The following is a 144179-nucleotide window of genomic DNA, read 5'->3' as shown; positions in this document are numbered from 1 at the left end:
CATCAGAACCAGAGACTTGAAGAGAATCAACAAACTGATCCAGAAAGCTGCTTCTGTGCTTGGAGTAACTCTGGAGCCGCTGGAGCTGATTGTCCAAAGAAGAATGCTGCACAAGCTGATGAAGATAATGGAGGATTCTTCACACCCTCTCCACAACACAGTGATGAAACAACAAAGTGTGTTCAATGAGAGGCTTCTTCAGGTCCGATGGAAGACTGAAAGATACAGAAGATCATTCCTGCCAGCAGCCATCAGCCTCTGGAACAAGACCTCCTCTAGTTATTATTATTTACTGCAATACTGAATTTCCCTTTGGGGATTAATAATGTATTTTTCATTTCATTTCATCCTGAAGCCACTTAATGAGGACGTGGAAGAGGTTAACTTCTGTTAAACACAGCACGGGGCTCAGTGGACTGGTGAATTCCCAGCTTTGCTAAAATCCAGGCTGTAATCTGGGTGAAGAGAAATCCCTGCATGATGTTCCTGATGCAGCGGCTTCCTGCAGTCTGACTCCAGGGGAAAGAGAATGAATACACTCCTTGTGGTCTGTGTGAGCATCTGAGGTTTCTTCTTCTGCCACAAACATGCAGCTGTGTCTCAACATGTGTCATGAACGTGGGTGTGAGTGTGTGTGTTGTGTTAGCAGCGAAACACGCCGCCTGTTAGCAGCAGAGCGCCGCGTCCCATAAACCCGCAGGCTGTTTGTGTTTCTGACCACGTCCTGCTTTTCATACCTGCTGGAAACAGAAAACTTTTCAACGTTTATTTACACTGTAAACAACTCTGCAGAGCCTGTCACCTGCTTCTATTCATGCCGTACAACCTGCCATCAGATCCTGTCTTCTTTTTACCATTCAAGCCTCTTTTTCTGCTATTTTCCTTTTAATCCCAGTCAACCTGCAGACGTGACGTTTCCATGCAGGCGTGATGTTTCCAGCCTCAGCTGTCAGATTCTGAGGCTAAAATGATGTAAAATGAACGTATGAACAGATAAAGCAGCAGAAGTTTGTAGAAATAACACACATAGATCAGCAGCGACCAATCCTTTTCTCATCTGCACATCATTCTCTCACGTCTGAAACACACACACACACACACACACACACACACACACACACACACAGTTTCCATGTTTACAGTTTCTGCTAAATGTGAGCTAGTAGACAGATTTATGCTCATACTAGCGGTTGGATGTTAATGTGTTAATAGGATTAATTACAGAAACATTTAATGCATTTTAATCACAGAACGCGGAACGTTTGTGAGAGCACATTGTCCTGGTACCCCGGTTACCCCGTCGCACTTGTCACAGCTCAGCTAATGACTGAGCAACTTTGCTCGCGATAGTTCGCGGTTTTCAGACTCTTCTGGCAACTCTGTTTAATAGGGGTGGAAAAATAGAAGTGAAAAATCGAAAATCGTGATGTTTTACCTCACAATTTTAAAATCTTTTTTTTTTTTTGTAGTTAAAAAATAAAAATAATGATGAATTTTTGTCATTTTTATTGTTTTTATTGATCTATTTACTCGTCTTCTTGGGCGTTATAGCAGCAGAATGATGGTCTTGCTAATTGGTTGTTTTTTCCTCTTTGAAATCAAGAAAAATGAAAAAGAAAAAGAAATTTGATAAATCTTTTTGTTTTTAATTTACAAAAATCAGCAATATTGAAGAATAGTGAGAATCACAATTTATATAGAATCAGCACCCAAAAAATCTGAATCAAATTGAATCGGGGCAAAAGCATCTTGTGACAGCCCAAGTGTTTAGAGCAGAGCTTCATAAGAACGGCCATGTTTGCTGCATCACAACATTAGGAATGAATTCATAACAAAAGAAAAAGAAGTGGGCCGAGTGCAGATCACTGTGGGACGCCTCTGAACACATTAAAACTTTAAACCTGTTGGCTGTCAAACAAACACACAACCAAAACTTTTCCTCATTTCCACATCTTCCTGCTACTATCTACCCGTTATCCTCACCAAACCACCTCCACCTCAGATCTTTGGCTGCTCCTGATTGGACGTTACCGTCAGTTTAAGCTCTCTGATTGGTGGAAAGTCTGACAGGAAGTGTCTTCATCATCATGTCCAGGTGGAAATAGAGGTCTCTTAGCAACATGGTAGTGATGGTGATGGTGATGAAGATGTGATAAAGAATGGTGTTATTATGGATCATCTTTATGGAGCAGGGATGTCCAAAGTCGGTCCTCGAGGGCCGCTGTCCTGTGGGTTTTTGATGTATTCCTGCTCCAACACACCTGGGGTCCATTAAATGGATCCAAGAGCCAGTGAAGTTCTGCACAATGACTGATTGGTTTGAGTCAGGCGTTTTGAAGCAGGGATGCACGAAAAACCTGCAGGTTTGTGGCCCTTAAGGACCGCAGCTGGACACCCCTGATATAGAGTCTCTGAATAAACACTACATCTGGATTGTAAACGTCCTGGACGGACAGAAACGCTGGAAAACCTCTTTCGACCAGCTGGAGGGTCACATGACCATCACAGTTCACCCTACACAGCTATGCAGTACCAGAGATACTGATAGAAGGGATAGCACAGGGGGATCAAATGGAGTTTTCAGGATTTAGGAAGAAGGCAGACGTTGAGCTTGAACAATGAGAATGATTATTAACGGGGTCTGTGGGTCTGACGTAAGATCTGAGGTATAGATTACTGGTTTCTGAACCCAAACTACTGAAGTCCCTCTTCATCCTCTGGCTGAAAACCCCATGTGGACAATGTTGTCAACATGTTTTCACATGTATATACACATGTAAACCACATGAGCAAACACAGTTTTAGAATGATTTAATGGGATTCACATCTGAAGAACGTGGAAATGACAAGTAAATAAGTGAGTAAATCGTCTACACACGTGCTCAACATGTTCATGCACATGTAAACAGGACTGGGCGATACGATGTAAACCTCATATCCCGATACAGCTCATATTATATCCCTGTAACCATATAAAACTGTGTAAGGTTCCATGTCGCTCTTTTTATATCCAAACCACATCCAGACAAAAATTTCCCTCTTTTAGGACCAAGATCATCAGTTTGGGTTGGCTGCTCATCTTTTAGTGAATTATCCTCTGAAACACGTCTGCTACTGTCTTCCTCCATGTTTATGTATTGCAGTGTGCCGTAAAGCGCATCCTGATGTAAAACACTGCAGTAAAGCAGCTTATCGTGGCGTAAACAATATTTTCTATCGGCCAGAGGATATATATTATCAAATATCATCATCGGCCTGTCCTTCTTGTGGACTACATGTGCAAAGAGTTTTTAGAACATTTTCATGTGATCCACCAGTAGACATGTGAATCTCTTGTGTTAGACGTGTGTTAGACGTGTTGCCGCGGGAAACAATTGTGAAGAACATGAAAACAACATCACCTGCAATTCAAATGAGATCCACATGTGACTTTTGTGAATCACATGAAGAATTTGTAATTCTCATTTTCTTTCCATGTGAATCACATGACATGTTTCACCACGTGGTTTTTCTGCAGGGTCTCATCATGAACTCTGTGGAGATTCATCATTCTGTTTTACTTCCTGTGTATTTATAAATGCAAACCGTAGAACAGACGATGGACAGCAGCGTGTTTGGCGTGTTAGATGTGTTAGGCGTTTTAGGCGTGTTTGGGCGTGTTTGGGCGTGTTTGGAGTGTTTGGAGTGTTTGGAGTGTTTGGAGTGTTTGGAGTGTTTGGCGTGTTTGGCGTGTTTGGCGTGTTTAGCGTGTTCAGTGCGTTTAGCGTGTCTGACGTGTCTGGCGTGTTTGGCGTGTTCAGTGCGTTTAGCGTGTTTGGCGTGTTTGGCGTATTCAGTGCGTTTAGCGTGTTTGGCGTGTCTGGCGTGTTTGGCGTGTTCAGTGCGTTTAGCGTGTTTGGCGTGTCTGGCGTGTCTGCCGTGTCTGGCGTGTTCAGTGCGTTTAGCGTGTTTGGCGTGTCTGCCGTGTTTGGCGTGTTCAGTGCGTTTAGCGTGTTTGGCGTGTCTGGCGTGTTAATGAAATGCTGGAACATTCGACTCCAAAATGGCGGAGGAGGAGAACTCTGCAACATGCACTGATAAACATGTGGATGTACAGACAGGCGTGCTAACACGGGGCCTCCTGAACGTGCACTCAGAAGGTAACGGGCTGTGCGCGAGTCCCCGCCTGTTGCTAAGAGACAAACTACTTGAAAGAGGAAGCCATGCTGTTTAGGAGTGCTGTAGCTGAAAGGTGTGATGATGGAAGGAAGACAGACGTGATGCTCATCAGAGCAGATGGGCGGCGTGTTTGGATGACGTTAAAGTCATGATGTGCACATGCAGAAGAAGGAAAACGGGCTTCAGCATCTTTCTGCAAACCATGAAAGTCCTGACGCTCATACAGAATGTAAACTTCTGCTTCTCCATGTTGTACGTTCACATAATGAGTTCACATAAAAGCGTCAGCTTTAGCTGGTACTGAACAGACGTGCGACTCGTAATTCCCAGCTTAGCATTTACAGCATTTTTCTGACTGTCAACTTCTTTTTGTGGAAGAACAAATTGCGGCGGAGAACAGCATATAATCTGTCTGCCACCATGATTTGCTCTGCACCACTCGGGGAATGGAAATACAACTGTCTGTCACATTCAGGATAAAAGTGCATAAAAGGGGGAAAAAGTGCATTTCTCACTTGTGGAATCGTCCAGCTCTGTCCTCGTTGTCAGCGTAGAGGAAGAGTTTTAAGGCGTAGTTTTCGATGTGGGCGTTGCCGACCACCTCCTGACTGATGGACTCGTTGTCACTCAGCTCCTTCTTCATCTGCAAAACGAAACATAAGCAGAGTTACGGAGCAGAAACCCCAGCAAGCGCTGAACTGAGCGCGGGACATGCTAATGACATGACAGGGATATAGGACTTCATTCAGCGCTGATGCTCCATCAGCTCCTCCAGCTGCATCGTCTCTACAACAAACAAGAAAATGTCTCCGTTCTGACAGGCATTCGGATGTTACACAACTACAGTTCCACTTTGCCTTTGCAATGACTTAAAGATCGATGTTTCCTTTCGGGTGACGGCAGTGACCCTACGGTCACGTGACTTACCGATGCTCAACGGGATCTAAGCATAGACAAGGTCATGTGACTTACCGATGCTCAGCAGGATCTAAGCATAGACGCGACACGGCCATGTGACATACTGATGCTCAGCGGGATCTTAGGTCATGTGACTTACTGATGCTCAGCGGGATCGAAGCATAGGCGAGGTCACGTGACTTACCGATGCTCAACGGGATCTAAGCATAGACAAGGTCATGTGACTTACCGATGCTCAGCAGGATCTAAGCATAGACGCGACACGGCCATGTGACATACTGATGCTCAGCGGGATCTTAGGTCATGTGACTTACTGATGCTCAGCGGGATCGAAGCATAGGCGAGGTCATGTGACTTACTGATGCTCAGCAGGATCTAAGCATAGACGTGACACGGCCATGTGACATACTGATGCTCAGCAGGATCTAAGCATAGACGTGACACGGCCATGTGACATACTGATGCTCAGCGGGATCTTAGGTCATGTGACTTACTGATGCTCAGCGGGATCTAAGCATAGGCGAGGTCATGTGACTTACCGATGCTCAGTGGGATCTTAGCATAGACGCGACACGGTCACGTGACTTACCGATGCTCAACGGGATCTAAGCATAGACGAGGTCATGTGACATACTGATGCTCAGCAGGATCTAAGCATAGACGTGACACGGCCATGTGACATACTGATGCTCAGCGGGATCTTAGGTCATGTGACTTACTGATGCTCAGCGGGATCTAAGCATAGGCGAGGTCATGTGACTTACCGATGCTCAGTGGGATCTTAGCATAGACGCGACACGGTCACGTGACTTACCGATGCTCAACGGGATCTAAGCATAGACGAGGTCATGTGACATACTGATGCTCAGCAGGATCTAAGCATAGACGTGACACGGCCATGTGACATACTGATGCTCAGCGGGATCTTAGGTCATGTGACTTACTGATGCTCAGCGGGATCGAAGCATAGGCGAGGTCATGTGACTTACTGATGCTCAGCGGGATCTTAGGTCATGTGACTTACTGATGCTCAGCGGGATCTAAGCATAGGCGAGGTCATGTGACTTACCGATGCTCAGTGGGATCTTAGCATAGACGCGACACGGTCACGTGACTTACCGATGCTCAGTGGGATCTTAGCATAGACGCGACAAGGTCACGTGACTTACCGATGCTCAGCGGGATCTAAGCATAGACGCGACACGGTCATGTGACTTACCGATGCTCAGCGGGATCTAAGCATAGATGCGACACGGTCATGTGACTTACCGATGCTCAGCGGGATCTAAGCATAGGCGAGGTCATGTGACTTACCGATGCTCAGTGGGATCTTAGCATAGACGCGACAAGGTCATGTGACTTACCGATGCTCAGTGGGATCTAAGCATAGACGCGACAAGGTCATGTGACTTACCGATGCTCAGTGGGATCTAAGCATAGACGCGACAAGGTCATGTGACTTACCGATGCTCAGTGGGATCTAAGCATAGACGCGACAAGGTCACGTGACTTACCGATGCTCAGCGGGATCTAAGCATAGATGCGACACGGTCATGTGACTTACCGATGCTCAGCGGGATCTAAGCATAGATGCGACACGGTCATGTGACTTACCGATGCTCAGTGGGATCTTAGCATAGACGAGGTCATGTGACTTACCGATGCTCAGCGGGATCTAAGCATAGACGCGACACGGTCATGTGACTTACCGATGCTCAGCGGGATCTAAGCATAGACGCGACACTAAAAGGTTTCATGTCGTTTCCATTCAAAGTTAGCTTCTCTCACTGACATTTGTAAAATCATACTCGTAATAGGCCTATATCTGGTCACTTGATGATAAAAATATCGTCCTCCACGTATAGATCCACGTATATCCACGTATATCCACCTACGACGGAGGCTCCAGATGACTTGGCTTCTGAAATGACATAGGATCTTCGGTTTGTTCAGCTTATTTTCCCTTCCATTCCATTTCCCTTTGTTTTGTTGATCTGTAGCTGTGTTCCCATTGCACCTGGAATTGCTTAAAAACTAAATATTGCAGTAAAAACCGCCAATGGAAAAGCTTACATTCCGAAAAAAGTCTCAAATATTGCTAAAAGGTTTTTACGCTCTCATCAGGTGGTTTTTCAGACCTTTTGATATAATACATCGCAAAAGTCTAATAGAAACATTTTTTTTTCGCATTTATGTGTCCCCGGATGCGATGTGGGTGGGTCATGTGACCATGTTATTTCCGATAAAGACGGCGCGGTGTGGAACAGAGAATTTCAGCGTTTTAGAAAATAAAATGACGAAGGAAAGGTTTGGAAAGTCGTTATAAATTCTCTCCAGAAAACTCAAAAATAACACCACGGGGTTACCTTGCATAATTCTCGAAAATGTTGCGAGACGAACAACATTTTATGAGAACTGAGGCTTATTCTCTAAACACTGTTCAACGGAAACAGCTGCAAATCGCAATTAATGTTTAACTAAACTTACAAATATTGCATTCATGATACCTATATATGTAGATATATGGAAATGCAGCTTGTGCTGTTCTAATAATCTTGCATGGTGAGAAAACTACAGGAGTTATTTGATCATTCAACACGTTAAAATCACTGGCAAAGTCAAGTTTTTTCTACATATCAGCAAACTGAGGGCCATAGTCTCCCTGGCTGACCTGGAGGTACTTCACCATTGGCTAATGATCCAGGTGCTACGATCCAATATTAAACAATTATCAGGTTTTTCACGCATTTATTTACCCTACTGAGGTTTTTTTCTTCAGTCTGTGGCTACATTTAAACTACTTGTTACTCCATTCAGTATCCATTCATTTAAGTAACCAAACAAATGTAAATGTTTAAGAGGAAATATAAATAAATCCAACATGTCATGCATTTCTTCATATTGTCTTTGCTTCTTATGGAAACGTATTTTAGCATAAGCTCGTCTAAGCTGGGCTGGAACATGTTTGCAGAATTATTATATCGGATTTAGTTTTAAACGTCTTGTGTCTGGGGTAAGTCATTTCCAGGTCTTTTATGTTCTCATGTCCATAAAAAGCTAAATGTTTCCAGACGTCGCCTTCAGACCTGATGAGGAAATCTCACGCTCAGTATTAGTAGCTGCAACGCTAGTAGCTAGCTTCCTGACATCCCAGTTTGTTCACCATTTCCATGGTGGTCTCACTTCTGTTTGCCTACACGGGATTCAAGCTGACTGGGTTTCAGCTGGGGGCCATTTAACCAACCCACTTGGGCACCCTGTGCCCACTAAGCCCACCTACATCCCTCATGGGGCCCATACCCCCCACATGGGCTTTGCATATGGGGCCCATGTAACGGAAACCCCATGGGACCAGTTCAGGCCCAGTCCGTACCAGCACAGCCCATATTTAACCCTTATGGGCCCCACATGGACATGCTGGCTGGGAGTTTCTATCAGTTTCGTCCTCCAGCCCAGAAAGACAGAAGAATCAGTCAGTGGAAACATGTGATCAGTGAAATTAATCCACATCCTTCTGAATTCAAGTCAAGAGAAAAAAAAAAAAAACATTCCTATCACGTTGAAAGTTTCACCTCATGGGAACCCGTCCTCGCCTCAGTGGGCTCCATGCAGTGGGCTCGATTCATGCCACCCTCCACTCTAAACACCATACTCTCTGTCTCCATTACAGCGTCCAGCAGGGCTTCAGGTTTCTTGTAAAAGCAGTAAAGAAAACAGACTGGTTCCCTCCAGTAGGTGGACCCGACCGGCCTGAATAGATACACTGTTCATCCACTAAATCACTGTGTGCAGCAGCAGAGGAACATAAAACCCCCGAGTGCAGGACGGCAGGAGGACAACTGGTCCGGGAATAGAAAGAATCTGGGATCAAAGACAACTTGGAAGTAAGTTTCCACCTGATGGTGGAAATAACACCATCAGCTGCGCTGCATCACGTTGAAAGACGGGCAACGTGACGAAGCAAAGCCTCGCTCACACCAAACTAGAGGATTCAGATTATTAATCTGCAAAAACTTTAGACATTTATCATTATTCAGGAATTCTTACCAAAATCCTCATTTCATGGTTAAGTGGAACTAACCAAATGTTGACCCCTGAACATCTGAATTTATTTACAATTAAATCAAAATTGAAAGTAAATGCAGGAAGAGGAAAACCAGGACAAAACTGGATTAAGAGAAAATAGTCACTGATGCCAGAATTCATACAGCTCAGATTGTGAAAAAAAATGGTTCGGGGAACAGGAGACACCGTTTTCACCAGAGTCCAGACCTGAACCACATGGAGGATCTTTGGCGTGTACAGGAGGAGGCTTTGTGATGTGTTGGTGTAAAAGCCTTGATAAGGGCAGAACTGCTTACAGACACCAGCTTTCCTTGGCTCCTGCATGTACTAACAGAGGCAAGGAAGCCGTGTGCCTTGTTTCACAGCTCACCAGTCCCAAAGCCCCCCTGCTGGCGCACCTAGTAGCTGTTTTAACTCAGAACACATAAAACTTAGATAAACCCTTCAAATAAAACTTCTACTGAACACCGGAGTAAAAATGAGGACTGATAAAGTCATTCAATGTTCCACTGATGTTTTCAAAACATACAGTCCTTCACGTTCAGACTCTCACGCCATCAATACAAGATCATTTAGAAAAATTAATTCCGCTATGGATGGAAATGGACCCTTTTTAAAACTTAAGAAGCTTATTTTATTTTTATTTTTTGTTGTAATCAATATTTGTTCTTTTGAAAGTCCTTTTTTTAGTTCACAATAAAAAAAATAAAAAATAAATAAATAAATGCAGTGACTTCAGAAACTCTGTTAGAATCACAGCTTCTTTTGGACTTGCAGAATATTTTAATGTCATTTTATCTTTACGCCAACAACAGGGCTGAAACTAACGATTATTTTAATAGTTGACTAATCTGTAAATAATTATTCGATTAGTCCTGATTATTTCTGTCCCGCCCACCATCTGTGCTTCCAGTTGACGCAGCTCTTTTTACTGGTTCCAGTATGTTTACCCCTCTTTCTCCATCTGCATCATATGAACGTCCCCCTGATTCCCAGTCAGTCCCAACATAATGTCCTTTAGTAAGTTAAAACAACGAACCAGTTGAATATTAAATTTAAGCTTAACGGCTTACCACTAACATTCAAACTTAGCAATAGTGTCATATCCAAGCTGTACAGAATTTGTCTTAAAAGGAAAACAAAAAAATATTTTAACATCTTAATTTTGGTAGAATTGCATTGAAATGATTGTTTACATCTAGAAAAAAACTGTTTTGTAGGTAAACAAGGGCCGGAATCCTTTAAAACATTCCTGAATCCAAACAGTGATCTGGATCACCACCAAAATTAAATCCCTTCTTCCTTTTTCACATTTCCAACAACTCCTGGACATTTCATGAAAATCTGTCCATAACTTTCTGAGTTATCTTGAACACAAACAGATAAACGGCGGTAAAAACAGAACAGAGGTAACAACAGCACATCGCTACTCGCTAATGCTAACTTAGCCATCTGGAACGCTGGAAACCATGACTCCGGCTGCTTTCCTTCCAGATGATCACACATGACTGTCGTGCTGCCGTGGTACGCCAACTCTGCGTGGCAGACGACACATTTTACCTGTTTGACACTTTGTTTAGCGGGAAATATCCCCAAACTTTGGAAATAAGTTTCAGTTTCTTCTTCGTTGTTTAAACAAAGACACTGCAGGACAACACTGCCCCCAGCACTTCCTGTGGTGCTTTGTGTCGTTTGCTTGGTGTTTAGAGTTCTTCTACTGTCTGAAAAGCCGTGGTTGGTAAACGGGGTTAAGTTGCCTGGAGCAGCGTTTTATTAGCAAAGCCGTTACGGCGTTTATAACGCGACGCGTTGACGATGAAATTTAACGTAGATGAATTTTCATTGTCGACTTTGTCAACTAATCGTTGCAGCCTTAGCCAACAATAGTCCAAAGAAATGCAACTTGACCAAACTAAAAGACGATGTTTAGCATTCTGTGACGTATAGCGGCTCACATCTTCACACCAGAAGAAGAAAAATGGTTTGGATGAGCGGACCGACCCTCCTGATGGAGCTACGCTACGTCCATGGTGTCCAGAGTTCCACCAACGTCTCAAGTTGTCCAGATGCTGACGGATGTTCTTCACCACGGCGTCGAAGCTCACTGGTTCACCGCTTTGTTTACAGTTTATGCTCCTCTGATTGGTCAGTTGGTGATTTTTAACAGTAATGCATCAATTCAGACAAGTTTGACATCAGATGTACTTTATTTTTGTGATTGTTGTCTTCCAGCAAGCTCAGGTCATCCCGCTGCTGACGAAACCCACACTGGACCCAGTCCGGGTTGGAAACTGGTCTCACAGGTGCCGTTCTTATCAGAACTACCGGAGCGTGTCGTCTTGAGGCAGGTCTCCCAGTTCCTCCATGATAACAACGAGTTAGATCCACATCAGTCTGGTTTCAGGCAGGACCACTCCACTGGAACTGGTCTCCTGTCTGTTACTGGTTTCCTACGACTTACCAGATCCACTGGTCAGAAACTGGGAAGTGGATCGTGATATACAACTTGCCCATCCTACTTTTTGGGATCCTTCCATTGGGGTACCAATCTAACCGATCAGACCCAGAGAGGTGGAGCCTGACACAACACAATCCTTTGATTGGTTGAAACAATGTCACTTCCCTGGCTTGAAGCAGGAATGAGCTCCTCGTTTAGAGAAACAAAATTTCTTTTAGTTGATCAAATCTCCATTTAAAATCTCATTACAAAGCGCTGTTCCGAGGAAATCCGTACTTTCTTTGGATGCCTTGGAGGAAGTTATGGCTGTTTGTATTATATGGGTATTTTAATATTACTTCAATATTTTCAAAAGCATGGATGCGACCATGGAGGTGCTTAACCAGGCAGTGTAGGGAAACAGTCTGCGGCTGGTCCATAAGACGTTACCTCAGGGTGAACTGTTAAAGCTGATATTAAGACCTCAGCAAGCTGTGTCCAGTTGTAAAACAGGAGGATGGAAAGTGGAAAAGGGACTTGTTGATCTTTCGTTAAAGATTTGAACGAGTGATGACTGAGTAGGAAAGACGATGAGGAAGCAGTAACAGGCCATCGCTGCAGGTTCTGTAAAGCATCCAGCTGAAGCTGAACTGGTTGAAATGTTGGGAACCAGTAGCTGCATGTTGCAGCTTCTGATTAATGGCTGGTGGATTTTCCGTCCTGCTTCATGAAAAACTGAATCCTAAATAAATGATTTTCCTCCATCCCGATGAGAGCTAACCCTCAGAGGTTTGAGCCGGGTTTGACTTTGGAAAATAGAATTAATGAGTCCATCGTGCATCGGATACACGAGCCGGCTCACCGGGGAGAGCGCGGCTGTGGTTTGTTGACTCGTTCGCTCAGTAATGAGTCGCAGCTACAGCCAGACGTTTAGAATGGAGAGGAGGGCAAAGACTCAAGGTGTCCCCACGAAGAACACGTAGGTGCATGTGAGATGTGTGAGATGTGTGTGTGTGAGGAGGTGAGTATGATCAGGCGTGTGCTCTTGAACACTGATGTTTGGTTATTGATGGTTTTATATGTGTTTATATTTGTGTTTATTGTTTAAAGCGCTTTGAGCTGCGTATGTATGAAAAGAGTAGTATAAATAAAGTTTGATTGATGAAGTTTGAATCTGATGAAAGTTTAGCGAGGATCTGGTTCAGATCCAGACCTCCTCCGTCTCCATCGAGCCATCGAAGACCTGACGCACTGCTGAACTTTATTTTACAGGAAGGATTTACTGAAGTTTTCGGAAAATAAATCTCTGAGACGTTTTTCCTTTAAAATAAAACCGAAGAACTGAATATTTATTTTCCAGTTAAGATTTCTTTTCAGGGGAAAAAGTGGAGCATTGAAGATATTGTGATGGTGCTTCTGTTTTCAGTTTAAGTGACCTTCATTAGAAACATTTCGTCCTTCTTAAATTAAAATTTTCTCTCAATTTTTTTCTTTTAATTCTAATTAGATTTTTAATATGGAGATGGTGAATGTTGGGTCAAAAAGATGATACGGAGAGAATGCTTTGCGTTTTAAGGATATCAAATCAAACTTCCCTTTATTTGTCACATAAACTTCATACATGATGAGCAGTGAAATGCTTTGAAATGCTTAATTTTACATATTTTAATTTTAATCAGGGAATCTGGTCCAGTTTTTTCATACTTAGGTAAGTAAGTATGTGGCCGTCCTCATGCTTCCAGGCATCTTTTACGTTGCCATGGTTGTTAAGTCAGTCCACTAGGGGGCAGTGCTGAGCTCAGAGTTCACTTTCATGTTTTTTACCACTGCAATGTTGTTTACAACTCTCCCTAAACACCAGAAGAAGAAGAATGGTTTGGATGAGCGGACCGACCCTCCTGATGGAGCTACGCTACGTCCACGGTGTCCAGAGTTCCACCAACGTCTCAAGTTGTCCAGATGCTGACGGATGTTCTTCACCACGGCGTCGAAGCTCACTGGTTCACCGCTTTGTTTACAGTTTATGCTCCTCTGATTGGTCAGTTGGTGATTTTTAACAGTAATGCATCAATTCAGACAAGTTTTACATCAGATGTACTTTATTTTTGGTTAATTTTTATATTTATACTTCATATATTGCAGCCTGTGATTGGACTTTACATGTTTGAATATTGTTTATTATTATATGAACAGTAGTTAATGTGTATTTCCTCTGTTTGTACTCGAAGGTTTTTCACCTGATAGACGGAAAAGGAGAGTTCAACCTGCTGAAGTCTAAATGACAAGAGAGAGGAAAAGGAAATACCTGTCTGGAGATGTCGCTCTTCCTTTCAGGTTTGGAGGAAATCTGTGAGATGTGGAAACATCTGCTCAGATTCAGAGTAGGATAAAGGTTTTTAGGATGTTTACTGAACATCAGGAATACACAGATGTACAGATCAAAGCAGTGGGTGTGTGTTTCCTGCTGGGAAACACATCTTGACTCATTAACAGCTATGAGGATTGTGTAAAACCCGACTCAGGAGGAACCAGTACAGTGTGTGTGCATGTGTGTTTTAAACAGAAGTGGAGATTCCTGGTCCAGAAAGTAACAATCCTGTCAGCTGTTCCGACCAGTCACCAAACGAGCTGAATTTAATGAGCAGAGTTTATTTGCCAGGTAAAGGAGCCTGTTAGTGAAAACACCTGTTCTAAATGTACAGGTAGATCCAAAAACATGGCAGGACTTCTACTTTCTGGACCAGGAATTGCCACCTCTGGTTTGAAAAGGTTCTGAGTGATCAATGAAGGTCAAATATTGCTGCAGGGCTTGTGGGACTCCTCCTCACTCCTCTCATCTGCTCTACAGTGAGCTGTAATCGGTTTAATCTCTGGTTCTCAAATGGCGATACACATCCTATCAGTAGCTCACAGGCTCCCTCTGGTGGTGGTTAAGAAAATGATTTATATCCATTTACAGGTTCAACTAATTTACCCAAGAAAACTAGTAGTAACTTGAAAAATTAGCTATAATAATAACTAGAAAATAACACAGAGCGCAGACCATTGTCATTTCCATCCTTTTAGCAATTTAGTGATAAACATACTGAAAATGGCTCCATCTCACAAAGAGAAAGAATCGTCCACAACATCCCCGGATCCAAATACTGATCCAGATCTCTCCCATCACTGTATGGGGTCTACATTGGACCAAGACCCATTTTTCATATAAAATGCAGCAACCCTGCAGTGAAATAGGAGGGAATGGCCAACTGATGCTGTTTGCATACAGACGTCGCCACCTGTTGGCAGCTATTTGGACCCACTGCTCATCAGCAAAGTGCTGTTAGTTATCCGGGACAGTTTTTTTTTTTTTTTTTTTTTTTTTTTCTTTGGTTATTCCCCTGAACACTATTCAACTGAAAAGCAAAGTCTTATATTTCACTAAATTATAACTAAAACATTTGTATTTACTGATACTTTTCAGTTTTTTGAGCAAATATTGTGAATTTAGACTTTCCTTTCTTGGGGGCTGTAAATATATTGAAGGACAGCATGTCAGTGGGCAGAGACTTTGTAGAAGACGTAAACACACCGTGTGCTGGTATGCATGCTGGGATAGAAGCATGCCAAGCTAGCTTTGGGAGTGAAGGTTTGTTTCCAGAAGACCGGAGATACAACTGAGACTTTTTTGTCTCTTCGGTGTCAACTGGTCAGCTCAAGAGCTGCAACTCAGAGTACCCAGACGGCACTTTAACTCATCGCAAGACTTCTGGACCACTGCTTTTTGGACAAACCAGACCAAAGTGCACAAGTTATGTCAGGATGCACAAAAATCCCAAACAGGTCAAGTCAGCATAACCGCCCCACAGTAATGGTTGGATGTGATGGTGGAGAGACCTGGACACCTTACAGACATGTGGTGGACCATAAACACCTCTGAATAGTAAAGTATTCTCGAGTCAAACACAAGTCCATCTCCACACATAGCTGCAGATCTACAACAGAACCAAAGTGTAGACCTGATCCAGTCAGAGTCCAGACCTGAAAAGCTGCGTTGCAACTATAAAAAACAGAATCTTATAGAAGGAAGAGAAACAGCCAAATGAAACAAAGAATCTAGTAACATATGGGACTTCACACAGTTCTCTATATTTCTACATTCAGAAGAGACTCCGTGCACGGCGGCTGCAGGGGTATTTTGGGATTCTGAGTGAATTTCACCAGCTGCCTCCTCCTGAGTGTTAAGTACGTCTGAATCCCCTCATAAAGAACTGATCCTCCTCTGAAGTGCATGTAATAAAAAGACTTACCTGTTCTTTACCACACCATTGTCCCTGACCACCCCCCCTTCCCTCCTCTGCAACATGACTTCAACACGGTGAGGAACAGAACTTACCGACTCCAGCTGGTCCATGAGTTTCACCAGGAACTTTCGGCACTCGGGTGTTTTACTGTCCAGCTTCATGCCGGTCTGCATGGCGTAGAGACGACCTGCAGGACAGGACAGGCATCAATAAAGTCCAGACCTTCACTCAGCTTCATGAATTTTTCACTGCATGTTCTGCTCTGCAGCCGACCTGAGCTGGAACGCAACTGATCACAGAGAAGGGACTACAACTCCCACAATCCCTCGATGGTGAATTAATTCTTCCCTCTACATCGTGTAAAAGTTGTAAAACTGCAGACCAGAGCCAGAAGACCCAGTTAACTTTCAGGTCTACCATGTGATACGTTTCTACCTCAGGTTTAGTGTTTAAATCTCAGCAGAGCATCACCTGAACAACCACCAGAGCTTCCTCCTGGTTCCCATCACATCACAGAGAAGCTGGAGATGCTTTAACAAGCATTTTATATCTTCAGCCTCTTTATTTAAGTCCCTTCATCCTAACAATCATAATACCTGGTCCAGCTCCTGATCGTGTCAGCGATCAGCTAAAACAATCTTTAATTCAGCAATATGAGGATGTCCAACCTTCACTGGTTTTAGGAAAACAGGATGACAGCAGCATGTATTTAATGATTTTATTCATTCTATTGACGCGTAGAAAAGCAGTGAGACCGCAGACCTGCAGCCAGCAGTCCAGGTTCTGGTCCTACGTAAATATGGATCCCCGATCGGATTCCAGATCCATCGACAATGAATCCACAGCGTCTCGGCTACATGGTGGTGATTGTTGTCTTCCAGCAAGCTCAGGTCATCCCGCTGCTGACGAAACCCACACTGGACCCAGTCCGGGTTGGAAACTGGTCTCACAGGTGCCGTTCTTATCAGAACTACCGGAGCGTGTCGTCTTGAGGCAGGTCTCCCAGTTCCTCCATGATAACAACGAGTTAGATCCACATCAGTCTGGTTTCAGGCAGGACCACTCCACTGGAACTGGTCTCCTGTCTGTTACTGGTTTCCTACGACTTACCAGATCCACTGGTCAGAAACTGGGAAGTGGATCGTGATATACAACTTGCCCATCCTACTTTTTGGGATCCTTCCATTGGGGTACCAATCTAACCGATCAGACCCAGAGAGGTGGAGCCTGACACAACACAATCCTTTGATTGGTTGAAACAATGTCACTTCCCTGGCTTGAAGCAGGAATGAGCTCCTCGTTTAGAGAAACAAAATTTCTTTTAGTTGATCAAATCTCCATTTAAAATCTCATTACAAAGCGCTGTTCCGAGGAAATCCGTACTTTCTTTGGATGCCTTGGAGGAAGTTATGGCTGTTTGTATTATATGGGTATTTTAATATTACTTCAATATTTTCAAAAGCATGGATGCGACCATGGAGGTGCTTAACCAGGCAGTGTAGTCTGCAGTCTGAATCAGCCACCCCAACTGTCAACAAGTCACAAGGACATCCTTTGTGTTGGACAGCCAAACTCAATGGTCATCAATGGAGGGTCCTTCTCCATGTCTGAACCCTCTGCCGGTCCGTAGAGGTCTGTTGGTCTGAATTCCACCAACAACTTCTTCATTTAATCAGATTCTTTCATCTGCAGCAGGGTCATTGATCAGCTTCTGAAAAGGCTGTTTTAAAAATATACTTACATGCATCGTGAGTTTCTTTTGAATGACTCATCTTTATTAATGTCCAACATGTATTTAAAAACTGCTGCAAGAAGTGATTTGGATTTTTCAGGCTGTTATTTAGAGACGTTGCTTCGCATATCTGCCAATCCTGCACATAATACAGTGAGAAAATCTTCTACCAGATGTGTTTTCCCTGCTTCCTTTTCTACTTAATATCAGTCAGCTCTGCAAAACGAGAAGGTTCAGATGCAGCAGTAGCATTTCCCAGTACACCGTGGTACAACCCAGTAAAACCATTCAAATATTTATACTAGATTGGTTTGTATTCAGTAAATAAACCAAATCCACTAGCAGCTTATTAAAATATCTGACATAATACGAGATCATCACAAAGACAGTAACGCATGTGAACCTGCGGACACGACACGACGTCTAACAGGCTGATCTTTTCTGGAATAAAATCAGGCTCCTGTAGTGAAAAGCTTAGAAACAAAAAATCTACTCATTATTAGAGTCTACTGCAGAAAAACCAAAAACCATGCAGTAAAACTCTGCATTAAAAATAATAACAGGCTGAAATTAAATAAATACGTTTATATTATGAATAGATAATATATCTGAATGTTAAAATAAAAAAACATTTAAACCATTTCTTTCTTCGATAAGAAAGTTTGCTGTCGGGTGTTCGGTTGCTAGATGCTGATGATCATGTTAGCTAAACTTTACAACTGTTTCATACAAACTATTTGTTAAAGGTTTGTTGTTTAAAAGAAATAAAATCATTTTCAGGATAACGTTACAACATAAACTTTGTCCAGAATGGTTTATGTTCCTGAGCCTGATATTCTGCACATGTTGAGTGTGTTTATATAAATCTCCCAGACGTGTAAAACGCGTGTGCTTTACAACACGTGTCCTCCAGTTTGCTATCAAAACTCAAATATTCAGATAACGTTTGTGATGAAGCTGCATGCTGTGGAAAAAGCCCACAAAAATATTTTCATGATTATTTTTTATAAACATTGAGGCCCAGAAGCTTCTGAGCAGGAATCATGGACATACGCAGTCATTTCAGGCGGAAAAAGAATCATTTTAAGGCTCTGAACCTGGAAACGATGCAAAACTCAGCTCCTGTCTGACGCCTGCAACTCCTTCATGCTGACACATCTTCTGCAGAAGCAGAGAACAACCAGCATGTTCACACCAACGTCTGGGAACGTGGCTCAGAGTCCACATACACGGTGCTGCTGACCTCCAGTGGACTGGTTAGGTCACTGGTCCAGCACACACACACTGGCTGCACCCCCTACCATGCAGGACTCTGATTGGACCAGCAGCTGCATGTGCAACAAGCCAAACCGAGTCAAGACCGCATGGAGGTCTGTCCATCATCTAATATGATCGTCTGAAATAAGGATTGTCTCTGTATGCCGGTGCAAAGAGCTGACTACTACTACTACTCCATTACAGCCTTTACACACCAACACCACCTTAAATTAACTCATGAAACACTCAAAAATGGAAAAAAAAAAAAAAAAAAAAAAAAAACACCTTTAAAAAAAGCAGCAAAATTTAAATGGAATTCATCAAAAGTTCATTAAAATTCCCACCAGGACGTCACGGCCGTGAGGATGGCACAAGCAGACCGATCTACGGACTGGTTTTCCAATCTGACACATATTAAACGTGATCATTATTATTACTGCCTCTTTGTGTCCCATATGCTGTGTCCTGCAGCCAATCAGGGATCGGCACAGAGCCATGGTGCATCTGATTGGCACCTGTGACTCCCGTCCTGTCCATGAGACAGACGTGCAGATCTCTGAGCTTCCATTGTCTCTACGGTTAACTCTGCTGGTGTCTCCTCATGGAGCAAACAGCTTTATTGTGGCGCCGCCGCCGCGGCGAGCCATCGAGGCTTTTCCACCATCCTGCTTTCCTTTGATCATGTGATGCGTTCCTGCTCATTCACAGGTTAATCGCCATGTGACGGGTGAATTCTGACACGGCGAAATGTCCCTACGTTCCCTCAGCATGCAGCTGGTCTGACGCCAGCATCTGATCCCGCAGGTTATTCCATATCTGTGTGTGTGCATCTGCTTTAAAGTAGCTACGCCAACGTCAGCCAGCTGGGTCAGACGCAGCGTCCTGCTGCTCCGAGGCCAAACGGCTCTATTTTTATCAGTCACCTCAGATACCTCGCCAGACTCCTGCAGGAGCGACACAACTGTGGGAGGCTCCCACTGAAATCGAGACCACGGTTTCATGTCCAACTTTAAGCTAAATCTGTCAGAGGCAGCAGCATGTGTGCTGCTTATTTCACCTCCATCTCACACAACCCCGTGTTTTAGATCTGAATCCGTCTGTTGTGGTGCCGTAAATCCATCAAAGAATCCACGAAGCCCTCCTTTATCTTGTTTCTGTCTTACTTTAAGGGTCCCGGCTTTAATTCTGTTTCACATTTCTCTGCTGTGCAAAGTTAAACGATACTAACTGCAGTACCGCCGCTGACCTCTAGGCGTTAGCTTCCAACGTGAAGTCCAGCGTCAGCTCCTCTACGCTCTCCATTCCTACGAGTCACGTCAGTTTCTGCTTAGATCGGCTCGTTCTGACAAGAGGACCTCCTGATGTCCGTCTCTCTTCAGATGCGAGAGCAACATTAAATAACGTTTCAATCGAGAGATCGGCAATAGGACGTAAACCTCATATCCAGATTCAGCTCATCTTATATCCCCATAACATATAAACTGTGTAATGTTGTGTCAGCCATCAGTTATGTGTCAGATGTTGCTAGGCAACAGCAGCAGTGATCTCCTTCCATCTGGGGGAACTATGGACGTATGACGTTCCACAAGTAAATACCTGCTGAAGCTTATCGTGGCGTAAACGATATGAAACAAGACATTTTCGATGTCCAGAGGATATATATCGTCACATCTGCCATCCCTTCCTGGGAACCACATGTGCAAAGAGTTTGTTTTTTTTTAGCACATTTTCATGTGATCCACTAGCAGACATGTGAATCTCTTGTGGCACACGTGAATTACATGTGAATTGCTTGTGTTCGACGTGTTGCCGCGGGAAACAATTATGAAGAACATAAAAACAACATCACCCGCAATTCAAATAAGATCCACATGTGAAGTTTGTGAATCACATGAAGAATTTCTAATTCTTCATTCACATACTTCAAAGTGTGTAGTCGACGTAGCCTACGCCGTCTGCACAGTGGGCTCACCGTCGGTGAAATGTAACAGCCTCCCTACTGCACGAGAATTACCCATAGTGCTCCAGTCTCCCGTTGCCTAGCAACTGCATTGATTATCAGCTTAATATGACAGTTGTTCCTGAAGCAGCGCCACGTTGTATTCTCACATCAGCACTCAAAGCAAAAATCATCCAGAAGTTGTTCTGTGGTCTGACCAATCAGAAGCTGAGTTTCTGCTTGACGCTCTGCATCTTCCAGACTGGAGCTCCATCAGCGTGAAACTTTCTGCGACGCCACACAACGACTAACAAGTAGCGTAAAGACAGGGCTGCAGATTCAGCTGCTGCTGCAACATGTTCAGTCTGAAGTAGAGGGGTTGAGTATTTATGGGTTCTGTTGGCTTCTACTGGGTTCTGTTGGGTTCTGCTGGGTTCTACAGGGTGGTGGTAAGCAGAGGGTTCAGTCTTTATGGGTTCTGTTTGGTTCTGCTGGGTTCTGTTGGCTTCTACTGGGTTCTGTTGGGTTTACGGGGTGTGGTAAGCAGAGGGTTCAGTCTTTATGGGTTCTGCTTGGTTCTGCTGGGTTCTACGGGGTGCTGGTAAGCAGAGGGTTCAGTCTATGGGTTCTGTTGGGTTCTGCTGGGTTCTTTTGGGTTCTACTGTATCACAGCTTCCTAGGATCAGCTTCACATCTTATTTAGGGTTTTCTTTCAGTGAATATTCAGCTTCCTATCCGCTGAATCAATTGAAATAGTTTTGTGATGTAACGCGGGTCCTGTGTTTCTTCATTCCTGTCATCTGACGTCTCAGACCTGATGACGTCAGTCAGAAGCTTAACTTCCGGTCTGGTCGCCAGGTGAGATCACCTGGATCAGGTTAGATTTGACTAAATCCTGCCAGAACACATAGTTCCGGTTTGTTTTTGGTTGTTTTGCTGAAAGTAACTTTAATCCTGAGACTCTCACAGCTACGTGATGCTACGGAAGTGTTAGCCTGCTCGTGAAGTTTGAGCTCGCGCAGCTCTTATTGCTGATCAATGACATCAGCTACTCATCAGGTCTCAGACAGACGTGATATCTGAGGTATTTCTGTCTAAAACATGAGACTTTTAACAAAGCTGGAAGCTAAGCTAACGCTAGGTAAACAAAGCCGGGATGCTAGCCGCTAACATTAGCCAGCGAACCCACACACACACTTACAGTAGTAAGTCACGACCGGGTCCCGCTTCTCGTGCTCCTGCGCGGTCCGCAGGTGGTGCTGGACGGGTCTGAGCGGAACCGGTAGCGCCATCACTGTGATCCAAACTCATCAATGGAAGAAGTGTTGTTGTTTGAGAACTGCTCCGCTCACTTCCGCGTTTGTAACCAATCGGAACGGTCGCCAGGAGGAGCTTGATGACGTAGGCAGCCCGTTCAGAGGGCCCGGCACGCGGAGGAATGCAACACCTCGGCGGGGTGTGGCGCCTTTTGTTAACGGCGGGGTGTTATGTCGAAAAGTGTTCCCTCACAGATCAAGGGTCGGTTTTAATCTCAGGTAGAGCCTCAATACGTTTCTTTTCCTTTTTATTTTTATTTATTTAGTTTTTTTTTTAAATAAATGATGAAATGCACGACAGGGGATACATTATAAATGGAATAAACTAAGATAAATAAAATAACTCAAGTCTTTTGTTGGCAAAAATACAGTTTTAGCTTCATGGAAGTGTTTTCCAAGTGGAAAAATACATTAAAGAGGTGCAATGTCAAATTTAAGGAAATAAAAAAAAATTGAAAAGATGGACAGTCAGCAAAATCTGCATTGTTATTAAGTTACTTTATACTGAAAACAACTTTTTAGTCACAAGCTCGGAGCTTAAAACACTTTTAGCTCAGGTTAAAGAAAAATCGAGGCATGAAATTTCTAAATTTAAGATTTATTGGAATTTAATAAAATAGTTCAACATTATCAATCCAGTTCAAAGGATCCTATAATAATGTGATTTATACATTTTCAAGGTACAGCCAATAAATAAGAAATTGAACAAAGTTAACATTTAGATGAAGTTAACATGACACAACTGTGACTTCATACTGTAGATGGTAAAATTGTCTAATGTGGTTTAATAAATTTAAATTTGAAAGTCCATTAAACAAAGATGAAGATTTCATGTTCAGTTTGACATGTTTTATAACTACAATCAGCAAGCAGAAAACAGTTTGAACAGTTCTGCAATGGTAAAATAATCTATAATCCTCTGGCTGAAGCTGCTCTGGTGTTACACTGTTTGCTCCTCATACGTGTCCCTAGCTGAAAGAGTGACTTGCCATGCACATGCTTTGAACTTGTTTATCTGCTTAATTAATATTAATTGGAATAAGTATCAAAAGGTATAAAATAAAATAGCAAGAGCAGTGTGTGTATACATATATATACACACACACCACACTGCTCAAAAAAATAAAGAGAACACTAAAGTAACATGTTGTAGATCTGAATGAATTAAATATTTTTATTAAATACTGTTGAACCCTCGAAGGAGATGTAACTGCAAAACATTCCCTCTCGAGTTCCTCTCTTTGATCTTTTCTTCGACCGGTGAGACTCCGGTCGAGGGGTTTCTCTTTTAATATTTTTTTTTATAACCAGTGAGAATCTGGTTATGAGGTTCTCATTTAATATTTTGTATAACCAGTGAGATACTGGTTATTTAATTTCTCATATTATATTTTATAACCAGTGAAAATCTGGTTATGAGGTTCGAACTCTCTAGAACTATCCCTAAGATTAGTTCTTTTTAATATCCAATAAGAAACAACTGCTGACGTTAGTTTCCCACCAGTTATTTTATATAATATTACTAGACCCTAGTGAGAAACTGTTACTGAAGCTAATTTCGCACTAGAGTTATATTTAATCATCCTAGACCCTAATAGGAAACTGTTATTGAAGCTAATTTCTTACGAGAGTTGTTTTCATAAAACCCCTTCAGAGAATATTGCCGAAGCCTATCTCTTACTCGATGGGGGGTGGGGGGGCAGACTCTCACCCTGACACCCCGGGGATAGTCTCTCACACTGATCCCCTACAAAAAGGTCCCAACTATTAGCCTAACTAAACGGTTCTCTGTACCCTCTGAGCTTAGTCTAGTTTTTCGCTGCCAGGGGTCGGAAGGTTATAAGAACAGCATAATAGTTGAAGACCTTCTGCCTCTGCTGGCGTCTGGATAAAGGGGCTTACCTGAAGAGTTTGAGGACTCCTTCACGCTTTCTTGTCCTTAAGCTGGAAGAATGAAGAAGCTAAGTTTTTGTTGGGAGGTTAAGGTTATAACTTAACTCTTACCCCTTTTATTGAAGTTTTTTCATGTTATAACAATGAGCGTAATACAAAGAAAGAATAAAAAAGAAAACTCCCCTTAGGTTTTAACCCATACTAAATTTTGTTCAATTTTTCTGTAAGGAAATATCTTCCTCATTCAGAGAAAGATGTTAAAATGTTATATTTCTTTATTGAGAATTGTCTCCATAGAGGAACAAACCAAGTGTAGGATATGTCTCAGATGAGAATATTTTTTTGTTAAAGTCTATTCTTCCTTTTAAGGAAAAACTGGCAGGTCTAAATGTCAAAAGAGTTTTTTTTTAAATTCTTTTCTATACTATTATATCTTCCTTTTCAGAAAAAATGCTCTTTCTCTCCAGAAAGAACCACCTTTTCTGCAGGACTAAATCCCAAGAGAGTATTTTTTTGCTAAAATTCTATCTTCCTTTTCAGAAAGACCGTTCTTTCCGTCTGGAAAGAACTATCTTTTCTGCAGGGCTAAAATCTCCAAAGAGTTACAGATCCCACACAATGATAAGTTCTCCACGGTCGTTTCCAATTCGGTCCAATTTCTTCCAAGTGACGCCGCAGCGAAGCTGCAAAGCCGTCGATCCGTCTTTGTCCACAGTTTTTATATTAAACTTTAAACTCCATAGAGTTATAGAACACACATACATTTCTCATTTACTGTAATACAAATTATTACACACAAAACTACTAGCCCCCTCCTTCAAGAGGCCTGCATTTTCCCGAATGGGAGGGGGAACAGTTACACAAAGGAACTCTGTTTTAATGAGCTAAGAAGTCTTCCGTTTCAGGTGGTTCAGGCCTGCACCGAGGCAGGTTCCGGAGAGATAAGGTGTTGGTCTTCACAACAATTATGGCATACAGGAAGTTCTTGTGAAGTTCTTGTGAATCTTCCTGTATGCCATAATGTCTGCCGGTAGCTGACATTATGAAATTCATCATTTTTTTTCATCATTAGAACCTGGTTTCAGGCTGAGAGAGAGTCCCTGTTATGGTGTTAGACATTTGAAACTTCATAAAATATGTCAAGTCTCGATGCATCTTCTTATCTTAAAGTTAGAGCGCTGCAGAGAGGAGGGGGGAATAGGGATGAATTCTCACCTACTAACTTCTTAAACGCACCGTCTATAATACTACTCTATAATCCTTTACATGGTAAATATAATTTCACAAAAATTACTACTACTAAAAACCAAAGGTTTATAAAAGTTTACTGCAGTTAATTAAACTATTGTATTACAAACAGCATATAACATCTCTATGTTATCCTCTCCACTCTGCCATCCAAGGTCAACTGCGAAGGGAGATTTCTTTCGCCTCCCCCCACAGCTGCATACAGGGCCTGGAGTAAAGAGAAGGAGAGAGGACAAGAACAGAGGGAGGGGGTCCACCACTGCTCCACAATCTACAAACATGAATTTATAAAGTTATAAAAGTTACTAAAAAGGGTTATAATAAAACTAATCAACTACTGCGTTACAAACAAAATACATATAGTGTTATAGCTTGTGATAATCATGTAAAAACTTTTCTAGGGTCAGAAGGTCAGAGGGAAGCTCCTGACACAATCTCCTGGTCGGCCTTTCAACAATACTTTGTTCTTTCCATAGCTGAATGTGCTGACAACCAAATCACACAAAAATTATCAATAAAAATCAAACATATCGACCCATGGAGGTCTGGATTTGGAGTTCTACTCCAAATGAAAGTGGAAAAACACACTACAGGCTGATCCAACTTTGATGTAATGTCCTTTAAACAAGTCAGAATGAGGCTCAGTAGTGTGTGTGGCCTCCACGTGCCTGTATGACCTCCCTACAACGCCTGGGCATGCTCCTGATGAGGCGGTGGATGTTCTCCTGACGGATCTCCTCCCAGACCTGGACTAAAGCATCCACCAACTCCTGGACAGTCTGTGGTGCAACTTGGCGTTGGTGGATGGAGCGAGACATGATGTCCCAGATGTGCTCAGCTGGATCCAGGTCTGGGGAACGGGCGGGCCGGTCCATAACATCAATGCCTTCGTGTTGCAGGAACTGCTGACACACTCCAGACACATGAGGTCTAGCATTGTCTTGCATTAGGAGGAACCCAGGACCAACCGCACCAGCATATGGTCCCACAAGGGGTCTGAGGATCTCATCTCGGTACCTAATGGCAGTCAGGCTACCTCTGGCGAGCACATGGAGGGCTGTGCGGCCCTCCAAAGAAATGCCCCCCCCACACCATTACTGACCCACTGCCAAACCGGTCCTGCTGGAGGATGTTGCAGGCAGCAGAACGTTCTCCACGGCGTCTCCAGACTCTGTCACGTCTGTGCTCAGTGTGAACCTGCTTCCATCTGTGAAGAGCTCAGGGCGCCAGTGGAGAATTTACCAATCTTGGTGTTCTCTGGCAAACGCCAAACGTCCTGCATGGTGTTGGGCTGTAAGCACAACCCCCACCTGTGGACGTCGGGCCCTCATACCACCCTCATGGAGTCTGTTTCTGACTGTTGGAGCAGACACATGCACATTTGTGGCCTGCTGGAGCTCATTCTGCAGGGCTCTGGCAGTGCTCCTCCTGTTCCTCCTTGCACAAAGAAGGAGGTAGCGGTCCTGCTGCTGGGTTGTTGCCCTCCCACGGCCTCCTCCACGTCTCCTGATGTACTGGCCTGTCTCCTGGTAGCGCCTCCATGCTCTGGACACGACGCTGACAGACACAGCAAACCTTCTTGCCACGGCTGGCATTGATGTGCCATCCTGGATGAGCTGCACTACCTGAGCCACTTGTGTGGGTTGTAGACTCCGTCTCATGCTACCACTAGAGTGAAAGCACCGCCAGCATTCAGACCAAAACATCATCCAGAAAGCATCGGAACTGAGAAGTGGTCTGTGGTCTCCACCTGCAGAACCACTCCTTTATTGGGTGTGTCATTCCAATTGCCTATAATTTCCACCTGTTGTCTGCTCCATTTGCACAAAAGCAGGTGGAACTGATTGTCAATCAGTGTTGCTTCCTAAGTGGACAGTTCCATTTCCCAGAAGTCTGGTTGACTTGGAGTTACATCGTGTTGTTTAGGTGTTTACTTTATTTTTGAGCAGTGTCTTTATATGTGTGTATACATCCAAAATGCTGCAGCGAGGGTTCTGATGAGGACTAGCAGGAGAGATCATATTTCACCAGTTTTAGCCTCTCTACACTGGCTCCCTGTTAAATCCAGGATAAAGTTTAAAATTCTTCTCCTCACATATAAAGCTCTCCATGACCAAGCTCCATTGTACATAAAAGATCTTATAGTTCCATATATTCCAAATAGAGCACTTTGCTCTCAGACTGCAGGTTTACTGGTGGTTCCCAGAGTCTCTAAGAGTACAATGGGAGGAAGGGCCTTTAGCTATCAGGCTCCTCTCTTATGGAACCAGCTCCCACCGTGGGTTCAGGAGGCAGACTCCCTCCACACCTTTAAGATGGAGCTGAAAACCTTCCTTTTTCATGATTCTTATAGTGAGGATATGAGCATCTCCTGAGTTGGAGTCTGCATGTACGGGACCCAACTGTCCAGGTTCTGCTCATTGCTCTTATAGTTATGGGTAGTCTAGCCATCCATTACTTATGTAGCAATGGGGATGTTACCTGATGCACTGAGAAGTACCTCACTCTATTTCTCTAATATATTAATGTATAAATATATGACAATATGGCCGTCTCTAACTTATTTCTCCTTTTTTCCGCAGGTCTTCCTGAATAAGTGCAGTTGTACATGTTGATCTGTCTTTCCTGGCGTCTCCACCCCAACCAGTCGAGGCAGATGGCTGCCCTCCCTGAGCCGGGTTCTGCCAGAGGTTTTCTTCCTGTTAAAGGGGAGTTTTTTCCTTCCCACTGTCGCCTCGTGCAGCTCAGGATGGGGGATTGGATCCAAGTCATGACTCGATGCAATCAGAGGATATGTATGAATTGGCTTGAAATGATGTGGATGGAAAGTGTCCTGAGACAACATTGTTGTGAAGTGGCGCTGTACAAATAAATTCATTCATTCATTTTCTGAACCGCTTAATCCAATTCAGGGTCGCAGGGAAGCTGGAGCCTATCCCAGCTGGCTTTGGGCGACAGGCAGGGTACACCCTGGACAGCTCACCAGTCCATTGCAGCTTTATACAAATAAAGCTGAATTGAATTGAATATTTATTGAATAACGTATTTATTGAATATATACATATATATATATATATATATATATATATATATATATATATATATATATATATATATATATATATGTATATGTATATAAATATTTACATATATATATATATATATATATATATATATATATATATATATATAATGTATATATATATATATATATATATATATATATATATATATATATATATATATATATATATATATATATTCAGCCTCTTTCGTGAACGACTTCAATTTCTCTGAGCCTCCGCTCCCTGGATGCGCCGGTTTCCAGCTTTTTAAGGGAGCTCCTAGGACATCTGCGATCACGCAGCACAAGCTCAATAAAGTTTGGTCAGTGAAATCCAGGATGAGCGCTCACCTATGTTCTGGAATGGACTGAAGCGATGGTGTCATGTAAAACCACCTGCTGTGTGAGGTAGCAGGACACGTTTCAGTAAAACACACACCAATGACAAGAAATACTCAGTTCCACTGAAGTGCATTGCAAGGCCGCAGACCTGTATCCATGGCAACCAGCGATTTGCGAGCAGCCTCTCTGTCCTGGTAGATAAAAAGCCGTCTGGTCATTGATTTGACTTCCTGCTGCGTCAGTAGAAAGTCGTTTAAAGCATTTCTTATGCATCTCATCATTTCTACAGGTAACAAATCATTTTGTCATGTAGGTTTTACTGCATTTCCGCCGTCATTTAACATCTTTCAGAACATTTAAGTTTAGTTTGTTCAGGCCTTAAACGCAGCCGAATCAGAGGCTGACATCTGATTGATTTATCTGGTTGCACATGAGGAAAAGCTTCGCAGTGATTCAGATCAATAAAGTTAATGGAGCTGCAAAGGTGGAGAAAATATTTGGAATGATCTGATTCAGAAGGTCGAAGTTTAGCTAATTACCATCCAAAAGTCGCCTCAGAGCTTCTAAACCGCCCAAATCTCAGCAAAGGAACACATCTCTGCTGCTCGATCCAGCCTGGTTCAGTCCAGCCTGGTTCGGTCCAGCCTGGTTCGGTCCAGCAACGTGCTCGGGCGTTAAACATCAAACCAGGTGATGGAGAGCTGCAGCATCGAGAAACGAAACACAACCCAGGAGAGTGCAGGACGTGTAAAACATCTCAGTTTGTGCCTTTCTGTCAATAAACACACAAACTATCAGATTCCTCCCCGTTTCAAACTTTCCTGGCTTATTTCACATCAGATTTAATGGATGATAGGCCCCTCCCACAACATGATGTAATATGACACACCAGGTAAATCCACCTCCGGTCGAGACAAACAGGACTGATTGGAGCGCTTTGCTGTCCCGTTGACACAAACTTCCCATCAACATCCATCATGTCACTCCTTAACTCCGCAGCGGAGGTTTGAGAAGTTCTACGATCCCGACTATCAAGCTAAGATATCGATGTGACGCTGGAATGATATGAAAGTCGCTAATGAGCTAGCATAGCTCCTACCTCAGCTTCATCATGTCATGTGATGCTGGAAGAGGATGTAAAAATATAATCATTTGATGGCATTGATTCCACTGGTTGGTTCCACATCAGTACGAGTGGTGAGTCCAGCACCCAGCTTGACCAGGTAATGATGACGCGACTCACTGGGGACGTGCTGGTCTGAAAGATGTCGGCTAGAACCTGGCCTTTTAGGTCACAGCAGTGGAACCAGAACTCATCTATGACAGGAATTCTTCTTGGTCTGGTCCAGTAAACAATGTGTTGTGTGGAAGGACGGATTGACTAAACACCCTGACCACCTGCTGAGATGGAAGCGTTGGTCACACCCATACCCTGTATATACTGTAAAGAGAGGGGCGGAGCCTCCGTGACGTCACCCGTAGGTTTCTGAAGAGCTGAATTGAAGCTCGGTGGGTGGTTCCTACCATCACCATCTTGGCAGGGGCATGCGCGTCGTCTCACCCGGAAAATACAAATATGGGCAAAGAGGTGGAGCTGAGAGGGGGGCTGTGAGCGTCATGGTGGATGATTGACATCGAGCAAACTCCGAGCTTTCTGTAGCTAAGAGCTAACCGAGCTAACCTGGAGATAACAGGAGCTAACCAGCTATCGGAGGTAAGCGGGCTAAAGCTAAGTCACGTTGTTAACCGGCTAAAAACCGCGGTTGTTCTACGTTCTTCTGACTGGAGATCGGGTACCTGTCAATCAAAAGGACACGCCCCCTAAATATGCCGAACTTCGAGATTAAATTACTTTTAAACGGGCGAGTTAGAAAATTTACTCCCCCCACAGTTGTCATGAAGGTAAACCTGACCTATTAAACCTAAAATGGATTTTTGAACCAGGCTGTAAATGTTTTTTTGTTGTTTTGTTTATTTCTGCTGTGAAATAAACAAAGTGTAGGAAGTCCTGTCAAAATGCTGTTCCAGTTATCCAGTCTACTGGTTTTACTAGGAAGCCCTGCTAAATGACCGTTCCAGTAATCTAGTCTCCTGGAGATGAATGATGGAGGAGAAGGTAGCATAATGTAAGGAAATACACAGCATGTGGCAATAAGTAAAAGAGCTGGACTTTACCTTGTGTTTCATGCTGTCACTAATCAGACAAGTTGGCCAAACACATAATAAGACAATCGCATAAAGTCAACTTCATCCATCCTTCTGACCTTTAAGGCTGGTTGAGCTTAGCCTTGTCTATTAGTGCTGTCAGGCAGACAGGAACCAAACGTGGGGACATACTTCTGTATGATGAAGCACAACAATCTACAAATACTTCAGTTGTTTAGCTGTATGATTCATTTTTGATCCAATAACATTTTCATTAAACTGTCATTTTGTTGCTGGCAATGAACATCAGTAGGAAGAGGACGTGTCCTCTGGTGTTTGTCTTGTCAACTGGGCTTGTGTTCTGGTCCCTGGTGAGACGGAAGGTTTCCTGATGACAGTCTGGAAATCATTCCAACTGAAGCGACTGAGATCCAACCTGTTCGCAGCTGCATACTGCATCACTGCATGAAATATTTTCCTTGGTCTCGTCTTACCCATCTTCCTCTCCGCTTCGGTTTTAGGCAGCTTGTGACAGTGTAAGTAGGATTGTTTTTGTGGTGCACAGCAGAATCGTCTATTCTTGGACCGTACCATTGTTTACTGCTATGGAATGGTGTGACCAAAAAAATATTTACCTGGTCAAGGCAACCGAACGCACTAAAGCCGGAAGTTGTGAGACAAGCCTGCTGCAAAAGGAAAGGGTGGCTTCAAAACCAATCTGATGGGACTGAGCGAAGACCCTGAGGGTCTACAGGTCAATGTTTGCATAAAGAAAGTGATGAAAACCTGCAGCTTACTTATGCTGGACGCAGAAGGACGAACAGTTTCGTCCATCTCCTCTGTCAGTAAAGTATGTAATTTGGTTGGTTTTCAAGGGGCTTAGCCATCCGTCACTTGATACAGAAACCAGAGCTATACCACGAGGAATTTCAGCTGCCATTAATCCACATCTTTGTGGATTAGAGACATCATACAATCTTAAGAAATACCATCACAGTTCCTCAAAAGTCAAACTTAGAATACATTAATCTCAGGTAGGATGTCTCCAGAGTATAAATTAACCCATCAAAGTCTTATTACCCACATAATATTCCAGCTATGATGATGCAGCAGTGGAAAGTTTCTGTTACTGGCTTTTCATAATAATGAAAAAGTATAAATACTTTACTGGTAGGACTAAACTTTCTGTGAAAATCACAAAATACAAATATGAAATGAAAATTGTCAGTTTAGACATGAAGTAGTTCAAGGGTGTCAAAAGTCGGTCCTCAAGGGCCGTCGTCCTGCAGGTTGTTGATGCATCCCTGTTTCAACACCCCTGACTCTGATTATATAGATCCAACAACCAATGATGTTCTGTATGACTGATTCTTTTGAGTCAGGTGTGTTGGAGCAGGGATGCATGGAAAACCTGCAGGATTGTGGCCCTTGAGGACCGGAGCTGGGCATCCCTGGACGAGAGGGTGGCATGGATGCATGGGTGTGTCCTTGCTGATATGCAAATGTGTAGAACGTTGTGATGTGTAGGAGGAAATGTCAAACCAGCTTCGTTAAATAGGCGTGCGAGCTAACGCCTCAGAGATGCACCACTGAACTTGAGCAGATTTCTCAGCAATGCAACTTCCATCGACAGCTAATCTTTCTTCATCCTACCTGAAATGTGAGATCTCTCCAGACAAGAAAAGTCTCCTCTGGACTGTTGTTCTGTTTTACCTTTTCTCTTTTTCTTTTCTTCTCTTCCTCTTCATGTGTTTTTGCGGAATCAAACATGGTTTGTATTTAAACGGCCAGTTTAAAACTCAGATGCAACGATTCAAGTTGTAATCAAACAATAAAACACATAAGATGGAACACTGCGAATGAAAACATAATTATGTCTGGACCATCCTTTCATAACCGTGTTTCTATGTCCATTTTCACCACTAGATGGCAGTAATCTTAACACACTACACCTTTAATTAAATAGACCAAAACTTTATTGCCTCAGAGAAAATAAGTTAATTAAGTGATTTAAAAACCTGAATCTGACTAATCAGCAGTTAAAACATCAGCTTATGGCATAATAACTGCTGTGGTGGTCCTGCACCGTGTAGACTTCAGGTCCTATTAAACACATTCAGATGCATCATCGACCCAGTTGACTGGTTGACATTTTTATTGAATGTAAACAAGGTGGCAGAACTTTAAGGCAGAAATTGAAACCAGAATGCAGACGAACCCAATTCACAGGAGCCACATACCTGTTTCAAACCCTTTTAAATCCTGACCCAGACCTCAGGATCACCCGAACAGGTCCACAACAACCTCAAAAGGTTTAAAAAGGTTTGAAATGAGGGTTTGATCCACTTTTGTCTGGTAATGCAATGTTGTACCTGAGATGATAAACAGATTGCTGAAAACTTCATAACAAAAGTTGGATGGATATCTGATAAAAAAGAGAAACACAGAACATTAGAGGTAATAAATTTCACAGTAAATGGACGATGACAAGGTGACTTGACATGAATTAATGCTTAAAGCAAATAAATGTTGATGTAATTGGGGTAGAGGTAACACCCGGCTGAGTAGCAGCAGCTCTGAACCCGACTGGAACACCAAGCACCAAGTTTCTTCATGATGAATAATCTCAGAGACCGTCGATTGTTTTTCTGAGAAATATTCAGAGCTGCTCATCCGGACAAGTTCAGATGCTGGAACAGACAACAACGCCTCCAATTTCCTCCAACAATTCATCATTAATTGTCAACCAATTTGGTGGTCCTGTGGATAAAACTCAAATCAAAAAGTGGTGCATTGCAGTCTGCCAAACAATTAAAAATCATTTTAATATGTAGAACTATTAAATCTCATAAAAATTCTCATTTCAACACTTCTGTATACCCAAACTGAGATTAAAATCTACATGAGCAAGTGTTTAGTAACTGATTTGGTTTTAAAGTCCATCATATCGACCCCGCCTGAGCCCAGATCTTTGGGGGGTTCTTACTGTTTAGCGCTTGCATCACCAGTTTGATGCCTTTACATGTGGTGGAGGTAAACTGGTGGGAAAGGTGAAGCTCATTTAGGAACCATCAACCTTAAATATGAAATGACTGATTGATCTTTTAGCAATCCGGAGCAACTTCAGACATATATGGAAGCAATAACGACTACCCTGGCCTGGATCTCAGCAGGAGACCAGCTGGGAGGCTTTCACCTTAAACACACTGTAAAAAAAATGCTTTCTGCAACTTGTGAAATCTCCTGAAATAGTTATATGCATTCATTGTTGGGACTCCACTAGTGAACAAGGTCCAGAGAGGCCACATTGAGTTGGTTTGATGGGCATCAGTGGGTTTGGTGCAGATCAGGGCCAAAAGAGAAGCTAATGCTTCCAGGAGCTTCTTCCTTCTGATCCCAGGAAGGCATCACAGGGACGACATGCTGCTATGAACCACCGGGTTCCTGCTGGATTAGGCTTTCCTTGGGAGAAGAGAAAACCACAGGGTCCATCTTTGTATCCCATTCCACAAAGGTTCAGTAGAGGTAAACGTTCTCTGGGTATGCCATCCATCAGTACAACTGCGGGCACAGCTGATATAGACCCACTGACATCTGAAATGCGACCAGGGAATATCACTCTAGGGCAACAAACACCAGTGACATGCTTCAGATTTGCCAGCTCTGACATTATTACACCTTCTCAAATGTCTTGGTGCCACTCACGACAGACCACAGTGAGGTTTGGCTCTCGCGCTTACGTCCTGTTTCGCCGTAACATTGTGTATCTTCCCCCTTCACCATCTGCATGTTCATGTTTGTGTCATTGATTGTTGAGATAGCCGAGTCGCCGGCAGAGTATCTCAAATATCTCGGCGATGCAGAGGAGTATGGTGATGACGGTGAAGGTGTACATGGCGCTGAGGAAGATGGTTTTTTCAAAGTGTTCAGGCACCATGCACTTGGTCACATTGAAGGCCTTTTCCAAAGCACTGGCGTCACACGTGTACAGCGGGTGAACCTGAGAAAAAAAAGAAACGTAGGAGTTAGCAACAGATGCATTTCCATTCATTTGTCACAAAATAATGACACTCTGGAGGGATTGTATCTCTCGGCTGGCCTGGGATCCCCCCGCAGAGTTGGCAAATGTGGCTGGGGAGAGGGAAGTCTGGGCTTCCCTGCTTAGGCTGCTGCCCCCACGACCCGACCCCGGATAAGCGGCAGAAGATAGAAGGATTGTTGTTGCAAAATAGAAGCAATATTTCTAAAGTTTTGACAAAGTACAATTGTGATTTCCATCTTTTTTTCATGTAAAAGCTCATACACGGTACAAGTGTCTGGCCCACCGATCTATTATACAGCGCATGTGCCACTAATACTGCAAATCCCATAATGCTGTCTCGGCGCGCTAGACTCCGTACCGGAAAACGCCCCCACCTCTTATGTTGACACTCATTAGCAAACCTGCTATTAAGCACATGCTCTGTGTTGCCTTTTGCACAGTTTGCTGAAAAACGTGATCTACTTAGCGCTGAATTTACCCGACAATCTGCCAACTTTGAAGCCAAAAAATGTAGATTTGAACTTTTTAGCAACCCATTTGCGGTTGACGTGAAAAGCGCACCAACCAATCTCCAAATGGAGTTTACTGAGCTACAGTGTGATGACGCGCCCAAGTCAAAGTATGTAGTAGTGTGACTCTGTCTGTGCTGTGCAATTTCTACCTTACACCCCCCCACACAGGACTCGTCTCACTGATGAACACCTTCATTCAGGCCTGAAGATTTCCTCAGCTCAGAGCCTAACTCCACAAATTGATGCACTTGCATGTGAAAAAAAGCGACGCCAAGTATCTGGATTGGACCCATGTGCATCATCAGAGTAAATGGACGAAAAACTAAACTGGATAAATATGATTTCATTTACTGAAGGAATGGTCTGTTCAAAGTTGAAAGAAATAATTGTTATTTTTTTATGCCTTGGCCTTGATGGCCTGTGATGAAAAGATTTAGGTTACAATTAAAATGTTTATAAAGTTCCAGATACAGAGGCCTGATATTTATTTGATTTTTTTAAAGCCTGTTTTGGGTTCAGTGTTTAAGCAAAAATACGCCATTTATTTAATATATGAAAATGTTTAATACAGTTCTGTATCTAAAAGATAATAAAAACATGAATAATAGCTGTAATTTTCTGAATATAAAAATGAGTTTGGCCCTCTACTTTGTTCCTCTTTTTAATTTTGAGTTTGACACCCCTGCATGACAGGAATATATGTCATAAACACAGGGATGTTACTAACTTCTTCTGGCATCTCGCACCGAAAGGCAACATCTTCTGTCACAATATTTGGTGCCAGGATGAGGGCAACCGTGAAAAATCCTGCAGACACAGCAACCACATAAAAGGTCAGAGTTTGATGATTTTTACTCTGCTGATGCTGATGACACCTCGTTGTGAGGATACCCAACGGCCTTCATCATCCAGCTGCTAACAAGGTTCAGACTGATAAATACTTACAAGACCAGCATCCAATGCTCATTATTACATTCCTCAATCTTTAAAGAGATCATGCTTAATTAAGTTGCCATACTTTAATGGTCAAAGAACATATTTTTCTTTTTTGTTAATTTCAGCAGGTTGTACAGTTAAATTTAAAATGGAAAAAAATGGAATAAACAACTTTACTGTCTGCTTCTGGAGAGGATTTAATTTCAACCTAAAAACTAAGCTGATCTAATTTCCCTTTATCCTTCACAAAACCAGATATAGTTATGTTTTTAATGAAGATTATGGTTAATTCACCCGTCCCTGAGCCATCACCTTATCGTGGTGGAGGGGTTTGTGTGGGTGGGACGGGTTCTGACTGTTGTCTGTGCTTATGCACCGAACAGCAGTTCAGAGTACCCACCCTTTCTGGAGTCCTTGGAGGGAGTGCTGGAGGGTGCTCCTTCTGGGGACTCCATTGTTCTGCTGGGAGACTTCAATGCTCATGTGGGCAATGACAGTGAGACCTGGAGGGGAGTGATTGCGCCCCCCCCCCCCCCATCAGGATTCCCTGGGCTGCAGTTCAATGATCGACTTTGTAGTCGTATCGTCGGACCTGCGGCCACATGCCTTGGACACTCGGGTGAAGAGGGGGGCGGAGCTTCAACTGATCACCACCTGGTGGTGAGTTGGCTCAGATGGTGGGGGAGGAAGCCGGTCAGATCTGGCAGACCCAAACGTGTTGTGAGGGTCTGCTGGGAACGTCTGGCTGAGTCCCCCGTCAGAGCGAGCTTCAACTCCCACCTTCAGCAGAGCTTCTAACATGTCCCGAGTGAGGCGGGGGACATTGAGTCCGAATGGGCTGTGTTCCGTGCCTCTATTGCTGAGGCGGCCGGCCGGAGCTGTGGCTGTAAGGTTGTTGGTGCCTGTTGTGGCGGTAATCCCAGGACTCGTTGGTGGACACCAGCAGTGAGGGATGCCGTCAAGCTGAAGGAGGAGTCCTATCGGGCCTTCTTGGCCTGTGGGACCGGCGGGCTAAGCGGCATGCGGGCTAAGCGGCATGCGGCTTCGGCTGTTGCCGAGGCAAAAATTCGGGCATGGGAGGAGTTTGGCGAGGCCATGGAGAAAGACTTCCGGACGGCTTCAAGGAGATTCTGGTCCAGCATCCGGCGGCTCAGGAGGGGGAAGCAGTGCTCCATCAATACTGTGTACAGTGGAGATGGGGAGCTGCTGACCTCAACTCGGGACGTTGTGGGTCGGTAGAAGGAATACTTCGAAGACCTCCTCAATCCTACCAACACGTCTTCCAATGAGGAAGCAGAGCTGGTGGACTCAGGGGTGGACTCTCCTATCTCTGGGGCTGAAGTCGCTGAGGTGGTCAAAAAGCTCCTTGGCGGCAAGGCCCCGGGGGTGGATGACATCCGCCCGGAGTCCCTTAAGGCTCTGGATGCTGTGGGGCTTTCCTGGCTGACACGCCTCTGCAGCATCGCGTGGACATCGGGGGCAGTACCGCTGGATTGGCAGACTGGGGTGGCGGTCCCCCTTTTTAAGAAGGGGGACCGGAGGGTGTGTTCCAATTACAGGGGAATCACACTCCTCAGCCTCCCTGGTAAGGTCTATTCAGGGGTCCTGGAGAGGAGGGTCCGCCGGAAAGTCGAATCCCGGATTGAGGAGGAGCAGTGTGGTTTTCGTCCTGGTCGCGGAACAGTGGACCAGCTCTATACCCTCTCTGGGGTCCTGGAGGGGGCATGGGAGTTTGCCCAACCAGTCTACATGTGCTTTGTGGACCTGGAGAAGGCATTCGACCGTGTCCCCCGGGGGATCCTGTGGGGGGTACTCTGGAAGTATGGGGTACCGGACCCCCTTGCACAAGCTGTCTGGTCCCTGTACGACAGGTGTCAGAGCTTGGTCCACATTGCCGGTAGTAAGTCGGATTCGTTTCCGGTGAGGGTTGGACTCCACCAAGGCTGCCCTTTATCACCGATTCTGTTCATAACTTATATGGACAGAATTTCTAGGCGCAGCTGAGGTGTGTAGGGGATCCGGCTTGGTGGCCTCAGGATTGGGTCCCTGCTTTTTGCAGATGACGTGGTCCTGTTGGCTTCATCTGGCCGTGATCTGCAGCTCTCGCTTGAGCAATTTGCAGCCGAGTGTGAAGCGGCTGAGATGGGAATCAGCATCTCCAAATCTGAGACCATGGTCCTCAGCCGAATAGGGTGGGGAGTCAGGTCCTGCCTCAAGTGGAGGAGTTTAAATATCTCGGGGTCTTGTTCACGAGTGAGGGAAAGATGGAGCGCGAGATCGACAGACGGATCGGTGCGGCATCTGCAGTAATGCGGACTCTGCGCCGGTCTGTCGTGGTGAAGAAGGAGCTGAGCCAGAAGGCGAAGCTCTCCATTTACCAGTCGATCTACGTTCCTACCCTCACCTATGGTCATGAGCTGTGGGTCGTGACCGAAAGAACGATATCTTGTATACAGGCGGCTGAAATGAGTTTCCTCTGCAGGGTGGCCGGGCTCTCCCTTAGAGATAAGGTGAGGAGCTCAGTCATCCAGGAGGAGATCAGAGTAGAGCCGCTGCTCCTCCGCATCGAGAGGAACCAGTTGAGGTGGCTCGGGCATCTGGTCAGGATGCCTCCTGGACCTCTCTGGTGAGGTGTTCCAGGCATGTCCCTCTGGGAGGAGACCCCGGGGAAGACCCAGGACACGCCGGAGGGATTATATCTCTCGGCTGGCCTGGGAACGCCTCAGGATCCCCCCCGCAGAGTTGGCAAATGTGGTGAATGTGGCAAATGAAGAAAAATGGTTAATTCACTGTTTTAGCTCCAGTTTATTGATGGTCTGACAACTGCATTCTGATTGGTCAAAATGCTCAGTTTGATGCCTGTGACGCAGTAATCACCGGATGGAACCTAACGTCAAAGTGTGTAATGGTAATCCCGAAAGAAAATCCTGAAATACAAACCAGATACTTCAGACAGTTCAGCTGTGGTTTACTCTTTCAGAAAAATAACAGAATAAACCCAAAACCCAACAAATGATGACCTTTTAATGCACTCGGATCTGAACTTGTTGGGCATATTCCTCTGATTCCTCTGCAGATATGTAAAAACGTTTACACAACTTTTCAAGCAAGAGTTTTTCATTTTTACAGCAGAAGAAGCAGACATTTCACAACTGCAGTGAAGAAGCAAAATGGCCCAAAATGAAAGTTTTTTCATCTGGATCTAAGCTGTTGCTTCATCACATTAATTTGCGATATTTCCGACAGTTATCTGGTTGAATATGAGGAGGATTCCTGCTTGAGGAAAAGTAGGAGTATTCCCTTTAGATGAAGGTTGGGGTTTTGGTTGAAATCGGAGTTATGGTTGGAGTTGGGATTATGGTTGGAGTTGGGGTTATGGTTGGGGTTATGGTTGGAGTTGGGGTTATGGCTGGAGTTGGGGTTATAGTTGGGCTTAGGGTTGGAGTTGGGGTTATGGTTGGGCTTGGAGTTGGGGTTATGGTCGGGCTTGGGGTTAGAGTTGGGGTTATGGTTAGGCTTGGGGTTATGGTCGGGCTTAGGGTTAGAGTTGGGGTTATGGTTGGGCTTGGGGTTAGAGTTGGGGTTATGGTTGGGCTTGGGGTTATGGTTGGGCTTGGGGTTATGGCTGGGCTTGGGGTTAGAGTTGGGGTTATGGTTAGACTTGGGGTTATGGTTGGAGTCGGGATTATGGTTGGGGTTGGGATTATGGTTGGAGTCGGGATTATGGTTGGAGTTGGGGTTATGGTTGGGGTTGGGATTATGGTTGGAGTTGGGGTTATGGTTGGAGTTGGGGTTATGGTCTGACTTAGGGTTGGAGTTGGGGTTATGGTTGGGCTTGGGGTTAGAGTTGGGGTTATGGTTGGGGTTGGGGTTATGGTTGGGGTTGGGGTTATGGCTGGAGTTGGGGTTATGGTTGGGGTTGGGATTATGGTTGGAGTCGGGATTATGGTTGGAGTTGGGGTTATGGCTGGAGTTGGGGTTATGGTCTGTTTTAGGGTTTGAGTTGGGGTTATGTTTGGGCTTGGGGTTAGAGTTGGGGTTATGGTCGGGCTTGGGGTTATGGTCGGGCTTAGGGTTAGAGTTGGGGTTATGGTTGGGCTTGGGGTTAGAGTTGGGGTTATGGTTGGGCTTGGGGTTATGGTTGGGCTTGGGGTTATGGCTGGGCTTGGGGTTAGAGTTGGGGTTATGGTTAGACTTGGGGTTATGGTTGGAGTCGGGATTATGGTTGGGGTTGGGATTATGGTTGGAGTCGGGATTATGGTTGGAGTTGGGGTTATGGTTGGGGTTGGGATTATGGTTGGAGTTGGGGTTATGGTTGGAGTTGGGGTTATGGTTGGAGTTGGGGTTATGGTCTGACTTAGGGTTGGAGTTGGGGTTATGGTTGGGCTTGGGGTTAGAGTTGGGGTTATGGTTGGGCTTGGGGTTATGGTTGGGCTTGGGGTTATGGCTGGGCTTGGGGTTAGAGTTGGGGTTATGGTTAGACTTGGGGTTATGGTTGGAGTCGGGATTATGGTTGGGGTTGGGATTATGGTTGGAGTCGGGATTATGGTTGGAGTTGGGGTTATGGTTGGGGTTGGGATTATGGTTGGAGTTGGGGTTATGGTTGGAGTTGGGGTTATGGTTGGAGTTGGGGTTATGGTCTGACTTAGGGTTGGAGTTGGGGTTATGGTTGGGCTTGGGGTTAGAGTTGGGGTTATGGTTGGGGTTGGGGATATGGTTGGGGTTGGGGTTATGGCTGGAGTTGGGGTTATGGTTGGGGTTGGGATTATGGTTGGAGTCGGGATTATGGTTGGAGTTGGGGTTATGGCTGGAGTTGGGGTTATGGTCTGGTTTAGGGTTTGAGTTGGGGTTATGGTTGGGCTTGGGGTTAGAGTTGGGGTTATGGTCGGGCTTGGGGTTATGGTTGGGGTTGGGGTTATGGCTGGAGTTGGGGTTATGGTTGGGGTTGGGATGATGGTTGGGGTCGGGATTATGTTTGGAGTTGGGGTTATGGCTGGAGTTGGGGTTATGGTCTGTTTTAGGGTTTGAGTTGGGGTTATGTTTGGGCTTGGGGTTAGAGTTGGGATTAAGGTTAGGCTTGGGGTTATGGTTGGGGTTGGGATGATGGTTGGAGTCGGGATTATGTTTGGAGTTGGGGTTATGGTTGGAGTTGGGGTTATGGTCTGTCTTAGGGTTTGAGTTGGGGTTATGTTTGGTCTTGGGGTTAGAGTTGGGATTATGGTTAGGCTTGGGGTTATGGTTGGGGTTGGGGTGATGGTTGGAGTCTGGGGTTATAGTTGCAGCTGAGGTTATAGTTGGGGTTATAGTGGGGATTGGGATTACGGTTGAGGTTATGGTTGGGGTAGGAGTTGGGGTTATGGTTGGAGTTGGGGTTATGTTTGGGCTTGGGGTTAGAGTTGGGATTATGGTTGGAGTTGGGGTTATGTTTGGGTTTGGGGTTAGAGTTGGGGTTATGGTTGGAGTTGGGGTTATGGTTGGAGTTGGGGTTATGTTTGGGCTTGTGGTTGGTGTTGGGGTTATAGTGGGGGTTGGGGTTATGGTTGGAGTTGGGGGTTATAGTTGCAGCTGGTGTTGTGGTTGGGGTTATAGTGTGGGTTGGGGTTATGGTTGAGGTAATGGTTGGAGTTGGGGTTATGGTTGGGTTAGGTATGTACCGACTGGAAACACAGTGAGCACGTGGACACACCTGGAAGCCAAACAGGTGGCTCTGCAGCCAGAAGGCGATGACCTCCAGAATGATGCGTAGAAGAACAGAAATGATGTAGAAGACGGTGTAGATGGGTCGTTCTAAGATCTCCTCTTGGTCGATGTTCTTACAGGCGGCATACAGGTGGAACACCGCCCCAGGAACCAGCACAGTTACCAGCTGTAACGCCCAAAAGACCTGGGGAGGGCAGAAGTAAGCCAAAATTCAGAATTCAGCCAAGGAGCTGAAAGCAGGACGTGACATACTGGTGTTGGGTTGTCCAGGTGGTGCAAGAAGATGGAAAATAGAATTTGTGTTTTGAGAGACTGAGATAGGCTGGTACAGACTGTTTCATGCTGATCGTCCCAGAGTCTGTTTTCCAGCTGTGGAAGTGGAAAGTGAGAGTCGGACACAGTGTTGTCTGCTGTCATGGACTCAGATCTGCTCATTCTGTCTGCTTTTAGTTTCTCCTCTGTGGTCCAGCATTAACAACAAATCATTTTCTGCACAGTGTGCTTCAGCTCTCATGTTTTCTTTTGTTGTTGGCACTAATTAGTGTAAGTATCACCTCCACCTTGTGCTTTATGACATACGCAGCATTTCTTTCCATCTGCACTGACAATGACGAGCATTAACATGAATCTGGCCTTCAGGATTCCTCTGAAAAGCAGATTTATTTCCAACTTTACATCATCCATAGTGTGAGATGGTTACCTGCCACCCTGTCTGCACTTTTCCATCCAGACAGTGATGGAGCATCTTTATTAAGGCTAATTTAAACCCTATTTACACATAAAAAGAGCAGAGAATTAAAGGTAATAACTTATTTCACACATGCATGGTCCAACTGAGTGGTGCTAGAGAAGCTATAACTCTAACCCAGCGTCTCTTTCACAGGAAACACGAGTAAACTTTAAAATATAATAAAAACCATGTTGTCCAGATTCACTTTACACGACTTAAGCTGCTGCGAAGTGCGACAAAATCCAAATATATGTTGTTTCAAATGGCAAGGGGCAGAATCTGATCTTCCTGAGCTTTCCAAGGCTCAAGCGGCTGAACTGGAACCTGGAACATCCTACTAAGTCACACACTGAAAACATTATATCTGAGCTGAAGGTAAAGTTTGGTTTCCTTTTTAGGAACAAATCCAATTTCTCCTTCCTAGCTCAGCTGGATGATGAGATGTGTTACTCCTGAATGTCGTCTGTGGAAAGTAGATCCTGTGGATCGATGTGTCTGCGTTTCATTACTGGTGGTGGAAATCGTGAACATCTCTGCACGCTTTACGCCACCACTACATGGCCGTCCCTCGGCGCATGTTTAATAAAACTGACTGCTAGTGACCCACTGGCATGAGTCAGGTGTGTTGCAGCAGGGCAACTTCTGACACTTGCAGGACTGCAGCCCTGGAGGCCTGGAAAGGTCCAGTTCTGCATTACGGGGTGATGGTGGAGCCAGACCAGTTGAGAACCAGTGCTGTAAGTCCTGTTTGCTGAGCACTTCGGTAAGGAAGACGGAGACTACTATAGACCTCAAAACTGCCCCAAGTCATCTGGACAGCCTGGAGATGTGTATTCATAGTCATTATTTATTCATTTGACTTCTTTTAAAATATTCCACAATGTGGCACCAAGACGTCTTCTGCGACAAAGACAGTTGATCATTTCAGATGTATTCAGAGCAAAATGACTTTGTTGCTTGTTGGAAAAGAGAATTTACAGAAGTTCAGCGTTTTAATTAGAAATCATTGATAAAAACTGAAATGAGGAGGTGATCGAGCCTTTTCTGTAGCCGGTCATCAATATGAAACATTATTACAGCAGTCTGATCCGGTTCATCTGACTTAAACCGTAAAGGCTGCAGACTCGAGCTGCATGGGTTGTAATTACAGGACAAATGATGCATGTTTATTTCAGTGTGTCATTTGTTAAGGATAAAATACTTTACTGGTTGTTTAGTTGTTATTATTTGAGACTTGTGGACATATTCTGAACAAGATGCCTTTTTAATCTGCAACCTTTTGATGTAAATGTCAGGCATGTTGTCCATGTCTTGTGTCCAGTTCTGTTCCTACGTTATGTTTTATTTGTTGATTTGTCGGTTGTTGTAAGTCGATCCACCTGCCTCGGGACTTCAGATGGAAACCAGTTGTCGGCTATAATCTCGTAGCCATAAATCTGTTGAGTCTTCAGGTTTTTGTTTTGACTTTGCTGTTGAAACGTCGTCAGGATCTGTCCAGGATGAGCAGCAGGAGAGGCAGCCAGATATCCAGCAATTCTCTCTTTGGTTTGACTTAACGTTGTCAGTGTACCGAACCAGACCTCAGGTACAATTAGACCGAGACCCTGGTTTTAAAGTGGACCAGAGTTTGCTTCTTTGGCCCACATGTGAACCATACATACCTCCTCTTCTTCACACAGGCTGAAGCTCATACAGTGACTGTTCATGTAGAAACAGAGGAGATGATACTATGGATCTACGACGTCATAAAACACTAAGTTTTAGTCAGTTTGATTGGTAAATGGTTGGCTGAAGCCAGAGTTTGACTTGGTTTAAAGCAGTGGTTCCCAAACTTTTTCTGCAGGGCCTCCTTTTCATCAACGACAATAATGTCAAGCCCCCCCTCCTGACAAATGAACCAAAGAAACGTGTCATTGGTTGAGTGGCCTTATCGTAGGTGATTCTAGTTCAAACTGTCTCAGTATTATCATCCATTCTTCTGCTTTAGTGTGAAACTTTCCAGGTGAGACAGATGCTGCTTTAGTAAATCAAGCCTGTTCAGATGATAGTTGGTGGTTTATCTCTGAAGTAACCAACAGGCTTTTCTTTGTACTCAGGATGGAAAGTCCCCAAGTGGATTTGGAACTCGCTCGGCTTCATACTTCACGTTAGATGATAACATTCTGATACAAGCAAAAGATGTGGTCAAATTTGTCCAGAGCCAAAACTCCCAAGTTTTATGAAGCCTTGCTGAGCCCCTCCTGAGATAAACCCGAGCCCCCCCCCCCCCCCCCCCCCCTCCCTGGGGGGTTTGGGAACCACTGGTTTAAAGGCTGCTGAAACCTGAACTGCCTCACCTGAAAAGGGCTGTAGCATGTGGTGTAGTTTAGTCCCACCTGAGGTGTTATGGGTCTGAACTGGTTGTAGCAGAACAGGTTAAGCTCTCGCCGGTCAGGGTCACAGCTGAAGTGCAGAGCCTCATTCCCGTAGACGGCGAAGCCAAGAACGCCCAGGAAGAACATCCGCACCGAGCCGAAGAACAAAGTGTGGAACTGGCCTATCACCGTAGGAGGCCTGAGCTGCAACACACATATGCACAGAGTCACATGTTAGCCAGGGTGAAAGGCTCACACACTGACATTTATTCAGTACAAATCACACACACACACAGTCAGGAATAAAGAGAAAGAAGCTTTTGTCAGTCAAAGAAATCTGCTGGAACTGAAAACAAAACATTTCCCATTGCAAGACTTTTCCCAAAAAAAGATGCTGTGACAGAAATGTCACTCAGCTCCATGAAGACGACGGGTTTAACAGATTAGTGTTTCTTCATTTTAAACCAGCAGAGGACAAGTGTTGGAATTTGCTGCTCTGGGGTGAAAAGAAGAGTAGCAATCCTGCAATCAGCCTGCAATAAACCTGGAATCAGCCTGCAATTAACCTGGAATCAGCCTGCAATAAACCTGGAATCAGCCTGCGATAAACCTGGAATCAGCCTGCAATTAACCTGGAATCAGCCTGCAATTAACCTGGAATCAGCCTGCGATAAACCTGGAATCAGCCTGCGATAAACCTGGAATCAGCCTGCGATAAACCTGGAATCAGCCTGCAATTAACCTGGAATCAGCCTGCAATTAACCTGGAATCAGCCTGCGATAAACCTGGAATCAGCCTGCAATTAACCTGGAATCAGCCTGCAATTAACCTGGAATCAGCCTGCGATAAACCTGGAATCAGCAGCGATAAACCTGGAATCAGCAGCGATAAACCTGGAATCAGCCTGCGATAAACCTGGAATCAGCCTGCAATTAACCTGGAATCAGCCTGCAATTAACCTGGAATCAGCCTGCGATAAACCTGGAATCAGCCTGCGATAAACCTGGAATCATCCTGCGATAAACCTGGAATCAGCCTGCGATAAACCTGGAATCAGCCTGCAATTAACCTGGAATCAGCCTGCAATTAACCTGGAATCAGCCTGCGATAAACCTGGAATCAGCAGCGATAAACCTGGAATCAGCCTGCGATAAACCTGGAATCAGCCTGCAATTAACCTGGAATCAGCCTGCGATAAACCTGGAATCAGCAGCGATAAACCTGGAATCAGCAGCGATAAACCTGGAATCAGCCTGCGATAAACCTGGAATCAGCCTGCAATTAACCTGGAATCAGCCTGCAATTAACCTGGAATCAGCCTGCGATAAACCTGGAATCAGCCTGCGATAAACCTGGAATCATCCTGCGATAAACCTGGAATCAGCCTGCGATAAACCTGGAATCAGCAGCGATAAACCTGGAATCAGCCTGCAATTAACCTGGAATCAGCCTGCAATTAACCTGGAATCAGCCTGCAATTAACCTGGAATCAGCCTGCGATAAACCTGGAATCAGCCTGCGATAAACCTGGAATCAGCCTGCGACAAACCTGGTGTAGGAACAGATTTCTTTAACTGTGTTCTAATTGGTGCTGTTAGGGGGCGCTGTATTGTGACCTGGGCAGGTGACACATATAGGAGGAACACGTCACTCGTTGGGTAGATGTTTGGCCCAGAAGGCAAATAGTTTTTGACCGCAGGGTGCGACGTGTAACTGGCACAAGAATTTTGGAAATGGAATAAAAGATGGATGAACCAGAAACTAAGGAATCAGAGTGAAATCAATCACGGTAACGCGGCGCGTCAAAACATTCTCGGGCCAAGATGTCTCAGTGGCTTTGATTAGACTTAGCTCCTTCACCTGGAATCAGCCTGCGATAAACCTGGAATCAGCCTGCAATTAACCTGGAATCAGCCTGCAATTAACCTGGAATCAGCCTGCGATAAACCTGGAATCAGCCTGCAATTAACCTGGAATCAGCCTGCAATTAACCTGGAATCAGCCTGCGATAAACCTGGAATCAGCTTGCAATTAACCTGAAATCAGCCTGCAATTAACCTGGAATCAGTCTGCGATAAACCTGGAATCAGCCTACGATAAACCTGGAATCAGCCTGCAATAAACCTGGAATCAGCCTGCAACTAACCTGGAATCAGCCTGCGATAAACCTGGAATCAGCCTGCAATTAACCTGGAATCAGCCTGCAATTAACCTGGAATCAGCCTGCGATAAACCTGGAATCAGCCTGCAATTAACCTGGAATCAGCCTGCAATTAACCTGGAATCAGCCTGCGATAAACCTGGAATCAGCTTGCAATTAACCTGAAATCAGCCTGCAAATAACCTGGAATCAGTCTGCGATAAACCTGGAATCAGCTTGCAATTAACCTGAAATCAGCCTGCAATAAACCTGGAATCAGCCTGCAACTAACCTGGAATCAGCCTGCGATAAACCTGGAATCAGCCTGCAATTAACCTGGAATCAGCCTGCAATTAACCTGGAATCAGCCTGCGATAAACCTGGAATCAGCAGCGATAAACCTGGAATCAGCAGCGATAAACCTGGAATCAGCCTGCGATAAACCTGGAATCAGCCTGCAATTAACCTGGAATCAGCCTGCAATTAACCTGGAATCAGCCTGCGATAAACCTGGAATCAGCCTGCGATAAACCTGGAATCATCCTGCGATAAACCTGGAATAAGCCTGCGATAAACCTGGAATCAGCCTGCAATTAACCTGGAATCAGCCTGCAATTAACCTGGAATCAGCCTGCGATAAACCTGGAATCAGCAGCGATAAACCTGGAATCAGCCTGCGATAAACCTGGAATCAGCCTGCAATTAACCTGGAATCAGCCTGCAATTAACCTGGAATCAGCCTGCGATAAACCTGGAATCAGCCTGCGATAAACCTGGTGTAGGAACAGATTTCTTTAACTGTGTTCTAATTGGTGCTGTTAGGGGGCGCTGTATTGTGACCTGGGCAGGTGACACATATAGGAGGAACACGTCACTCGTTGGGTAGATGTTTGGCCCAGAAGGCAAATGGTTTTTGACCGCAGGGCGCGACGTGTAACTGGCACAAGAATTTTGGAAATGGAATAAAAGATGGATGAACCAGAAACTAAGGAATCAGAGTGAAATCAATCACGGTAACGCGGCGCGTCAAAACATTCTCGGGCCAAGATGTCTCAGTGGCTTTGATTAGACTTAGCGCCTTCACCTGGAATCAGCCTGCGATAAACCTGGAATCAGCCTGCAATTAACCTGAAATCAGCCTGCAATTAACCTGGAATCAGCCTGCGATAAACCTGGAATCAGCCTGCAATTAACCTGGAATCAGCCTGCAATTAACCTGGAATCAGCCTGCAATTAACCTGGAATCAGCCTGCGATAAACCTGGAATCAGCCTGCAATTAACCTGGAATCAGCCTGCAATTAACCTGGAATCAGCCTGCGATAAACCTGGAATCAGCCTGCAATTAACCTGGAATCAGCCTGCAATTAACCTGGAATCAGCCTGCAATTAACCTGGAATCAGCCTGCGATAAACCTGGAATCAGCCTGCAATTAACCTGGAATCAGCCTGCAATTAACCTGGAATCAGCCTGCGATAAACCTGGAATCAGCTTGCAATTAACCTGAAATCAGCCTGCAAATAACCTGGAATCAGTCTGCGATAAACCTGGAATCAGCTTGCAATTAACCTGAAATCAGCCTGCAATAAACCTGGAATCAGCCTGCAACTAACCTGGAATCAGCCTGCGATAAACCTGGAATCAGCCTGCAATTAACCTGGAATCAGCCTGCAATTAACCTGGAATCAGCCAGCGATAAACCTGGAATCAGCCAGCGATAAACCTGGAATCAGCAGCGATAAACCTGGAATCAGCAGCGATAAACCTGGAATCAGCCTGCGATAAACCTGGAATCAGCCTGCAATTAACCTGGAATCAGCCTGCAATTAACCTGGAATCAGCCTGCGATAAACCTGGAATCAGCTTGCAATTAACCTGAAATCAGCCTGCAAATAACCTGGAATCAGTCTGCGATAAACCTGGAATCAGCTTGCAATTAACCTGAAATCAGCCTGCAATAAACCTGGAATCAGCCTGCAACTAACCTGGAATCAGCCTGCGATAAACCTGGAATCAGCCTGCAATTAACCTGGAATCAGCCTGCAATTAACCTGGAATCAGCCTGTGATAAACCTGGAATCAGCCTGCAATTAACCTGGAATCAGCCTGCAATTAACCTGGAATCAGCCTGCGATAAACCTGGAATCAGAAGCGATAAACCTGGAATCAGCCTGCGATAAAGCTGGAATCAGCCTGCGATAAATCTGGAATCAGCCTGCAATAAACCTGGAATAAACCTAAACATCAGCCTGCGATAAACCTGGAGTCAGCCTGGAATCACCCTGCGATTAACCTCGAATCAGCCTGTGATTAACCTGAAATAAACCTGAAATCAGCCTGCGATAAACCTGGAATCACCCTGCGATTAACCTGGAATAAACCTGGAAACAGCCTGGGATAAACCTGGAATCAGCCTGTGATTAGCTTGTGATTAGCCTGAGATTAGTTTACGATCAACCTCTGATTAGCCGGACATCAGCCTGCAATCAGCTTGTTATAAGTATAAAATCAGCCCATAATAAGCCTTTGATCAGCCTGCAAGCAGCCTGGAATCAGTCTACAATAATCCTGCAATCAGTTTGTGTTTAGCATGTGATCAGCCCATTATCAGCTTTTCACCAGGGTGCGATCAGTCTGTATTAGCCACAAATTAGCAGCAATCAGCCTGGGATCAGCCTGGGATTAGCCTAGGATCACCCTGGAATCATCCTACTTACGCATCCTTCATAGAAGTTTTTGATGTAGTTCAAAGACATGTTTTGGTGATCGATACGCCCCGTGTCATCCCAAGGTTGCGCTGGGCCTTCATGGCCGGCCGGCTGCTGGCACCAGTTACAGGCCACCAACAGCAGGACTGTAAAACCTGCACTCGAACCCCTCTGCCTCTCTCTCCTGAAAGCCCATGTCAATGCACGTTCTTTGGCCTTTTATTCTTTCATCAATTGACTTGCTCAGTAGAAAAAACAGACAACAGAGACAGAGGGGCCAACAATGGCCTGGGGGGCATGTGGTCCCTGCATTTTAATCCCTAGAGGACTAAGTCAGCGAAAAAAAAAAAAAAAAAAAAAAAAAAACCCTCACTCATGATGCAAACAATACAATCAGAGAAGGCAAACAGGCAGCAAAAATACAATTCACCTTTTTCGATAAAGCGTCAAGGGAGCACAGCCTAACTTCAGGCCTTTTCTTACAGTTTTACTTTTTAATTATTCTGAAAAAGCAGACGGTCTTTGCTGGGTTGACCCTTCTTTTGGAGTTTAAATAAAATTTCTATGAAAAAGCAGACTCTGACGTGTCCCAAGCTTCTTTCTCTTTGGTGGTTTCTTGTTGTGGACATTAAGATGAAATCTCCTTCAAAAAACCCACAAAGCCAAAGACAAGAGTGACAACACACCCCGCACTCCAAATAGTTCTGGAAGAGCATTCAGGAACTGCTGCTGTCCCAAACACAGTCCCCCTTGGCCACCAACACAGAACGAAAAGCTCCATCAAAATTCAAACTCCTACAGCCAACAGTGAAAGAAAATGGAAGTCAACACACCAACCGTAATCCTGGCGGCGTGTTGTTCATTCCCCCCTCTTTTAACACTCACGGATCCTAATCTCATGCCAGTTGCGGGACCTTGCAGGACAGAGAGCAGAGTCAAGCCACCTGGGGTCGATAGGCGGCACGTCCGGTCACGTCTTTCAAAATAAACAAAGGACGAACAGACAGAAGATGGGACCCTGAATGCACCATCAGGCTGGAATCTCACTGAGGAGAAACCTGATTAAATCTTTTTCCTTTTAAAGAACCGAGTAAAACTTTATATCAAACCTTTTAAGATGTAAAATCACAAAGTGCTTCACAAGATCAATCTAGACAAGCAGTCGGAGAGCTGAGACGTCCAGCTGATGTCCTGGTCCTACATTCATCCTATTTGGAACCACTATTACATTCCAGATCCATTGATAATGAATCCATGCTGTTTTGGCTACATTGTGGTGTTTGGTCCATGTTTGTTCTCTTACAGTGATGAAAAGTTGTTCTTGTTCGGGACGGTAGTATCTAAAATGTTATTCCCATTCTGGATGGTAGCATTCCGAACGTTGTTCTAATTCTAGATGGTAGTATCCAGAATGTTGTTCCTGTTCTAGATGGTAGTATCCAGAATGTTGTTCCTGTTCTGGATGGTAGTATCCAGAATGTTGTTCCTGTTCTGGATGGTAGTATCCAGAATGTTATTCCTGTTCTGGATGGTAGTATCCACAATGTTGTTCCAGTTCTGGATGGTAGTATCCAGAATGTTGTTCCAGTTCTGGATGGTGGTATCCAGAATGTTGTTCCTGTTCTGGATGGTAATATCCAGAATGTTATTCCTGTTCTGGATGGTAGTATCCACAATGTTGTTCCAGTTCTGGATGGTAGTATCCAGAATGTTGTTCCAGTTCTGGATGGTGGTATCCAGAATGTTGTTCCTGTTCTGGATGGTAATATCCAGAATGTTATTCCTGTTCTGGATGGTAGTATCCAGAATGTTGTTCCTATTCTGGAAGGTAGTATCCAGAATGCCGTTTTGGTTCTGGATGGTAGTATCTAAAATGTTTTTCCAAATGTCGTTCCCGTTCTAGATGGCAGTATCCAGAGTGTTGTTCCTGTTCTGGATGGTATCATCTGAACATTGTTTCCATTCTAGATGGTCGTATCCATAATGTTGCTCCTGTTGTGGATGGTAGTTTCCAGAATTTCATTCCTCTTCTGGATGGTAGCATCCTAACGTTGTTCCCATTCTAGAAGGGAGTATCCAGAGTGTCGTTCCTGTTCTGGATGGTATCATCTGAATGTTGTTCCCATTCTAGATGGAAGCATCCACAATGACATTCCTGTTCTAGATAGTAGCATCCAGAATGTTGTTCCTTTTCGGGACGGTACCATTCAAAATGTTTTCCCAGTGTGGATGATAGCATTCCGAACATTGTTTGGAATGCTATTATCAGTCTAGATGGTAGCATCCATAATGTCGTTCCTGTTCTGGATGGTGGTATCCAGAATGATGTTCCTGTTCTGGATGGTAGTATCCAGGATGTTGTTCCTGGTCTGGATGGTAGTATCCAGGATGTTGTTCCTGGTCTGGATGGTAGTATCCAGGATGTTGTTCCTGGTCTGGATGGTAGTATCCAGGATGTTGTTCCTGGTCTGGATGGTAGTATCCAGGATGTTGTTCCTGGTCTGGAAGGTAGTATCCAGGATTTTGTTCCTGTTCTGGATGGTAGTGTCCAGAATGTTATTCCTGTTCTGGATGGTAGTATCCACAATGTTGTTCCAGTTCTGGATGGTAGTATCCAGAATGTTGTTCCAGTTCTGGATGGTGGTATCCAGAATGTTGTTCCTGTTCTGGATGGTAATATCCAGAATGTTATTCCTGTTCTGGATGGTAGTATCCAGAATGTTGTTCCTATTCTGGAAGGTAGTATCCAGAATGCCGTTTTGGTTCTGGATGGTAGTATCTAAAATGTTTTTCCAAATGTCGTTCCCGTTCTAGATGGCAGTATCCAGAGTGTTGTTCCTGTTCTGGATGGTATCATCTGAATGTTGTTCCCATTCTAGATGGAAGCATCCACAATGACATTCCTGTTCTAGATAGTAGCATCCAGAATGTTGTTCCTTTTCGGGACAGTACCATTCAAAATGTTTTCCCAGTGTGAATGATAGCATTCCGAACATTGTTTGGAATGCTATTATCAGTCTAGATGGTAGCATCCATAATGTCGTTCCTGTTCTGGATGGTGGTATCCAGAATGATGTTCCTGTTTTGAATGGTAGTATCCAGAATGGTGTTCCTGTTCTGGATGGTAGTATCCAGAACGTTGTTCTAATTCTAGATGGTAGCATCCAGAATGTTGTTCCTGTTCTGGATGGTAGTATCCAGAATGTTGTTCCTGTTCTGGATGGTAGTATCCAGAATGTTGTTCCTGTTCTGGATGGTAGTTTCCAGAATGTTGTTCCTGTTCTAGATGGTAGTATCCAGAATGTTGTTCCATTTCTGGATGGTAGTATCCAGAATGTTGTTCCTGTTCTGGATGGTAATATCCAGAATGTTGTTCCTGTTCTGGATGGTAATATCCAGAATGTTGTTCCTGGTCTGGATGGTAGTATCCAGAATGTTGTTCCTGTTCTGGATGGTAGTATCCAGAATGTTGTTCCTGTTCTGGATGGTAGTATCCAGAACATTGTTCCTGTTCTGGATGGTCGTATCCAGAATGTTGTTCCAGTTCTGGATGGTAGTATCCAGAACGTTGTTCCTGTTCTGGATGGTCGTATCCAGAATGTTGTTCTCATTCTAGATGGTAGTATCCAGAATGTTGTTCCTGTTCTGGATGGTAGTATCCAGAATGTTGTTCCTATTCTGGATGGTAGTATCCAGAATGTTGTTCCTGTTCTGGATGGTAGTATCCAGAACGTTGTTCTAATTCTAGATGGTAGCATCCAGAATGTTGTTCCTGTTCTGGATGGTAGTATCCAGAATGTTGTTCCTGTTCTGGATGGTAGTATCCAGAACATTGTTCCTGTTCTGGATGGTCGTATCCAGAACGTTGTTCCAGTTCTGGATGGTAGTATCCAGAACGTTGTTCCTGTTCTGGATGGTCGTATCCAGAATGTTGTTCCTGTTCTAGATGGTAGTATCCAGAATGTTGTTCCTGTTCTGGATGGTAGTATCCAGAATGTTGTTCCTATTCTGGATGGTAGTATCCAGAATGTTGTTCCTGTTCTGGATGGTAGTATCCAGAACGTTGTTCTAATTCTAGATGGTAGCATCCAGAATGTTGTTCCTGTTCTGGATGGTAGTATCCAGAATGCTGTTCCGGTTCTGGATGGCAGTATCTAAAATGTTTTTCCAAATGTCGTTCCCGTTCTAGATGGCAGTATCCAGAGTGTTGTTCCTGTTCTGGATGGCATCATCTGAACATTGTTTCCATTCTAGATGGTCGTATCCATAATGTTGCTCCTGTTGTGGATGGTAGTTTCCAGAATTTCATTCCTCTTCTGGATGGTAGCATCTGAATGTTGTTCTCATTCTAGATGGTAGCATCCATAATGTTGTTCCTGTTCTAGATAGTAGCATCCAGAATGTTGTTCCTTTTCAGGATGGTACCATTCAAAATGTTTTCCCAGTGTGGATGATAGCATTCCGAACATTGTTTGGAATGCTATCATCAGTCTAGATGGTAGCATCCATAATGTCGTTCCTGTTATGGATGGTAGCATCCAGGATGTTGTTCCTTTTCAGGATGGTGGTATCCAGAACGGGAAAAACCTTCTGGATGGTTATATCCAGAGTGTTGTTTCTGTTCTAGATGTTAGAATCCAGAACATTACCAGGATCCACATCTATCTTTTATTTTCCTGGATTTTCCCACCATTTATTGTGGAGATATATGCAGGTATATTGAAGATGGTCCTTTCTCACAACGAGGAAGAATCCTTCACAACATCCTGCATCTAGATACTGATCTGGATCAGAATCTCTGTTAGACCAGGACATGTTCTCAGAAACGCATCATGAAAATGACCGTGTGAAATGAACTGAAGAATGTCTGATTATGAGACTTATTCTGAAGTAGAAGTGTTTGTGATTAAAGCCATAAAGTGCTAAATTATCTGAAGTGGGTCATGGAACCGAGGAGACGTGGAACCAATCGCAGAGATGGCAGGAGAGAAGCAGAGGAGGTGCCGACAATCTTATTTAATGAAAAGAACTCACCATGAAAAGCAATTAACCAACACAGTACAAACTGTAACTGAGAGGTTTAACTACGCAGAAAACACAACAAGACACAGGAGAAATGAATGCGCTACATGAACCCAGGTGAACTTACAAACAGAGAACAAGGCTAAACAGGAAACACATTGAAAACTAAACCAGATCTGAGACAATCCACAAAACAACCACATTATAACAAACAGTTGTTTATCAGATTATGTACTATTGCTTATTTGCTTTTAACTAAGTTTGTGACTTTAATCTTTAGTTCATTATATAGACAATATAGACATTTTATTTTTAAATAATAAGAATAATTTTAAAAGATATATATTTGTGCCCCCCTCCTCCCGGTTCCCTCTCATCCCCCGGCCCCTCAATTTTCTAGACCTGCCTCTGTCAGGTGTGAGACGTTCATGTTTCAGACTCCAAATGAATCAAACTCGTCGAGACACAAACTTATGCTGAAACATCTTTTAAAAGATAAAAGATATCAGCAAAGTTCATATTTTGGAAAAATTAGAATTCTCTGAAAAGTTTCAGTCTGGAACAGAGAATTATTTCTGAAGTCATGCAAGGCTTTTATTTTGAAGGTCCAGTCTGACTGTTTCCGGTGTGACAGGGACTAACAGGGATTTTTGACACTTTAACAGCTGGATCTCTCCAGGTTTAGTGCGGGAGTCGCAGGCTGCTGGAGGATCAAGCAGTTGCAGTGAAAAACATGCACAAAAATCCCCAGAAAAAACCGGAACATGGTTCTGCAGGAACTCGCTACTCTTCAAAGTTCGTGTTTGGCCTCCAGTATTTAACAGTGGAACCACATCTCTGCAGATGATTTTTACAGGAAAAAACAAGAATTGCAGAAAAAATAGGGACAATTTTTTTCAGATTTACCTTCAGGTTTTGAAGAAAAACCAGTTTTCTTTTCATAATTGAGACAATAAAGGATGAAAATGCTCATCCAGGAGTCTGTTATTGCAACAAATCTGTGGAGTTGTACGTCCTTGCCACAAACAAAGTCTCCGCCGTGGAAAGCAGATCTGTGGGTGATATTCTAACAGATGCTGGACAGGGTGAAAGCAGTGGAGTTGTCAGTAAATGCAACACTTCACGAGTGACAAGGATTCCCAACAAGACAGCGGTTCATCACTGGAAGCTGCGCTCACAGGAAAAACACACATTCATGACGAGAAACTGGCTTTTTACGACTCAGCTCTTTACTGCAGATCTTTGGAAACACGTTGAAACGACACCAGCTGTCTCATGGTGACTCGTTCATCCCCTGCAGCACTGCATCCTGCTGAAACAACGCCGTAAACACAACTGGTGCAGCTCTGCTGTCAGACCGAAGGAACACAAGCTGGAGAGCAAGAGGTACAAGAACAGGACTGGTTTCCAGTTCCAGCAACCAGAACCCAGTTCAAGGTTCACTGGAGACAATTTCAATGTTTTAGTTCATTTTTAAATCTCTTTTAGTCTCCTCATGTTTCTCGTTGTTTATTATCTTCAAAGCAAAACTTCAAAACTCTTTCATGTTTTTATGTCCAGGGGCGTAGCTAGAGGGGAGCCGGGGTGGCACTGCCACCTTCGCAGTGATGGGAAGTTTGACTCTTTTCAAAGAGTCGCCTCTTTTGACTCTGCTCTCTTTAAAGAGTTGAGTCTTTTGGCTTCCAAAAGGTTCTTCATTTAGTTTAAGTAAAATTCTGTTTGACTCTTAATTTACACTACTCACAAAAAGTTCGGGATATTTGGCTTTCAGGTGAAATTTATGGAAAATGCAATATGTTCATGCTACAGTGATATAATATCATAAAAGTAAGACATTTAAGTAGAAGAATGCACTACTGATTTCCTCATCTCAAAAAATTCATTCAACACAAAAGGTAACAACAATGGTAGTTACACCACAACAAAAAATTTGAACGTCTCAATATCTGGTCATGTGCCCTTGAGCATCAATTACAGCTTGACAACGACGTCTCATGCTGTTCACGAGGCAACTTGTTGCCTGCTGAGGCATGGCATCCCACTCTTCTTGAAGGGCGGCCCTCAGGTCATTGAGGTTCTGGGGTGCAGGGTCTTGAGCCTCTATACGACGGCTCAGCTGATCCCACAGGTTTTCAATGGGATTCAGGTCTGGAGAGAGTGCAGGCCGTTCCATTTGAGGTACACCAGTCTCCAACAGCCGTTCCCTGATGATGCGGCCTCGATGAGCAGGAGCATTGTCGTCCATGAAGATGAAATTAGGCCTGTGCTGTTCATGTAGGGGCACAATCACTGGATTAATGATGTTATTCAGGTAGTATGGGCTTGTCACTGTACCATTCACAAAGTGTGGGGCAGTTCTGTACCAAGTGGACACCCCTGCCCACACTGTAACACCGCCACCACCAAAAGCTGGCCTGGTGACAACAGTGGCTGATGCATAGCGCTCTCCCTGACGTCTCCAACATCGTTGCCGGCCATCATTTCTGCTCAGTGTGAATCGACTTTCATCAGAGAACAGCACTGAGGCCCACTGGTTCCTCGTCCAGCGTAAATGCTCCCTGGCCCATGCAAGACGATGATGCCTGTGCCTGGTGGTGTGGTCAGGTACCCGTACAGGTCGTCTAGCACGCAGACCACACTGATGTAAACGGTTTGGAATGGTCTGACGTGACACTTGGGTGCCTCTCACCTCTCTTAAACGTGCCTGGAGTTGAGTGGCATTCATCATCCGGTTTCTCAGGGCAGTGTTCACAATGTAGCGGTCATCAGCACGGGATGTGGCCAAAGGACGTCCACTTCTAGGCCTTTCTGTGACTCTTCCAGTCTCTCCATATCTCTGTTGCAACCTGCTGATGACACTCAGTGACACTCCAAGCTCAGTGGCCACTTCTGTCTGAGAACGTCCTGTTTGAAGCATCACAATGGCAAGGGACTGTTGTTCCATTGTTAGGTGTCGTCTTGGTCTCATGATGTCAAAATGTGAACAGCATGATGAGGACAACTGTTTAAACACCAGCTCTAATTGAACCAGGACATTTATTGGTCAATTCAAGGATCACACACCTGCCGTGATTTTTGCCGTTAAGCTCCTTGTTAGAGAACAGCAACTTGTGCAAAATTTATTGAAACATTTAACAGTTGGACATGTGCATTTAAAAGCTTAGAGAAGATCACATTAAGTTCACCTGTACAGGTTTGAGTGCATTTTAGGCTTGTTGTGAAATTTCACCCAAAAGCTGAATATCCCTAACTTTTTGTGAATAGTGTATATATTCGATTGCATTTTATGAGTTTTTTGGTGGTTGGTAAGCAAATTCACTTTATCATTTATTATAAGAGCATTTTTAGAAAAAAATATATAAATTTGCCTAATATTTTAATCAAAGAAACAACTGAATCAAAACCAGCAAATCAAGTAAATAAAGGCCAAAATCTGAACGTTATGACAAGTTAAATAAATGGTTCCATTTTTTCCCCGACGTTGTTGTCATATAAGCCTGTCTTCCAGCTCTGTGTGAATCTGGTCTGCACCACCACACTCATGGTCCTCATCTTTCCATGTATGTAACTGTCCGGATGGTGTACCCATCAAAATAAAAGACCGCCCCAGGTGTTGCTCCAGCTCCATTCCTACCAAGATAGGCGGCGTTTCAGACATGAGGTGACCCACCTGCGTCACATGACCTGCTCAGACGGGTGGAGTCAGAACTGCTGTGGAAGCTGGACGAAGAAAAACGATTTGTTCAGTTTTGGAAGTTCAGCAACATCGAGCTTTCTGACCAAATCTGAGTCGTTTGTCCACAAATAAACAGGACAGAACTTTGGATGAGTTTCCAGCGTACCTTTGCCACCACGCCGTCCGCAATCTGTGTGCTGCGACAGAAACACACTCGGACTGTTAAAGCGAAACTTTAAATCCTGTTTGACTCATTAAAGCAGGAAAACGGAGAGCTGGCAGATCTAACCTCACAGTTCTGGGCTTCATATTTACCTCTGCGTTGCCACGGTTGCACCATCAGCTGATGCTTTCACATCACACCACTACATCAGATAAAAGCTTTGATGGATTTGTTGGTGTTTGGCGCTTTGCAGTTAGAAAAAACAATCACATTTACATAATGCTGTAATAATTCCACAATAATAATTTTGTAGCTTTGGAAAAAAAATATGGAGAATTTTTTGGATGGATGGATGATGGATGGATGGATGGATTGATGATGGATGGATGGATGGATGGATGGATGGATGGATGATGGATGGATGGATGGATGGATGGATGGATTGATGATGGATGGATGGATGGATGGATGGATGATGGATGGATGGATGGATGGATGGATGGATGATGGATGGATGGATTGATGATGGATGATGGATGGATGGATGGATGATGGATGGATGGATTGATGATGGATGGATGATGGATGGATGGATGGATGATGGATGGATGGATGGATTGATGATGGATGGATGGATGATGGATGGATGGATGGATGGATTGATGATGGATGGATGGATGGATGATGGACGGATGGATGATTGATGGATGGATGGATTGATGATGGATGGATGGATGATGGATGGATGGATTGATGATGGATGGATGGATGATGGATGATGGATGGATGATGATGGATGGATGATGGATGGATGGATGGATGGATTGATGATGGATGGATGGATGGATGGATGGATGATGGATGATGGATGGATGGATGGATGGATGATGGATGGATGGATGGATTGATGATGGATGGATGGATGACGGATGGATGATGGATGGATGATGGATGGATGATGGATGGATGGATTGATGATGGATGGATGGATGGATGGATGATGGATGATGGATTGATGATGGATGGATGGATGGATGGATGGATGACGGATGGATGATGGATGGATGGATTGATGATGGATGGATGGATGGATGTATGGATGATGGATGGATGATGGATGATGGATGGATGGATTGATGATGGATGGATGGATGGATGATGGATGGATGGATGATGGATGGATGGATGGATGGATGGATGGATGGATGGATGGATGGATTGATGATGGATGGATGGATGGATGGATGATGGATGATGGATTGATGATGGATGGATGGATGGATGGATGGATGGATGGATGGATGATGGATGGATGGATTGATGATGGATGGATGGATGGATGGATGATGGATGATGGATTGATGATGGATGGATGGATGGATGGATGGATGACGGATGGATGATGGATGGATGGATTGATGATGGATGGATGGATGGATGTATGGATGATGGATGGATGATGGATGATGGATGGATGGATTGATGATGGATGGATGGATGGATGATGGATGGATGGATGATGGATGGATGGATGGATGGATGGATGACGGACCTGAACCTAGACCTGAACCAGGACCTGAACCAGGACCTGAACCTAGACCTGAACCAGGACCTGAACCTAGACCTGAACCAGGACCTGAACCAGGACCTGAACCTAGACCTGAACCAGGACCTGAACCAGGACCTGAACCAGGACCTGAACCTAGACCTTTACCAGGACCTGAACCAGGACCTGAACCTAGACCTGAACCAGGACCTGAACCTAGACCTGAACCAGGACCTGAACCTAGACCTGAACCTAGACCTGAACCAAGACCTGAACCAGGACCTGAACCTAGACCTGAACCAGGACCTTAACCTAGACCTGAACCAGGACCTGAACCTAGACCTGAACCAGGACCTGAACCAGGACCTGAACCTAGACCTGAACCAGGACCTGAACCTAGACCTGAACCAGGACCTGAACCTAGACCTGAACCAGGACCTGAACCAGGACCTGAACCTTGACCTGAACCTAGACCTGAACCAGGACCTGAACCTAGACCTGAACCAGGACCTGAACCAGGACCTGAACCTAGACCTGAACCAGGACCTGAACCAGGACCTGAACCTAGACCTGAACCAGGACCTGAACCAGGACCTGAACCAGGACCTGAACCTAGACCTGAACCAGGACCTGAACCAGGACCTGAACCTAGACCTGAACCAGGACCTGAACCTAGACCTGAACCAAGACCTGAACCAGGACCTGAACCAGGACCTGAACCAGGACCTGAACCTAGACCTGAACCAGGACCTGAACCTAGACCTGAACCAGGACCTGAACCTAGACCTGAACCAGGACCTGAACCAGGACCTGAACCTAGACCTGAACCAGGACCTGAACCTAGACCTGAACCAGGACCTGAACCAGGACCTGAACCAGGACCTGAACCTAGACCTGAACCAGGACCTGAACCAGGACCTGAACCTAGACCTGAACCAGGATCTGAACCAGGATCTGAACCAGGACCTGAACCAGGACCTGAACCTAGACCTGAACCAGGACCTGAACCTAGACCTGAACCAGGACCTGAACCAGGACCTGAACCTAGACCTGAACCAGGACCTGAACCAGGACCTGAACCTAGACCTGAACCAGGACCTGAACCAGGACCTGAACCAGGACCTGAACCTAGACCTGAACCTAGACCTGAACCAGGACCTGAACCAGGACCTGAACCTAGACCTGAACCAGGACCTGAAACTAGACCTGAACCAGGACCTGAACCAGGACCTGAACCTAGACCTGAACCAGGACCTGAACCTAGACCTGAACCTAGACCTGAACCAGGACCTGAACCAGGACCTGAAACTAGACCTGAACCAGGACCTGAACCTAGACCTGAACCAGGACCTGAACCAGGACCTGAACCTAGACCTGAACCAGGACCTGAACCAGGACCTGAACCTAGACCTGAACCAGGACCTGAACCTAGACCTGAACCAGGACCTGAACCAGGACCTGAACCTAGACCTGAACCAGGACCTGAACCTAGACCTGAACCAGGACCTGAACCAGGACCTGAACCTAGACCTGAACCCAGACCTGAACCAGGACCTGAACCAGGACCTGAACCTAGACCTGAACCAGGACCTGAACCAGGACCTGAACCTAGACCTGAACCCAGACCTGAACCAGGACCTGAACCAGGACCTGAACCTAGACCTGAACCAGGACCTGAACCAGGACCTGAACCTAGACCTGAACCAGGACCTGAACCAGGACCTGAACCCAGAGAGACCCCCAGCCAGCTGGAGAGTGATGAAGATGATAAGCCTAAAAGATGAAGATGAAAAGTGTGGATCAGAAGTTTCAGGATGATTCAGGCTGGATCAGTCCAGCTTTTTATCTCCTCTCTCCCCTCACACGCGCACGCGCACATGCAGAGGAGAGGGAGAGTCTGTTGTCACACAAGTGCCTCCCCCCCCCCCCCCCCCCCCCCCCCCTCCTCCTCCTCCTCTTTACGCGCCAGCTCTGCGTCCTGCCTCAGTCTCGCGCAGAGCTGCTCCTCTCCGTCCAGCTTGTTCCAGAACTTTTTGCTCCTCCAGGTTCTGTTGGACCCCCCATCCTCGCTGTCTCAGTGCGCGCGCAGCCTCCTCTCGGTGGAAGCTCCTGCTGCGCGCGGGAGGAGCGCGAGCCCCCCCGCCATGGAAGGCGAGTTCCTGTCCGACCTGCCGGGAGAGTCCGGGAATCTGAGCCCCAACGGCACCGAGGAGCCCGGCTGGTGGGCGGCCGCGGACGGCGGGGAGACGGTGCACGTGGTGGTGCGCTGCGTCATGACCTCGGTGTACATCCTCATCATCACCGTGGGTCTGCTGGGAAACATCACGCTGGTGAAGATCTTCATCACCAACAGCGCCATGCGCAGCGTGCCCAACATCTTCATCTCCAGCCTGGCGGCGGGAGACCTGCTGCTGCTGGTCACCTGCGTGCCCGTGGACGCCTTCCGGTACTTCTCAGAGGAGTGGGTGTTCGGAGAGGCGGCGTGCAAACTCATCCCCGTCATCCAGCTCACCTCGGTCGGCGTGTCGGTGTTCACGCTCACGGCGCTCAGCGCGGACAGGTAGGAGGAGGAGCTGGCTGAAAGTTTGCTGCGCGTGGTGGTGGTGGTGGGGGGGGGGGGTTCTGGTGGTGTCTGATGCGCAGTGGTGGAGCGGCAGGTGGCTGAAGAGGCTTTCTGGTGGTCTTCAGAGACCCCCCCCCCCCCCCCCGAGTCACACTTTTCCTTCCAACTTTAAGGGCTGGGATGCCAGAAACTGCTGCAGGTCTGTCAGGAAGGATCCCGGATCCATCTGGATCTCCTGCAGAGAGGATCCCGGATCCATCTGGATCTCCTGCAGAGAGGATCCCAGATCCATCTGGATCTCCTGCAGAGAGGATCCCGGATCCATCTGGATCTCCTGCAGAGAGGATCCCGGATCCATCTGGATCTCCTGCAGAGAGGATCCCGGATCCATCTGGATCTCCTGCAGAGAGGATCCCGGATCCATCTGGATCTCCTGCAGAGAGGATCCCGGATCCATCTGGATCTCCTGCAGAGAGGATCCCGGATCCATCTGGATCTCCTGCAGAGAGGATCCCGGATCCATCTGGATCTCCTGCAGAGAGGATCCCAGATCCATCTGGATCTCCTGCAGAGAGGATCCCGGATCCATCTGGATCCATCTGGATCTCTTGCAGAGAGGATCCCAGATCCATCTGGATCCATCTGGATCTCTTGCAGAGAGGATCCCGGATCCATCTGGATCTCCTGCAGAAGGAACCATAAAATCCTGGCGTTCTCTTGAGCTTCAGACTTAAAGTGAGGCTGATTGGTGGCGGATATTGATTGGGAATAAAGTCTGGTGGTTTTGCAGGGAAGGGAGGAGCTGCTGGGGGACCATGCTGGTTTCCAGGTCCTGGTGACCTGAGGGACTTGGTTTCTCCCTGATTCTCTGTTTTCAGCTTCAGTTTTCTGAAACAAGCTGGAAGTTGAGTTCAGCTGCTGCGTTCGGGTTCTTCTCGCATCACATCAGTGTGATTCCAGACCTTCAGCATCGCTCTCAGCACCATCAGCAGGTTCTGCTGCAGCTGCTGGGAGGTGGACCGGCATCAAGCGGCTCATACCGAGGTTGGACAAGCTCTGCGACACGCAGCTTCTGTTCACCGTTTCCCTGCGACCGACATCTTGGATGAATCCTTCGCTGAAATCCAATCAGGCTCTCGTGACGAACAAAAAAGTTCTGCATCAGCGATGACACGATTATTTCATTTCACAAGAAATCGCGGTAGTAATTTATCGTGAAGGTTCCTCAATATTAGGGCTGTGACGGTATGCTTTTGTCCCGATTCGATTCCGATTCTTGGGGTGCCGATTCGATTTAAATTGCGATTCTCATAGTTCTTCAATATTGCTGATTTTTGTAGAATAAAAACAAAATAAATGGGTAAAACTTTTTGTTTTGCTCGTCATTTTGATTTCAACGAGGAAAAAACAACCCAGTAGCCAGACCATCATCCTGCTGCTATCACGCCCAAGGAGACGAGCTAAAAGACCAATAAAAACAATAAAAATGGCCAAAATTTTATAATGGATTATTTTTATTTAGTTGGAAAAAAAATGATTTTAAAATTGTGAAGTAAAAAAAAATCCCGATTTTTGATTCTTTGATTTGATTTTCCCACCTCCACTAAATATAGTCGCTTCCTGTAAAGGATCCTACCGGAACCGTCCCGACAGATCGCTGACGTACAGAACAAAGTCCGATTTGTGACACCAAATGTGTCATGAGGGAGGATGAGGCACAACCTAAACTTGGAGCTTTTAGTCAGCGCCAGTTGTGGTTTATGTGTTGCAACAGAAAACATGTTAATTCCTCAGATTAAGCTTTAATTAAAATGTTAAAGTCTTCATTTATAGCGTCGGGAATTTTAATAAACGCAAAACAATCACGAAAAACAGAAAATCGTGATAATTTCTTTTACAATAATCGTACCAAGAGAGTCTGAAACAGTGACGTCTGTTGTCCACGTAGGACCCAGCAGCAGCCTTCAGCTCCAGATGTTGACTCCACGTTGCTCCGCGGCATTTCATGGCGCTCCGCGGCGTTCAACCAGCGGTCTCCAGTCACGCCGCCTTGTTCACCGTTTCCACACGAGATAACTGGGAGGGCTACCCTAATATCTGACCCAACTCGATCCTCTTCTTTGGGATTCTTCCATTGGCGGTACCAGTCTAACTAATCTGACCCAAAATGGTGAAGCTTGATACGCTGTAATCTGATTGGCTGAAGAAAGTCCCTTCCTGTGCGAACTGGTATCCAAACCAAGCAGAGCAGCAGCTTTTCGCTTCGCTGATTAAATTAGTTTTTAACTCTACAAACGACATCTTCTGTTCTTTTGCCTGCTGTGCTCTGAGTGGCCACCCCGAAGGCGCCCCAACTGGCCCCAACAGGCCCCAACAGGCCCCAACGCGCCCCAACGCGCCCCAACGCGCCCCAAAACGCCCCAACGCGCCCCAACGCGCCCCAAAACGCCCCAACAGGCCCCAACGCGCCCCAAAACGCCCCAACAGGCCCCAACGCGCCCCAAAACGCCCCAACAGGGCCCAACGCGCCCCAACTGGCCCCAACAGGCCCCAACGCGCCCCAAAACACCCCAACAGGCCCCAATGCCCCCCAAAACGCCCCAACGCGCCCCAATGCGCCCCAAAACGCCCCAACAGGCCCCAATGCGCCCCAAAACGCCCCAACGCGCTCCAACTGGCCCCAACAGGCCCCAAAACGCCCGAACAGGCCCCAATGCGCCCCAAAACGCCCCAACGCGCCCCAACTGGCCCCAACAGGCCCCAATGCGCCCGAAAACGCCCCAACGCGCCCCAATGCGCCCTAATGCGCCCCAAAACGCCCCAACAGGCCCCAATGCGCCCCAAAACGCCCCAACGCGCTCCAACTGGCCACAACAGGCCCCAAAACGCCCGAACAGGCCCCAATGCGCCCCAAAACGCCCCAACGCTCCCCAACTGGCCCCAACAGGCCCCAATGCGCCCCAAAACGCCCCAACACGGCCCAACGCGCCCCAATGCGCCCCAACAGACCACAACGCGCCCCAAAACGCCCCAACAGGCCCCAATGCGCCCCAAAACGCCCCAACGCGCCCCAACTGACCCCAACAGGCCCCAACGTGCCCCAAAACACCCCAACAGGCCCCAATGCCCCCCAAAACGCCCCAACGCGCCCCAACAGGCCCCAATGCGCCCCAAAACGCCCCAACGCGCTCCAACTGGCCCCAACAGGCCCCAAAACGCCCCAACAGGCTCCAATGCGCCCCAAAACGCCCCAACGCGCCCCAATGCGCCCCAACGCGCCCCAAAACGCCCCAACGCGCCCCAACTGGCCCCAACAGGCCCCAACGCGCCCCAAAACGCCCCAACGCGCCCCAACTGGCCCCAACGCGCCCCGACGCGCACCAAAACGCCCCAACAGGCCCCAACGCGCCCCAAAACGCCCCAACAGGCCCCAACGCGCCCCAATGCGCCCCAACTGGCCCCAACAGGCCCCAATGCGCCCCAATGCGCCCCAACAGGCCCCAATGCGCCCCAACACGCCCCAACGCGCCCCAATGCGCCCCAACAGGCCCCAACGCGCCCCAAAACGCCCCAACGCGCCCCAAAACGCCCCAACAGGCCCCAATGCGCCCCAAAACGCCCCAATGCGCCCCAACTGGCCCCAACAGGCCCCAATGCGCCCCAAAACGCCCCAACAGGCCCCAATGCGCCCCAAAACGCCCCAACGCGCCCCAACTGACCCCAACAGGCCCCAACGTGCCCCAAAACACCCCAACAGGCCCCAATGCCCCCCAAAACGCCCCAACGCGCCCCAACGCGCCCCAATGCGCCCCAAAACGCCCCAACAGGCCCCAACGCGCCCCAAAACGCCCCAACAGGGCCCAACGCGCCCCAACTGGCCCCAACAGGCCCCAACGCGCCCCAAAACACCCCAACAGGCCCCAATGCCCCCCAAAACGCCCCAACGCGCCCCAACGCGCCCCAATGCGCCCCAAAACGCCCCAACAGGCCCCAATGCGCCCCAAAACGCCCCAACGCGCTCCAACTGGCCCCAACAGGCCCCAAAACGCCCGAACAGGCCCCAATGCGCCCCAAAACGCCCCAACGCGCCCCAACTGGCCCCAACAGGCCCCAATACGCCCCAAAACGCCCCAACGCGCCCCAACGCGCCCCAATGCGCCCTAATGCGCCCCAAAACGCCCCAACAGGCCCCAATGCGCCCCAAAACGCCCCAACGCGCTCCAACTGGCCACAACAGGCCCCAAAACGCCCGAACAGGCCCCAATGCGCCCCAAAACGCCCCAACGCTCCCCAACTGGCCCCAACAGGCCCCAATGCGCCCCAAAACGCCCCAACACGGCCCAATGCGCCCCAACAGACCACAACGCGCCCCAAAACGCCCCAACAGGCCCCAATGCGCCCCAACTGACCCCAACAGGCCCCAACGTGCCCCAAAACACCCCAACAGGCCCCAATGCCCCCCAAAACGCCCCAACGCGCCCCAACAGGCCCCAATGCGCCCCAAAACGCCCCAACGCGCTCCAACTGGCCCCAACAGGCCCCAAAACGCCCCAACAGGCCCCAATGCCCCCCAAAACGCCCCAACGCGCCCCAACGCGCCCCAATGCGCCCCAAAACGCCCCAACAGGCCCCAACGCGCCCCAAAACGCCCCAACAGGGCCCAACGCGCCCCAACTGGCCCCAACAGGCCCCAACGCGCCCCAAAACACCCCAACAGGCCCCAATGCCCCCCAAAACGCCCCAACGCGCCCCAACGCGCCCCAATGCGCCCCAAAACGCCCCAACAGGCCCCAATGCGCCCCAAAACGCCCCAACGCGCTCCAACTGGCCCCAACAGGCCCCAAAACGCCCGAACAGGCCCCAATGCGCCCCAAAACGCCCCAACGCGCCCCAACTGGCCCCAACAGGCCCCAATACGCCCCAAAACGCCCCAACGCGCCCCAACGCGCCCCAATGCGCCCTAATGCGCCCCAAAACGCCCCAACAGGCCCCAATGCGCCCCAAAACGCCCCAACGCGCTCCAACTGGCCACAACAGGCCCCAAAACGCCCGAACAGGCCCCAATGCGCCCCAAAACGCCCCAACGCTCCCCAACTGGCCCCAACAGGCCCCAATGCGCCCCAAAACGCCCCAACACGGCCCAATGCGCCCCAACAGACCACAACGCGCCCCAAAACGCCCCAACAGGCCCCAATGCGCCCCAACTGACCCCAACAGGCCCCAACGTGCCCCAAAACACCCCAACAGGCCCCAATGCCCCCCAAAACGCCCCAACGCGCCCCAACAGGCCCCAATGCGCCCCAAAACGCCCCAACGCGCTCCAACTGGCCCCAACAGGCCCCAAAACGCCCCAACAGGCTCCAATGCGCCCCAAAACGCCCCAACGCGCCCCAATGCGCCCCAACGCGCCCCAATGCGCCCCAAAACGCCCCAACGCGCCCCAACTGGCCCCAACAGGCCCCAACGCGCCCCAAAACGCCCCAACGCGCCCCAACTGGCCCCAACGCGCCCCGACGCGCACCAAAACGCCCCAACAGGCCCCAACGCGCCCCAAAACGCCCCAACAGGCCCCAACGCGCCCCAATGCGCCCCAACTGGCCCCAATGCGCCCCAACAGGCCCCAATGCGCCCCAACGCGCACCAAAACGCCCCAACAGGCCCCAACGCGCCCCAAAACGCCCCAACAGGCCCCAACGCGCCCCAATGCGCCCCAACTGGCCCCAACAGGCCCCAATGCGCCCCAACAGGCCCCAATGCGCCCCAATGCGCCTCAACAGGCCACAACGCGCCCCAAAACGCCCCAACAGGCCCCAATGCGCCCCAAAACGCCCCAACGCGCCCCAACTGACCCCAACAGGCCCCAACGTGCCCCAAAACACCCCAACAGGCCCCAATGCCCCCCAAAACGCCCCAACGCGCCCCAACAGGCCCCAATGCGCCCCAAAACGCCCCAACGCGCTCCAACTGGCCCCAACAGGCCCCAAAACGCCCCAACAGGCTCCAATGCGCCCCAAAACGCCCCAACGCGCCCCAATGCGCCCCAACGCGCCCCAATGCGCCCCAAAACGCCCCAACGCGCCCCAACTGGCCCCAACAGGCCCCAACGCGCCCCAAAACGCCCCAACGCGCCCCAACTGGCCCCAACGCGCCCCGACGCGCACCAAAACGCCCCAACAGGCCCCAACGCGCCCCAAAACGCCCCAACAGGCCCCAACGCGCCCCAACTGGCCCCAACAGGCCCCAATGCGCCCCAACAGGCCCCAATGCGCCCCAACGCGCACCAAAACGCCCCAACAGGCCCCAACGCGCCCCAAAACGCCCCAACAGGCCCCAACGCGCCCCAATGCGCCCCAACTGGCCCCAACAGGCGCCAATGCGCCCCAACAGGCCCCAATGCGCCCCAATGCGCCCCAACAGGCCCCAATGCGCCCCAACAGGCCCCAATGCGCCCCAATGCGCCCCAACTGGCCCCAACAGGCCCCAATGCGCCCCAAAACGCCCCAACAGGCCCCAACGCGCCCCAATGCGCCCCAACAGGCCCCAACGCGCCCCAATGCGCCCCAATGCGCCCCAACACGCCCCAACGCGCCCCAATGCGCCCCAACAGGCCACAACGCGCCCCAAAACGCCCCAACGCGCCCCAAAACGCCCCAACAGGCCCCAATGCGCCCCAAAACGCCCCAATGCGCCCCAACTGGCCCCAACAGGCCCCAATGCGCCCCAAAACGCCCCAACAGGCCCCAATGCGCCCCAAAACGCCCCAACTGGCCCCAACAGGCCCCAACAGGCCCCAACAGGCCCCAATGCGCCCCAAAACGCTCCAACTGGCCCCAACAGGCCCCAAAACGCCCCAACAGGCTCCAATGCGCCCCAAAACGCCCCAACGCGCCCCAATGCGCCCCAACGCGCCCCAATGCGCCCCAAAACGCCCCAACGCGCCCCAACTGGCCCCAACAGGCCCCAACGCGCCCCAAAACGCCCCAACGCGCCCCAACTGGCCCCAACGCGCCCCGACGCGCACCAAAACGCCCCAACAGGCCCCAACGCGCCCCAAAACGCCCCAACAGGCCCCAACGCGCCCCAACTGGCCCCAACAGGCCCCAATGCGCCCCAACAGGCCCCAATGCGCCCCAACGCGCACCAAAACGCCCCAACAGGCCCCAACGCGCCCCAAAACGCCCCAACAGGCCCCAACGCGCCCCAATGCGCCCCAACTGGCCCCAACAGGCGCCAATGCGCCCCAACAGGCCCCAATGCGCCCCAATGCGCCCCAACAGGCCCCAATGCGCCCCAACAGGCCCCAATGCGCCCCAATGCGCCCCAACTGGCCCCAACAGGCCCCAATGCGCCCCAAAACGCCCCAACAGGCCCCAACGCGCCCCAATGCGCCCCAACAGGCCCCAACGCGCCCCAATGCGCCCCAATGCGCCCCAACACGCCCCAACGCGCCCCAATGCGCCCCAACAGGCCACAACGCGCCCCAAAACGCCCCAACGCGCCCCAAAACGCCCCAACAGGCCCCAATGCGCCCCAAAACGCCCCAACTGGCCCCAACAGGCCCCAACAGGCCCCAATGCGCCCCAAAACGCCCCAATGCACCCCAACGCGCCCCAACAGGCCCCAACGCGCCCCAACAGGCCCCAACGCGCCCCAACTGGCCCCAACAGGCCCCAACGCGCTCCAAAACGCCCCAACGGGCCCCAAAGGCCCCAATGTGCCCCAAAACGCCCCAACACGCCCCAACGCGCCCCAATGCGCCCCAACAGGCCCCAACAGGCCCCAACGTGCCCCAACATGCCCCAGTGCGCCCCAACATGCCCCAAGGCACCCCAACATGCCCCAATGTGCCCCAACATACCCTAACGTGCCCCAACACGCCCCAATGTGCCCCAACATGCTGCAACATGCCCCAACAAACGCCCCATTCTGCAGTCTTGACAGAAGAGAGAAAAAGCTCCAGCAAAGCCTGGCGGCCAGGGAGTCGGCATCACGTCGTTATGTATCTGAAGCATTTGTCGCCATCAGCTGATGCTCCGCTTGTCAGGGAAGGTTACGGTTGGCCGTCGGACCGTGAACCGTCCCAACTCGAACTCGTTGGTGAAAACGACTTCCGGTTTTCACCTCTTTCACCTCCAGCAACGCTGCGATGCCACGGAGCGTTTCCGGCTGTCACCTGCATCGATCTGCACTTGTTTCATGAAGCCCAACCGGCTGTTGAAGCGTCTTCCTGGTTGTGTTGAGTGGAACTTATCAGCAGAGGAAAAAAAACAGTAAAAAACCAGTTGAACTGAGTTGCGGTCCTACGCGTTCTGCTCAGTTTGGTCCAGAAACGTCCCGTTCTGGTCCTCAGACCTGCGGTCCTGCAGGTTTTAGACGTTTCCTCTTCAGTACATCTGACTCTGTTGGTCTGAATCCAACCAGCCACTTTTCTCCCAACTGAACAAAACCAGTCTGAACCGCAAGTATTAAATAACCCTTCCACAAAAGATGACTTATAATGTCTTATTTATATGTCTGACACAGGAAATTTGTTTTCATTTTTGAAGAAACATAAAGAAATGAGATTTTCTTCTGTGGGACGTAAATATTTATTGAAAATTATTTTAAAAAATAGTTTGAATCTAAAAACAAATTCCAGATTCATAAAAATCCATGAAAAAGTCTCAAGCCTGCGTTTGTCATAAAAAACGTTAAAGGTCCAAAAAGCCACTGCAGCTAGAATAGAAATAAATGAAACAAACGCCTTATTAATCTGAAAGGAGGGTGTTGTAGCGTTTGGCGCGTTGCTGTCTGGACTTCGCAGGATGTTTTATCCGCCAGCGGATGAGCCGCAGGGTGGTGCTGGGAAGGAGGACAGTCTCTCTCCAGCAGCTCATCCACGCCTCTCGTCATTAAATATGAACGATCTCTGCTCTACTGTCCAGCGCTGAGACCAGTCAATCATTCAGGTGTGTGTGTGTGTGTGTGTGTGTGTGTGTGTGTGTGTGTGTGTGTGTGTGTGTGTGTGTGGTATATGAATACTAAAGGAGGTCAGATGGAAACAGGGCACAGCAGGATAATAGAGAGAAAACCATCATGATGATATGTGACGGCAGAATGATGAAAATAGAAAACTGGAATTGAAGAGAGGAGCCTGCAAGGATGATGGAAAGAAAAGGAGATAATGACGGATGGAAGCCCCAGCGCGGGGGGCGGGGGGGTCGCGTCAAGACAAGGTGAGGATTGACTGACTGTTTGAGACTGAAGTTATGAAAAAATAATTAAAGTCAAATCAGCAGAGAGAAAGGAGCTGACAGGACAGAAAGCTGCGTTTCAGAGCAGCCAATCAAATTAGCGTTCAGGGAAAACAGTGCGCGTGGCGAGCAGCGAGGGGGGGCGCGTTGGGGATAGAGACGACTGGAAAATAAAATCTCACGTCTTATTCAGACAAAGCCTGATTTTCTCTTTTCCGTCTTATTAAAAACAATAAATTTAAGCAACTGCAAGCGAATGTGCAGCGGTCCAGTCCGGTCCAGTCCGGTCCAGTCCGGTCCGGTCCGGTCCAGTCCGGTCCAGTCCGGTCCGGTCTGGTCCCGGAGCGTCTTCGGAATACTGACCTAGCATTCTGATGGCTTGATGTTAAATAAAAACAAAATAAAACACATCTAATTTCAGATTCAACAACTCATGAAAAAGAAATGAAATTTGTTGAAAAATGAAACATGAACTCGTCAGTAAAAGCTGATAGCTACAATTAGCTATTTATCTAACAGCTGAAATAATAAAAAAAATGGTTCTAAATGCTTTTCCAGACCCTTTCTGTCCTTCTGGCACGTTTTAATCCTCCCAGCTTGATGTTTTCAAGGCCTTGAGTTAAACCAGTCAGAACTCGCCTCCACCGGTTCGACAGCCTCGCTAAGTTAGCTCGCTAACAGCTAGCTACCTACGCTGGCAGCACAGATGCCGATATGCGAGTCCTTTTTGAAGTTTGTTGCAGAAAAGGCAAAACTTTGAAGTTGCCATCCATCGTTCAGAAGATGTTTGATCAGAAGTTGCTTCTCTGACCAGATTTTTCTGGAACTACAGCTTACACAGCTTAAACACCAGCAAGTCGCAGCTGGACCCATAAAAAAAAAATCACTTTTATTTGGAGAAAAGCCGCAATAGAAGCTCACGGTTTAACCATCATCATCCGTAACCACAGCACACTAAGAGGCCACGGCCTGACCAGCCGCCGCCTGCGTTGCGCCGCCTGCGTTGCGCCGCCTGCGTTGCGCCGCCTGCGTTGCGCCGCCAGCGTTGCGCCGCCAGCGTTGCGCCGCCTGCGTTGCGCCGCCAGCGTTGCGCCGCCTGCGTTGCGCCGCCTGCGTTGCGCCGCCTGCGTTGCGCCGCCTGCGTTGCGCCGCCAGCGTTGCGCCGCCTGCGTTGCGCCGCCTGCGTTGCGCCGCCTGCGTTGCGCCGCCTGCGTTGCGCCGCCTGCGTTGCGCCAGCATTGACTTCATTGGATCACATCAGGAAGCAGCGACGCGCTGACATGTGCGTCGCTGCTTCCTGCTGTGCTTCTGACAAGCTTGTTTCATAAATCTGCACACTTCGTCCCGGCAGTCAGAGGCAAACAGAAATCTGCTGCTCTGTGGGATGAAAGACGGGATTCAGCCTCTTCATCAAGGCATTGAAGGCACAGATCAGAGCTGCCAGGCGTTATGTGCAAACAGATCTGAGACTATTTAAGCCCAAAACGAGCTAAATGAGGAGCCGTACACCATGTGACCTCCGAGCCACCTGAGCCCCAACCACTTCCGTGCAGCAGAAACGCAGATTAAATCCGCCAGCAGTGAATGAATCCCTCCACACCTCCTCACTCATCACGCTGACTGCGTTTCAAGTCAAAGTGTGACTCATCATTTTTATCACTGCTCAAACAGATTTTATCTCAATCATCTCAATCTGCAACACAAATGACATCTTAAACAAACAGAAGTGACTTTCTGGGGTCGCTCATCCGGGGTTTAAATGTCCTACATGTCATCTGACCAGAGGATGGTCGCTGCGGTTACAAGCTGCAGACAGGAGGTGATGCTCAGCCACAGAAACAGGACGCGTGTTTTTCTGGACTTTCCTCCTCGAAGGCAGACCACACAGACGGCAACAACTCACTCACTGGCACTGAAACAGCTCTTAGGATGCAGAGCGGTTTAGTTCGCCTTCGATGGTGTGTCTTTCCTGCTTCCACTGCAGGGTGAAAGCTGTTATCTTCACGGCTCCTGGCTGGTTTATCACCCTGTCAGAACAGCACAGAAGCTGAATTATCCTTAATAACCAGTGGAAGACTGAAACGCTGCCTTGATTAGCAATTAGTGGCCTAATTTCCTATGAAATGTTTTGAGCAGAACGCCCTCGTTTCAAGCCGAGTCGCTCATCAGACTTCCTCTCTGCTCCGCATCCAAGGTCAGTGATGGGTGGAAACGAGAGGAGAGACGACAGCAAAACGCTCCGATCGTGTCGGATCCTGGGACGTAAACAAGAGCAGATTCCGCCTCCAGGTGGCGCTGCAGTGGTAGAATGACGGGCTGCCACGAACTCTGCTACTTCTGCAAAATCTGCAAATTCTGCTAACTCCCCAAACTCTGCGAATTTAGCTGATTCTAAGAATTCTGCGAATTCGGCTAACTCTGCAAACTTTGTTAACCCCACGAATTCTATTAACTCTACAAACTCTGCAAATTCTATGAATTTTGTGAATTCTGCTAACTCTGCGAACTCTGCAAACTCTGCAATATCTGCGAATTTTGCTAATTCTGAGAATTCTGTTAACTCTGCGAACTCAATTAACTCTGCTAACTCTGCAAATTCTATTAAGTTTTTTAATTTAGCAAATTCTGCTAACTCTGAGAACTCTGCAAACTCTGCAATATCTGCAAATTTGGCTAATTCTGAGAATTCTGCTAACTCTGCGAACTCTGCGAACTCTGCTAACTCTGCGAACTCTGCTAACTCTGCGAACTCTGCGAACTGCAAAATCTGCTTACTTTGCTAAATCAGCGAACTGCTAACTCTACTAAGTCTGCTCACGCTGGTGACTTTGCAAAGTCCTCTAACTCTGCAAAATCTGCCAACTCTGTGAATTTTGCTTATTCTGAGAATTCTGCTAACTCGGCAAACTCTTCTAACTCTGCAAAATCTGCCAACTCTGCCAAATCTGGCAACTCTGCCAAATCTAACTGTGAATTTTGCAAACTTGGCAAACTCTGCTAACTCTGCCAACTCGTGAACTCTTCAAAGTCTTCGAATTCTTCGAACTCTACTAACTCTGCAAACTCTGATAACTCTGTGAAATCTGCCAAAGTTGTTTACAACTGTCAAAACACCAGAAGAATAACAATGAGACCTCAAATGTAAAGTTCTGAATTTTATACATTTTTAGACTTTCGACTGAGTTTTTGTTGACGTCATTGATGCTGGGGAGGCAAGAGACCCCCGAGAGAGAGAGAGAGAGAGAGAGAGAGAGAGAGAGAGAGAGAGAGAGAGAAAATGAATGGTGTATGAATGAATAATGTAAATAAGCCGTACATACATGACACGTCGGTTTTCTGACACGATTCAAACAGCCCATCACGTCTCAATGTAAAATAAAACGAAACAATAAAAATCACGAACAAAAAACCCTGAATTTTGACAACAATGAAAGTTTCTTTGACACGGTCTTGTTTGTAAAGTTCTGAATGGATTTCCCAACATTAAGCCCAGAAACAACAGCTGAATCAGCAGGTCACCAACAGGAGATGGACAACAGTGAGTGAAATGGCTGCGTGACTCAGAGATCAATGAAAGCAATAACTATTCATCAATAAGTGGCTGTAATCACACCTACAAGGACCCCACCGCCAGATGCTTGATGGTTCCCATCAGTCTCATGTGCCTTTATTCTCCGACCTATAATAATACGTTCCCGTTGGGCAGCGGCGCAGTTAGACTTGGGGTGACCAGAAGGCGGGTCAGACTTCATACTGATACAGGAAATCCAACTTTATTCATACATACATATAAAAACAACAGGCGTTACACATTTACACCATAAAGATTCAGATTAATGAGGGAGAAAAGAGAATAAAACAGACGGTAAAACCGTTAAAACGATGAGTATGAAGCCAAATCTCAGCTGATTTAAAAGCTCCACACTGGTCTGAGTTTGGACCAGTTTGGTTACTGGAGCCTTTCTGGTGTACGACAGGTTATTGGTTATCAATCATCCGATCAGCAGAAACAGGTTGGAACTTTCAGAAAGATGGAAAAGGTCTGCTGGTGTGAGGAAACCAGTTCTCGGGAAAACATACTGGTCTCCATAAGCCTCTGTCGGACTTAACAGACATGTAATCAGATGTATTGATCAGTGATGGATGTTCCTCCGTCTCACGTCAGCTAGCCGCTGTTGCTGGTTTGACTGGATGAGACCTTCCAGTAAACACCAGCACAGTACTCTTGGCCCGACCAGTTGATGTGAGGAAAGAGGTGTTGTCTCCTTCCCCACGTCTCCACTCCCCTCCCAAACACTGACAGGGCTCCTTCAGAGACAGGCTGCTGCATCCAAGGTGTGCAGGTTCTGCATTTCTGCAGCAGTTAAGACTGGAAACCAGCACTGCTCCCAGTACACAAAAAAACACACGACAAGGTCCAATACAACAGATTAATGAACAAACTTAAATTATCTTGTTTTTAATAATTTTTTATACATGTTTCTCAGTGATGTCACAAAGTTACGGCGCCACGTTGGGTGGCCACTAGCTTGCTGTTAATTGCTTCTCAACAAACCAGTTCGGTCCTTACAAGTTCAGGTCTGACAACGACTTTAAAGCCCCCTCACCTTACCCGCACTGCTCAGGCGATGCTTCGTTCCAGGCAGCTCCTTTCCCTCTCATTCTGGGACTTTATGTAGAGAAGCCTCTTCCATCCGACGGGCTGAAGGCAGGCGGGGCGAGAGATGGGAGTGTTGAAGACCAGCAGAGGGAGGAACTTAATGGGTTATGACTAGGGATGCACCGATACCAATATCAGTATCAATATCAGCTCAATAACAAGCGTGTGTACTCGTACCTGGTATTGATAAAAGTTAACCACACTAGTCCAGTCAGCGCAGATGTGTTTGATGCTTCAGACGTGTTTTAAAAGAAATAAAAGCCTTGAACGTTAAAATAGGACATTTTTTGTTCCACTAAAACATCGATCCTCACTGTAAATTCAACAAGAGCTGCATTCAGTACACTAAGACGAGAGGAGAGCCCCCCCCCGTTACCACGCTACATATCCGGCTACGTTGCCAAATCAGTAACATTCAGCTTTTTAGCAAGGAATGGTTATCCTAAATGTTACATGGAGTAATGGCGTCTTATGCAACAGTATGTGGTGAAAATACAACAATGCCTCCAGAATGTGGGCGTTTCTTTTTCATTATATATACGGAGCTACCGACGGAGCAGCTCTTTGGTGGAGTTCGCTGCAGCTGAAATCAGCCAGAACTGGCAACTCTGACAGGGTCAGTTAGGGCCGTTGGGACAGCAGAGTTTCTGCAAGCAGTCTGCAGCTCTTGTTTGTGGAGAGAACTGCAGCGTTGAGGATCATTATGACTTGTTTAGATGCATTTTCAGAAAGCCAGCGGCTGCTTCACGAGCCGCAAGTCAAGAGTCAGTGAGCCGCATGCGATGAAGAACACGGCACTAAAAGCTGGATCTTTGTTTCAAAACCACACATTTATAGTTGTGTTTAGGTAAAATGTGTCGAATCAGAATAAAACTTGTTGGAATTGTTCGATCTGTAATGTCATTATATCAGTATTGGTGAGGTACCTTCAGAAAGGATGGCTCATTTATTACAACCTGATGAAATCTGACACAGTTATAACCGCAGTAATAACCATAATAATGTTCACATAAACACATCTGGGTTATCGGATCGGAAAGTTCAGGTATCGGATCAGAACTCCCATAGTGGATCGGTGCGTCCCGAGTTATGACATCATAAGAGTGAAGATTTTAAAACGAGCTGTTGAGACGTCTGTTATTAACCAGTTAGTCCTGGAGTTGCTTTTTATTGGAGTTTTTTCTGTGTTCGGGACTAAAAACGCCACACGAGTCGATTGGAAGCACATAGAAAGGTGATTTCTGCATGAAGTGTCCCTTTAAAAAGTGTTTATTGGTGCTCTGCATGGTGAACAAACCTCTGAACAGCCAACGGAGGTTTAGCTAGCGGATTCAGCTTCCCGCCACATTCACAACGAGTCAGTTTCACAGACGTTGTTACACGCCGTTAGAGGCGTGCCATAATATCCGGGCTACTTTCTTCACGATTTAAATCCTGCTGAAGCGGCGAGTTTATGGCTGGTTACAGGCTAGCGAGTCTTTTCATGCTGCAGCATTGCAGGTAAAGACGATGGATGTAGCTGCTGCAGGAGGAATCTTACAGTATTACAGTAAGGAACGTTGTTTTGCAGCTGTCTGTGGATGTGATGAGTAAATAATGTGGAGTGAAAAGCCTCCAGCGAGTCCCTGCAGCGTGAGCCAATGTGACTGACGTACGACATGCATATGAAGTCAGAAAACCACTGAAGACGCCAGCTGTCGCCGGAGCCGGATGAATTTTAACGGCGTCCCTGCAAACAGCGCGGCTCAGGTTTCCACTCTGTTACTCTTAAAACAGATGAATAGTTAACATTTCCATCATCACTTCACAAGGAGATCTATAATTAAACGCCACGCTTACAAAGGGAGGACGTAACCCTGGAAAACGGCGCCGCTGGGAAAAGGAAGCTTGTGAGGATGTTCTGCGGCCCATCAAACCGCTTTGACTGGCAGCTGAAAAACTTCTGCAACTCCTGGAAAATCCCAGAATAAAAATGGATTATTTCAGAAAGTCTTCTTTAAAAGGAAATGCAATCATTCCCAAAGGATTTCTAATTATTAAACATCTTAAATTCAACCTGAGGCTGAAAATAATCAGACATATAGATAATAAATACATTGTACGATGTATGGTTTGCCATTAAGTCAGTAGTTCGTAATAATTCCTCTGCAGCCACTGAAGAGACTATTTTTCCAGATCCAGAGGACCATCAACACCTCGGATGTTTCCAGTTCATCTGTAAATATTGGTTTAGTTCAGACTCATCTCAGCTGAACCCAGACAAACACCGGCTACGTTTCCGTCACGTCTAAAACCACGCAAAGCCTAAAAATCGCCAAAAAAAAACTCAGAATGGAGACACGAGCAATATGAAATCCGAAACATGGCCACAACCTTTTACGCTCTCATTAAGTCGCTTCTGGAAAACGTCTTTAACGCCAAGTGTTCGCATCCTTCCCAAACGGGAGTCTGGCGCGACGAGATTTCCCCCGACTTCTGGTTTTTATGGGAAACAAAGTTCACTGGAAACGCCTGCAAATCGTAATTTCACCCAGTTGAAATATCAGAAATACGGCTTGGGATGGTTTCTCAGCTGTCTGGAAGCTACAATGTGCTGCTTGCTACTAGCAACATGCTGCAAGCCACATGCAACATGCTACAAGCCACATGCAACATGCTGCAAGCTACATGCAACATGCTGCAAGCTACATGCAACATGCTGCAAGCTACATGCAACATGCTGCAAGATACATGCAACATGCTGGAAACTACATGCAACATGCTGCAAGCCACATGCAACATGCTGCAAGCTACATGCAACATGCTGCAAGATACATGCAACATGCTGGAAACTACATGCAACATGCTGCAAGCCACATGCAACATGCTACAAGCCACATGCAACATGCTGCAAGCTACATGCAACATGCTAGAAGCTACATGCAACATGCTGCAAGCTACATGCAACATGCTAGAAGCTACATGCAACATGCTGGAAGCTACATGCAACATGCTGGAAACTACATGCAACATGCTGCAAGCCACATGCAACATGCTGCAAGCCACATGCAACATGCTACAAGCCACATGCAACATGCTGCAAGCTACATGCAACATGCTAGAAGCCACATGCAACATGCTGCAAGCTACATGCAACATGCTGGAAACTACATGCAACATGCTACAAGCCACATGCAACATGCTGCAAGCTACATGCAACATGCTAGAAGCTACATGCAACATGCTACAAGCCACATGCAACATGCTGCAAGCTACATGCAACATGCTAGAAGCTACATGCAACATGCTGCAAGATACATGCAACATGCTGGAAACTACATGCAACATGCTAGAAGCTACATGCAACATGCTGGAAGCTACATACAACATGCTGGAAACTACATGCAACATGCTGGAAGCTACATGCAACATGCTGGAAGCTACATGCAACATGCTGCAAGCTACATGCAACATGCTAGAAGCTACATGCAACATGCTGCAAGATACATGCAACATGCTGCAAGATACATGCAACATGCTGCAAGCTACATACAACATGCTGGAAACTACATGCAACATGCTGGAAGCTAGATGCAACATGCTGCAAGCTACATGCAACATACTGGAAGCTACATGCAACATGCTGCAAGCCACATGCAACATGCTGCAAGCTACATGCAACATGCTGCAAGATACATGCAACATGCTAGAAGCTACATGCAACATGCTGCAAGATACATGCAACATGCTGGAAGCTACATGCAACATGCTGCAAGCTACATGCAACATGCTAGAAGCTACATGCAACATGCTGCAAGATACATGCAACATGCTAGAAGCTACATGCAACATGCTGGAAGCTAGATGCAACATGCTGCAAGCTACATGCAACATACTGGAAGCTACATGCAACATGCTGCAAGCCACATGCAACATGCTGCAAGCTACATGCAACATGCTAGAAGCTACATACAACATGCTGGAAACTACATGCAACATGCTGGAAGCTACATGCAACATGCTGCAAGCCACATGCAACATGCTGCAAGCTACATGCAACATGCTAGAAGCTACATGCAACATGCTGCAAGCAACATGCTGGAAACTACATGCAACATGCTGCAAGCTACATGCAACATGCTAGAGGCTACATGCAACATGCTGCAAGATACATGCAACATGCTACAAGCTACATGCAACATGCTGCAAGCTACATGCAACATGCTGGAAACTACATGCAACATGCTGCAAGCTACATGCAGCATGCTAGAAGCTACATGCAACATGCTAGAAGCTACATGCAACATGCTGCAAACTACATGCAACATGCTGCAAGCTACATGCAACATGCTGGAAACTACATGCAACATGCTGCAAGCTACATGCAACATGCTGCAAGCTACATGCAATATGCTGCAAGCTACATGCAACATGCTGGAAGCTACATGCAACATGCTGGAAGCTACATGCAACATGCTGCAAGCTACATGCAACATGCTGCAAGCTACATGCAACTTGCTGGAAGCTACATGCAACATGCTACAAGCCACATGCAACATGCTGGAAACTACATGCAACATGCTGGAAGCTACATGCAACATGCTGCAAGCTACATGCAACATGATGGAAGCTACATGCAACATGCTGCAAGCCACATGCAACATGCTGCAAGCCACATGCAACATGCTTCAAGCTACATGCAAAATGCTGCAAGCTACATGCAACATGTTGCAAGCTACATGCAACATGCTGGAAGCTACATGCAACATGCTGCAAGCCACATGCAACATGCTGCAAGCTACATGCAACATGCTGCAAGCTACATGCAACATGCTGCAAGCTACATACAACATACTGGAAGCTACGTGCAACATGCTGGAAGCTACATGCAACATGCTGGAAGCTACATGCAACATGCTGGAAGCTACATGCAACATGCTGGAAACTACATGCAACATGCTGCAAGCCACATGCAACATGCTGCAAGCTACATGCAACATGCTGGAAGCTTCATGCAACATGCTGCAAGCCACATGCAACATGCTGCAAGCTACATGCAACATGCTGCAAGCTACATGCAACATACTGGAAGCTACATGCAACATGCTGCAAGCTACATGCAACATACTGGAAGCTACATGCAACATGCTGCAAGCTACATACAACATGCTGGAAGCTACATGCAACATGCTGCAAGCTACATGCAACATGCTGCAAGCCACATGCAACATGCTGCAAGCCACATGCAACATGCTGCAAGATACATGCAACATGCTGCAAGCCACATGCAACATGCTGCAAGCTACATGCAACATGCTGCAAGCTACATGCAACATGCTGCAAGCTACATGCAACATACTGCAAGCTACATGCAACATGCTGCAAGCTACATACAACATGCTGGAAGCTACATGCAACATGCTGCAAGCCACATGCAACATGCTGCAAGATACATGCAACATGCTGCAAGCCACATGCAACATGCTGCAAGCTACATGCAACATGCTGGAAGCTTCATGCAACATACTGGAAGCTACATGCAACATGCTGCAAGCTACATGCAACATGCTGCAAGCTACATGCAACATGCTGGAAGCTACATACAACATGCTGGAAGCTACATGCAACATGCTGCAAGCCACATGCAACATGCTGCAAGCTACATGCAACATACTGGAAGCTACATGCAACATGCTGCAAGCTACATGCAACATACTGGAAGCTACATGCAACATGCTGGAAGCTACATACAACATGCTGGAAGCTACATGCAACATGCTGCAAGCCACATGCAACATGCTGCAAGCTACATGCAACATGCTGCAAGCTACATGCAACATGCTGCAAGCCACATGCAACATGCTGCAAGCCACATGCAACATGCTGCTAGCCACATGCAACATGTGCTGCACCCTTCTGCTGGGTGCGGCGCCACCTACGTATCTATAAATATCTGATTCTAAGCTAAAAGCCAATTTCATTAGGATGTGATGTGATGTTTTATAAAAGCAATACTTTTTTGTGATAAAAAAAAGATGATAAAAGTACAATTTCCGCCGGTGACTAAAGAGACTTTATAGGTTTTGCAGCAGATTATCAGAATCTGGACGTAATTTGTTTTTTCGGACATACTTCCATTCTTGTTGTGTCTCCATGCTTGTTGTGTCTCCATGCTTGTTGTGTCTCCATGCTTGTTGGATTTCCATGCTTGTTGAGCGAGTGGGAGGTCAAATCACTTCTGATTATGGAATGAAATGAACGACATGTGTGACCTGCAGTAAAGCAAAGGTCAGATCCGTGTGCCGTGACACATGGAAGCAGCTGTGACATGTTAATGAAACCAGACCACAGTTAATCCAGGATATTTGACCTTTACATGCAGACTTGAAGAAACAGCAGCAGGTTTACATTTATGCAGCAGGTTTATGGGGCTCATCTTCAGCTCTCCAGACTTCATGAACCCAAACCGTGACCTTCAGTCGTTCACAGGAACATGTTTAGAAATCATCTTCTCTGACAAATCCAATTACTACGCAGATTTAATCACCTGCTGATGGCGATTCAACGGCATCACTTTCACAACGTCTTTGGTTCCTTCCTCCTTTCCTTCCAGCTCATCATTTCAGTTGCTGCTTCTCGTACCAGTTTTCCCAGTAAAACACCAGTTACTGGTTTATTTTACTCACAATTAAAACCAGTTATGCAACAGACTTAATCTACAATATTATTACTAAAGAAAGACAGAAGTGCATGAAGAGGGTCTCTTTGGAAGTGTTACCTGCCACCAGGACCTGGTCCACCCAGACCACCAGGACCTGGTCCACTCAAACCACCAGGACTTGCACCGCCCCAACTAAATGGGTCCCCACTTAGACCGAGTCCACAGTCAGACCGAGTTCCCGGTCGGTCCAAGCCTCCAGTCAGACCAAGTTGAGCAGACTATCCTGGTCTGAATGAGTTAATGAGCTTTCCGAATGTCGCTGTCCTCCTCAGCATGACCTCTTGAACGTTCTTTGCTGGTTTAACTGGTTTTCCACCAGAGTGAGAAGGTCTTCCCTCTGAGGAGCCAGCAGATCACATCCAGATAAAACAGGAGTAGACTGCAGGAGGTTAGAAATTAGGGCCCGACCGATATATCGGCCGATATATTGCCCGACTGATATATCGCTCGACCGATATATCGCCCGGCCAGCCGATATGGGGGTCCCAGGGTGATATCGGCTATCGGTAAAAATTTGCTGATCTTTTATTGATTTATTTTTGTCACGTTTGTTTCTGAGACTGCCCAGTTAAAAATGTAATTGCGCTACTTATCCAGCAGATGGCACCCATGCTGGATAAGTAGCGGGGGCGGGGTCATCCTTGCTCATGGCTGCCGGCCGTGGAAGCCGAGACAGAGCAAACCGGACGGTGAAACAGATAGCAGCTGAGCCGAGTAAAGTCACGTCTGCTTACGAGCATTTTATATTTAGTCACTGGTAAGTTGAAATGTTAAATAAACACAGTTATGTTTTCCTTCTTACATTCTCTACAAACTGGTCATTGCGTGCCTCGTGGCCGCGCTGCGTTTAAAGTTACGACAAACTTGCTAAAAGTTAAACATGCACAAATAAAATGTGAAGCATCGCTGTCTAAGTGCATAAAAGCATCATAACTGGTGTGTTTTTAGTGACATAAAGTTATCGTGTTTCTTTCTCTCACTTAAAATAAGTCTAGTCTTCATTAAACGGCTCTTTGCCTAAAAAACATGTAGCAACATGCTCTGTTAATACATCCATCCACACGCTGGGTTCTACTGTGACTGCAGTCATAGTGCAGTACATCCCACCATGCAACATTTTCAGGCCCAAGCATGATTAATAATAAATACAATCAGAAAGATATTGGTGTTTTGTGACGGATAGACAGACAGGACAGACTATGCTGAAGTTAAATAGCGACTATCGACATCATCTCTAAAAATAGCCACAATCTGACGGCTGTTTTTTCCAACAGTGTCTTTAAAAATGACGACTTTACATGTTATAGAGGTGCCCATAGTCACCCGGTAGTCATGAGGAAAGTCATCAGAGTGAGGAAAACTTGATGTTTTGCAGCGAGGAAAGCCGTGCTTCGTGTTTAGCCTGGTGAACGTGTGTGAAAGTTGGTGGCTGCGTGCCATTTACACGACTTCTGAATACTTATTATTATTAGTGGTTCAACGGATCATCATTGATCCGCGATCCGGTTGGATCAGTATCTACGGTTCGGCACACACGTGATCCGCGGATTGATATGGGAAAAAAAAAAGAAAGAAAGTGCAGCGTGGTCATGGCGAGCGGAGGAACTCGAACGCCCCGGTTCATGTGTGGGAACACTTTGGTTTCCCTGTCAGATACGATGAAGAAAGAAAGAGGTCAGCTGATAAAACAGTGACGGTGTGTCGGCGCTGTGGAATAAGAAAACCAGATTTACATTTTTTTAAATGAGTGAATAATTCAGATGGTTCATGGTGTCTAACAGGTAGACATGAGTTTAAAGTGGAACTATTCTGTGCATTTCAGGCTAATTTAATTTTATTTCTGAGCCCAGAAGGGCTGGGATTGATGGAGTTATTGTCACAAATGGCTTTATTTACTTCAGACCGACCCTCTCCGTAGGCTGTCAGATCAGCCTGCGGGCAAAACGAGTGGATTGAGACTCTTCCGCATTAAGCCCCGCCTCCCGCCACTGCACTACATCGGGAGCGTGCACCGCACCTGCTTTCACCGTCATTGTAACATCTCATAAACAGAAGGATTAGGCTCATATGAACTCAATAAAAAAAACAAACTACAATGTCAACACATAGCATCCAGCCCTACATGTTGGAACCTGAATCCGAGCCTGAAAACGAAGTGGAAAACAGCAACCCACAGCAACGAATGCAGCAGGATGTCTCTCTTTGGTAAACTCACCAGCCATCGTTGGAAATAACTTTATCCCACGTTTTCCACCCGCCTGATGTATTTGTACATGCCCTTGTTAACCAGTAGAAGGTAACCAATCACCGAACCTTATCCCCCGGGACGTCACAAGGATTTCCACGTAGAAAAAACTCTCTAAAACGAGGCGTTTTTCGTCACCATGGAAACCGAACGCAGAGAGTGCTGGAACTCAAACTCAAACTCAAACATGTGTTTAGGTGATAAAAAACAGTGTCGTTCACATGTCTGATGAGGATTCAACACTGTAACACTGTAGAAAGCTCAGAAAACTCCAAATACCATCATAGCACCACTTTAAGGATGAGCTTAGAATGTTTTAGCTTTGAGTAATATTTTTAAATTTTTTTCTGGTGGATGGATTTATCGGCCATTATATCGACTATCGGCTCTAAAGTCTTTATATCGGAATAAAAAAATCCATATGGGTCGGGCCCTGTTAGAAACGAGCCAGTTCAGGACCTGGGTGGCATTAACTGGCTGGGAAACGTTGGTGCAAAGCAACACGTCTCAGAGATGATCAGAAAGAACTGAGCTGCCTGGTTTCAGGGAACGTTCCCTCTGAAGAAGCTGCAGAGCGTCCCGTTCGACACCAGCCGGCGTTTGTTTGCCGACAAACACAGTTGGCGCCATCTGAGAGGCCAGAACAGCAGCCTGTTAACAGCAAAGTCATTTCCTGATCACACAGCTGCGCGTCAGACCCTGATGGCCTCTAATGAGCCCCTAACGAGCCTTAACGGGTCTCAACTTGCCTGAAGGTCCATGATGAGGATAACCGGCTTAATGGATAATTAGCCTTGTGATTGGAGGAGCTACTGGAGCCTGAATCGCTTCCCATCAGGATGCGCTCGGCTCTCAGTGAGGAGGTGGAGGCGACGCGGAGGAGAAAAGCGGATTTCAAACGGAGAGAAGCGTCTGCCCTCCTGTCCTGCGCTGAAAACACGCGTTTGTCTGCGTTTGGAAACAGAAGAACATCTTTTCAACAATAAGAGTTCAGCAGAGTTTCAGATAATCTTCCAGAGAACACAGAGCTCCAGACCTGCATGGAAGTCCCTGAATGCGTCGTCCCATTGTGTCCTCGTTGCTTTATGGCGTGTTTTAATGCCGCGAACGTCCAACACCCAACACTCACACGCCGACAAATGAAAACGTTTGAAACAGAGGTTCACGTTTACGTACCTGAAGGAGCAGAAATGGGCCTTTACATTCATACTGGCGTAGTATAGTAAAGTATTACATAACTTTTTTAACCTTATTTTGAAAGGTTTGTGTAAATGGACATACACGAGAACATATCGTCATTTATACCATGGTCAGTAACTGGCTGCATTACTTTCTTACAGCCACGTAGTTCAGCAAGTTAAATCACTGCAATATCACTTCGTTACCGGCGTCACCATGGCAACGTGTTAATCAGCTGGTGTTGGACAGGTGAATGGGAGAAATGCGCTGTAGTTTAACGATTATTTAGCATAAAAACTAGATTGATTCCAACATAAAATAGTTCCTTTTAGCATATTTAGCAAGTCTTGTGAAAAAGACACATTTGTTATGAAATGTTTAGTGTGTGGAACCAGGAAACAAGCGGATTAAACAACTCGGACTCGTGCAATACGCGGTTTTAATGCACTATGCGTTGTGACATATCATTATTGCAGATGCTTCGGATCATACTGAAATATAGATTAAAGGCCACGTTCGTACCAAAAAACCTTATTGATCCTATCTCCGGTTTGGCTTTCGGTTTTAACATGTGTGGCTGTTTGAGACCTTTATTACAAACCTCAGAAACACACAAGGTAGAGCAGGATTATCCATCAAATCCGTGTGAGGAAGTTTTCTGTTGGTGCTTCCTGAGCAGCCAGCGCAGAGCTCGCATCATCCCGGCTGAAGCAGGGCTTTGTGTGGCAGGACAAAGACTCAAAGCCGAGGCAGAAAAAGAGAAAGTATTTCTTTCCACCTTTGTTTGTTCAATCGATTTTTCTCAGCTTACTTCCCCCGCCCACCCGGACCACTGACAGCAGGAGTTCTGATTAGACGGAGGGGAAAGAAGTGATGGTGAAATCAGCCAGCAAGTGGTTTTAATGGCTGCAAATGGCTTGTGGAGGAGGATGGAAAGGTGGGTCAGAAGGGAGGAGAGAAAGAGGCCGAGAAGATGGAAAAGACGTGATTGGAAAGAACGGCTACACAGACAGTCACGCTAATCAGAGCTGAAGCCAGAAAAACATGTTTGTTGAAACAAAACTGGAGCTTCTGCAGAATTTAGCTGCTTTATTAAACTCTGGCTTCACTCCAAGATTGGTCATGAATTTCAGTCCATCCATGGACGTTTGTATTCCTCATGCATGCATTTTTCTGCTGTTCTTTCAAAGCCAAGCCATAAAACAGAGTATTTAAGGCGCAGAAGCTCCTCTGGGACCTGGTGGCATCTTTCATTAACCTGCAGAGTCATGAACATTACCTTCTCTGTGTGCCGACTGTGTTATCGGCTGAAATTATGACGTCACAAAGTTATTCTGAAAAAACCCCAACCTCCGCAGCCTGTACCGAGGCGTAGCTATGGAAACGGGTGTTTTTTCCAGCACGCCAAAGGTCTGCATTTAAAAGCTTTCAATGGAGCAAAGAGCTTGTAGGAAAGACACGGTGGAGCTGTAAGGCGAGGTTTGTGGCCGCAGGAGGTCCGACTGAAGCTGATGAAAGCTGAACTGCAGGGATACAATCACACCTCATTTTACTGTCGACACTGTCCTTCACCTGCAGCTGTCGCTGTAGAAGCTAACAGCTGGAAAAGATACGCACTTCATTCAGCGTCCACGGTGTTATTAGTCACAATAAGACTTTATTAAAGCCACATTTGTGTTGTTTTCATAATGCAGGATTGTTGGGATTAATGCATGTTGGATAGCTGATGTGATTCTGAATGGAAACGTTGCAACTAAACATGAGTCACATCCATGTTCCAGGTCCAAAAGTCAGCAGGAAGCACGTTGGAAGCAGGTTCTACGCTGAATCATTATTTACTGTGAAGCGATAAAAGGATTTTAACACCAGAATAAATATTTAAACTTTGTCAACTCAGCAAAGACTGTTTTAGTCTTATAACTGCTTTCGATGAGCCCTTTGGGTCCAAATACAACAAAGTTCATCATATCTGTGTTTGGAATTCCTTTATGCAACAGAACCCCACCATGATCGTATCATTTCCCCACTCCAACCTGTTATACTAATGTACTGGGGACAAAAAGTGGATGTGCATCGCATTAACAGGGAAAATGTCTGGGCAGAACTTTTAATCAGGTGTGTTAAAGCAGACAAACATCCAAAACCTGCAGGACAGCAATCGCTGAGGACAGAACAGAAGGCTGATGGTTTACAGTGAAAACTATCAGCTGTTTGCAAGAAACAAACCAGACAAGAAGCCTTTAAACAGCTCAAGTCAACAAACATCGTTGGTGGTGTTTCCAGATTCATCAGAACACGATTCAACCCCCTGAACACGAGTCCTCATGAGCAACTCGCCTGACTTCAACCCACTTCATTCTGAACGTTCTGGATACTACCATCCAGGACTGGAACAACGTTCTGGATCCTACCATCCAGAAAAGGAACAACGTTCTGGATACTACCATCCAGAACAGGAACAACATTCTGGATACTACCATCCAGGACTGGAACAACATTCTGGATACTACCATCCAGGACTGGAACAACGTTCTGGATCCTACCATCCAGAAAAGGAACAACGTTCTGGATCCTACCATCCAGAACAGGAACAACATTCTGGATACTACCATCCAGGACTGGAACAACGTTCTGGATACTACCATCCAGAACAGGAACAACATTCTGGATACTACCATCCAGGACTGGAACAACATTCTGGATACTACCATCCAGGACTGGAACAACATTCTGGATCCTACCATCCAGGACTGGAACAACATTCTGGATACTACTATCCAGGACTGGAACAACGTTCTGGATCCTACCATCCAGAACTGGAACAACGTTTTGGATCCTACCATCCAGGACTGGAACAACGTTCTGGATACTACCATCCAGGACTGGAACAACGTTCTGGATACTACCATCCAGAACAGGAACAACATTCTGGATACTACCATCCAGGACTGGAACAACATTCTGGATACTACCATCCAGGACTGGAACAACATTCTGGATACTACTATCCAGGACTGGAACAACGTTCTGGATCCTACCATCCAGAACTGGAACAACGTTTTGGATCCTACCATCCAGGACTGGAACAACGTTCTGGATACTACCATCCAGGACTGGAACAACGTTCTGGATACTACCATCCAGAACAGGAACAACATTCTGGATACTACCATCCAGGACTGGAACAACGTTCTGGATCCTACCATCCAGGACTGGAACAACGTTCTGGATACTACCATCCAGGACTGGAACAACGTTCTGGATCCTACCATCCAGGACTGGAACAACGTTCTGGATACTACCATCCAGGACTGGAACAACATTCTGGATCCTACCATCCAGGACTGGAACAACGTTCTGGATACTACCATCCAGAACAGGAACAACGTTCTGGATACTACCATCCAGAACAGGAACAACGTTCTGGATACTACCATCCAGAACAGGAACAACATTCTGGATACTACCATCCAGGACTGGAACAACATTCTGGATACTACCATCCAGGACTGGAACAACGTTCTGGATCCTACCATCCAGGACTGGAACAACGTTCTGGATACTACCATCCAGGACTGGAACAACATTCTGGATCCTACCATCCAGGACTGGAACAACATTCTGGATACTACCATCCAGGACTGGAACAACGTTCTGGATCCTACCATCCAGGACTGGAACAACATTCTGGATCCTACCATCCAGGACTGGAACAACGTTCTGGATACTACCATCCAGAACAGGAACAACGTTCTGGATACTACCATCCAGGACTGGAACAACGTTCTGGATCCTACCATCCAGAACTGGAACAACGTTTTGGATCCTACCATCCAGAACAGGAACAACATTCTGGATACTACCATCCAGGACTGGAACAACGTTCTGGATACTACCATCCAGAACAGGAACAACGTTCTGGATCCTACCATCCAGAACAGAAACGACATTCTGGATCCTTCCATCCAGAACAGGAACAACGTTCTGGATACTACCATCCAGGACTGGAACAACGTTCTGGATCCTACCATCCAGGACTGGACCAACGTTCTGGATACTACCATCCAGGACTGGAACAACATTCTGGATCCTACCATCCAGGACTGGAACAACGTTCTGGATACTACCATCCAGACCAGGAACAACATCCTGGATACTACCATCCAGAACAGGAACAACATCCTGGATACTACCATCCAGAACAGGAACAACATCCTGGATACTACCATCCAGAACAGGAACAACGTTCTGGATACTACCATCCAGAACAGGAACAACGTTCTGGATACTACCATCCAGGACTGGAACAACATTCTGGATACTACCATCCAGGACTGGAACAACGTTCTGGATCCTACCATCCAGGACTGGAACAACATTCTGGATACTACCATCCAGGACTGGAACAACGTTCTGGATCCTACCATCCAGGACTGGAACAACGTTCTGGATACTACCATCCAGGACTGGAACAACGTTCTGGATACTACCATCCAGGTCTGGAACAACGTTCTGGATCCTACCATCCAGGACTGGAACAACATTCTGGATACTATCATCCAGGACTGGAACAACGTTCTGGATACTACCATCCAGGACTGGAACAACGTTCTGGATCCTACCATCCAGGACTGGAACAACGTTCTGGATACTATCATCCAGGACTGGAACAACATTCTGGATCCTACCATCCAGGACTGGAACAACATTCTGGATACTACCATCCAGAACAGGAACAACGTTCTGGATACTACCATCCAGGACTGGAACAACGTTCTGGATCCTACCATCCAGAACTGGAACAACGTTTTGGATCCTACCATCCAGAACAGGAACAACATTCTGGATACTACCATCCAGGACTGGAACAACGTTCTGGATACTACCATCCAGAACAGGAACAACGTTCTGGATCCTACCATCCAGGACTGGAACAACGTTCTGGATGCTACCATCCAGAACAGGAACAACGTTCTGGATCCTACCATCCAGAACAGGAACAACGTTCTGGATCCTACCATCCAGAACAGAAACGACATTCTGGATCCTACCATCCAGGACTGGAACAACGTTCTGGATACTACCATCCAGAACAGGAACAACGTTCTGGATACTACCATCCAGGACTGGAACAACGTTCTGGATCCTACCATCCAGAACTGGAACAACGTTTTGGATCCTACCATCCAGAACAGGAACAACATTCTGGATACTACCATCCAGGACTGGAACAACGTTCTGGATACTACCATCCAGAACAGGAACAACGTTCTGGATCCTACCATCCAGAACAGAAACGACATTCTGGATCCTACCATCCAGAACAGGAACAACGTTCTGGATACTACCATCCAGGACTGGAACAACGTTCTGGATCCTACCATCCAGGACTGGAACAACGTTCTGGATACTACCATCCAGGACTGGAACAACATTCTGGATCCTACCATCCAGGACTGGAACAACGTTCTGGATAGTACCATCCAGAACAGGAACAACATCCTGGATACTACCATCCAGAACAGGAACAACGTTCTGGATACTACCATCCAGAACAGGAACAACGTTCTGGATACTACCATCCAGGACTGGAACAACATTCTGGATACTACCATCCAGGACTGGAACAACGTTCTGGATCCTACCATCAAGGACTGGAACAACATTCTGGATACTACCATCCAGGACTGGAACAACGTTCTGGATCCTACCATCCAGGACTGGAACAACGTTCTGGATCCTACCATCCAGGACTGGAACAACGTTCTGGATACTACCATCCAGGACTGGAACAACGTTCTGGATCCTACCATCCAGGACTGGAACAACATTCTGGATACTATCATCCAGGACTGGAACAACGTTCTGGATACTACCATCCAGGACTGGAACAACGTTCTGGATCCTACCATCCAGGACTGGAACAACGTTCTGGATACTATCATCCAGGACTGGAACAACATTCTGGATCCTACCATCCAGGACTGGAACAACATTCTGGATACTACCATCCAGAACAGGAACAACGTTCTGGATACTACCATCCAGGACTGGAACAACGTTCTGGATCCTACCATCCAGAACTGGAACAACGTTTTGGATCCTACCATCCAGAACAGGAACAACATTCTGGATACTACCATCCAGGACTGGAACAACGTTCTGGATACTACCATCCAGAACAGGAACAACGTTCTGGATCCTACCATCCAGGACTGGAACAACGTTCTGGATGCTACCATCCAGAACAGGAACAACGTTCTGGATACTACCATCCAGAACAGGAACAACGTTCTGGATCCTACCATCCAGAACAGAAACGACATTCTGGATCCTACCATCCAGAACAGGAACAACGTTCTGGATACTAATATCTAGAACAGGAACAACTTGTCATCATTGCAAGAGAACAAACGTACAACAAACACCACAATAAAGCCGAGATAGTGGCTACATTTCCATGGGAGCTTTGATTCCACTTTAATTCCAAATGAAAGTTAATTCTGCTTTAAACTGGTGAAAAATGACCATGTAAACACCTCATCCCAAATGCAAAAGTTTTTTTCGGTATTAAACTTAATTCCGAAGTAAGTTGCTGGTTCATTCACACTTTAAATCCGAACTGACTGATTCCTCTGTCATGTAAACCATTCCGCTTTAAGCTAACTCCGGTCGTTCTGAGCAGGCTCCTTACCCCGTCCCGTCGCCATGGCGCACAACGTCTGCACGTTGTTTTGCCTCCTGTCTTTGGTAGTCTTGCTCTCAGCTGCAGAAAGAAGTGTAATATGCTCATGTCGATCTGCTGCTTTAAAATGATTTACAAATCCAAACTGGTACTTATTATGTAGTTTTCTATGTTAAAATGGAAAAGGTGAGAAGCAGAAAGGGAACTTTGTTTATTTCTGGTGGAATGTTACATTCGCTCTCTGTCCAATTGGAACCCTTCCCAGCCTGCTGATCTAAAGGGGGATTAAGTAAGGACGCATTTCCATGAAAACTTGTAGGAGAATACTGTTAATTCTGAATTAAAAAACACCATGTCACCGTACACACTGGGATCTCATCATCATTGGATCTGGAATCTGATGGAGGATCCATGAGATGACTGTAGGACCAGAACATCAGCTGGAAAGGAGCTGCTTGGTGGAGGTCTGACCTCTCAGGGCTTTTCCACTTGAGATTATTAAAAGGATGAAACCCTCCACATAAGTGAAATACTCCAACTTAGACAAAATATTTGGCCAGAAAACATAAGCATGACGTTGATCTCAGATATTTGGTCTTAGATTTCAGCTTTGGCACTGAAACAGTCTGGATATTAAATCCAGATGTGAAACAAGGAAGAGAAGCAAGAAGAAAAACCCGGAATGCATAAAAGCGGAGCGGCACCAGAGTCTCTCCCTCCATCTGCGTTTCCTCACCTGCAGCCTCCTGTTTAACATGCATCAGTTTGATTAGAATGACGGCATGTGATCGGCATCCAGCCTCCCAGAATTAGCAGATGTTTGTTAGCGTGGCCTCGTCCTGCTGAATCACAGACCTGCTCAGACTAATGAGGAATTTAAAATGCAGCAAGAATGGGAATGATTAGTCAGACAAAGTGCTTTTCCTCGCCGTCTCCGCCGCCACGCTCGTCCAATAGCCACATTTTCTCATCTAACAGTGAGTCTGGCGCTGATAGCCACATCAGAGGAGAAATGATATGTCACTATTAGAAGATTGCTGTTTGGCTTCAGACCAGAAAACAGAAAATCAGTGGAGGCGCTTGTTTAATTATTGATCAGACTTTTCTTATTAATGTGGACGTACACAGTGGCAGGCGCTGCGATTCCGTTTCTTCTACTGTTAGAATTTTCTGTGCACGCTGCTGAATAATAAGACTTGTTATGATGGGAGGGTTGTTGAATCCTGCGGTCCCTCGGTATCTCAGACCAAACAGAAGAAGAAGTAAAAAAGCTACTTGTGTTTCTCATCACGGCCACAGGTAGTAGCTGCAGCAGCCTGCAGCAGTGCACCATGGGAACTGACCCAGGCCGCAGGGGCAGCTGTAACTGCTGCAAGGGGAGGTGTGTGTGTTTCATGTGCTGAAGGGTCAGTGGGTTGTCCAGGGTCGCTTCCACAGTGGACGGTTTCCAGGAGCAGCACGCGGGAAGAAGGGCTCCAGCGTGCCGGCGAGGCGGGGCGGGTAGAAATAAATGACCTAAATCACTCTGGAAACATGATCAAGTCAAATCTGTGTGGAGTTATGATATATTTTCTACATTTCCCACCGTTTGAAGTGTGACTGGCGCGTCTCATTAAAGGTCCTGTGTTGCAGTACAGTGTGGAAAGTAGCAGGAACCAGTGGAAGCCGACAGTCTCTGAAATGGTTTCAGTCTAAAGGTTTTATTCTCAGAAAAGCCAGAATCATGAAAAACTTTCCTTCTTACACTCCCATCATACATCTGCAACCCCAGAAGTTGGCAGCCTGGCTGTTGTCCCCGTTATCACTCCAACTTAATGTCAGATCTGTCACAGAGCAGAATGACTCCACCTCACAACTGTCGCCAAACACTCGGCCATCATCATCTGAATAGTAAAACTTTATTATATAGCACCTTTCATGGTTTAAAAAAACAAAAAATCACAGAGTCCAGCAGTCTCAGGTCCACAGGAAAAGAGTCTGGGGGCCACTGAACATGATGCAGCTTCAGATAGATATGATATGGTGATGAAGCTCGGTGGTTTTACCTCGGTGTGTTCAGGAATCTGCACCTCAAAGACCTTTACACTCCGGGTTCGATGCAAATAAACAGGAAGCTAAATAATTTGGAATTACCGATGTTTTGTCTCTGGACACCAAGTTTAATGCAAAATAAGTAAAGATGAAGATTCTTAAACAAAGTAGCAAAGTGAGAAAAACAAAGATGGATTTCTCATCAAATGACGACAATATCACGCTGATGCTCCAAAAGAAAATCACAAAGAGACACTGGGTTCATCCTGTTCTAGAGAAAAGGAGAACTTGTTCAGTCCAGGATCTGAAGCTGGGGCCTGGCCAGGACGGACTTTAGGACAACTGTGGGACAGACTGAGGACCTGCTGCAGCTGCTAGCTGCTAACGGCTAGCAGCTAACGGCTAGCAGCTAGATTGAAGAAGCAGAAAAAATAAGACAGTAAGACGTTGGGCCATAGTTGCCATGGTGATACAAAGCCTGAATGAAGCAGCAGTGACAAAGTGACGCTTGCAACGCTCACAACTGCTCTGGTGACGGCATCAACACACCTTCTCTGATTGGTCGATTGTGTCTGTCAGATGTGAATATTGTTACCCGTACCTGCCGATATGCTCTCTACAACATCAAGAGAATCAGACGTACCTGACAGAACATATGACTCAGCTTCTGGTTCAGGCTCTGGTCATCTCACGCATTGATTACTGCAGTTCCCTAGTTTTAAGTTTTATGAACTTCCACATAGGCTTCACTTTTAACCGCTGCAGGTTGCTGCTTGGTTTCAACAGTTAAAGAAACAAACTTTACTGCATTTAAGCTCCGGTTTCTTTTCCTTGACGATGAGCTGCTTCTTGTGGAAGTTTTACCGTTTAGGGATGTGTTCTGATAAAAGAAATTAAGTGTGAAGCTTGACTCTGTCACACTTGTTCCTACGTCTGCTGCCTGGAATCTGGGTGTCATGGTGGATGACCAGTTGACCTTTAAGGTCCATGTTGCCTCGGTTACCCGTACCTGCTGATTTGCTCTCTACAACATCAAGAGAATCAGACCGAACCTGACAGAACACACAACTTAGCTGTTGGTTCAGGCTCTGGTCATCTCACGCATCGATTACTGCAATACCCTACTGGCAGGTCTGCCTGCATGCTGGTTAAACCTCTGCAGATGATCCAGAATCAGCAGCGCGTCTGGTTTTCAACCAACCCAAACGAGCTCATGTCACTCTGCTTCTAATCGCTCTTCACTGGCTTCCAGTCGCAGCACGCATCAAATATAAAGCTTTGCTTCTGGCTTACAAAACAATAACTGAAACGTCTCCCGTCTAGCTTCACACCCTAATCCAGACCTACAGTCCCTCTCCACAGCTACGTTCCACCAGTGAAAGACGCCTCGTGTTACCACCAATCCATGGGGCAAAATCACTAGCTAGACTCTTTTCCTCTGTTGTTCCACGATGGTGGAATGATCTCCCAAACTCTGTCCGCTCTGCAGAGTCCCTGTCCACTTTTAATGTGTTGAAGACTCAGCTCTTCAAGGAGAACTTCAACACTTGGTATTTGTTGGAAAGTTGGAGAACTTAGTCCAGTTCTTTGCAACAAACTTTATGGTATTTATTCTTTGTATTATAAGATAGGTGATATGATATGGTGGGAAGGGAGTAAACAAAAAAACAAAACAAAACAAAAAAAGCCTGTAGCACTTCCTGTAAGGACCTGCGTCCAACTGGACAGTCCACCAGCACCTTCCTACCATGTCCTCTACTGTTTGATTCCTTGCTTGTGTTGTTCTCACTCATATGTAAGTCTCTTTGGATAAAAGCATCTAAATGTCTGTAGAATAGAATAGAATAGAATAGAATAGAATAGAATAGAATATTAAGAAAATTCTTCTTTAGTTTGAAGAAATAAAACTCGTAAAATCCCTGGATGTGAATGTTCCTGCTGAATTGACGTTGGTTTGATGAAAATATTGCTGTGGGAATTATTCAGATGAAATATTCATATATGTAAAAGCCTTCATGTCCGGTTGACGCCACAACGCTGAGACAGACAAACCGAAAGGTTTTGCTGGCATTCTGGCCTCATGTTTCCATGGCGACAAAGTTTTGGGAGGATAAAACTGGAATCAGAATCTTTGTGCAACGGTTACGTCTTTCACATCGTCTCGCACTCAAACCTTGTTTACCACAACATGTCAGAGCTCCGCGTCATGTTTGTGCAGCTGCATGTTTTTAATTCATCTGTTCAGTTGAAGCAAAATCTGACCTCCCGTGGGCTCACCATCTGCGGGAGGAGCCGTAGGGGTCGGGTGCAATGTGAGCTGGGCGGCAGCAAGAGGCGGGGACCCTGGCGGTCCGATCCCCGGCTGCAGAAGCTGGCTCTAGGGACGTGGAACGTCACCTCTCTGGTGGGGAAGGAGCCTGAGCTTGTGCGCGAGGTTGAGCGGTTCCGACTAGATATAGTTGGACTCACCTCGATGCATGGCTTGGGCTCTGGAACCAGTACCCTCGAAAAGGGCTGGACCTTCTTCCACTCTGGAGTTGCTCATGGTGAGAGGCATCGAGCAGGTGTGGGCATTCTCATCAGCCCCCAGCTTGGTGCCTGCATGTTGGGGTTTACCCCGGTGGATGAAAGGGTAGTTTCCCTCCGCCTCCGGGTGGGGGGACGGGTCCTGACTGTTGTCTGTGCTTATGCACCGAACAGCAGTTCAGAGTACCCACCCTTTCTGGAGTCCTTGGAGGGAGTGCTGGAGGGTGCTCCTTCTGGGGACTCCATTGTTCTGCTGGGGGACTTCAATGCTCACGTGGGCAATGACAGTGAGACCTGGAGGGGAGTGATTGGGAGGCATGGTCCCCCCCCCCTCTGAACCCAAATGGTGTTTTGTTGTTGGACTTCTGTGCTCGTCATGGATTGTCCATAACGAACACCATGTTCCAACATAAGAGTGTCCATATGTACACCTGGCATCAGGATTCCCTGGGCCGCAGTTCGATGATCGACTTTGTAGTCGTATCGTCGGACCTGCGGCCACATGCCTTGGACACTCGGGTGAAGAGGGGGGCGGAGCTGTCAACTGATCACCACCTGGTGGTGAGTTGGTTCAGATGGTCGGGGAGGAAGCCGGTCAGATCTGGCAGGCCCAAATGTGTTGTGAGGGTCTGCTGGGAACGTCTGGCTGAGTCCCCCGTCATAGCGAGCTTCAACTCCCACCTTCAGCAGAGCTTCAACCATGTCCCGAGTGAGGTGGGGGACATTGAGTCCGAATGGGCTGTGTTCCGTGCCTCTATTGCTGAGGCGGCCGGCCGGAGCTGTGGCTGTAAGGTCGTTGGTGCCTGTCGTGGCGGTAATCCCAGGACTCGTTGGTGGACACCAACAGTGAGGGATGCCGTCAAGCTGAAGAAGGAGTCCTATCGGGCCTTCTTGGCCTGTGGGACTCTGGAGGCAGCTGATGGGTACCGGCGGGCTAAGTGGCATGCGGCCTCGGCTGTTGCCGAGGCAAAAACTCGGGCATGGGAGGAGTTCGGCAAGGCCATGGAGAAAGACTTCCGGACGGCCTCGAGGAGATTCTGGTCCACCATCCGGCGGCTCAGGAGGGGGAAGCAGTGCTCCATCAACACTGTGTACAGTGGAGATGGGGAGCTGCTGACCTCAACTCGGGACGTTGTGGGTCGGTGGAGGGAGTACTTTGAAGACCTCCTCAATCCTACCAACACGTCTTCCGATGAGGAAGCAGAGCTGGTGGACTCAGGGGTGGACTCTCCTATCTCTGGGGCTGAAGTCGCTGAGGTGGTCAAAAAGCTCCTTGGCGGCAAGGCCCCGGGGGTGGATGAGATCCGCCCGGAGTTCCTTAAGGCTCTGGATGCTGTGGGGCTGTCCTGGCTGACACGCCTCTGCAGCATCGCGTGGACATCAGGGGCAGTACCGCTGGATTGGCAGACTGGGGTGGTGGTCCCCCTTTTTAAGAAGGGGGACCGGAGGGTGTATTCCAATTACAGGGGAATCACACTCAGCCTCCCTGGTAAGGTCTATTCAGGGGTCCTGGAGAGGAGGGTCCGCCGGATAGTCGAATCCCGGATTGAGGAGGAGCAGTGTGGTTTTCGTCCTGGTCGCAGAACAGTGGACCAGCTCTATACCCTCTTTGGGGTCCTGGAGGGGGCATGGGAGTTTGCCCAACCAGTCTATGTTATACCCCTGAATTAGGGTAGAAAGAATCACAGGAGTGATTATTACCTCTTCCCTCATGCGGTGGGTGTATTGCAATCCCAAAATACACATTTTACATAGAAAATGCAAATGAAGTCATGAACAATCAAAAGACAACTGTTGTTTCCCGTAGCAAGGCACGTTTTGAGGTAAAACCATTATATCTCAAAATAGCGTAAAACCTCAATTTGACTTCCTCAAACTAGCATAAAACATGCTGTAATATATTTAAAATCTGTAAACACCATCAAAACATTTACAATGTTCACCATTACCTGAATTAGGGTGGAAAGAATCACAGGAGTGATTATTACCTCTTCCCTCATGCGGTGGGTTTTTTGCAATGAGGAAACGGCGCGCAATCCCCCTAGTGGTAGGATGAACTAATCGATCCCAGAGCAACAGGATTTAAGCCTCTTTAGCCGCTCACCCGTGCATAATGGATTAGGTTGAACAAAATAACAAAATTCTTATGAACAATGTATGAAAGAATTAATCTTCTAGCTGTATCTAACTCTTAACTGAAATGTTTTTACTACTCACAACAAACCTTGTTGCTTCTTTTAAACTTTTTATCCCTTTTAAAATAAATCACATTATGAAATAAATTGCATTATAAAATAAATCACATTATGAATTCATTCTTAAACTGTTGTTATGGGAGAAAGGTAAGCCTATGTTATCAACCATCTACATGTGCTTTGTGGACCTGGAGAAGGCATTTGACCGTGTCCCCCGGGAGCTCCTGTGGGGGGTACTCCAGGGGTATGGGGTACTGGACCCCCTTGTGCGAGCTGTCCGGTCCCTGTACGACAGGTTTCAGAGCTTGGTCCGCATTGCCGGTAGTAAGTCGGATTCGTTTCCGGTGAGGGTTGGACTCCGCCAAGGCTGCCCTTTATCACCGATTCTGTTCATAACTTATATGGACAGAATTTCTAGGCGCAGCCGAGGTGTTGAGGGGATCCGACTTGGTGGCCTCAGGATTGGGTCCCTGCTTTTTGCGGATGACGTGGTCCTGTTGGCTTCATCTGGTCGTGATCTCCAGCTCTCGCTTGAGCGATTCGCGGCCGAGTGTGAAGCGGCTGGGATGAGAATCAGCACCTCCAAATCTGAGACCATGGTCCTCAGCCGGAATAGGGTGGATTGTCCTCTCCGGGTCGGGAGTCAGGTCCTGCCTCAAGTGGAGGAGTTTAAATATCTCGGGGTCTTGTTCACGAGTGAGGGAAGGACGGAGCGCGAGATCGACAGACGGATCAGTGCGGCATCTGCAGTAATGCGGACTCTGCGCCGGTCTGTCGTGGTGAAGAAGGAACTGAGCCAGAAGGCGAAGCTCTCCATTTACCAGTCGATCTACGTTCCTACCCTCACCTATGGTCATGAGCTGTAGGTTGTGACCGAAAGAACCAGATCTTGTATACAGGCGGCTGAAATGAGTTTCCTCCGCAGGGTGGCCGGGCTCTCCCTTAGAGATAGGGTGAGGAGCTCGGTCATCCGGGAGGAGATCAGAGTAGAGCCGCTGCTCCTCCGCATCGAGAGGAACCAGTTGAGGTGGCTCGGGCATCTGGTCAGGATGCCTCCTGGACGCCTCCCTGGTGAGGTGTTCCAGGCACGTCCCTCTGGGAGGAGACCCCGGGGAAGACCCAGGACACGCTGGAGGGATTATATCTCTCGGCTGGCCTGGGAACGCCTCGGGATCCCCCCCGCAGAGTTGGCAAATGTGGCTGGGGACAGGGAAGTCTGGCTTCCCTGCTTAGGCTGCTGCCCCCGCGACCCAACCCCGGATAAGCGGCAGAAGATGGATGAATGGATTGATGGATGGAAGCAAAATCTGGCAGAAAGTTTAGTAAAGACGCAGCGGCTGCATGCAGCAGGTAACTAGCGGTTAGCATACAGAGCTTCTGTTGTGTTGTGCTAACAAGGAAGCGGCGCACAGCTAGATGTCTGGTTAAAGTTTTACTGCTCACTAGAGGCCTGGCGTGGACATTACATAGTTTCTGGTCCTGTTTGCGTTTTCTTGCATGGAGATAGTTGTCATTCTGCTGTTGTGTGAAACGTTCAGCGTGGAAATGTGGTGGAAATGAACCGGAGCTCAGTGCAGTTGCATTATGAGACACTGGTGAAAACTTGGAAGATTTCATCAGAAACTTGGTAGCAGCTTTTTAAACAACCATTCCAGGGAGGTTTTGTCAGACAGAGGTAAGGAGTACATCGCAATAACCCAATCAGAATGAAACAGAAGCATGAATAATGATGTTCAGTTCAGGACATGACACAACGCTGTGCTGACCTCCACCCCCCTCACATCTCTGGTCCTCAGCCATGGGTCTGCTTTGGGCCCCTGACGCCGGTCTCTTTCAGTCTGGCAGATTTCACCCGGTAGCACCTGATCATGTATGAAACAATAATCATTCCAGGTTTTCAGTTTAATTAAAACAATAATGTAATAAAGTCTGAGACAAAAACCATTTATTCCATAATGTGATGATGCTCCTGCTGTTGTTCCATGATCAGCTGCTGCAGACCTTCTGGAACTTTGTCCAACTCTGGATTCTCCAGCTTCTCCAAACTGCCTTTCCTGCGGCGTTCAGCACGTTTAGCTTTATGTGTTTGCATCTGTGGTTTGTGATTATTCTCAGCGATGAAAAAACATTGTTCTGAAACCATCAGGGCTGAAACTCAAACTCAACCAGTTCATTACATTTTATTGCATAATGAGAAAATAAGAGCTGAACCCGTTTGAACCAGTTTAGCTGCTTCAGTGTAAAGACAGATGTTCCAGCTGTGGACCAAGTTAACGGGGTTCAGCTGTCCAAGCATCTCTCTGCTGCTGGTGAGGAAGAGATGCAGTGTTCATCCTCACAGAGTTCCAGTAACCTTCTAACCGCTGCAAACACCACAGAAGCCGCAGACTTCACACCAGGAATAAAACGTCATGTTGAATGGAGATAGATTGTGGACATTAGTGAATGAAATTAGACGCCGTGGCCACATTAAGTGGTCGGCAGGTGAGGTCTGAAACGCTTTCAGCAGCTTCTGTTAATCATCACCATAAATCACTGGGGACAAAACGGGGCTTGATTTATGGCTGAACACCAGTGTTCCTCTAAAATAGGTCAAATTATGCTTTAAATCAGACTTTTAGACTCTATTCATGTAGGAAAGGTATATGATCCAACAATCCTCCACTGGGAGGATGATTTGATGTTCACATGTACCCAGTAAAACGGTACAACTGAGAAGAAACGCCTCATATCCACAGAAAACTTTAATTTGTTGAAAACATGCTGTTAGAATAAAAGGAAGGGAAGAGAACAGATGGTTGACTTAAATCAGTGAAAGATCTTCAGGAATCCCAGGAGAAAAGATCGAATGGAGACGAGGATTTATAAAAATGGAGGATTATCCGACAGAAAGCTGCAGAGACAGCAGGACTGATGGAGGGAAGAGGCGGTTTGATTCCCGAAGAAGCTGCAAAACTTCAGGAATAAATTCAGTTTAACAGATTCCTGAAACCGGAGACGATGCCTGATCGTCTCAATCATCTTTACAACAATCATTTATGATTGATATGACTTGTTTCAACCAGCTGTGCTCAGCCTTCGGCCGTTCTGACTTGCTTACTTGGATGCACGGATCTGCACCCGCCGTCGTGGCTTTCAGTCTCTTTTCCATTGGATTTATGGAAAAAGGTGGAAACATCCGCTCAAATCCTCTCTAAGGGTCAGCGCTCATGTCTTTATTATCTCAGCTAAAATCTTTGTTCTAACTCGATCTCTGATATCCTGGCCACCTTTGCAGGTTCTTGTCGCCTGCAGGAAGAAGTCGATGTTCCATCCTTTACATCGCTGATAACACGCAGACAAATTCCTTTTCCATGGAAATTCCCCTTTAATCCTGGAATCCAGTCTTGTTGACAGGTTTCCTATAAAGTGAGTCCCAGAACCAACAGGTGGCGATCTGGGAGGGCTCCTGGAAAATTCAACGGGTCTGAAATAAAAAAGAAATGTCAGTAGTCTGATTGGAGTAAGGGTGGGGTGCTTGCTGCTGTCGCTGCATCCCACCCTGATCAGAATCTATACAGCTTCATCCTTCTGCTGACCAGAAAATGTGGTGGTTTTTTCCTCCTTTTCCTGCTCATCATAACCAGGATCTTGTCAGAATCAGGATGTGTGTGAGATGCCGTCTGACTATAATTTATTACGGCCACAGGTTTGTTTCTAATCTATTCTATTCTATTCTACAGTCATTTAGACGCTTTTATCCAAAGAGACTTACATATGAGTGAGAACAACACAAGCAGGGAATCAAACAGTAGAAGACATCGTAGGAAGGTGCTGGTGGACTGTCCAGTTGGACGCAGGTCCTTACAGGAAGTATCTTCATCTTCATCTTCTGCTGCTTATCCGGGGTCGGGTCGCGGGGGCAGCAGCCTAAGCGGGGAAGCCCAGACTTCCCTCTCCCCAGCCACATCTGCCAACTCTGCGGGGGGGATCCCGAGGCGTTCCCAGGCCAGCCGAGAGATATAATCCCTCCAGCGTGTCCTGGGTCTTCCCCGGGGTCTCCTCCCAGAGGGACGTGCCTGGAACACCTCACCAGGGAGGTCCAGGAGGCATCCTGACCAGATGCCCGAGCCACCTCAACTGGTTCCTCTCAATGCGGAGGAGCAGCGGCTCTACTCTGATCTCCTCCCGGATGACCGAGCTCCTCACCCTATCTCTAAGGGAGAGCCCGGCCACCCTGCGGAGGAAACTCATTTCAGCCGCCTGTATACGAGATCTGGTTCTTTCGGTCACGACCCACAGCTCATGACCATAGGTGAGGGTAGGAACGTAGATCGACTGGTAAATCGAGAGCTTCGCCTTCTGGCTCAGCTCCTTCTTCACCACGACAGACCGGCGCAGAGTCCGCATTACTGCAGACGCCGCACCGATCCGTCTGTCGATCTCGCGCTCCATCCTTCCCTCACTCGTGAACCTGTAGCAGAAGTGCTACAGGCTTTTTTTTTTGTTTTGTTTTGTTTTTTTGTTTACTCCCTTCCCACCATATCATATCACCTATCTTATAATACAAAGAATAAATACCATAAAGTTTGTTTCAAAGAACTGGACTAAGTTCTCCAACTTTCCAACAAATACAGCTATACCAAGTGTTGAAGTTCTCCTTGAAGAGCTGAGTCTTCAACACATTAAAAGTGGACAGGGACTCTGCAGAGCGGACAGAGTTTGGGAGATCATTCCACCATCGTGGAACAACAGAGGAAAAGAGTCTGGCTAGTGATTTTGCCCCATGGATTGGTGGTAACACGAGGCGTCTTTCACTGGTGGAACGTAGCTGTGGAGATGGACTGTAGGTCTGGATTAGGGTGTGAAGCTAGACGGGAGACGTTTCAGTTATTGTTTTGTAAGCCAGAAGCAAAGCTTTATATTTGATGCGTGCTGCGACTGGAAGCCAGTGAAGAGCGATTAGCAGCAGAGTGACATGAGCTCGTTTGGGTTGGTTGAAAACCAGACGCGCTGCTGATTCTGGATCATCTGCAGAGGTTTAACCAGCATGCAGGCAGACCTGCCAGTAGGGTATTGCAGTAATTGATGCGTGAGATGACCAGAGCCTGAACCAACAGCTAAGTCGTGTGTTCTGTCAGGTTCGGTCTGATTCTCTTGATGTTGTAGAGAGCAAATCAGCAGGTACGGGTAACCGAGGCAACAAAGACCGACTTCACAGCAGAAATAAACATGTTTACAGCAGGAATAAACATGTTTACAGCAGGAATAAACATGTTTACAGCAGAAATAAACATGTTTACAGCAGGAATAAACATGTTTACAGCAGAAATAAACATGTTTACAGCAGAAATAAACATGTTTACAGCAGGAATAAACATGTTTACAGCCTGGTACAAAAATCCATTTTAGGTTTAATAGGTCAGGTTTACCTTCATGACAACTGTGGGGGGAGTGAATTTTTTTTCTAACTCGCCCGTTTAAAAGTAATTTAATCTCAAAGTTCGGCATATTTAGGGGCGTGTCCTTTTGATTGACAGGTACCCGATCTCCTGCTTCAAGTCAGAAGAACGTAGAGCAACCGCGGTTTTTAGTCGGTTAACAACGTGACCGCTTACCTCCGTTAGCTGGTTAGCACCTGTTATCTCTGGGTTAGCTCGGTTAGCTCTAAGCTACAGAAAGCTCGGAGTTCGCTCGATGTCAATCATCCACCATGACGATCACAGCCCATGTTCAATTCAGCTCTCCAGCTCCGTCCATCTTGTTATATACACTCTATGGTTGAAACAAAGTTGGGCAGCTCGCTGTTTAGCTTAGTAGCGGCTAAACTAGCATGTCCCGATAATTTTCCTCCTGTAGGCGCAATCTTTATCCAGCTTGTTACTGTGATTTTAAACATGAGCTGTATTGTTTTTCATGGGAAGAAAGAAGTGCATCGATAGAGAGTTTTTTTGTGTTCTTTCAGATTTTAAAGCTTTTAAAAAAAGCTTTTAAATATTTTAAAAACCACGCTAATGTTTGGAAGTATTGAACACTGAATGGAAGTGAATTAATCAGGAAAAACAGTCCAGTTAAACTGAAAACGTCTTTCCTTCCTTCACTGTGAGTCAACCAGGAACTCCTCAAAGTACACACTCACATAATGTAACCTCCTGCAATAATCAGCACTCTGCAGATGATCTGCTCTGTCTCTGCAAGTCTGTTTGCAGATTGAGGCAGTATTGAGACGGAGAAAACTGTTTTCATGCAGAGGTGGTAAACATCTGGCTTTCTGGTGGTGCAGAGACATCTGTGTGAAAATCCCAGCGATGTTAAAGAATCCTGAGTGCAGAGAGACAGCTGAGTGATACGTGTGCAGAATGAATGTTAATCTGCACAGAAACTGTGACATTTTCTTGTGAAGGTTGGAGCTTTGAGAAAGAAAGAGCCTGCTCTCAGATCTCTTGGTTTATAACCTCATATTTTTACCATGAATTGCTCACAGTTGCAGTTTCTCCAAACTCCAAAGCTCACAGTGTGTGTGCAGAGGCAGACATTAGGCTGAGAAAAGACAGCTAAATACGGGAGTTCAGCCTCGTCCAGCAGCCGTATGTTTCACCTCCTCCTTTTGTCCTCTAACCTGTTCCGACAAATAAAGCCAAACGGCGAGTTGCGTCTACGTTTGGGGTTAACCGGAGGAATGAGCTGAATCTCTGCGTATTTATGGTGTCGCCTCTAACTTTAGTGAACCTTGATTTTAAAATCCATTAAGCCTACAGCCCAGCTTTTGTCTCTCACATGTCCAAACTCTCTGTTCACCAACCAGCAGCCAGAGTTTTCCCTGACAGCGTCCCCACTGTGTGAACTGGGACACTAACTGGTATTCTGCTGGTTAGGTCTACACACACTGAAGGAGTTTTACCATTTCTGGTTTGTTGACCGTTTGGTGACTTGTCCCTCTGTGTCTCCTCAGGTATAAGGCCATTGTGAACCCGATGGACATCCAGACTTCCAGTGCTGTCTTCTGGACGTGTCTGAAGGCGGTTTCCATCTGGTTGTTGTCGGTTCTGCTCGCCATCCCCGAGGCCATTTTCTCCCAAGTCGTCTCCATGCCGGTAAACAAAGACAAAAAAATAACCTCAAACCAGAAAGCATTTCAGAAAGGGACGGACATCTGTCCATTTTGGAATTAACCTGCAGCACAAAGTGATGAAAAATAGCTTCAGTTTAACAAAACTTCAACTGGTTTAGTCAGGAACCAGTGTTCACGCTTCTAAAGTTACGTTCCTGTACAGCAGGCAGCCTAAGATCCTACAGCCCAGGAGAGGTTAGCAGACTCCAGAAAGCAACAATGCTAACATGTAGCATAGCAACAATGCTAACATGTAGTATGGCAGCAATGCTAACATGTACCATAGCAACAATGCTAACATGTAGCATAGCAACAATGCTAACATGTAGTATGGCAGCAATGCTAACATGTACCATAGTAACAATGCTAACATGTACCATAGCAACAATGCTAACATATACCATAGCAACAATGCTAACATGTACCATAGCAACAATGCTAACATGTACCATAGCAACAATGCTAACATATACCATAGCAACAATGCTAACATGTGCCATAGCAACAATGCTAACATGTAGCATAGCAACAATGCTAACATGTAGTATAGCAGTAATGCTAACATGCAGTATAGCGGTAATGCTAATATGTAGCATAATAACAATGCTAACACGTAGTATGGCAGCAATGCTAACATGTCCTATAGCAGCAATGCTAACATGTCCTATAGTAGCAATGCTAACATGTAGCATTGTTTTGGTGCGGCTGGAAGATGCAGAGAACAGAGATCTGAACATTTGTGTGGAGCAGTAAACACTGAGTCAGAGGACAGAAAAATGAAGTTACTTTGCCTGACTCTGGACTTCGCTGTGAGGAAGATGATGAAGAGGCTGAAATCTGTGGACGAACAGAAAGGAGAATGATGATAAGCTGCAGAGTGACGGGGGGAGGAGTCTCAGTAGCTCCCGTTTCCACGTACATCACAGAATACAGGGAAACGAGGGGGAAACCAGAGGGATGAGATTCTGCCAGGCCTCGAAGCATCTGCCTGCTGCATTATTCAAACCTCACGTCTTGCAGGTTTCCCAACAGTCCTATGTGTCTCTGTATGCTGTGTGTCAAACCAAAACAGAGATAAAAGAGAGATAAAGCGAAAGAAGCTCAGTGTATCAGGAAATGTCCCTCAGCAGTCTAAACCTATAGCAGCATAACTAAGGGATGCTAACCATCCCTAGCTATAGGACTTATCAAAAAGATAAGTCTTCAGCCTAGTCTTAAAGGTGGGGAGGGTGTCTGCTTCCCTAACACTAACTGGGAGCTTATTCCATAAGAGAGGGGCCTGATAACCAAAGGCTCTGCCTCCTGCTCGGCTCTTTGAGACTCTAGGAACCACAAGTAAGCCTGCAGTCTGCGAACGAAGTACTCTGTTGTCAGCAGAGTCACTGGAACCACTTTTGGAACGGCTAAAGTTAAGGACCAAGGCTGGATTTGGGCTAAAACAATGTTGTTGGACCTCTGACACCCAAGTGGGACCTTTCATGTCCACAACCTGGTCCAGACCTGGACCACATACGTCTTGTCTTTTAAAGGTTGTTGAAATGTCTGTCTGTTGTCCACAACGGCTTTCACAAGTTCATCCATGCAAAAAGCTTGTTTCATTAAGCCAGGTGGACCCCTCGTATGAGATGCAGGGACATGTGACCCACTACAAAACCCAGCGTGGGGGGTTCAGACCTGGACGGATCCCAGAATTTATCTGGATGGACTTTCCCATCCAGTCAGGCAAAGCTTTCTGCAGAGACAAATGATTTTAGGATTATTCCCCTGAACAGGCAGTTACCATGACAACTAAAACATCCAAATTGTAATGAAGATGAAACATGGATGAAACACTCGACAGCATGCGGATGCATTTCTCTGCAGATCGTTGACCCTCTTTCCACCTTTACCTCAGAGACGCTGTCGCTCTCTAAGGTCACATAGTGGATCAGATGTTGGATTCTGACATTTCATTCTGTTTTTCATGTTCAGTCATGAGACCAGGTGGCTGATAATTGTGTTTTTTGTTGAAAACGTTTTAATAAACCAACGTGATAAGAAGGGGAAATGTGTCCACATGAGTGATGGGAGTTTTCCACATCTCAGAGTTTAGATAAAACCGATGAAGCAACAGAAAGAAGAGAAATGAAAGTTGGTGACACTGGGGCATCATGTTTGATCTCAGGATCTCGGGGTTCTGCCGGGAGATGCTCGCTGCTTTCAGACTTTCAGATTTAAACTGTGCAGAGACGTCTCAGTGGCTTTTCTTTCTGCACCCTCTGACACCCACAAACTCCATCCCACATCTGTTTTATAGCTTCTGTCCTGTTTTCATTCACCTGTTTCTTTTCCTCAGTTCTTCCTCCACATCAACAGATCTCACACATTCTATGTGCCTCTTGCCTGTTCGCAGTACCTCATCCAATTTCCTTTCACCTTGAATCATCGTTCAAATGATGAGGGATCGAAGGCAAGCGATGATGAGCAAAGAGAGCAAAGGCGAGTGAGGTGGAGTCAGGTGAGGAGCTCTCCTAACGACGTTCAGCGGTTACTGTAAAGGTCCATTTCTGCAACCTTCCATACGTAGATGCGGACGCCCATTTAACATCTGTTGCCGTGGTTGTGGGGTCAGGTCATCCACTAGAGGGCAGTGTTGGGTTCAGAGCTCGGACACCGACTGGTCGCCGCTTTTCAAACGCTCCTCAACTTCTCCTGCAGCTTCTTGGGTTCTTGTGTTTTATTTGGCAGTTTCTGCATCATCGTCGTCTCTCTCCTGCGGAGGTTATGTCCTCATATTCGTCCATTTTCAAGGAGCTCAGGCATCCGTTGCTTAAAATTACACGGCAATGTTGAGTTGTAGAGCTGATACTCAACTAGGGGAAAGAACAAACCAGAGAAGAAGTTTTTTTTCTTCTGTTGTTTTAGAACCGTTGTAAACAGAAGAATCTGAAACGTAAATAAATAACAAATTGAAAACAGCTAAAACTTTGTGGTTTTCTTCTTGTTTTTAATGTCGGTTTATTTGTGAGGTAAACAACTTTAAAGCGGTGCATTATCGCTAGCAACTGGTGTCAAAACGTGAAAGTGAGCTCTGAACTCAGCACTGCCCCCTAGTGGAGGAACTGACTTTACCACGGCAACGTGAAAGAAGGATGAGGACGGCAACGTTTAAATGGCGTTTCAGGGAGCAGAAATGGACCTGAAGATGTGTGGAGCAGAATCTCTGACGGCGAAGCGGTGAAGTGTGCGACATATCCGACGTTCCATCCCGCAGCACCTTCTGAATGTAGGATGGAGAGAGCTCATAAAGTGGTTTGTGGCGGCTTCTGGTCACCGTGGGAGAAGCAGCTGAATGAAAGTTGTCTCACAGAGGCAGACATGCTAAAAGCAGGGCTGGGAAACGGTGCGAGTCTCAGGATGTTAAAGTGTTTTTACGAGCAACGACGATGCACAACTTCAGCTTCTCTGGCTGAGATCAGCAGAGTCTTCACTCGGGGTGGGAAAATTGGGAAAATCGAAAAATCGGAAATCTGGATGTTTTTCATCACAATTATAAAATTGATTTTTTTCTTGTTAAAAAAATCAGTTTTTTTTTTTCAAATACATAAAATAAATACACTATAAGCTTTTTTGTTATTTTTATTGTTTTTACTGGTCTTCTTGGGCCTGATAGCAGCAGAATGATGGTCTGGCCACCGGCTTGTTTTTTCCTCAGTAAAATGAAGAAAAATGACGAGCAAAAAAAAAGTTTTATACATTTTTTTTGTGCTTTTAATCTACAAAACTCTGCAATATCAGAGGATTGTGAGAATCGCAATTTAAATCAAATCGGCACCTAAAATATCGGAATTGAATCGGGACAAAAGCGTCACAGCCATCGTGTTCGCGTGACTTCATGTCCCACGGCTGCCCAGAGGACAGGAAACTCCAGATCCTGCATGCTTTTCATCTGATCCTAATCTTTTCCACACTCTTCCTCCCTGGTTCTGATCAAACTGGAGAATAGAGAACAGAAAACATCAGGAGGTGAAGAAAAGATGGATTACACCTGGATGGATTAGATCGGCTCCTGTCATGTCCGCTGCCTGCTGTAGGTACTTTTGGTGGATTATTTCCTGATAATTTCCTTCCTTCTTGCCCCCCAGGGCCACAGGGACAACTCCACCTTTGTGAACTGCGTTCCCTACCCGCTGTCCAATCAGATGCATCCGAAGATCCACTCCGTGATGATCTTCCTGGTCTACTTTCTGGTCCCGCTGGCCATCATCTCGGTGTATTACTACCACATCGCCCGCACGCTCATCAAGAGCGCCCACGACATGCCGGGCGAAGTCAGCGAACACACCAAGAGACAGGTGACCAAGGTTTCCACTCCCCTGAGTCCACTGTGGCGTCTTCAGTTTCCTTCTTTTCTGTCTGTGTTCACAAAACATGTCAGTAAGAACTTACTCGTCACATTTTTCCCCATTATTTATCACATTTCATCATAAAAAAGATCATTAGACACCTATTTTCACCTGGACATGAGGATGAAGCTGCTTCGCGTCAGACTTTCCACCAATCAGAGAACTTAAAGTGACGTAACGTCCAATCAGGAGCAGCCAAAGATCAGAAAAGAAGAAAAATAACGATCCTTTATGGAATAAAGCCAAGAAGACGTTTCCTGAGATGAAGAAATGAGGATAAACAGTCAATAATTTCTGTTCTTTTCTCCTAAAGTCAATCCTTTCTGACAAAGTCGCTTTAATGAGAGGAATATGAGTTTTTACAGGTTTATGATTCCAGTTAATTTAATCTAAGAACCTTCTAAACTTGCAGAAAAAAGATTGACGGCTTGTTTTTGTAAGAATTGTGTCCTGAATGTAACAGCGAGAGACTAACAGACTGTTTGTTAAGACGCAGCTCGGCTGCAGCCACGACGTCCTGCCAAGAACACTTCATGTGTTTGTCAGAGAAGCCAGAGAACAGCAACAGTCATCCATCACGTCGCCGGCAGCAGCTGCACGGCGTTACAACCACGGCGTGTACGGACCAGGAAATCTGTCTGACAGCAGCGGGAGTGTTCCCATCACCAGGCAGCATGGCTCCCCGACAGCTCGCCAAGATCTTTTCATACACGTTTCATCTGCAAACATCATGAGTTCCCGACACTTCAGGGAAAAGTTAGCTGGACTTCTGTCGAAGCTGCTGGGAAGGTGGTCCGTTCAGACCTGAACCTGGACGGTTCAGCGTGCCGCCTGGTTGTTCCATCAGCTTTTCACTAAATACCTGCATGATTCTAAAGCTTCCACGTATACGGCGACTTGCAGGCGTTTTCTGGTTCTCACAGACAGTATATGAAAGATGGACGGAGCCTCCAGACGTTAAAAGTCAAGCTACAACCTGCAGTTCCCCCTTCATCCACTAGGGGCTGCAAAACAGAGCAAATCCCCATAGACTCCCATGTTAAAAAGACCAACTTCACAGCAGAAATAAACATGAAATAAACATGTTTACAGTAGAAATAAACACGTTTACAGCAGGAATAAACATGTTTACAGCAGAAATAAACACGTTTACAGCAGCAAAATAACAATTTTTAAAAAATAACTTCCCCGTTTAAAAGTAATTTAATCTCAAAGTTCGGCATATTTAGGGGCGTGTCCTTTTGATTGACAGGTACCCGATCTCCCGCTTCAAGTCAGAAGAACGTAGAACAACCGCGGTTTTTAGCTGGTTAACAACGTGACTTAGCTTTAGCCCGCTTACCTCCGTTAGCTGGTTAGCTCCTGTTTTCTCCGGGTTAGCTCGGTTAGCTCTTAGCTACAGAAAGCTCGGAGTTCGCTAGATCTTAATCATCCACCCCCCCAGACTCACAGCCCCCCTCTCACCTCCACCTCCAAGGGTCCAAGATGGTGATGGTAGGAACCGCCTGATGAGCGTCACGGAGGCTCCACCCATCATCCTACAGTCTTACAGCCACTTTGAGGAGGGGGGCGATGCAAAGCATTTTGCGTTTTCGAGCAGACATTTCGGTGTTGCTGCTGTGATCGTCAAATAGAAGCTGTCTTCGCCTGAAAAGATCTGGTCATGTGATTTTCTAAGTCACGTCCGGGACGTGTAAATGCGGCGTGTTTCCATCACACTTTGCCGTGAACTTTCATCATGACTCGCATGAAGAACCACCTCATGAAGCCAAACTTTAGGTTAGAGCAGAGGTGGGCACCTGGCACACATCAGACCTGATCAGCAGACTGGTGCAGAGCTTGACATCAAACTCTGCACCAGTCTGCTGATTAGCCATTGATTTGGATCAGGTGTGTTGCAGCAGGGAAACTCCTAACATCTGCAGGACTGCGGCTCTGGAGGACCGGAGCTGCCCACCTCTGGGTTAAAGGTTTTTCTCAGGGTTTCCATTAGCGGTTGTTTATGGAGCTGGAGGGGTGAGGGAAACGCGGCTGATGACATCCTATCAACTGTTTTACAGAAAATTCTGCAAAAAACTGACAGATATGGAAATAAAATAACAAAAAGCTGAAATAAGGTAGAAGAATGTTTTTATAGAAGGTCTAACTGACTTCTGCTGGACGTAGGCGTCGTATTTACACGGATACTTTTCAGAGGCCAGAAACTCTGTTTGCATGTTGTGTTTATGAAATCTGTGTTTATGAAAACACAGTAGCTGAGAGTGAGTCACCACAGGCAGGAATAACTCCAGATCCAGTAAAAACTCTTGTCAGACTGGTTCCACATGCAGCTCATCCACGCAGCATGCAGCTGCGCCTCATCTGCCAGCGTCCAGGTAGACGTCCAGTCAAACATCTTTTATCCATTAAAACCCGTCTCAGGTGGTCCGGCTGGACTTTAGGGGTTAAGAACCAGTCAGAGTCTGTCTGGTGGGACAACAGCTGCTGGTTCCACAGAACTTTAGCTCCACTGCAGCTGATTTCATCGCAGGACACGAGACTGATTTCACTTCCACTTTGAGCCTGAAGACGAAGCGGTTTGAGACGAGCATGACGCTGCAGGACAGCAGCGACCACAGGAACATGCTGCACAGCTTCAGCAGCGGCGCGGCTTTCACCGCTGAGGCAGAAAAAGCACAACTTCCACGCAGAAACAGGATCTACTGAAACCGCCGTGACGGACAGAATACATCCATCACACAGGAAGTAAGGAGGGGATGTCCAGCCGCCGCAGAAGAAGACCCGCCGGATGCCTGGCCTTCCAGACACCACTCAGCCGTGATGCTTTTTGCACCCACGCCTGCAGAGCGCTGGCGTGGCCTCCGAGGCGTCAGGAAGCGGCTCGGCCGCGGGGGAGGCTTCGTGTCAGACGGACGAATCGCTTTACGGGAGCGTGATCTTCACAGATGGAGGTCAGAGCTGAATTATTAATGGTCCTCCAGTCGCAGGACACATCAGGTGTCATCCATCAGAGCTGCAACACCTCCAGGGACGGCCACGTAAATGATCTGTGGCGACAGTAAATCCAGCATCGCCGTGGAAACAACCGCCATCTTTCACCAGCTGGCCGTGCGCGCGCCAATCAAACCAACCGTTCTGCAGGTTTTCACACCAAACGGGAAAAAGAAGGAAACGCGACAGAAAACGCATCGACGCCGGTTCCTCAGCAGAAGTCTGTTTCCATAGCAACAAGGCGGTTCCTGGTAGCTGGAAACTGGACTCGAGGAGGACAGAAGACTCAACAGCAGGATCTGAGATCCAGACCTGGACCAGAACCAGAGAGACGCATCTGGACCGTCAGCTGGTCCAGCCTCATCAGAACTGGTCTCCATGGAAACGTGGCTTCAAGAAGCCACAAAAGAGGTCACATGACCCAAGAACTGAACTGAAGATCAGTGGAAAGACGGATCCGCTCCAGAACCCGGACCTGAAGGGGTCCGATGGAAAGACGGATCCGCTCCAGGACCCGGACCTGAAGGGGTCCGATGGAAAGACGGATCCGCTCCAGGACCCGGACCTGAAGGGGTCCGATGGAAAGACGGATCCGCTCCAGGACCCGGACCTGAACGGGTCCGACGGAAAGACGGATCCGCTCCAGAACCCGGACCTGAACGGGTCCGACGGAAAGACGGATCCGCTCCAGGACCCGGACCTGAACGGGTCCGACGGAAAGACGGATCCGCTCCAGGACCCGGACCTGAACGGGTCCGACGGAAAGACGGATCCGCTCCAGAACCCGGACCTGAAGGGGTCCGACGGAAAGACGGATCCGCTCCAGAACCCGGACCTGAAGGGGTCCGACGGAAAGACGGATCCGCTCCAGAACCCGGACCTGAACGGGTCCGACGGAAAGACGGATCCGCTCCAGAACCCGGACCTGAACGGGTCCGATGGAAAGACGGATCCGCTCCAGGACCCGGACCTGAAGGGGTCCGACGGAAAGACGGATCCGCTCCAGAACCCGGACCTGAAGGGGTCCGACGGAAAGACGGATCCGCTCCAGAACCCGGACCTGAAGGGTTCCGATGGAAAGACGGATCCGCTCCAGAACCCGGACCTGAAGGGGTCCGACAGATCCTCTCCATCTGGACAGAAAGCGGACCAAAGGCAGAAAGATGGGAATAAAAGCGTCTGGAAAGTCCTTGAAGGTTCTCTGAGAACTAATCCTGAAGACGAGTTGAGGAAAAAGAACTCCGGTCCTGGACGGGTGCAGTCCTGCAACCTCTAGCAGTTTCCCTGCTGCAACACACCTGATTAAAATCAATATCTAATGATGAGGCGAGTGCAGAGGTTGATGTCATCTCTGTAACACTCAGGTCCAGGAACCGATGGAGTCGTCTGAATCACGTCAGCAGCGACGTGAGCCGCATGCAGACCTGAACCTGCTGCAGGTCTGAGGGGGACCGCAGTGAAGCTGACCCCATCAAGTCGGGGTTAATGGAGTGCTGATGACCTGCAAACAGTGAATCAAGTGATGAAGAGGACGAGCATCCTCAGAGACAGTCATGTCAACGTACAAACACACTCTCTGACGGTGGTTTGGGTCATATGGAACGTTTCATTACTGCAGGATTGGCTGCAAAGGTCACCGCAGGCAGGAATGATGGGAGGTAAGAACCCAGCGCCAGTCCTGGTGTGCACCAGTCCGTCTCTTCTGTTGACGTCGACATCCGTCATAATTTTCCTACTGAAGGTTTTTACGTGGGAATTAAAAAAAAACATGCAGCAGATGCTGTTAGAATTTAAGATGAAACCAAAGCTGAAATAAAAGACTTGGTCTCCGGATTGACAGTGACGGATGATAAATGGCGTCCAGCGCTTTCAATCACTCGCTTGGCGTGGAAATGCAGGTCGAACAGGAAATAAATCCAAATCACTTGTGTGATGAGAAAGACTGAAATATGAGCGTGAAGGCTGACAAGCAGACGATCAGGAGTAGTACACTGGTCACATCTGGTCACATCTGATCTGAAGGCCATAAACAGGAAATGAGTCAGCACAGCAGAAATCTGGAAACAAGCAGGTTGTGTCCAGCGGAGGCCAGAAAACCGGAAACCATCTCGTCCAGACGCCGTAAACGACCAGTCCGGTTTGGCAGATATGTAGGTTTATCTCCAAGGTGGGAAATGACTCATTCAACAGGTTTGTGAAGGCAGAAAAGACCAGTTTTAGACATGAAACTGGGCAGAACGATCAGTATGTGTTTAAACCATAGACTGTATATAGAAATGGGCGGAGCCTCCATGACGTCACTCGTAGGTTTCTGAAGAGCTGAATTGAAGCTCGGTGGGCGGTTCCTACCATCATCATCTTGGCAGGGCATGCGCGTCGTCTCGCCCGGAAAATACAAATATGGGCAAAGAGGCGGAGCTGAGAGGGGGGCTGTGAGCGTCATGGTGGATGATTGACATCTAGCGAACTCCGAGCTTTCTGTAGCTAAGAGCTAACTGAGCTAACCCGGAGATAACAGGAGCTAACCAGCTAACGGAGGTAAGCGGGCTAAAGCTAAGTCACGTTGTTGACCTGCTAAAAACCGCGGTTGTTCTACGTTCTTCTGACTTGAAGCGGGAGATTGGGTACCTGTCAATCAAAAGGACACACCCCTAAATATGATGAACTTTGAGATTAAATTACTTTTAAACGGGCGAGTTAGAAAAAAATTCAGTCCGTCCACAGTTGTCATGAAGGTAAACCTGACTTATTAAACCTAAAATGGGTTTTTGTACCAGGCTGTAAACATGTTTATTTCTGCTGTAAACATGTTTATTCCTGCTGTAAACATGTTTATTCCTGCTGTAAACATGTTTATTTTGCTGTAAACATGTTTATTCCTGCTGTAAACATGTTTATTTCTGATGTGAAGTTGGTCTTTTTAACATGGGAGTCTATGGGGATCTTCTCTGTTTTGCAGCCCCTAGTGGATGAAGGGGGAACTGCAGTTTTATGCACTTCTGCATAGACTTCACTTCACTCCATCTTTCATATACGTTCTATGGTTTAAACGATGCCAGTTTCACAGCGTTTGATGGTTTTTATGACTAGCTGTTAATCACGTTCCACCGACCGAGAGAAGAATTTCTGCAGCATCTCAGAACAGACTTTGTTATTTTTAATGGAGTTTTTTCCTACCTGATACACGGCCTCATTCCAACACGACAGCAGCAGGAATCATTGGGCTCAGACTGAGTCCAGACCTGAACCCCATGGAGAGTCTTTGGGATGTGCAGGAGAAGGCTTTGGGTCTGATCCCCCATCATCAGTACCAGATCGTGACACTGCAGAAGCTTATCGAGACGCTACAGCAGAGAATGCTAACGTTAAGCTAAAGGCTGTCTGACCAGAGATTCCTCCTCTTGGTGGCGACTTTCTTCTTTGACCAGACGATGGTTTCCTGAGGACCAAGCGGGAACTTGAAGATGATGCTATGCAGCGTTGAACTATTGGGTTTTAGCTAACATTGTAAGCACCTAGCTGGCTGAATGGGATCAGTTAGCGTGCTAACCATCATTTCTGCTCCAGTTTACTGATAAACAAACACGTCCACTGCATGTAAATCAATAAACCAACACTGTGACCTTGTGGGAGCAAATTCCTGGAGCAAATCTGTACGAGGTTTTAATGTTCCTCCTTAAACAGCCTCAACTTGTTCCAGCAACCGTAAGCACAATGCAGATGAGGAGCGGAAGCGTTAGCATGCTTCTACTCAGCTGGAACGAACCTTATCACCGCGCTCCAGACTTGGACCTCCCTCCTGGTCCCGTGGCTGAATGGGAATTAATCCCTCCTGAGTGGAGGCTGTTAAGTAGCACATTGATGTTAATGACAGCTGCGGTGGATTCTCTGCCCTCACCAGAAAAACCCACCACCAGTCAAACTGAAGGTTTATGCGCTGAGACGCCTCTCGCTTTAGTTCAGAAATCTTTGTTTGGTTTTTATGAGAGTGTTTACTCCAGTCCTGCATTGTGTTTTCCTGCATGGATCGGTTTAATCCAGAGTAACTTTCCCACCTCCCCATGGCTGCCTGCTGCCTGTTTACCATGAGCGTTGGTGGATTCAGTCTAAAGTAGAAACCACATGACAGATCAGATAGATTTTTATAATCCCCAAAGTCAGGAATCTAATCTTCAGCATTACGTGCTTCTCTTCTTCTGTCTCCATTTCTCTGCATCGTCTTCCCTTTGTGCCAGCCCGTCGCGCCACAATGTATGCCTCGTCTAATTCATCTCATTACCGCTGAATCCATCAGAGCCTGCTCACGGCGAGGGAGGCGATGCTATCAGGGCTTTCCCAATGAAATCAAACCTCTCCACACTTTCCTTGAATCTTCACATCTCAGAGGGGTCAAAAGACAATTGCTGCATTAACTGCAGACGGCCACATCAATGCCAGCCACGCCTACCGTCTCATCTGATTAATTCTGTTCCCAAAAGATAAGAAACACACAGCGCCATGCTCATTCCTGTCAGAAAACTCAACGTTGTACCACTTTGTGACACAAAAAGCCTTGTTTGCCAACGCTGAGCGGCAGAAAAAAGACAAGCAAACCAGGGATGAAATTAAGTCTGCAAAACAGTCTGTTAGTCCAAATCACACACCAGTTATCTACAAGAAACCAGCATGGAAACACAGAAACATCCCAGAACAAGAAACACAAGCAAAAAGCTGGATGGAAAAATGGGCAAAAACACCTGATGAGAGAGCAAAGGTCATCATCTCCACCTGATGCTGCCAGAGACCATGTGGTTCCCGACATCGATCAATACGATCATCAATCCTGCATGGGAAAGAAAATCAGGTTTGAGAAATAAGACTCGCTGCAGGAATCATCTTGTGCATCGTTCACGGAAATGCAAAGAGGCGGAGCTGAGAGGGGGGCTGTGAGCGTCATGGTGGATGATTGACATCGAGCGAACTCCGAGCTTTCTGTAGCTAAGAGCTAACCGAGCTAACCCGAGATAACAGGAGCTAACCAGCTAACGGAGGTAAGCGGGCTAAAGCTAAGTCACGTTGTTGACCGGCTAAAAACCGCAGTTGTTCTACGTTCTTCTGACTTGAAGCGGGAGATTGGGTACCTGTCAATCAAAAGGACACGCCCCTAAATATGATGAGTTTTGAGATAAAATTACTTCTGAACGGAGGAGTTAAACTTATTAAACCTAAAATGTTATTTATACCAAGCTATAAACATGTTTATTCCTGCTGTAAATGTGTTTATTCCTGCTGTAAACATGTTTATTCCTGCTGTGAAGTTGGTCTTTTTAACATGGGAGTCTATGGGGATTTGCTCTGGTCTAGAGCCCCTAGTGGATGAAGGGGGAACTGCAGTTTTATGCACTTTTGCATTCACATTTAGACCTTTTGCATGAGGAGATGTATAGAAAAGAAGCAGGATTATATTTTGCTTACATTTTCTCCCCAGCCTGGACTCTTTACCGAGTCCTGCCTCAGCGCGGCTTTCAGTGACGGCTGACTGACAGCTGCAGGATTTGACAAATGATTGCTCGTGAGCAGGGACAGGAAGCACCTGCTGTTGATTAGGTCTCCAGGGAAAAAGCTTTTTTTCTGGTCTGGTAGTCTGTTCCTCATCACCAGCAGTTTCTCCTCCAGTCTGTGTCTAAAAAAATCATTTTTATTTTATTTACACACTAATACATTTTCATTTTATTATTTAAGTATTTAATATAATTATTTAAGCATTGCTATATATTTATTGAAGCATGTTTCATTTTGCTGGGACAGTTCAGATATAAATGACCTAATTCTGGGATTTCCTTTGCCGGGCATGTCGTTGTCCGTCGCCTCATCTCTTCGGACCCGATCAGACTCCAGCTGACATGTTTACAGGGACGCTGCATCGTCATGTGATCGCTTGTGTGTTTAAAGAAGGGAAAGACTTCACTATAAAAAGCTTTTGACCTGGGCAGTGTAGGGATGTCAGGATTGTTTTATTTCATTATTTATCTCAGTATTAATTAATCATAAAGTTGTCCTTCCATAAAGCATCCCATCCGAAGCCCAACGGCAGATCAGCGACTCTGCTGCACAGAACAGAAACAGGTTTATTTGTGACAGCAAATGGATCAAAGTGGTTTCTGGTGGATTCTGTTAAAAGGTATCTACGATCCCCAAACCGGCGTCTCGCAGAGGTGATGCCAGTAGCAGCCATGCTAGCTGTTTCTGGACGCCTGAAAACTATCAGAATCATGCAGAAGAGCAGAATAAAAGGATCCTCTGGGTCGGATTGAAGATTCTCTCTGCTTAGCACCGACTGGATCAGCTGAAGGTTGGGGTTGGGAGGTTGGGGGTTGGGGTTAGGGGCTTAGGGTTGGGGTGGAGGTGTATTTGAAGGAGGAAGCTCTGCCCCAATCAGAGTTTCTCCTGAAAATGACGAGCCCATCTTTTTTACTGTGTTGAAGCCCGAACTGTTCCGGTTGCATCGCTGTGTCCGCTCCGAAGCCGTTGTGTTTGATAGTTGTGTCGTTTGGATGGATGGAAGAGCAGTCGGGGTGGACTGGTGCACAACGGCAGCCGGTCCGACCCATCGACCATCGTCGCACCACAAAGCTCTGTTCCTTTAAACAAACCATGCAGCAGGGTTTCTGAAACAACACAGTGAGAAAGCAGGAGTTACCAATAAAACGAAAACCTTCCCTGCAGCGCGGCGATGGACAGCGGAGCAGAACACGTCGTGCTTCGTCTTTTGACGGAGACGGAAAACAGACGTAAAGCATCAGATAAAAAGCAGCTGCTGATGATTCTCATCCAGGACCAACTGGAGATGGAGGTTTTACATTTCTAGATCTGGTAGAGTCACTTCACTGTTCATGGACAATATTACCGATGATGAGCCGCAGCTGACTGCTAGCGCATTCACCGCAGCGTGTTTGCTAACTGCCTCATATAGGTCTAACTTACTGGTTTTACTGGTTCTCTTTACTCAAACAGAACCTCTCTTCTCTTATCATCATCATTCATGGCAGCTGATGAAGGATATGCTGAGGGAAACCTTCCATCCACTCTCCGCCACTTATCCGGGGTCAGGTCGCGGGGGCAGCAGCCTAAGCAGGGAAACCCAGACTTCCCTCTCCCCAGCCAGATATAATCCCTCCAGCATGTCCTGGGTCTTCCCCGGGGTCTCCTCCCAGAGGGACATGCCTGGAACACCTCACCAGGGAGGTCCAGGAGGCATCCTAACCAGATGCTGTGGTTAGGGTTACATTGGTAATATCAAACGTCCATCAATCATATTTGGACTATTTTTCTTCGTATGGTTTCTCCGCTCTTCCCCGTCTCCCCCCCTCGGTTCGGACAGGTAGTTGCATCTCCTGGTGCAGAACCAGAAGGGTAAAATGTATCTGACCGTTTAAGACTGGTGTCAGTCAGGAAAAGTAGTGATAAAGGTTAGCTTGACTCATGGATAGCTAGTCAGGAAGGAAAGTTGGTTATTTGGATGAAGGAGAAGCTGTTTAGAAGTGTGACCAGGCTGATCCAGCGTTTGTTGGGCTGTTGTTCCACTGTGTGTCACGAACCAGTCAGACCAATTAATAATCTGTATCGGGCAAGCAACAACCTGCAGCGGTTAAAAGTGAAACCTATGTGGAAGTGTAAAAAAAAAAATGCAGTTCCCCCTTCATCCACTAGGGGCTGCAAAACAGAGTAACTCCCCATAGACCCCCATGTTAAAAAGACCAACTTCACAGCAGAAATAAACATGTTTACAGCAGAAATAAACATGTTTACAGCAGGAATAAACACGTTTACAGCAGGAATAAACATGTTTACAGCAGAAATAAACATGTTTACAGCCAGAAATAAACATGTTTACAGCAGGAATAAACACGTTTACAGCAGGAATAAACATGTTTACAGCAGAAATAAACATGTTTACAGCAGGAATAAACATGTTTACAGCAGGAATAAACATGTTTACAGCAGAAATAAACATGTTTACAGCAGGAATAAACATGTTTACAGCAGGAATAAACAAGTTTACAGCAGAAATAAACATGTTTACAGCCTGGTACAAAAATCCATTTTAGGTTTAATAGGTCAGGTTTACCTTCATGACAACTGTGAGGGGAGTGAATTTTTTTCTAACTCGCCCGTTTAAAAGTAATTTAATGTCGAAGTTCGGCATATTTAGGGGCGTGTCCTTTTGATTGACAGGTACCCGATCTCCTGCTTCAAGTCAGAAGAATGTTGAACAACCGCGGTTTTTAGCCGGTTAACAACGTGACTTAGCTTTAGCCCACTTACCTCTGTTAGCTGGTTAGCTCCTGTTAGCTCGGTTAGCTCTTAGCTACAGAAAGCTCGGAGTTCACTGGATGTCAATCATCCACCATGACGCTCACAGCCCCCCTCTCAGCTCCACCTCTTTGTTAATATTTGTATTTTCCGGGTGAGACAACATGCATGCCCCTGCCAAGATGGCGATGGTAGGAACCGCCCACCGAGCTTCAATTCAGCTCTTCAGAAACCTACGGGTGACGTCATGGAGGGTCCGCCCATCTTTTTTTTTATACTCAATGGTATCGGGTCAAATGGCACGTTGACTGGCCTGTTTACCCGATGGCCAGTCTGGCCCTGATCAGGATGTTCATAGGACGCCCAGTTTGTCTCTGGATGCGAAAAAACAATTAAAACGTTAAAAAATCCGGTTTCTCAAAGAAATATGGGAAGGGACTTCCATATTACTCCTCCACTGTCGGAATATTATTAATTGAGGAATTTCCGTGTGTAAAGGAGGCAGAAACTGTACGATTCCTGCAAAGCATCCAGGAAATGTTTCTATTTCCAACCCGACATGACAGACGATGCTGCTGCATGATGAGAAAAATAAATCCCACACATCTGTTTCTAATGGGATTTATTTTTCATTCTCCTGAAGTGCAACCGTAAGTGTGAGTTATGAGCGGATGCTCGCCGTGAAACCGGACCCCAGGCTGTCGGAGAAGATTGTATCTATGAAGCGCAACACACTCGTTTGTTCATATTAATGTGAAAATGGAAAGATAAACCGCAGTGATCGAATTCCTCATCCTCTGAGAGCCTGATCAGATGTCTTCATACCCAGAGATCACTTTGAATCCTGTCATCATCATCATCATCACCACCCCGCTGAGTGTTTCAGCTCAACAGCAGCACAGCTGTCTTATTTTCTTCCGCAGCGTTGTGGGAATTGCCGTTTACACCTGGACAGTCCCTGATCTTTCGCTTGGTTTGTGTCCAAACTGGACTGAACATGTTGAAGTTGGACCATGACATGACAACGTCATGCTGTTCCAACAACTGCTCACAAGGGTGCGATATTCCCCCGAAACAACGACAGAGCAACAATGAACAAGCAGGAAGAGAAGCGAGCTCGTTGATTGGCCAGGACCGACAGAGAAAATGATCCCACTTCAGCGCTCCGTCACAGCAAGCAAACATGGAGACAGACGATGTAGCGCCTGCAACGGTTCAGGTGCCGACGAACAACCATACGTTCAGACACGACAAGTGTGCACGTGGTTGTAGTTGTGCATTCTGCTGCGGGTAAATGTTGACCCAAATGGAAATCAGATGTTTGTTAACGTCAGAATCTGCGTTTCTTTCACAGTTTCTCACACAATAAAAGTGATATCTCTAAAACTTGGACACCTGCAGCTTTCAGATGTTTCCACTGAATGTTGTTGAGCTGCAAGTCTCGTAAAACATCTCGTTTGCAGGACCAGAGTTTACGAGAATTACTCATCATCATGGCGGGTGTCCTGCTGACGCTGTTTCAGGGTTTCCCACGACTTTTCGAAGCCCTCATTTTGCTTTTTAAGTCCTTGTAAAATCTGTGTTTCACTGACGCTTGTTTTCCGTCTTCTCTTCTGCCCATACACGCTGACCAATCTCCACCTGAACTGAACTGGTCACGTGACCCTGTACATCGCGTCCGGTGGCGTGTAAATGCCAAAAGTGTTTCCTTTCCACGTTAGCACCTTAGCGTCTGAAAAACCGCCTAAAGAAAAAAACGTGAAGACGTTTCGGGTATTCACGCAGCTAATGATGCCACAATGCATCATGTAGAGGTTTGACAATGATGAATGAACATGCAGAAGCTTTGACTTTCATCATCACGTGTAACTCGTCGACGTTCGCTGAACTCAGAATCAGAATCAGAAACTTTATTTATCATCAATGAATTGGCTTCCCAGTACAAAGAAATTTGACTTGCAGTACAACCTGACCGGAGTAGACAGACACAACTGAACAAACAAGATCAGACAAACGCAGCGCAGCTCCACGTAGATTGGAAGGAAAACATGAAGTAAACAGGGTTGTTGAGGGAAAAGAGTCTCTGCACTGCCCCACCAAGGGCAGTCCCAGGATCTGACAAAAAATACCTGAATACAAATAAGCATGTACTCAGACGGTCACAAAATATGGCACAGGTGTCCGACTCCTGTCCTCAAGCGCCGGTATCCTGCAGGTTCTTGTTGTTTCCATGCTCCAACACAGCTGACCGAAATGAATGAACAGGTTGACAAGAAGCTGTTTGATCCATTTGATTTTAATCAGGTGTGTTGGTGCAGGGAAACAACAGAAACCTGTTGGATACCGCCCCCCCCGAGGACTGGAACTGGACACCCCAGACATAAGCAATGTCAATCAGGTGGGGAGGGGAAACAGACTCTCCTAGCACACCAGGAACAGATGCATCCAGTCCACCGTTGGTTCCTCCAGTCTCTGGTCCCGTGGGGTTTTGGGACAGCTTATTGGGGAAGGTGCGTAAGGATGGGGAGCAGAGGAAGGGGGGGGCAGAGCTTCAATCAATCAATCAATCAATCAATCAAGAATACTTTATTCATCCCCGAGGAGAAATTCAAGGTTCCAGAACAACCCGTCCGAGGTTTTTTACAGTCACAGAACAGGTCATACTGAGGCCCCGTAGCCAACTACATCTGGCTCCGCCTTTAACACATCGGAACAGAGGTACATTAGGATTCAGGGTAGGGGGCAAAAACCAGGTACCACCAGACTGTGCCTCATGGTGGTGCAGTCTGGAAAGAAAAAAACACCTCATGTCCAAATAAGCATGAATAAAGACGATTGACAACACAGAGTCCAGCAAGGCGGTGAGTAAAAGGTGTGTGTGGACCGCAGTTAGGTGCCACAGTCCATGTGGATACAAGGGAGGTGGTGGGCAGAGCGTCAGTGGACATCACATTCCTTTTCCCTGGTTGTGCCGGCCCCAAGGCCTTTGAGAAAGCCCAATCCAGATTAGATTGATTGTTTCAGTTTCAGGCCAGGGAAATATTTTGCTCCCAACCTTGAGTCCATGACTGGTCTCACGCTGGCAGCTCCAAACAGCCCGATGTTTGGGTCAATTTCCACCGATACGAGCAGACATCCGCTTCATGATGGAACCGATTCTGCAGACTAGCTCCAGAACCAGCACCAGCTTGCCAGTTTGGGTCATATTGGCTTCCTGTTTGCGATTCAGCTCGGTTAGCATGTGAGTGTGTGCACTGCCCGCACGGTAGATTCCGCCACCGAATTCAGGCAGCCTGGAGGTTGCTGCCCATTTTTGGCAGATCAGGAATCCGCCAGCTCCAACAGGTTGACACCACTGCAGTCCAGGAGTCTTGATACCAGCCTACCAGCCCGGTCAACGGAGCCACATTCAGATAACAGCTTGTTTTGTCAGGCTAGACTTGTTTACCTCTGACTTGAGTCTCTCAGTGATCCCACTGGCGACTCCAATCAGCCAGCTTGGGTCGGTTTCCACCAAGCCGAGCTGACAACTTCCTCCCACTCCGTGGATGAGCTCCAGAACCGCAACCAGTCTGCCAGGATGGGCGAGACTGGCATCCAGTTTACGATTTAGCTCACTCAGTGCTTGAGTCTGAGTGCAGCTAGCGCGTCCACCACAAAACTCCAGCAGCTTGCCGGTAGCTGCCTGTGTCTTCGGTTAACCAAGGAAGCGGCAGACACCCAACATCTTCCACATCCAACAGACACATGACCTTCCACTCCCCCCATCAATCCATCTCCCCCGCATGCGTTCCATCGGGACATGTGGGCTCCCCTACGTAGAAAAGATTTGATCGATTGCACTGAGAGACCAGCTGATCAGATCCATAGTTTTGACATTTGGAAGGAAAATCAGAAAGAAGCACAGATAGACTGACATCAAGCGGGGCGGAGTGGAGACGGGAGGTAAACCGGCTGAACAGCTAACAGCAAACAAGCAAAATATCTCCAAAACTATGAATGATGTGTCTCGTGTGGATCTTTTGAGTGAGAAGAGACGTAGCTGAAGAGTTTGATGTGTAATATGTTGTATTAAAGTTCAAATAAAAACTGATCATTTCTGATGTTTATAATGTCAGACTCGTCCGATGGCGTCTTACATCTCTAGAACTAAGACTTCTTTCTGCCTTTTTTAAAATGTATTTATTCATTTATTTTAATAACCCCTTCAATGTCTGAATTTGTTTTAATTTATTAAAAAATGTGTTAAAAATGATTAGAGATAAATAATACATGAATAATGTAGAACTAATCATGAAGAAATACAGAAATAAGGAGTTAAACTGAGGTCAGAGGGGTCCAGCAGGTCAGCTCTGCAGCCATTCACCAGTAGATGAGTAGAAATCAGGATCTTGTGTTTCTACTTTCACAATAAAATGTAAGAGAAAATAAAATCTTCATTTGCAAAATACACATCAGAACCAGCAGCATCCGTCGACATGTGGTCAGTTTTCACCGACAGAAGAGCAAAACTTTTGAAGTCGTGCATCCCAGCAGCATCAGTCAGCTGGCGTTGCCATGGTAACTGTGACTGACAGCAAAGAGAAAACAGAGAAGAGAGAAAGATGCTGCAGGTGACAGAGGTTCAGAGGGGTGATGGAGAAGCAGAGGGAGGTGACAGATGGAGAGAAAGGAGGGAGATGAAGGGATGACACATGAAACGGGAGGAGAGGTGGAGGAACAGCAGGGAGGAGGAAGTCTTTTCCTCCTAGATGAACTCATCATGGAATAAACGCTGTTGCAGCGCCACAAATGCCTGTCATGAAGACGCTGAAGAACACAGATTGATGTATTTATGTGTCCGAAGACGGTGGGAAAGAGAGGAAGATGAGGAGAAGGATCTTCTCAGTCAGCTGAAGAGCAGCAGCAGCTCCTTCCCTCATCAGACATCATGGATGCCTGTGTGGAAGCGTCGTAACGTTTTCCATGTTTACCGCCGTCTTCCTCCTGAACAGCAGGGGTCGCTGCTGAGCACACAACATGGATTCTCTGCAGGAAACCTCGAAAGGAGTCGGAAACATACCTGCTCACTCACCTTCCAGCTGCAAAGAAATTCACTGATTCATGCAGGAAAATCCTGTATTCATCAACCTGCCGCTGTAACCGGATGCAGTTCCCATTCCTGCAGGGATCCTCCTGGTCCTGCAGGTTTTAGATGTTTCCCTGCTGCAACACACCTGACTCAGGCAGTCAGCTAGCATCAGGTCTCTGTTGGCTTCATCTGGTCGTGATCTCCAGCTCTCTTTTGAGCGATTCGTGGCCGAGTGTGAAGCTGCTGGGATGAGAATCTGAGACCATGGTCCTCAGCCGGAATAGGGTGGATTGCCCTCTCCGGGTCGGGAGTCAGGTCCTGTCTCAAGTGGAGGAGTTTAAATATCTCGGGGTCTTGTTCACGAGTGAGGGAAAGATGGAGCGCGAGATCGACAGACGGATCGGTGCGGCGTCTGCAGTAATGCGGACTCTGCACCGGTCTGTCGTGGTGAAGAAGGAGCTGAGCCAGAAGGTGAAGCTCTCGATTTACCAGTCGATCTACGTTCCTACCCTCACCTATGGTCATGAGCTGTGGGTCATGACCAGAAGAACAAGATCTCGTATACAGGCGGCTGAAATGAGTTTCCTCCGCAGGGTGGCCGGGCTCTCCCTTAGAGATAGGGTGAGGAGCTCAGTCATCCGGGAGGAGATCAGAGTAGAGCCGCTGCTCCTCCGCATCGAGAGGAACCAGTTGAGGTGGCTCGGGCATCTGGTCAGGATGCCTCCTGGACCTCCCTGGTGAGGTGTTCCAGGCACGTCCCTCTGGGAGGAGACCCCGGGGAAGACCCAGGACACGGTTCCATGATGGAGAAAGCATGAAGAGCTGCAAACGGTGTTACATGACAGATTCATGATGATCGTACGAGGAACCAACCCAGTTGGTCGTCACCATGACGACACATTTTGCGTCTTATTAAGAGAAGACAATGAAAGGAGGATTCCTGCTCTTCCTCCTCATGCTGATGGGAGTGATGAGTAGGAAGAAGCTTTCAGCTCCTCCCTGCTGTCGGCACGGCGCTTCTGCCAGCTGCAAAATCACTCCAACGGTGGTCTCTCATGATTTAATCTGCAGCTGCGGCCAAATCCTACTCTACTCCTCCTAAATCATCCTCATCATCATCCTCATCATCATCATCATCATCATCATCATCCTCATCATCATCATCATCCTCATCATCATCATCAGCAGCAGCAGCATCACTCTGCAAATGGAGCAAACCTGCCTTTAGTTTCTGCTCATGGTGAAATGACAGCTAAGGTGAAAGTTTGTGGTTTGCCAGCGTGTTGCCCGGTGGCGTGTCGGATCAGCGTCGGGGCAAACTGAAGCCTCTCTGACTGCTCCGCATCATGAGGCAACTTCCACCTGCGGTTTGGAGACTCCTGTCAGGAAAACACACTTCCCAAACGGAGTTCCTCCCTGCAGACGGAGGGATGCGGCCCACGTCAGAAGGAATAAATCCAGCCGCTCGGGGCTGCAGGACGGTGTTTGAACGAGACGGGAGGTTTCCCCACCTGCTGCAGAAGCCAGATTTTCTCTGCAAAGCCATCAGGCGAACAAGTGCAGAAATGATGAAATGCTTTGTGCAGATTTCAGCGTTTGCAGAATTATGGAGCGATGACATTTTCACGGCTCGCTGCCCCGCTGCCGCCTCCTGTGTCCATCCGTCTCTACAGTGTCTCTAATGGGAAGTGGCTGCTTGCACTTCCCAGGCAGACTCCGCGCCTTTTCTCTGCTCTCCTGCCTTTCAATCCCTTCTTTTTCTTGGATTTCAGTTCATTCACTGCAGCCAGAAGCGTGTCGCGCACAAACACAGAAATCCTGGCGAGCAAATCCAGACTCCAAACTTCCTTTCAACGTTTCTGCAGACGCAGGAAGGTGTTTAGAAAAGCTGAGAGGAAAACTGCTGCAGTGTGCAGAACCGCTGGCAGAAACAGCAGGGCCGTCGCCGAGCCCAACGGGGGCCGAATGGGGCCCAACGGGGGCGCCGCCAAGCCTAACGGGGCCGAATGGGGCCCAACGGGGCTGAATGGGGCCCAACGGGGGCGCTGCCGAGCCCAACGGGGGCCGAATGGGGCCCAACGGGGCTGAATGGGGCCCAACGGGGCCAAATGGGGCCCAACGGGGGCGCCGCCAAGCCCAACGGGGCCGAATGGGGCCCAACGTGGCCGAATGGGGCCCAACGGGGGCGAATGGGGCCCAACGGGGCCAAATGGGGCCCAACGGGACAGAATGGGGCCCAACGGGGCCAAATGGGGCCCAACGGGGGCGCCGCCAAGCCCAACAGGGCCGAATGGGGCCCAACGTGGCCGAATGGGGCCCAACGGGGGCGAATGGGGCCCAACGGGGCCGAATGGGGCCCAACGGGGGCGCCGCCGAGCCCAACGGGGGCCGAATGGGGCCCAACGGGGCCGAATGGGGCCCAACGGGGGCGCCGCCGAGCCCAACGGGGGCCGAATGGGGCCCAACGGGGGCGCCACCGAGCCTAACGGGGCCGAACGGGGGCGCCACCGAGCCCAACGGGGGCCGAATGGGGCCCAACGGGGGTGCCGCCGAGCCTAACGGGGCCGAATGGGGCCCAACGGGGGCGCCACCGAGCCTAACGGGGCCGAATGGGGCCCAACGGGGGTGCCGCCGAGCCTAACGGGGCCGAATGGGGCCGTACGGGGGTGCCACCGAGCCTAACGGGGCCGAATGGGGCCCAACGGGGCCGCCGCCGAGCCTAACGGGGCCGAATGGGGCCCAACGGGGGCGCCGCCGAGCCTAACGGGGCCGAATGGGGCCCAACGTGGCCGAATGGGGCCCAACGGGGGCGAATGGGGCCCAACGGGGCCGAATGGGGCCCAACGGGGGCGCCGCCGAGCCCAACGGGGGCCGAATGGGGCCCAACGGGGCCGAATGGGGCCCAACGGGGGCGCCGCCGAGCCCAACGGGGGCCGAATGGGGCCCAACGGGGGCGCCACCGAGCCTAACGGGGCCGAACGGGGGCGCCACCGAGCCCAACGGGGGCCGAATGGGGCCCAACGGGGGTGCCGCCGAGCCTAACGGGGCCGAATGGGGCCCAACGGGGGCGCCACCGAGCCTAACGGGGCCGAATGGGGCCCAACGGGGGTGCCGCCGAGCCTAACGGGGCCGAATGGGGCCGTACGGGGGTGCCACCGAGCCTAACGGGGCCGAATGGGGCCCAACGGGGCCGCCGCCGAGCCTAACGGGGCCGAATGGGGCCCAACGGGGCCGCCGCCGAGCCTAACGGGGCCGAATGGGGCCCAACGGGGGCGCCGCCGAGCCTAACGGGGCCGAATGGGGCCCAACGGGGGCGCCGCCGAGCCTAACGGGGCCGAACGGGGGCGCCGCCGAGCCTAACGGGGCCCAACGGGGGCGCCACCGAGCCTAACGGGGCCGAATGGGGCCCAACGGGGCCGCCGCCGAGCCTAACGGGGCCAAATGGGGCCCAACGGGGCCGCCGCCAAGCCTAACGGGGCCGAATGGGGCCCCAGGTCCTCGTAGAAGAACAGCATGACCACATCGACTGCCGATCATCCACAGCCGGACAGCCCGGCCTCTGCCGACTGGGCGGATTTCCGCCTTCCTTCGCTTCGGTTTGGTCCAACCTGCCAGCAGACAAACTGGACGGCGTCACGTAGTTCCAGTAGTCCCAGAACAATCTGGTTTATCTGCTGAAACTGGCAGATTAAACATCATGCAGGTGGATTTTATCTGATCAGACTGTGAAGCCTTGCAGGAGGAATTCCAAAGCTGCTGCTTGTCACGCCTCCATCGCAGAGTCCAGCAGCCAGACCTGGTTCTGGTTCTGCTGCTGGTTCTGCTGCTGGTTCCTGGTTCTGCTGCTGGTTCTGCAGCTGGTTCTGCTGCTGGTTCCTGGTTCTGCAGCTGGTTCTGCAGCTGGTTCTGCTGCTGGTTCCTGGTTCTGCAGCTGGTTCTGCAGCTGGTTCTGCTGCTGGTTCCTGGTTCTGCTGCTGGTTCTGCAGCTGGTTCCTGGTTCTGCTGCTGGTTCCTGGTTCTGCTGCTGGTTCCTGGTTCTGCTGCTGGTTCCTGGTTCTGCTGCTGGTTCTGCAGCTGGTTCTGCTGCTGGTTCCTGGTTCTGCAGCTGGTTCTGCTGCTGGTTCTGCAGCTGGTTCTGCAGCTGGTTCTGCTGCTGGTTCCTGGTTCTGCAGCTGGTTCTGCTGCTGGTTCTGCTGCTGGTTCCTGGTTCTGCTGCTGGTTTCTGGTTCTGCTGCTGGTTCCTGGTTCTGCTGGGCCGCAGCATCGGGAACACGTTCATGAAGAAGCCGGAATGTCGACACAGAGAAACCCTATAAAACCCAGCCGACGTGTTTCTGCCCGTGTTTGTGTGGCGATGCGTCTGAAGTACGGCGGCGTTTCCCTTCGCCTGACGAGTCCTCCGAGGCACGTCCTCCTTCAACATGACCGTTTGCGCCGCCGCGAAGCTTTCAGCTCCATCCGTCGTTCCGCGGGGAGAACGTCTCCGTCGGGCAGGTTGGATCAGAACCCGCCTTCTGTCGTCAGACACAGAACGCCAGAATGTTTCCTTCGGTTGCTTCCTGCTTTCATCACCAACGTTCGTTTTTCTGAAGCGTTTTCACTTCAACAAACGGTTTTTCTTCCCGTTTCACCAAACTTCCAGTAAAATGATCCTTAACTTTGTTCAAGCTGTTTGTGAAGCACGATGACAATCACGACGGTGACGCTGGACGATAAAGACGGACATGATAAATGACACAGAGGTGGAGGATAAATCCGTCCAGCGGGGAAATACGCCGTGGCGAAGCGGGAATGGGGACGTGGAGAGAATTCTGCCATTTTACTTCTTCTCTTCAGACCAGTTTCTCCACGAGTTCCAGAAGAGACGGAAAGAAGTTTGCTTTTTCTAAACGTTTGGCTCGGCGTCTCGTTGACCCGGTCGTCATGGTAACAGGCGGAAGCTGCATCCACCTCACTGACCTACGTGAACTTTGTGATGTTTTTCCGACGCCTGTTGATGAAGGAGTGCAGATTAAGTGCAGCGAGCAGGTCTGAGCGCATGACCACGGCTCAGTCTGGTACACGGATCTAAGAACATCTCCCAGCATCCCATAATCCCTCAGCGGAACTCCCCGGAGAGGCCAGACACCAGCGTTCTGCAAGGCCTGAAGTTTTCTGTGCTTCTGACCAGCAGAAGACGGTTAAACCAGAGACGTTCCATCATTCATTGCCATGCGGTTACCGTGGAAACAGCTTTCAGTTCTCCGTGGGACGTTCGCCCTGCAGCTTTACGACGGCTCGGCTCGCTGAAGCGGTGAAAGTTCACGTGGAGGTAAAGCAGCGACACGGACGGCGTTTAGGAAACGCCGTTGTTCACGGCGGAGTTTCACGCTTCATTGACTCGTCTTTCCGTCGTTTCTCTGCTTTTCCTGCTTTGCTCCAGACCTGCTCCGTTTGTCCTGAATGAAAGCTTTCTGTCCTGATGTCTGTCCACTCTGCAGTCTCACCGTGTCTCTGCTTTCAGATGGAGACCAGGAAGCGGCTGGCCAAGATCGTGCTGGTTTTCGTGGGCTTGTTTGCCCTGTGCTGGTTCCCGAACCACGTCCTCTACATGTACCGCTCCTTCCACTACCACCAGATGGATGTGTCGCTGGCCCACCTGGTCATCACGCTGCTGGCCAGAGTCCTCAGCTTCTCGTCCTCCTGCGTCAACCCATTCGCTCTCTACCTGCTCAGCGAGAGCTTCCGTCGGCACTTCAACAGGTCAGGCTCACCTGGCAGCTTGCACAGATACAGAACACACAGCAGGGTCGGAGGCAACGTTGCAGCAGCAGCTGCAGCTCTGCGTCGCAACACGTGATTTCAGAAAAAAAAAAAAAAAGCCCCAAATCAGCTTCTAAAGCCGAGACGATTCCAGTCAAGACGAGGAATAACTCTGTTGTTAATAGGTTCGTCTGTTAAACAGAAATCCTTCCATTTTCTGAACCGATTAGTCCAAGTCAGGGTCGCGGGAAGCTGGAGTCTATCCAGCAACCACTGGGCAGGAGGCAGGAACACGTGGACAGGTCTCCAGTAACGCGTGTTAATTCCACAGATTAGACTGGAAGGACTCCTGCTAAATGAGCTGAATGTCACAGTTTCTGTTTCTCTTTGTGACAGTAACACGGTAGAAGGTATCGGCGTACCGAGCCCACCTGGGGACAGCGGCAGAAAGATAATTGTGGTTGCCATGCGTTGCTAGGGAGCGGCCACAAACTGACCACGCACCACAAAGTCACGGCAATGAGCAGAGGGGGCGATTCCTGGTCCAGAAAGTCCTGCCATGTTTCTACCTGTACATCTAGAACAGGTGTTTTCACCAACAGGCTGGTTTACCTGGAAAATAAACTCAGCTGGTCTGGTGACGGACAGGACTTTTACTTTCTGGACCAGGAATATCCACCTCTGGCAATGGAATACTAACACGCTAGCTTGTTTAGTTTAGCGCGTGTTTATTATGTACCTTTTTATTTTTAGAGCTGTTTAGAAACAACATGGCCGAGCAAAGTGACTCACGATCAATAACAAAATATAAAAATCTTCATGTTTACATTTCTGAGTGTCAAACTGACACTGATGATGAGAATAAAATCACAACAGATGGAAGATGGTTGGATGAAAGTGGTTATTAAAAACTTTTACCAGGAAAAAGCAAAGAAATTCCTTGTGTTTCATTAGAAGCTTCCAGATGCACAAACTGTTCGGCATGTAAACAGAGCTAAGCGCGTTCATGCAGCAGTTATGTTTGCAGAAATGATTTTTACTAAACCACATGAGCATAAGTATCTGCAAAGACCTGCACCCTGTCTTTCTACCTCCTACCTCTACAACGCCTCCATCAACTAGCAGGTTATCATTCAACCCGCTAACCAATGTCTGAGCCATGAGTGCAGACATCTTCGTCGCCTTCCATTAAAGAAAAGTCAGAATTTATTACAGTCACTCAGATAACTGCAGAACGAAAAAAGGAACAAAAACTAAAAACGTGCTGAATTACAGTTTAGTGATGTAAGACACTGTTTGTCTTTTAACTGAGTTAAAGAAAAAAACAGACAAACAAATTGGTTCTGGACAAATTGGAACAGTGGGACAAAATATGTGTCAACAGGTGCAGAAGTCTGACTGGGAGGAACAGATAGAGTAGTACTACTCATAGTAGTACGATTCCGTAACAGGTACAACTGTGTGTCATCAGCATAAAGGTGATTTAAATGTGTTTCTGAATAACGCAAGCAGGACGAAGCAAGAAAAGCAGTCCTAAAACTGACCCCTGTGGGACACCAAATCTCCCTGGAGGACCTGCTGTTTACTGCATCACAGAACTGCCTGATCAGTAACAACAAAACTAGTTTAAAGTCGCAGTAGAGATCCCGGCCCAGCGCCTCCGTCTGCAGAAGACGTTGTGCTAAAAGCAAGAAGCGTCGGGACGGAACATAAACCCCTGTCCCGAAGAGTTTCCGTAAAGCTGGTTTATGGAACGCAGACGGAAAGTTTCCACGTTTGGAGACGTTTTGATACGAAGACCAGAAGGTCCAGCTCTTTCTGGAGCCAGCTGGACTTAAAGGAGGCTTTAGGTTCATGTTATTTTCCTTTCGGCTTGTCGCCACAGCCACTTATCACACAGTAACACGATGATGGTCTGAACAAAACAAAATATCAGTAATTACATTATTATTACATATTTACTGCCTGAAACTTCCTGAGAGGAAAATTAAACAAATTTATGGATCAGATTCATTTCTCTTAGTTTTATAAACAAGGAAAACACAGCGAAGGTTTTATGAGCAGATTACAGCTGGCCGGTACAGCGCAGACACACACACACACACACACACACACACACACTAACTGGCAATTGTAGGTTTATCTAAACTTTCCAGAAGACTGCACCGTTGTCCAGCTCTGAGCAGATCAGGACAGGACCGGAGGGCGGGGGCTTCATTTTCCTGCAGATGGATTCCATCACGTTGGAAATGATGTTTCTGAAAGCTTCCGCCGAGTGTTGCCGCTCACACTAAACAAAGTCGTTATCACGGTGCCTCAGCAGGATGAAAAGCTCTCCTCATCGGAATGGTGGCAGAAACACACGCCGACCCGAGGTCGGGCTTGGTGCTTTCGGCTGGGTTCCATCAGAAGCCGCGGAGAACACGGCGGGAAGTCAGCGTCTGCCTGTGGGAAGCAATCAGAACAATTCACCTGCTTGTCTGGATTTCTCTTCACTAAACACACAGCAACGTTACGGCACCAGGATGTACAGGAAACACACCTTCTGCACCTGGAGAGCTCATTAACAGTCCTCCAGAGCCTGGGATTATAGCTGAACACACACACACCGGTTTTTCCTGATGAAATGACATCTGCAGCTGATTCATACATCATCTGCAGATTTTAATCTAAATTTATAAAATCTTATTGTTATAAATGAAAGAATAAGAGTTTGGTTTTCCCGACGCCATCAGTCGCGTTTCTCACGACAAGCAGCTGCTTCTCCATTGCAGCTCTTCGCAAAATAAAAGCAAAATTTCCAAAATTCCCATGGTGCTGATGCAATTTGCAGCCAGGTTGCTAGGTAACCAGGTTGCTAGGTAACCAGGTTGCTCGGTAACCAGGTTGCTAGGTAACCAGGTAGCATTGTTTCAGGCTTTTCCACTCGCTGAGGAGGATTTTTCCGAACTTCTTCTCCCTTGTGTCTCTGATTCCTTATGAAACTGCATTTCGCTGGTCACATGACCCTCGACATCACGTCTGGCGACATGTAAATGCGGACAAAGTGTCTAAACGCCCGTATAGACATATAGGAGCGTAAAAACGTTTCAGCGATGAGGTTTTTCAAACCAGCAGCTTTTTATTACGATGTTTAGGTTTTGTGCCGTTCCAGGCTGACGGTAACGCAGCTAGTGGACGCTACATGGCGCCATAGCGGTCCTGAAGGTTTGTCACACCAGGGTCCCAACGTGGGAGCAGAGATGGAGGAGACTGAAAACTCTTCGGTTTCTTCGGCTCAGTGAAAATGATCCAGACGTGCCGCAGCTCTGCAGAAGACACGTCTTCCATGTGTCCCATGCAAAGACAAGCACCGAGTCAGATGTTAACGCTGCAGAAAAACCATTTTCTATCCCCGTCTTTGTAGATGCAGAGAAGTTATTCTGTAAACGAAGGAAACACGGCATGTGGAAAGAAGGAATAAGAAGTCGGAATGACTGGAATGGTTCCAGAACATGAAGTTTCTGCTCCTGCAACACGTTTCTCTGTAACACTCCAAACATCAGGGCGAAATGATGAATGAAGAGTAAGACCGAGGTGTCCTGCAGCTGTGCTGATTCCAGGTTCAGTTTCAGATTAATTAATCTCAGAATGAAGAAATCTTTCTTCCCCGCATCGTGTGGAAAGTGTTTTCCACACTGACAGAGGCAGAAATCACGATTTCAGACCGTTTTGTCCACAATAGAAGCGTTCAGACGTCCCGGGGGCGACATTGTAACACACTCCATCAGAACAACGCAGGAAGCTGAACAGTCTCTTAAAGCCGATTCTTTTGCTTGTTTTAAACTGTTCAGGTTATAAAATATTAATCACTAATCGGTTCTGGAGCTGTACAGGTGAGTGTGTACTTCCAGGGCAGCCTTGAGTGTCTGCAGATCATCAGAGGACTGGGCTGGTTTTGCATTCTGCATCTAATCGTGTTCAGCAGCAGGGAACGTCCCGCTCGCCGGTGGGGGTTTGTTGATCTGACTGGTGGAAATCGACCTGTAATGTTACGAGCCGATTGCTGGATTCTCTAAATGCATCTAAACTAAATCTGACGAGGACAATGAAAAAACTTCTGAATCAGAAACCGCATGAATGAAATCCATTAATCTTCTCAGGGTCGAGGGCGTACCGAGCCTCAAGCCTTCGACATGGTTAATGTTTGTGGATTTACAAATCATCCATGAAGAATGATGCACAGCTCTGGGAGTTCAGGCTGCGGTGTGTAAACGGTGCGTTCAAGGCCACTTGGAGAGCTCAAAATCTATATGAATCAGGTTTGATTCTTTTGTTTTCCCCTCACAGAAAGACCATGTGGACTACATGGGTAGAACATGTGTAGAACATGACTGGAACATGTGTAGAACATGTGTAGAACATGACTGGAACATGATTGGAACATGTGTACAATGTGACTGGAACATAATTGGGACGTGTACAACATGACTAAAACCTGATTGGAACATGTGTAGAACATGACTGCAACATGGCTGGAACATGTGTAGAACATGACTAGAACATAATTGGAACATGATTAGAACATGCGTAGAGCATGATTGGAACATGTGTAGAGCATGATTGGAACATGTAGAATGTGACAGGAACATGATTGGAACATGTGTAGAATGTGACAGGAACATGATTGGAACATGTGTAGAATGTGACTGGAACATGATTGGAACATGTGTAGAATATGACTCGAACATGTGTAGAACATGACTAGAATATGATTGGAACATTTGTAGAATGTGACTGGAACATGATTGGAACATGCATAGAATGTGACTGAAACATGTGTAGACCATGTGTAGAATGTGACTGGAACATGATTGGAACATGTGTAGAATGTGACAGGAACATGATTGGAACATGTGTAGAATGTGACAGGAACATGATTGGAACATGTGTAGAATGTGACTGGAACATGATTGGAACATGTGTAGAATATGACTCGAACATGTGTAGAACATGACTAGAATATGATTGGAACATTTGTAGAATGTGACTGGAACATGATTGGAACATGCATAGAATGTGACTGAAACGTGTAGACCATGTGTAGAATGTGACTGGAACATGATTGGAACATGTGTCGAACATGACTAGAACATGATTGGAACATGATTGGAACATGTATAGAATGTGACTGGAACATGATTGGAATGTGTAAAACATGACTGGTACATGTGTAGAACATGATTGGAATATGATTGGAACATGTGTAGAATTTGACTGGAACATAATTGGAACATGTGTAAAACATGATTGGAACATGTGTAGACCATGTGTAGAACGTGACTGGACCAAGATTGGAACATGTGTAGAACATGTTTAGATGTTGTGTGGAACACGAATGAAAACGTGTAGAACATGTGTAGAATGTGACTGGAACATGATTGGAACATGTGTAGAACATTACTAGAACATGATTGGAACATGCGTAGAGCATGATTGGAACATGTGTAGAATGTGACTGGAACATGATTGGAACACGTGTAAAACGTGACTGGAACATGTGTAGAACATGATTGGAATATGACTGGAACATGTGTAGAATGTGACTGGAACATAATTGGGACCTGTACAACATGACTAAAACCTGATTGGAACATGTGTAGAACATGACTGCAACGTGACTGGAACATGTGTAGAACATGACTAGAACATGATTGGAACATGATTGGAACATGCGTAGAGCATGATTGGAACATGTGCAGAATGTGACTGGAACATGATTGGAACATGTGTAGAATATGACTCGAACATGTGTAGAACATGTGTAGAACATGACTAGAATATGATTGGAACATTTGTAGAATGTGACTGGAACATGATTGGAACATGTGTAGAATGTGACTGGAACATGATTGGAACATGTGTAGAACATGACTAGAACATGATTGGGACATGACTAGAACATGATTGGAACATGATTGGAACATGCATAGAGCATGATTGGAACATGTATAGAATGTGACTGGAACATGATTGGAACATGTGTAGAACATGACTAGAACATGATTGGGACATGACTAGAACATGATTGGAACATGATTGGAACATGCATAGAGCATGATTGGAACATGTATAGAATGTGACTGGAACATGATTGGAACATGACTAGAACATGATTGGAACATGATTGGAACATGCGTAGAGCATGATTGGAACATGTATAGAATGTGACTGGAACATGATTGGAACACGTGTAAAACATGACTGGAACATGTGTAGAACATGATTGGAATATGATTGGAACATGTGTAGAATGTGACTGGAACATAACTGGGACGTGTACAACATGACTAAAACCTGATTGGAACATGTGTAGAACATGACTGCAACATGACTGGAACATGTGTAGAACATGACTAGAACATGATTGGAACATGATTGGAACATGGTTGGAACATGTGTAGAGCATGATTGGAACATGTGTAGAATGTGACAGGAACATGATTGGAACATGTGTAGAACATGACTGCAACATGACTGGAACATGTGTAGAACATGACTAGAACATGATTGGAACATGTGTAGAGCGTGATTGGAACATGTGTAGAATGTGACAGGAACATGATTGGAACGTGTAGAATGTGACTGGAACATGATTGGAACATGTGTAGAATATGACTCGAACATGTGTAGAACATGTGTAGAACATGACTAGAATATGATTGGAACATATGTAGAATGTGACTGGAATATGATTGGAACATGTGTAGAACATGACTAGAACATGATTGGAACATGATTGGAACAGGATTGGAACATGTGTAGAGCATGATTGGAACATGTGTAGAATGTGACAGGAACATGATTGGAACATGTGTAGAACATGACTGCAACATGACTGGAACATGTGTAGAACATGACTAGAACATGATTGGAACATGTGTAGAGCATGATTGGAACATGTGTAGAATGTGACAGGAACATAATTGGAACGTGTAGAATGTGACTGGAACATGATTGGAACATGTGTAGAATATGACTCGAACATGTGTAGAACATGTGTAGAACATGACTAGAATATGATTGGAACATATGTAGAATGTGACTGGAATATGATTGGAACATGTGTAGAACATGACTAGAACATGATTGGAACATGTGTAGAGCATGATTGGAACATGTGTAGAATGTGACAGGAACATGATTGGAACGTGTAGAATGTGACTGGAACATGATTGGAACATGTGTAGAATATGACTCGAACATGATTAGAACATGTGTAGAACATGACTAGAATATGATTGGAACATATGTAGAATGTGACTGGAATATGATTGGAACATGTGTAGAACATGACTAGAACATGATTGGAACATGATTGGAACAGGATTGGAACATGTGTAGAGCATGATTGGAACATGTGTAGAATGTGACAGGAACATGATTGGAACATGTGTAGAACATGACTGCAACATGACTGGAACATGTGTAGAACATGACTAGAACATGATTGGAACATGTGTAGAGCATGATTGGAACATGTGTAGAACATGACTAGAACATGATTGGAACATGTGTAGAGCATGATTGGAACATGTGTAGAACATAATTGGAATATGATTGGAACCTGTGTAGAACATGACTAGAACATGATTGGAACATGTAAAACATGACTGGAACATGTGTAGAACATAATTGGAATATGATTGGAACCTGTGTAGAATGTGACTGGAACATGATCGGAACATGTGTAAAACATAATTGGAACATGATTGGAACATGTGTAGAATGTGACTGGAACATGATTGGAACATGTGTAGAACATGTTTAGAACTTCTGTAGATGTTGTGTGGAACACGAATGAAATGTGTAGAACATGTGTAGAAAGTGACTGGAACATGATTGGAACGTGTAGAACATGTGATTGGAATATGATTGGAACATGTGAAGAATGTGACGTTCTACCATGTGTAGAACGTCACGTACCAGTCAAGTTCTACCATGTGTAGAACGTCACGTACCAGTCAAGTTCTACCATGTGTAGAACGTGACTGGAACATGATTAGAACATGTGTAGAACATGTTTAGAACTTCTGTAGATGTTGTGTGGAACACGAATAAAACATGTAGAACATGTGTAGAAAGTGACTGGAACATGATTGGAACGTGTAGACCATGATTGGAACATGTGTAGAACATGATTGGAATATGATTGGAACATGTGTAGAACGTGACTGGAACATGATTGGAACATATGTGGAACATGTTTCGAACTTGTGTAGAAGTTGTGTGGAACATGTATGAAACATGCAGAACATGTGTAGAACATGACTGGAACAAATGGAGAACTTGTATGGAACATGATTAGAACATGTGCAGAATGTATAGAAAATGTTTGAAACATGTTTGGAACATGTAATTCCCGTGTGTGTCACGTGTTTCATGTTTTTCAAACACATTGATTCACATCCAACTAACATGTGAAATGCGTGTGATTTCCATGTGGAACATGTTTGCACACGTGTTACAGCATGTTGGTGCTTCCTGACCTCTTCCTCGTCTTCCTCCACAGCCAGCTGAGATGTGGTCGGGGCCTCCGTCCCGAGCGCCAGGCCAGCTACCTGCACAGCACCTCCCACATCCGCCTCACCTCCATCAAGAAGACCACGCCCACCGCGGCCAACGGCAACCCCAACAGGCAGGAAGTGGCTCTGTGAAGTGGGGCAGACGGGACTCCTGCTGGTGTAGACGGTAAAACCTGTCCGACTTCATCTTCATCATCCTCAACCTGGCAGCTGCATCAACAAGTGCCTCTCGCCAACAAACAGCAAACGTCCAGCCTGAGAACGCTTCGCTTGTACTGCTGCAGGTCTCCTCGTTCGCCTGGTCGGAGTCCAGAGAAACACCAGGAAGGAGTTAAAAACTCGGATTCTGCATCAGCTTGTTGCTCTGGAATATCCACCATCCTCTGATCCATGTTGATGGGAATTCTGGATTTTTCTCCGTTGCTCCGGAATTAAAACTCAGCAGAACCTGGAACTGCCTGAACTTCCACAACGACCTCTGAGATGAATGAAAGTGAGCTGTTAGGCTCAGCGTGAAGCCTTGGAGACAATGTGGTATCTGTGTTTGCTCTGTTGGTCGCTGCGTCCACCCAAAGCCTCAGACTAATTATGGATTGTATCGATTGGTGGAGGATTTGTGTCCCAGGGTCGCTGTTAGGCGCTGCTAGCCGCTGTTAGCGGCTACTAGTTGCTCTTAGCCGCTGCTAGTTGCCGCTAGCTACTCTTAGCGGCTACTAGCCGCTGTTAGCCGCAGATAGTTGCTGCTAGCTGCTACGAGCTGCCGTTAGCTGCTGATAGTTGCTGTTAGCTGCAGCTAGTTGCTGTTCGCTGCTGGTAGCTATGAGACGAAGACACTCCTAGCCGGGGTTTAGAGACTTAAATCGAGCTAACCTGCTTGTCTTGGGACTTTGGGAAGAAGTCAGGAGAGAACCCACCAATACACGTTGAAGGTCAATTAAGTCATTTAACGACAATATTGTCCCCAAAAGCTTTTTATTTAATTAAATGCATTTTTATTGGATGACTGAATGAAATAATAGACACATTAGCACAAAACCTGAATATCGCAGTTAACACTGGTGATGGAAACGTCCTTTTTTTAAAAATTCTCTGAATATCACTGAAAAGTTGTTACGCTGTGACGAGGTTGTTGTTCAGATGTGTAACAAAAACAGTTTTCGCATTTCCATCTAGAGGTCATGTGACCAGACTAATTCAGGCAAAAATATCGAGGTGTGGGTGGACGGAGGAGGACAAAACTGTAAATATGTTTTGTCTAGATTTTAGAAATATTGCTTTTATTTGGTGAAAAGCTGATGAAACGCAGCTGGAGACGGTGGTTTGTGCTTCCTGAGCCGCCGCTAGCGCCGCTAAGCGATTCCAGTTTCTCCTGTATCGTTCCCTGTCAGAGTATCGTTCTGGCAGAGTATCGTTCTGGCAGAGTATCGTTCTGGCAGAGTATCGTTCTGTCAGAGCATCGTTCCCTGTCGGAGTATTGTTCTGTCAGAGTATCGTTCTGTCAGAGTATCGTTCCCTGTCAGAGTATTGTTCTGTCAGAGCATCATTCCCTGTCAGAGTATCGTTCTGTCAGAGCATCGTTCCCTGTCAGAGTATTATTCCCTGTCAGAGCATCATTCCCTGTCAGAGTATTGTTCTGTCAGAGCATCGTTCCCTGTCAGAGTATTGTTCTGTCAGAGCATCGTTTCCTGTCAGAGTATC

The 144179-nt window shown here is 46.9% G+C and overlaps 3 protein-coding genes across 10 annotated transcripts in view; 1 reads left to right on the top strand and 2 right to left on the bottom strand.

Annotated features, from left to right (window-relative positions):
- vta1 (vesicle (multivesicular body) trafficking 1) overlaps positions 1-22144 on the bottom strand; it is a 71883-nt gene extending 49739 nt beyond the window's left edge. For 4 of the 8 annotated variants that reach the window (XM_079255579.1, XM_079255580.1, XM_079255581.1 and 1 more), the window contains exons 1-4: positions 21994-22144; positions 15957-16051; positions 13884-13925; positions 4674-4801 (exon numbers count right to left, since the gene is read on the bottom strand). In XM_079255579.1, the coding sequence (XP_079111705.1) occupies positions 4674-4801; positions 13884-13925; positions 15957-16051; positions 21994-22084 (356 nt within the window). In that variant the 5' untranslated portion in view covers positions 22085-22144. Of the gene's footprint in view, positions 1-4673; positions 4802-8648; positions 8733-13883; positions 13926-15956; positions 16052-21993 lie in introns of those variants that run through there. The other 4 variants (XM_079255582.1, XM_079255583.1, XM_079255586.1 and 1 more) reach the window with 2 other exon arrangements.
- A 12458-nt stretch (positions 22145-34602) lies between these two features.
- LOC306767337 (gap junction epsilon-1 protein) lies at positions 34603-49970 on the bottom strand (the record flags this gene model as incomplete). Its single annotated transcript, XM_079255275.1, has 4 exons — positions 34603-34800; positions 41977-42174; positions 45096-45278; positions 49932-49970. 4 exons carry the CDS (start codon positions 49968-49970, stop codon positions 34603-34605), a joined length of 618 nt encoding a protein of 205 aa, XP_079111401.1.
- Positions 49971-62473: 12503 nt separating this feature from the next.
- On the top strand, positions 62474-142613 carry nmbr (neuromedin B receptor; the record flags this gene model as incomplete). Its single annotated transcript, XM_079255047.1, has 5 exons — positions 62474-62889; positions 107278-107419; positions 111561-111770; positions 133679-133917; positions 142469-142613. The coding sequence occupies 5 exons, from the start codon at positions 62474-62476 to the stop codon at positions 142611-142613; spliced, it is 1152 nt and encodes a 383-aa protein (XP_079111173.1).
- Between the last annotated feature and the right edge of the window lie 1566 nt (positions 142614-144179).

The sequence above is a fragment of the Telmatherina bonti genome, assembly GCF_933228915.1.
Source record: "Telmatherina bonti genome assembly, chromosome: 16".
NCBI classification, from domain to species: Eukaryota; Metazoa; Chordata; class Actinopteri; order Atheriniformes; family Telmatherinidae; genus Telmatherina; species Telmatherina bonti.
The sequence above is the reverse complement of the archived record's forward strand: the minus strand, read 5'-3'. Positions and strand labels throughout refer to the sequence as shown.